A 140163-nucleotide genomic window follows, 5' to 3' on the forward strand; every position below is an offset into this window, starting at 1 on the left:
CACCATACCTGACAATTAAAACAACAACAACAAACAATAATTTATAAATGACTACAACAAAGGCTTATTGTTCACAGTGCTGGAGGCTGGGAAGTCCAAGTTCAAGGCACCAGTAGATTGTCTGCTTCAAAGATGGTGCTATTTCCTGTGGATGTTGCTCAGTGGTAGAATACTTGCCTAACATGCTTAAGGCCAGGGGTTACAACTCCAGCACCTCAAAAAGTGGGGTGGGGGAGATGGTGTTATTGTTCTGCATCTGCACTTGGTGGGAGAGGTCAGGGAGCTCCTGAAGCCCCCCTTTTAAGGGCACTAAATCCATTCATGGGGTCAGAGCCCTCATGACTTAATCACTTCCCAAAGTCTCACCCTCTTAATACTGTCATTGGGTATTAGTTCTGGCATATGAAGTTTAAGGGGAAGTCAACAGTCCCACCCTACAAAAGCTCCTATGCCTGAGCTCCACACACATTCACCACTGACTATTACTTTAAAGGTAAACTGAAGCTACGTTTCTCCTCCCACCAAGAGGAGAAACCTGTGATTTCAGCTTCATTCAATTTTGGCTAATGTGAAAAATGCTTTGAAATAGGCAACAAAGGGGAGGATGACCCCATATTATTCTAAAAGAAGCCCCATCAAAGTGTTGTGAACAAGAGGAACACGAATTTGTTTAGAAGATGGGATGTGGAGCGGATGAAGTAGCAAGAGGATCCTTCACAAGGAAGTTAAACCCTCAAATTGTAGAAGTAAGTTTAGTTTCAAGAAGTGTTAGGACTGGGGATGCAGCTCAGTAGTAGAAAGCTTGCCTAGCATGCACAAGATCTTGGGTTCCATCCCCAGCACCAGCCACAGAAAAGGAAAAAAAACAAACAAACAAGTGTTAGAAAACCAAGGACAGGGCTGGGGATGTGGCTCAAGCGGTAGCGCGCTCGCCTGGCATGCGTGTGGCCCGGGTTCGATCCTCAGCACCACATACAAACAAAGATGTTGTGCCCGCCGAGAACTAAAAAATAAATATTAAAAATTCTCTCTCTCTCTCACTCTCTCTTTAAAAAAAAAAAAGAAAAGAAAACCAAGGACAGCAAGAGGGAAACTTCATTCCACAGTACTCAGCCTCCTTCCCAGCAGCAGATAGCCCACACCCTGCCTTGCCCCTCTGCAGAGATCTGAGTAGCTTCCCTGAAAAAAACTGTCAGGCTTAGCAAGGACGGATGGCTGTGAAATTTTCAAGGCACCAAAAGGAACTGGGAAATGAATGGACCTAGTGAGGAAACTAACTGGATGGGCCTCAAGAGGTGGGGGAAAGAGGTGGAACCTCCACTATAAGATCCAATTCCTTGTTGAAAGGATGGAACCATAGGGTAGAGCAAATCAGGCCCAACTTCTACTTTCCCCTAACCCAATCTTCCCAACTTTCTAAGGTTTTAGGACATTGATTAGGTGAAAAATTGCTGATTCTGATGATATAATTTGAGTACAATGGGTGAAGAGGTACCTGGCCTAGTGAGGATTGTCTCCCACCCATTCTCTAGCCAGAAGTGGTCAGTGTCTAGTTCTTACTTGGAACACATCAATGAGTTGTTGTTGCCTCCAACCAAAGAAAAGAGCCAAGAAAAAAAAAAAAGATAATTCAGATTTGAACATATTGAGCTTAAGTAACTTGTGGGTCAACCAGAGGGAATTGTCTTCATGAAAGGAGAAAATTATGAGCTAGGGGTTTGGATGGAAGTGAATGAGGTCATCCAAAGAAAGCCTGCAGAAGAAGAGAGGGCTGTGACAGAGACTAGAGGACACCAATATTTCATAGTGTCCCACCCACGAGGGACAAACCTCACAATTTGATGAAGTCAGGTTTATTGACCCTTTGTAATGAGACAGACAACACACCAAAGGAACTCGTGAGTGTTCCATCAAAGATAAAAGGAAAAGTTACTTTCCTTATTATTATTGTAGGTTTGAGAGAGGGACATAAATTAGGTAAAGTTTGTTTTTAATTTTTTTACAGTTTTATTTTCATTTCACCCAAAATAGGCACTCATATAAATTTACTTAGTAAAAATTTTCATACATGGGAGTCCAATAACTTGACCAAGTTTGAACTTGTGATATAAAATTCACTACCTAGTTTTTTTTTTGTGTGTGTGTGTGGTGTTGGTGATTAAACCCAGGGCCTTGTGTATGCAAGGCAAGCACTCTACCAGCTGAACTCTATCCCCAGCCCGCTACCTAGTTTTTAAAGAGAGAATTTTATAGAGAATGAATCCCATTTCTCCAGTTTCTTCCTCAAGGGTAGTTTCTATAAATGAAAAAGAACAGTTTGACATGATTTTCTGATGATAATTCTACCTAAGAACTTATGAGAATATTATTTCCCTAGATTAATATAGCAGCTTCTTTTTTTTATTTTAATATGGACTGCTTCATATGTCATCCTTGTGCAGGGGCCATTGTCATTCTTATGCAGGGGCCATGCTATCCACTCTGTATCATTCCAATTTTTAATATATGTGCTGCTGAAGCAATCACAATATGGCAGTTTCTTGATTGAAGAATTATATTTGTTATTTTCCTGGTTGCCTTCTTAGAAACAAGTATACATTTTTAGTACAACCAACTTTTATTTTTCCATTGCCCCTAAGTTTAAAAATATTCACATTATAATAGTTCACAGAGTTCTACAGTTAAATAGTTTCAGTCATTTTCTATCATAACCAAGGCAGACTCTTTTTTAAAAATTCTTTCAGAATCCATTTAAGCTGTCAGCATCATATACACAGTAAGAACAGCTGCATAGAACCATAAATCTATTTGTCAACCCTTGGATCTTACTAATACATACATATAGCTAGATATGTGGAAACTCCAGGAAAGTGCTCCAAAGAGGCAGCCCTCCCAATTTTGAAGTGGAGCTATCGTTCACAATGAAAATCAGTCATTCCCTGTCCCTTGTTTATTGTGAGTTTGTGACTTCTCCTGGAAGAGGCCACAACCTATGTCACAGGCCCACGTTGAGAGCAGGCTGTATCCTGTCCTACCCATTCCCACTTTTGACATCATTCTGGCAAAGAACATACCCCTGGAAGTGATTTTGTGAAAAGTATAGCAGAAGTTTCTGTTCAAGGAGGCATAGGCAATGGGATTGACAACTGAATTGGCTATAACAGGAGAATGGCCATGTTCATTACCCACTTGGGTTTATCCTTAGCCCAAAATGGCTGAAAAAGAATGACACAGTTGATGGCATGTCCTAGTAGTCAGCACAGAGCAAAACTCCCATAGTCAATGTCTGTGACATGGCAGCGTTATCTCCCGATGGACAGTGGTCCTCTAGTGGCCCATCAGCTTGGTGTGCTGACTGAAGCTGCATGCAGGCCACCATAAAGACCTTGATGTTGATCAGCAACATTATGAGCACTGGGGGCAGGACACAGCCAAAGAAATTAAAATATTAGGGCTGGGGTTGTGGCGCAGCGGTAGAGTGCTCGCCTCGCACATGTGAGACCCTGGGTTCGATCCTCAGCACCACATAAGAATAAATAAGTAAAATAAGGTTAAGAAAAAGAAATTGAAATATATATATATATATATATATATATATATATATATATATATATATATATATAATTAATGAGGACCACATTCTTAAAGAGCAGCAACTTTCATCTTTGGTTCCATCTTGGGACTTTGCAGTTGGTGGTACTGTCTTTACTGTTCTACCCTAGGAATGAAGTCAATCCAAAGCTAAAGGCAAAGACCCAGAAGACAGCAAAAACCATCTTCCCTCTGCTCAGGACCTAGTGACTAAAATTATACACCCAAGTGGGATACAGGTGCTTGTCAACAGCCACAGCCAGGAGGTTGAAGGGGAAGCTCTGAGCATGAGCAACAAGCAGGTGAGGAAGACAGCTGCCAAAGTCAGTTGAGCTCAGGCTGATGGTGATGGCAAAGAGAATAACCTTGGCTACAGAGGGACCAGGAAGTAGTTGGCAGGCACCTGCAGCCACTCAACATGCCCACTACTGTGCCCTCCAGCACAATGCCCACTATATGCAGCCTGTCTACACTTCTAGTAGCATGACCCAGCACCTCCACCTGGCCTTAGTCAACCACATCTGGACAGTAGGTGATATACTCAAGCAAATCAGAGCCATGTATAAAGGGGTCAGCATCAGGAATGGACTGCTAAGTGGATGCAAGGTGCTGTTTCCTTGGAAACAATGAAGTTAATATAGGTAGATTTCTTTAGAATTTTATTTATTTATTTTGGCAGCCCTGGGGATAGAACCCCAGGGTACTCTAACCACTGAACTATATCCCCAGCCCTTTTTATTTTTTATTTTGAGACCAGTCTCACCAAATTGCCCAGGTTGGCCTTGAACTTTGATCCTCCTGCTTCAGCTTCCCAAGTGTGTGGGATTACAGTTGTGGGCCACCCAGACTGGTTAGAGTAGAACACATGTTCAGAAACCCCTTATCTCAATCTCTGCCCCTGGGTGTAAATTCTGTCCATTTAGTGAGTTAGATCCCCCAGGCAAGAGTTTCATTCTTGTTTAAACAATTCAAACAGCTGTTTCCAATAGCCTATAATTTTAGAAAACAAGGCTGCTCAGTTAAGTAAGGAAGAAGTAGTCACTTAAAGCAAAGGGTTGTTAGGACATTTTTATGGTTGTGGTATGTATTTAGGAAAAATATTTCTTGTTAATTTTACCACCTTCAGGCAGATGGCAAACGCCTGTAATCCCAGGAGTTCGGGAAGTTGAGACAGGAGCATTGAGTTCAAAGTCAGCTTCAGCAATGGCAAAGCGCTAAGCAATTCAGTGAGACCCTATCTCTAAATAAAATACAAAAATAGGGCTGGGGAATGTGGCTCAGTGGCTGAGTGCCCCTGAGTTCAATCCCTGGATTAAAAAAAAAAAAAATACCACCTTCTATGTGTCTGTTATTTCAGCCTGATGAATAGTAGGGCAGATTTTTACAGTCCAAACTAATTTTGAGGTTTCCAGGGACAAAAACTGAGGAGGGAGCTGCAAACTGATAAGCACACTGAATGTCAGACCACAAGAAACTAAAACAGGAGCCTCACAAAGGCAGGGGGCAGGGTGACTGTTAGTATACAACAGGCCCAGGTCTGGTTTGCTGAGCTGACCGATATGGTAACCCTACTGACAGCTATCCACTTAAGCTTACATTAATTAAAAGTTAATTAAGAGGGCTGGGATTGTATCTCAGTGGTAGAGTGCTTGCCTAAAACGTGTGAGGCACTGGGTTCGATCCTCAGCACCACATTTATTTATTTATTTTTTGTTTTTTGTGGTGCTAGAGATTGAACCCAGGACTTTGTGTGTGCAAGGCAAGCACTCTATCAACTAAGCAATATCCCCAGCCCCTCAGCACCATATTTTTAAGAAATGCAATAAAGGTATTGTGTCCATCTACGACTAAAAAAAAAAAAAAAAAAAAAAAAAAAAAAAAAAAACAAAAAAAAAACATTAATTTCAAAATGAATTCAATTAAGTACAAATTTGAATTCATGCATTGCATTTATCCACATGTCAAGTGTTCAATAATCACAGATTAATGGCTATAGTATTGAATAACACAGATAAAGAACATTTCCATTATTGCAGTAAGATGATAATTGAGAGTGCAGTCTCCGAGGAGTGATGGGGAGGGGGCCCTGTGGGAGTTGCAAACTAATGGGATGTATTCTAAGACACATCCTTAGCAATGCTTGTGCACTCCTACGCTAGCTACGCGAATCCGCCACCCGAGGTTCAGAGCCTGAGGTTCGTTTGCAAAACCCCAGTAAGGTCCCCAAACTCTAATCTCCCAACAGGCGGCGGGTCCTTCTGCGACTCTGACTCTTGGACTTCTGGGAAACGTAGTCTTTACAGCGTCCCAGCCCCAGGAAGGTCCTAGCCGCGAACTACAGCTCCCATGCGGCGGTGCTTTGAGGTTTCGGTGGGATTGACTACGGTCTAGTGTCTGCGGCGGTGGATGCTAGGATCGATGCCTGAGGTTCAGTGGAACGACGACTGAGATGCTGAAAACAGGGTGAGGAGGAGATAGTGATCACTCTGTGCCTCCTGTCGCTCCTAACATCTCCGCCACTCTGGGGCTGTGTGCGCCCCAACCTACGCGGAGCCGACTGAGTCCCCAGGGAGCCGTGGTGACAGAACGGCCACAACCGCTAGGGGGACTGGAGCGCGCAGGCTCTAATCTGAGGAGGAAGAGCCGCGGGAGGGTTCTGGCTTGGCCGGGAGGCTGGAAGCGCACGCGCAAATGTAGGGCCTCGAGGCGTCTGTAAACACTGAAGGGCGCCTGCGCAGTCGGAGCGTCTAGGGATCGACGCGCGGGGGCGCTTCAGCCAAGAGAAGAGCAATTAAGTAATAGTGTAGCGGTCCAGTCATCTTTCTGCAGCCTTTTATAATTTCCCAAACACAGCCCCCCTCATTGCCTCTCCTAATTAGATCCTCACACTGTCCTTTTACAAATGGGACAAATCAAAGAAAGCCACACAGCAAGAGTCCCAGCATCACAGACAGTAAAGGACCAGGGAAGGACCAAGATTTCAGGGCTCTAATCCAAGCTTTGCCTTTGATTTGCTGTGTGACTTGGGTATTTTTGTTCCCTTGGGAACCTAAGCTTTCTCATTTATAAGTGGATTAGCTTGTTGGGAGAATCAAACGAGATCCAGGGATGAAAATGAAATTCCCAAGCAGTCTATAAAGGCAAAAGATTATTATAGTAAGGTGATTGCAGACTGAAGGACCCATTTCCTCTTTATACAATTTGCAAAACTGAGAGTGCCAAAAGGGGTAGGGGCTTGCCTCAGGTCTGAGCAGCCTGTGAGCAAGAGTGAAACCCAACCCTCCTACTTTTGGGCCTGGAGCCCTTCCTTGAATCCAAAGGAGCAGTGTGTCTTTGTTGGATATAGGTATAGAGAAATAAACTGTTTCCCTGAGGGCCTGGACTTCTGAACAATGGCCTATTGGAGGAGTGTCCTGCTCTGTTGAGGTGACCACCAGAAGCAGGAAACTGAGGAGGATCAGGAGAATCCTGGGGGAAAAGAACAGTGTTGCTGGAGATGTAGAGACCCTGCTTCTTAGGACTTGACAAAGGTGAGCGCAGGAGCCCAGTTGTGACAGATGATGTGTCAGTATTAAGGGGACGGATTAAATAGAAAGGAATGGTAGGACTTGGACTCTGTTTTTGAGCTTGAGAGGCTCAGATGACTCCAGTTAGGCCAGTGGCAGCTGGAGGTGATACACCAGCTGGCCTGGGTGGTGAGGAGAGGAAGTGATGCACATTGAGGTGAGGCTGTGGGAGCCACTAGTACAAATGGAAGAGAGGTGGTACCTTGCCACCTGCAGGATCATGCAGCTGCTCAACAGGGAAGTGAACTTTTCTCTGTCTCTTGTAGCAGTAGAGCTGGGCTGTACCCAGCTGTTTCCCTCTGGAGAGCTCTTAGAGGTTCTAGGGATAGGTTGAGGTAAGAACTGGGAGATCCTGAGGTTTGATTGCTGTTTAAACCTCCTCAGGCAAGTAAGGCAATTTGGCTATTTATAGAAATAGGAAATCCAAGATCCTCCCCTCTTTCAAGTATCTAATTCTCTGGGCCTTCACTTGCTTCTGTTTTTCAGCCAGGGAAACTGAGACTAAAGAAGAAAAAGGACTCTCTTAAGGACACATAGGAGTTGGGGGACAAGTAGACTAGAATAGGGATTTTTTTTTATCACATAGCAGTAATAATGACATCAAACATTTATTAGGTATCTAATGTATACTCTAAGAAGGGCTTCCTTGGGGTAGCAAATGGAAACCAGAATTGCAGTCAGACCTGCCTGGTTTTTCACCAGCCCTCCCAGTGATTCTGGGTGAGTCACTGCCCCTCTCTGAGCCTCCAGTTGTTCTGTAAAGTGGAGGTGGTAAGCCTTATCCAGGGCTGTCTTGAGGTTAACTATAAATTAAGTTAAAACCTGTTTAGTGCACAGAACAGCACTAGGCACATAATAAGCACTTAATAAACACTGGCCACTGTTGTTCCTCGGGAAGACAGGTTGAGGCTGGCTGCAAATGGTTTCTCTTCCAGCAGACATGCAGCATCCTCAGGTCTGCCCATGTCCCTAATTCCTCCATACCATGCCCCTCACACTTCTGGAAGCCAAGGGGAGACCCAGGTCCCCATATTCTCCTCTGGCCTCAGAGCCTGGCAAAGAAAGAGATGTCTCCAGTGTTAACACCTCCACATGCATTCCCTATACCTGAGGCCCAGAGTTGAGACAATTCTTTCCTGAAGTTGTATGTTACATGCCTGGACAGACCAGAACTGACCCTGGGATCTCTCCAGCCCCTTTAGGGTAGGGGGTTGTACCTGACTTCTCTTCCCTGCACGGCAGAAGTCCAAGAAGACTGACAGCAGGTTCTTGACCTGTGTTTCCCCTGAGTGGAGCAGAGATTGGGGGCAAGGAGGAATTTGGGTGGAAAACAGGCCTGCCAGACACCCCACCCTCAGCCCGCACTGCTTGAAGATGGAAGCCTGACACAGTGGTCATTTCAACTTTGATCCATGATTCACTAATAAAATTCTGGTTGAACCCCTTATTTATAGAGGAGGAAACAAAAGTCTAGCACTGCCAAGAACTCACTGAGAGCCTCAGAGAGGAGGGAGGATTCTGGGTCAGTATATAGCTTTCTGACTTCAGGTGAGGGCTCTGCCCAGCAGATGAATTGGAGTGGGCAGGGCTTTACTTCACCTCTCCTTCCCCTAGTTCTGCTTTGAGCCAGACCTCAGTGTGGCCACCCCACCCAAGCACATGAGCTCTAGTTGGGGTTGAGGGAGTTGGGAATGTGGAGACATCAGGGAAGGGGGGGGTATAGACAAAAAGAAGGCCAGAGCTGACCTGGGACAAGTGGGAGCAGGGAGCTCTTGGTGTGTGGCTCTTGTGGGATTCTGGGGCCTTATTAATCAGACTGAGGTAGCAGAAGATAAAAATACCGTGGGAGCACACTCCTGGAGGAGGGTAGCAAAGCAGATTCAGGAATGAGTCACAGAGCCCTGGCCCTAAATTTAGAAGGTACTGAAGGAGGCAGCCTTCCCCTGGGGAAGACTTGGAGATGCCTGCTGACCCAGGTCACCAGGGATTCAGGGCAGGAAGGAGTGGTTGGCAGGAGTTCCCTGAACTGTAGCACTCCATCCTATAGCTGAGCCTGCTAGAGGCCTGTTCCAGGGGTAGATCAAACCCAGAATGAACCTTAACACAGGACAGAGCCTTCAGTCCTATTCTTAGAGTCCCAGGGAACCCACCCACTCAAACCCTTCACACAGTCCTGAGAACCAGCCTCTGCAGTGAGGACATCTCAGAACCGTGCTGTCTCAAAATAAAAAGGATTGGAGGCTGGTCATGGTGGTGCACACCTGTAATCCCAGCAGCTAGGGAGGCTGATACAGGAGGATTGCAAGTTCAAAGCCAGCCTCAGCAATGGCGAGGCACTAAGCAACTCAGTGAGACCCTGTCTCTAAATAAAATACAAAATAGGACTGGGGATGTGGCTCAGTGGTCAAGTGCCCCTGAGTTATATCCCTGATACCCCTTCCAAAAAAAAAATTGGGGATGTAGCTCACTGGTGAAGTGCCCCTGGGTTTAAAAAAAAAAAAAAAGTGGGACAGCTGAGACACAGAGAGGTTGAGTAATGTTCTAGATCACACACTGAGTAAGGTGTTTTAACCAGACAGTCTGGCTCCCTGGCCCAAGTCATTTTCCTAGACTGCTGAGCTAGGTACTTTACCCCATCTGTCAGGCCTCTTCTTCCATCCTTCCAGGCCCATCCTCCAGTCCCTGCACCCAGAACCCCGGGAGCAGATCTTTGGGGCTATGCAGGATCCTGCTGCCCAGGTTACCCACAGGCTTCAGGAAAGGACAAGTTTAACTGGCCTCCAACACTGCCATGCAAGACTTCACAATTGATGGCATCCTCCTTAACTCTGTGGGGGAGGCCTCTTGAGCCCCACCATTCTGACAGGAGTACATCCTAGAGAGGTGTAGTAGGAAGGACTGCAGCAGAACCATAGGGACTCCCCACCAGGGAAGGCCCCAGGCTTGTGCTAGGACTCCTGCTAACAATATCTGTTGGGACCTGCTGTCTGCAAGAACTGAGTTTGATCTCTGGGTCAATGCTGCCTTCTAGAAGCCCTAGAATTTCCTTTCAGAGGTGCCTGATCCATCTGCTGACCTTGAGCCTTCCCCTGAATTTGTGCTCAGGCTAAGAGGGTGGAGGTATCTTGAGTATTTTCAGGAAGGACAGGTTGTTCAGTTCTTCTGCAGGGTGGATAGAAACTCCAGTCCTGAGACTACAGCCCCTCTCTGACAGCCCACATGACTTCCTTCTTTTGGTTCCTTTTTAATCTAAAACCTGGGCCCTCAGTGCTCTGACTCAGTACAGTTTCATCTCCTGGAACTAGAGGGGCTTCCAGGAAGAAGTCAGAATCACATTTTGGGTAATAAGCGAGGTCAGGAGTCCACACCTAAGACCCCCCAGGCTATTATCTTTCCAGAAGAAAGAGGCTCCTCTGGGACACACTGCTGGCCTGAGTGCTGCTGGTGAGTCTGGGAAACTCAGATACACCAGGGGACATAGCCTGGCCCAGGTATAGCTTGATTTCCCATAGCTAGGGGAAAACACACTGGGACACCTAGGATAGCTTCTATTTCTTGCTGGGCTTTTTTTTTTTCCCTCAGCTGTCAAATGGGGCTAATGGTCCCTGCCTAACATTTCACTTAAGGTGTGAAGGTGAGACAAAATGAGCATGAAAGACATACCCTGGTCTAGTGCCATGTCACAGAAAGAAAGTGCAGAGGTGTGTGTGTGTACATGACAACTTATACACCACTATGACTTGGGTGCAATGTGCATATTCCCCTGACACAGCAGGCATCTGAGGTCTGTTTGGGAACTGACATGTGACTGCATAATGCTTCAAGGTTTTGTGACGTGAGTGTGGCAGTGCCTCAAATGTAAGGTTGCCAGATTTAGCAAATTTTGGAGATGTAGTAAAGTTAATCATTGCTTGTCTGAAATTTAAATTTTTAAATTTCACTAGGTGTCCCATACTGTGTGTGTGTGTGCCTGGCACATGCTAGGCAAGCACTCTACCACTGAGCTACCTTCCCAGCACATTCTGTTTTTTTTTTTTTTTTTTAACTGGCAACTTCACTCTGATATTGTGTGTGACCATGTATGTGCATGTGCCTGTGCTGGACTGGCCATGTTTGAGAATGAGTTGGTGTGTATTTGTGTGTAATTCTGATAAGACATTGGGGTGATGTATGTGACTGTGACAGTGTCACCAGGAGGAGTAAGGATGTGGGTAACTCTGGGTGATGAATGCAGTGGCTGCAGCTCCCAGAGGTTGTAACAGCGCCCTCAGGGCAGTGTGGGCTGTTTGCTCAGTGAGGCCCATGAGGGCCAGGAGACCGCCTTGAGTAAACATTTAGATCCGGGTTTATATGGGACTGAGATGTAGCTCCTATTGCCACTGTAAAGAACATGTCCCTCTCTAGGCTAAGCCAGCCTTGGTGGCCTCAGAGTGCTTTGTCCTGGACCTTTCTTGAGGGCCTGTGGAACTGAGGCTCTGCTGCTTCCTAGTGACATCACACAAGTCACTGTCTAATCTTCTAGAATAGTGCCCCTAGGATATTGCTTTGTTGCCCTAGACAACTTGGGAATTTGCTCCACCCAAACTAACAGGTAGCATACCCCTGAGGAGGAGGTGGGGCAGAAGGCACCAGTGGTGGGCCTTCTTACCTCCCAGAGGGGAAATTGAAGTAGTCATCTGTCTGTCTGGCTAAATGGTGAGTAGAAATGTGTACCGAGGAGCAAGTCAAGTCTTGCAGGACCCCTATTGTACAGGACATGGTCAGGGTGGGAGGCACTGGTGGTGAGGATGGAAACCAAATCTTGAGGATTAGAGAAGGTGGTGACAATGCCAAGGACCCCACAGGCAAATGGAAAGAGTAGTATGTAATGGGAGTTAGGAGTCAGGAGTCCTGGGATTTTTATTTCTGCTTGACTCTGCTAGCTGGGCCTTCTGTTTCTTTTTTTGGGAGGCTGAAGCCAGATGACATTAGTCTGAGGGGTTTAGATCTAGTGTGGGGAGTTGGCCAAGGGGTGACTCTAGGCAGATGCCCTTACCCCTATTCCAGTAGTTGTCAGGGCCTATGAGCAAAGTCTGGTGTAAATCTCTAAACAACTCACTGACCCCCCAGTCCTGGGGTCACAGTCTAGGGGCTGGACCCAGAGGGGTTCTGCTTTGTGTATGATTTGGGCCCTCCTGGAGCCTCAGCTGCTCTCTCTAGGAGGGGCATAATAAGACTCAGTCTTGCTCAGTGCCCAGGGTAATAATTCCTCTCACTCCCATGAGGAGGCTTCTCAGTTTGCTAAGCACCTTCTACACCCACCCGACTCCGCTTAGTGCTGTTCTTTCTGGGGCCCAGAGCAGTCAGACATGGGCTCTGCCCTGGGCTCACAGAGGCACCTCCATCCACCTCCTGTGGGACTTGGGTCTGGGTCAGGGGGCTGAATGGGCAGAGAGCAGGGGTCATGCTTTGTCAGCCCTTTTCACTGCTTAATCTTTCATGAGAATCATACCTAACATGTCAAGGTGTTACTTTAGTGCTTTTTGTTGGAACCATACATTTTTGGACCAGTGCATTCCTCCATGCCCTACCCTATCCCTGAGTTATATTTTTGAGTGACACTGGCATATATACAGCTCTTCATTTCAGTAATTCTCAGAAGGTATTATTATTCCAGATGAGGAAACAGGCTTGGAGAGAATGTGTCACCTGCTTCTGGTTACACAGCTAGAAAAGGTTTTGAATCTAGGTCTGCTGACAGACTGTGGGAAGCAGGGATGGCCTAGGCCTGGGACTCCTTTCCAGATTCTGTCCCTAGGCTCCTTCCCATTCCTTACTCTTCAACTTTTGAATAGCAGGCCCTTAGCTATGCTGCTCAGTGGTGTTGTGAGACTCAGTATGTTCTGTCATGTTCAAGGAGATGTAAAGAGCCTCAGAATCAGGGACACTTAAATTCCTAGGGCATCCTTTGCAAGGGCAAATTAATGAGTAGAATGGAGTGATGTCCTTCTGCCTACCTGCTGGCCAGCCAATCTCATCTGAAATCAAGACCCAGGGATGAGCCCAGGGCATAGCCACCTGAGCCCAAGGGTGCCAGATCACCCACCTTTACTGACCCAAGACCCAAAAGACCCAAAAGATTTATTCTTGTCTTAATCTGTGTTTAGATGTGAGGGAATGTTTTGGTTCTTGCCATCTTGCCATCTGTATCTTCCTGGGTTTCTGTCTCTTCCTCAGATTGGCAGCCTTCTGGGGTGGGGAGTTCCTTTTGTCAGTTTGCCCTCACTGCCTCCTCCTGCTGTCACTCCAGTCTTATCTTACTGTCTGTTGAGATGTGCTGGGTGGGGGGACGCTAAAAATGCAGAAGCCTCCAGACCAGTGCTGCCATCTCTTCCTCATGGCTGATCCCACAGGTTATAGTCCAATTCCACAAACCAGACTTGGGTCTGCTGGGGTTCCCTGTGGCTCTCCTACCAGCCTGGAAGCAAAAGTGTCTTCCTCAAGGCCTGGGGAAGACAGTAACGTGGCTAGAATTGGGCCAAGGGCAGGGGAGGTAGATTAGAAGTCAGAACCTGGTCCTCCCCAGCTGAGAGCTAGCCGCCCTAACACCTAATCATTCCAGACTTTTTCTTTTTTCTTTATGTTTTTTTTGGTAGTTGTGGATAGACAACATGCCTTTATTTTAGTTGTTTATTTTTATGCAGTGCTAAGGATTGAAACTAGTGCCTCACAAGAGCTCTGCCATTGAGCTAAAGCCCCAGCCCCACACTCTTTCTTTTTTTCCAGTACTGGGGTTTGAACCCATGGGATCTATACCACTGAGCTGTATCCTCAGCCCTTTTTATTTTTTATTTTGAGGGAGGGTCTCACTAAGTTTCTGAGGCTGGCCTTGAACTTTTGATCCTCCTGCCTTGGCCTCTACTCAGGGGGCCTCTCAGGGGGTTGAAGCAGGAGGATTGAAAGTTCAGGGCCAGTCTCAACAATTTAGCAAGACCCTGTCTCAAAAATAAAAAGGAGTGGGCTGGGGATATAGCTCAGTTGGTAGAGTGCTTGCCTCGCATGCACAAGGCTCTGGGTTCAGTTCCCAGCACCACACACACACACACACACACACACACACACACACAAATAAATAAATAAATAAATAAATAAAATAAATAAATAAAATAAAAAGGAGTGACTCCTGGGTTCAATCCCCAGTGGGGGGGGGGGATGAGTGTGAATCTGGAGGTTGGAGGTGATTGATAGAGATCTAGAGTCATCACATGGGCCTCTTAGGGACCTGCAGTTCATTGTACACGCTTCAATTTGCTGAATGTCTTGCTGTCATGGCTCCCTGTTCACCCCCACTCATTTTTAAAATTGGGCCTGATTTACAAACATCTCAGAGCCCTGAGCACTTCAGGAAGAGACACCTCTATTTGTGAACACACCATGCTGACTCCTTATATTTACTCTTAGTGCCTGTTAGCAAAGCTGTTCTATCCCAGGGCTCTGGATGGTGAAGCCAGGATATGCCTTCTGATTCCCTCCTTGTATAGGAGGAACCAAGGCCCAGAGATAAGCGAGTAGAGCAAGGAGCCCTGGGTAGGAGGAGGCTGAGCCGGCTTTTGTCAGATAGCTATGGACTCACTTTGATACTGGGCCAGTGGTAAGCATTTGTTGGACCTTGTTAGGTGCCCATCCAACAGAGCTCAGTAGAGGCCCTTCCTGCTCCTGTTTAGTCCAGGGCCAGTCATGGGACAGGTTGCCACACTCATACTGACCTGACCTCAAGAGAAGTTAGCCTTAGTTCACACAGAGTAGCTGCATACAGAGATGGCACTAGGACCCAGGGAGCAAGGGGGCAGCCTCCAGGCTGGAAGGGGTGACTGGAATGCTGGTGGACATATCTCCCCAGAGGCCATGAAGCTCTGATCAGTTCAGCCTGGGAAGGGACCAGGAAGCCTCAGAGGTCTGGGGCCTGATGCTATTTATTGAGAATCTAGTCTAATACAAGGGAGATGTGTGCTGAGAAACGGTGACTTTGAACAACAGCCTGAGGAAGGGGCTGGAGGAGTCCTGGTAAAAGTCCCAGGTGGGAGTGAGACTAGAGAGGAGATTTTGCCCAAGTCTGCCTAGCCTGTGAACCTTGAGCCAAGTGAGAGCAACTTCCGGCTGGGTTGGCACACTCCAAAGGGAATTGGGTTGGGTCTGTATAGGCTTGGTGTGACTCTTGGTTGTTGGGGTTGCAAGTTTTGGGAATCCCTGAATTGCTGTGGGGCTGTCATCCCTGCGAGTTAATCTCTTGATTATCGTTTGTGTGTGTGCCCATCTTTGGATCTCGGGTGTTCTGGGGACGGAGTGCCTGTATGTAAATAGGTTGTTGCAGAGGTGCGTACCTGTGAGGGTGGGAGGGGCGCAACAAGAGGGGGTTCATAATTAACTTCCAGAATCCCTCTCTTAACACCTCGCCTTCCTTCCTCTGAGAGCCCACTCTATCTTGGCCACTCCTCACCCAGCCCCCAAGCCCTGCTTGAGGACTGCACCCCCGCCCCGGCGCGCGCCGGGTCCTCTCCCGGGGCGTGTGAGGGCGGGCACTAGGACCCTGCGGGGCGGGGCGGGGCGGGGCTCGGAGCTCCGTCTGCTTTACCTCCGCAGCCTGGAAAATACCGAGCGAGGCAAGCCGAGCCCGGGAGCCCTCAGCCTAGCCCGGAGGGAGGAGCGCGGGAGGGGGCGCGCGGGGCGGGGGGTGCGGGGCGGGGCCGGGCGGCGGGACCCACTGCTCCTCCCCCCAGGGCCCCCGCGCGGCCCCCGGTCGCCCGGGCAGCGGCGGCAGCGGAGGCACTCGTACCCCGGCCCCGGCGGGCCCCGGCGGAGCAGCGGACACAGGTGAGTGGCCCTGCCGGCCGGCGCCCCACCCCGCCCCCGCGCTCACCCGCGCGCATCCCGCGCTGCTGCCGAGTTAGTTGAGCCGGTCCGGTCACCACTGCGCGGGGCCCCCCCGCCAGACCGTCCGTCACCTCGGATCCCCGCGTCCCGACAGGCTTCCGCGGGCCACCCGCACTCGATACGCAGCCCCCGCGCCAGACCCAGAGAGGTCTGGGGTCGCTCATGGCGGGTAGCCCCCATGACTGTCCTGTGCCCGTCCGCCCTGCCCCAGGGGCCAGCCCCTGTCTAATCACACCAGTTCAGGACCCCAGCAGCTCCACCCGCGCCCCCAGCACTCTGACTCCGGTCCCCAAACCGGTCTTGCAGGTCCCAGGAAGGTGGCGTCAGCATCTGCAACCGCGTCGACAACGTTGTTGGAGCCTCCGCGAAGGACCCAGGAGAACCGGACTAGGACCAAGGTGCTGGGCCTCCCCTGTTTCCCAATGGAGAAGTCAGCGGCCTCAACAGAGCCTCAAGGGCCACGGCCAGTCCTGGGCCGTGAAAGTGTCCAGGTGCCGGACGACCAGGACTTCCGCAGCTTCCGGTCAGAGTGTGAGGCTGAGGTGGGCTGGAATCTGACTTACAGCAAGGCTGGCGTGTCTGTGTGGGTGCAGGCTATGGAGATGGATCGGACTCTACACAAGATCAAGGTAGGGGTGCACTACTGCACCTGCAGCCTCCACCACACTTTACTGCCTCATCCCAGGGTCTCCTGTTCTTGCTGCAGGGCCACAGACCCCTGGGGGTGCATCTTGGCCCAGAAAGAGTCTCCTGCCAGGAACTAGGAGGAGGCATGGTCTACTGGGCCAAGTCTCCATTATACAGATGGGCCAACTGAGGCCTGGAAAGGGGATGTGACCCACTCTGGCTCACTCAGTCGAAACCAGGCATGCCCCTTTTTGCTGAGGAGGGGGACTGCTGGTAGGCCTATCCAGGAGAGTGGTCTCCCCCAGGGACCCCTCTGTCCAGCAAGCCTCCACTTGGCCCCTGAGTTGAGTCACCCCAGGCCAGAGACTGACCCCCTTTTCTTCCTAATTCCTGGTTCTCAGCCTGAGCTGGGTCTCCTCTCCTATTCTCTGCCTGATCTTTCCTGCCTGATCCCTTTCTCTCTCCCTTCCCTCCGTGGCAGCTCCCTGAGTCTCCAGCAGGGGCTCAGCATTGTGGCTGGCAGATTGTGATTGTCAGATCATGAAGGTAGGGCTTTGATGTCCCTGCTTTGCATTGGGACAGGCTGGGGTGGGCTGGGGAAGCTGGGAACCTGTGGTCAGGTCAGAAGCCAGCTCAGAGGACAGTTGCAGACACAGCAGCCCCTCACAGGCACCCTCTCACTCCCCTGCAGCTTCATGGTTCTCTCTCAGTCATGAGGTAGACTTGGGGTATGATGGGTAGATGGGACAGAGGCTGAAGACCCTGGTGTAGGGGCCACAGTAACTTTCCTGACACCTCTGGTGTTGCTTTGAGTAACACATTTTGAGGGTGGGTAGATTTCCCTTCAGGGGGCTTCTTGCTTCCTTTCCCTTGCCCTCTTCTCCCTTTGACCTGGAGCATGTGGAGGAGTACATTCCTGTTGCCAGGGGCCAGGACGATGGTCTTTATAGGGAGGACCCCTCCTGCCTGGGACCTGATCTTTGACTTCATTTGGGTATACTGCCTCACACCAAACTTGAGCTGTCTGACCTTTCCCTTCTGATCCTGTGCCTTTCTGCCTCATTTTGCCTTAATCATTTACTGCTTTGTCCATCTTGTCCCCACATGATGTGGCTTGCTCTTTCTGCCTTCTCTTTTCTCCTCCACAGCTCTCTGCTTACATCCTGGCCATCTGACTCTTTCTCTTTGTGTTTCCATGTGTGAGGGTGGGAGGGGGACAGCAAGAGGGAGTTCTGTCAGTTCCCAGGCTGGAGGACCCTGGGCTGGGATTTCTCAAATCCATGTCTGAACTGAGGAGCAGGGAAGGATAGGGCAGCTAAGAGGTTCTAGCTTGATCCTGCCTGAGGCAGGAGGGACAGATTCTATCTTCCCCACCATCAGGGCAGGGATGTTTGTTGAAGGAAGGTGGAAGGAAGAGACTAAGGAACAAAGCTAATGAAAATTGAGTAAGGTGGATACAAGGGAGCCTGATTGTGACCCGAGAAGGGCTCTTGGCTGGTAGTGCTCAGGGAGGTGGGAAAGTATAGTTTCTTCACTAAGGTTGGTTCTGGGGGGTGGGTACTCTGTCAACAGGGTGGAGCTGTCTCCTCCATCTGGCTTGGTTAATCAGTAAACCCAACTCAGCCCAGAGTTGGCAGGTCTGGGGGCCAAGTTGCCACAGTAGACCCCATGTGACCAGGTAAGACTTGTCAGGTGGCCTTCCTTGGGGGTGGAAGTCTTAGAAAAACTGGGATGTTCTGGGCAGGGTGTATACCCTGGCTCTACTTCCCTCTCAGACTGAGCAGAGGCTGGAGGTGCCAGAGGGGCCTTTGAAAGCCCTATTTCATACTTCCCTTCCCCCCACACTAGGGTACAGGTAGTGAGGCCCAGAGGAGTCAGAAGCCAGCCCAGGGTCACACAGCCAAGTTCTAGCAGAGCTGGCTTTGAGCCCAGATGTGCTAGCCTCCCAGTCCTACCCTGTCCCTTACTTTTCTCCTCATGCTGCCCCCAGCTCTTTTCCCTGCAGTAGAGGAGGTGAGCAGAGCCTAGACCTATGGAGGAGACTAACACCTTGGTCATAAGCATCCCCAGGGCCAGCCCTTCTTCCTTTCCTTTCAGCATAGCAGATGGAACTCTGGGAGCTAGGCAAAGGCCTCTTTGAGCTACCCATCCCCAAGATTCCAGGACTCTCAGGTGCCATGCAGCTAATCCTATTTCTGATAAGAGCTCCTTCTCTGAGCCAAGCATGTTTCTCCTTCAACTAATTCACCCTCAGGCAAGTCCTGGGCAGTAGTAGACTTGTTGCCTTGTTACAAAGAAACTGAGGCTGAAAGAGAAGATGTCCTTTGCCTAAGGTCATACAGCAGTTGAAGCAACTGGCTCCATAGCCTCTGCCCCTCTGTGCATAGGCTCACATCATTAGGCAACATCTGGCCTTTAACCCCATCAATAACTCTTTGAAGAATCAAGAACACAATGTTCTCATCATCCCTTTCTTGTTTGATAGATGACAAAGCTGAAGCCTGCAAAGGGGAGTGACTTGTCAAGGTCAGACAGCAGGTTGAAGGCAGAGTTCCAGGGATGACTGGGTCACCCCAGGAGGCTTGGACTCAACTGCAGGTGTTTGTTGAGCTTTGTTCCTCTCCTCCCTCTTCTCTCCTGTCCCAGCCGGCTGCCCCTAGACATGCCCTGTGTTCATAATGGAAGGGGAAAGGCATGTGTGTGGAGAGGTCCATCTACTTATTTACTTGATTGATTTCCTCCTCTTCTTCCTACCCCGGTGTCCAGAGGTCCCTGGAAGCCATCACTTGGCTCTGGGCCCAGCAGTTGGAAACAGGACAAAGGAAAGGGGCTGTTGGAGGCCACTTTTACTCTTCCCTTTTTCTGATTTCCATTCTGGCCTGGCCCTAGGCCTGTACCATACTCTAGGTACTGGACAGGAGTCAGATACTGCCTCCTGAGAGTTCAGGCCTTGTACCAGAGGCAGACACTGAACATGGATCTTGTGTACAAGGCAAAGAGCTGCTTGGAACCTGAACCCGAACCCAGGTCTCTCAAATGCCAGGCCTGCTCCCCCATGGTTCCCTTAGAGGTATAAGAAACGAAAACCTAGAGATTGTGTCCATCATTCAACTAGGGCCATCTGGGGAACCAGTCTTAGCTATGGTGTCCTCTTGCCAAGTGTGACTGTGGACAAGTTCCTGCCTATCTCTGGACCGTTTGTCCATTTGAGCCAGTGGGCCCTTCTGACCCCAAAGGCCTCTGAACTTCAGTGCCTGGGCCAGGAAGGAAGGTGGAAGGACGGGACTAAGGAACAAAGCGAATGAAAAGTGAGACGAGGAGCAGAGGGCAGATAGCAGATGACATGGCCTGCTCAGCCTGGATGCCATGTGCTCAGGGCCCTTTATTTCTGCTGCATGCCTAGCCTTGAGCATGGCTAGTCATGTGAGGAGGCAGAGGATAAGAACTGGGCCTTTCCAGAGTCTGCTAGAGAAGGAACAGAAAATTCCAGGTGACCCTTGCCTACCACACAGGGTACATATTCACAGGCTACTCAGAGGCAGGGCTGGGGCCTGGTGGGAGTTCATACCTAGGACGGGTGCCGGGTGCAGGCTGGGTTGGAGGGCCCTTGAGAGCCTTGGTTCTAAAGCAGGTGTGGGATATCTCTTGTGGGAGTGTAGCAGAGAACCTGAAGTTCCTCTTGCCACAGGAAACTGGGCAGTGGGGACCTGTTTTCACTGACTTCCTGTCTGCAGCCCCTCCCCTTCCCCTTTTAAGGAAGCTGTAGTGGCCCCCTTTTAGCCCTGTCTCACTGACCACCTGCCCCACATCACCGGCTCTCTGAACTCAGTGCCTGGGCCAGGAAGGAAGGTGGAAGGAATGAATTAAGGAACGGACTAAGGAAGGGACTAAGGGTTCCAAACTCAAGCCAGTGCTCAGGTCTTACTCCCTGCTCCCTTCCCTTCAGTGCCTCTGTGAAACACAGCTCACTCAGGGATCTCCAAGGGCCCTTCTTACTCTTAGCCAGTGGGCCCTGCTGCTTACTCTTACTTCTTATTCTTACAGTCTGAGACTTAAAATTGTGTCTTGGGGAAGGCGGGGCCATGGCCAGGACTCTTCGCAACTGTCCTACAGGGTATGGCTATTAGCTTCATCAAACAGGCATGGAAATTGAGGCTCAGAGCAGGAATTCTCATGTGTAAGGCCAAACAACTAGAAGTGCCTCAATTTGGGTCAGAACCAGGTCCTTGGATCCTTAAGGCTGAGTTCCCTTGGCAACTTGGGTCTAGTTATTAGTGTGGTTAGGCCCTTCTCTCTCCGGACCTGTGGCTCAGAACTTATCTTTCCCTTCATCCTTGGGTCACCCTGTGTTGTGTCACTGTGGGAGGGCACCCTGGAGGGCTCCCAGCTAGGCAAGAGCCTACTCCTTACTGTGTGACCTTGGGGGGGGGGCATTTTACTTTCCTGGGTCCATTTTCTTTTGTTCTGTTATTTTATTTTTTTTCTCCTGGTGCTGGGGATTGAACCCAGGAACTCACTGGTGCTAGACAAGTGCTCTGTCACTGAGCTACATCCCAAGCTCTTTTTATTTTTATTTTTATTTTTATTTTGACAACAATGTCTCACTAAGTAGTCCAGACTGGCCTCAAACCATGATTGTCCTGCTTCAGCCTCCCAAGTAGCTGGGATTATAGGTGTGTGCTAACATGCCTGGCTGGCTTTATTTTCTTATCTATGTGGCAGGGGCAGGAATTAATCTGATTTTAGGGCCTTGGACTATATGAGTTCAGGTCCAGGCTTGGCCTCTGCCCTCTCTGGGGCTCAGTTTTCTCATCTCTACAGAAAGTTTCTGGGCAGGAGCTTTGTAGAGACTTTATTAACCTTAGGCCAGGGTAGGAAGACTTCACTGCTAGATACAGAGTACTGATGAATGTTAAGGCCTTGATAATTTGTGCCATGAGGGGGCTTTGAATTCAAAATTAGGTCTTGAGTCGGGCTGGGGATGTGGCTCAAGCGGTAGCACGCTTGTCTGGCATGCATGCGGCCCGGGTTCGAGCCTCAGCACCACATACCAACAAAGATGTTGTGTCCGCCGATAACTAAAAAAATAAATAAATATTTAAAAAAAAATTAGGTCTTGAGGACCCCAGCCCTGCTAGCTCTAGACTGTCTTGGCATGGGGGAAACTGCAAGAGGTAGCTCTAGAGCTGTCTTTAGGGAACAGGCTGCCAGAGATCATGCCCTAGGTAGGTAGTTTCCAGACTTTGGAGTAGGGACCTCAGGGAAAGGTCAGAGGTGAATGGAGGTATTAGGGAAGCCCTCCTGCCAGAGGTGCCTGGTTGAGTTGAGGATATAGGGGAGAGAGCACCAGAGTCCTGGCTATGTGGCTCCAGGCAGGTTGTCTCTGCTTAGGCTTCAGCTTCCTCCTCTTTAAACGTGGATAGTAGCACCGGGCCACCCTGCCTTCTTTGGGTACTTTGTTCATTCATTTGCTCTTTCAGTGAACATCCCCTGATAGCCTTTCCTTGCCTGGCTTTCTGCTGGAGGTGGGGGACAGTGGGGAATCAGACCTTCCCTCAAGGCGCTCCCAGTTGGATGCTGAGCCAGACACTTGTCACAGAAGCTGTGGAAATCCAGAGGGGTCAGGCCTTGAGGGTCAGGGAAGGTTTCACAGAGGAGGAACTCTGAGGTGATCTCTTTGGAATTCAGTGGAGAAAGAGAAGTACAAGTTTGATAGCATCAGAAGCATAGAAGATCTGTATGAAAGCCCTGAGGCAGAAAACAAGGCAGTGCATGTGGAGAACTATAAGATGTTGAGTATGGGGACTGGAGGAGATTAGAGAGCTAGGCCAGGAGCCTGGGTTGTGAGGTCGCAGGGGAGGGTTTTAAACAAAGGAGGAGGTGGGAAATGCTGTTGCTGCCCTGTGTGTCCAGAGAGAGGTGCCAACCCTACACCAAAGCAGGGCTGTGGTAAGTAGGGCTAATAATTACATCCAGAGAGATTTAGGAGAGGTAACGGAGGGGACATGGTGGTCACCACATAACTCTGTGCAATGTGTGAACTGTGAACTGGTGCATGCTGGGGTGTTAGGTGGTAGGGATGTGCATCCTCTTTGCACCTGCCCTAGGAGTGGGGTGGGGTGCCTCCAGCCTGTCCCTGTCAGGAGATGAAGATCCCCAGCCCCCAGACTGGCTCTCTGTCCTCCACAACCAGCTCCCCAGGCTCTGGCTTTTAAACTTTAACGAGCCCCAGCTCAGTTTCCAGCCCCTCAGTTTCCAGCCGAGAGTCTTTAAAGTTTCAGGAGATGAGAGAAAGGAGGAATCCTGGAGACAGCTGGGGTTTTCTTTCTTTCCCCTGCACCTCCCCGCCTGGCTGGGCTGCCTGGAGCCAGAGCTGTATGCTTCATGACCCCAGAGGCCTGGCACTCTGTGGGGATCTGGGTTCTTGGCTGGACTGTTCCAGGCTGTTTCTGAGGGACAGTGGTCATAGGCCTGTGTGCCTAGAATAGATGGGAAGAGACCTATTCAAGCTCTGACCGCTCACTCTTGCCTCTGACCCGGCAAATGATCATGCTTTGGCAACTGGTGGGGGGAAGGCATCAGACCAGGTGTCAGGCTGGAGGTGTCCCCACTCTTCTTCATGCCTTCCCTTGGCCTGCTTGAACTGGCTTTGATGCTCTTGAGCCCTGGAGACTAAGAAACATTGGCATGGAGGGCCCCATGCCAAATTCAGGGTCCTCTTACCTGTCATTAAAGAGAGTCTGGGGCAGCTGGCACATTTCTCTGGGACATTAACATACCACTGCTTTCCTGTCTCAGCCTGGGCTTGCTAAAGGCAGATATCTGCCACCTCTGATATCTTTCTAGAACGCTTATAACTGGGGCCAGGTGAACAATCTCTGCACTTTCGGGTAGTGGAAGTGACTCCTGCCTCAGATCTCCCATATGGTGCCTAGGCCACTTACTTAATTTCATCCTTTGGGTTTTATTACACAACACCCATCTGCCATTGACTCCCAGATCCCCTTTTACATCTTCTGGTCCCTACTCTCTGTCCTTGGGTCCTTTTAGATTGCCTGGGACCTGTTACTAAGTGAGGGAGGTGATGAGTCTTGAGGCAGAGGCCCTCTAGCCAGAGTGGGTGGAGCTCTCTGTGTGTCTCCAACATGCGTGCATTCACTCATTCATTAATTCTGCACATTTGCTGAGTACATATTATATGCCAAGTATGTGTTAGGTCTAGGAATTTAGCATCAAACCACACAGATCAGACCCTGCTGTCATGGGGTTTACATCCTGAAGGGGAAGCCAGCAAAAGGGAAGCAAACAATTAAATAAGAGACCAGATTACAATCGTGTGAGGACAGGACAATGTAATGGGGTTGAGGATTCTATGTCAGGGCTTTGTGAGTGGAGCTGGATTGTGGATGACTGTGTGTGATGTGGACCATTGGATGGACTGTGAACCCCCTAAAGCAGGTACCAGGATGCCCATCTCCTCTTCCTGCCCAGTTAACAGCCCTAGAGCAGGCACCAGACAAAGATCAGTCAATCTATATTGAATACATGTGTGTGTGCCTGTGGTTGTGTCTGTGCCTGTGAGTGTGAGACTGTGTTTCTGTGTCTGGTTTTACTCTGTGTGTGAGTCACACCCCCTCACTGCAGAAGCAGAGTTGTCGCTGATCCAATTGTGTCTCCTCAGATGTCTCTTGGTAGTACTCGCCCTCCTGACTCAACTCTGTTTCTGCCATGGTTTCCCCTTTCTGCCTCCAGTGAAGCCTCCTGTTCTCACCTCTGGGACTGTTGGTGGGTCTCAGGGTGTCCCTTTTAGGTGTATTTTTCTATCCCTGTCTTTGTTCCCCTCTCCCTCTATGCTTACTGCCTCTTGTCCCTTTTTCTCTACATTTTCCCAGTTTTTCTTTCTTACAACAAACCTGTTCTCTTGCCTCCTACCCTACTCTGCCAGTCACTATGCTGGTGCTGGGGACCTGGAGATGAATAAGACCTCAGCCCTCCTCCCAAAAGACTCAAGACCTGGTGGGGAGACAGAGATGGAGGCAGCCCTTCTTGAGAAGTGCTGGGACCGAGGCTTACACTGAGCCTAAAGGGGGCCAATGACTGTAGGGGAGAGAAAGAGGCTTCACCAGGAGATAGGATCTGGGTGGTGCCTGGGGGCCCAGCAGGAGTCAGGCAGCAAGCTGACAAGGCCCTGTGAGTCCCTCAGTGGGATAGGCTGCCTGTGTTTGGTAGGCATACAAGGCTGAGGGTGAGGAAGAGTGGGGACAGAGCCAGAGTGGGGAGGACATTTTGGAATTTGGATTGTATCTTGAAGGCACAGGGAGAGAGAGAGAGAAAAAAAAAATCTTTGAGAGGAAGCTAGCAGAGGCTTTTAAGCTGGGCAGTGCCATCTTCAGCTCTGGGCTCTAGAAAACTCCCTGGCTACAGGGAACTGATTGGCCTGGAAGCCAAAGAAAAGGATGTGGCTATAGGGCCGAAGCAGTGTTGGTGAGGCCTGTCTGGGTGGGCAGAGAGGGGTTTCTGGGAAGGCTGGGTCTGAGCAGAACCCAAGGGGCAGGATTGGTAAGAGTAGAAGAGAAAGAAATGCATCTAGAATCACACCCAGGTTTCAGGCACAGGAGGAAGGGTATGGGAGAGGAGTGGGTATTGGGGGAAGAAATGTGCTGGCCCTGGACATGGTCAGCTTGAGAGACCTGTTGGCTGTCCAGGGTGTGAGGCCCAGGAGGCTGAAGAAGATGAAGTCTGGAGCTTACTAGATTTTCAGGGGGCATCATCCATTGGTCATCCCTGAAGTCCTGTGAAGTATTTATCCTTTTATTCTTTGTCTGTCTTGATGTCCAGCAGCAGCTCTGACCCTGTCTTATCTTCTAGGCCTGCCCACTCTCTGCCTCTCTTTCTCAGCTCTCTCTTTCCTCCATCTGGCTTCCCCTCCTCCCCCAGGATAGGAGTGAGGAGGCGGGAGGTCCAGAGTAGGAGGTCAGCCTTTGCAATGTCGAGCAAGATGCTCATTACTGCTGCAGAGCTGGGGCCTGCTGCCTTAGAGCCTGGGATGGGGGTGGGGTCCAGGGAGGCTGCTGGAGACCAGGGAGAGGGAGTGGAGAAGGCAGAGCAGGAATGAGTCACTCAGCCCTGGATGGAGAGCAGCACAGAGGGCCCCGCTGGGTCTATTTGGGGAGCTCTGTCTAGGGAGACATGGCAGCACCTCCGTTCTCCATACAGTCTCAGGGAGCCCACTTTTGTGGAAAGATAAGCTTGGATTAGCTGCTGTCAGGTCTTCTCATCAGAGGACCAAGCCATAGAAACTGTCTGACCATTTTATAGGTAGAAATAAATATTGAACCAAAGGAGGGGAAGGGCCATAGCACATGTGCATTATGTGTCACCCCACCCTAGGCAGAGCCAGTCCCAACATCCCCTTCCCATTCCACTCACCCACAAAGTCCCAAACTCTAGTATGGATGCCTTGAGAACAGGCCTCTTTTAGCAAGGCACTGGCTTACCTAGGATTCCTTGAGTCCCTCACAAAACAGAGCCTGATTCTTGGGGATCAGTTTCAGGGGTGGACTTTGGTTCACACTGGGTTCCTCCACTTCACTTTTCTGAATGACCATTTACCAAGGGGCATAATCTTCTCTCAGGCAATTGAAAGGATGGAATTAGGTGGGTCAATAAAACCCTTAGTATAGAATCTGGTGCAGAGCTGGTACCTTCTTAACACTTGTTGAGTAGATGAATGAATAAATAGAGTTTGAGGTATCCAAGGGACAGCTCCACTTGTCACCTCATCCTTGTTCACTCAGGGTCATATGCTCTCTCCTTCCCCTGACCAGTTGGACCATTTCTAGTTCTTAGGTTTGTGCCATTACCTCTGCCAGGAACCTCTCCCCCTACCCCTTTTCATTTGAGTGCCATCTGTTCTTCTGGTCTTCCTTTAGGGCTCAGCTTTCAGGCCCCTCTCTGTACCTGTATCTCCTGTTTCCTTCTGTTTCTGCCCTAACCTTCCCCTTTGCCCCACCCACCTCTTGCCCAAGGGTGGGTGGCCCCAGTCCCTTCTGGCTCCTGGTCCCAGCACAGTGTTCTGGGTTCTCAGGGCACAGAGCTGCTTGGCTATTTTTTCTGCTGTGGGGGAGTCTAGTATCCTTAGCCTTTGAGGAGCTTGGTGACATGCTGGCCCAACCAGATGCTGTGGAGCATTTTAATTACCTCAGTGTCATACAGGTAGCCTCAGGACCCAGCTCAGCTGAGCCCAGGCTTTCAGGTCCAGGAACAAGGACTTGTGGGTACAGGACAACACTTTTATTAGAAAGTGTTTTTTAAATTTGTTTTTTAGTACATTAGAATTACACATAGTAGTGGGGTTCATTTTGATATGTCCATAAATGCATATAACCTAGTTTTCTTCATTTCAATCCCCAGTACTTCCTCTAAAAATGTGTTTTTAAATATATTGTAGAAACTATATTATAGCAACAGTAACAGGAATCCAAAAATAAGAGTCTGGTGAGGTGGCAAGTGCCTATATTCCCAGCTACATGGGAGGCTGAGGCAAGAGGATCACTTGAGCCCATGAGTTCAAGGCCAGCCTGGGCAACACAGGGAGACCCCCATCTCTAAATAAATAAAAATATAAATAAATGAAAAATAAATCACCTAGAGCTTTTCCTTGGTTCCTTCTAGCTGTCTTTCACAGGTGCAATTTATACATTGTTTAAACCATGCACAGGTATTAGTTTGTATCCTGTTTTGTTCATTTAACATTTTATCTGTAGAAGTTTCTCACATTGCTACAGAGTTGTTAATTCACAAAAATTTCTGGCAGCTGCTCACCACCAGGCCTGATCTGAGTTCTGAGGTACAGAGTTGCTTGGCCATTGCCTCTGCTCTGGGGGAGTCCAGAACCCTCAGTGGCTGCGCAGTAATCATTAAGGTGATGTGTCATTCTTATCCAAACTGGGCTTACTGATGTTGGTGTTCCAGGTTGGTCTCCAGTGTAACTTACTAATTACAATCATTCAATATACTCATGGATATTAGAACAGAATTTTTTTTTCTTATTTTACATTTTTTCCTGAGTATAAATTTTTAGTTCTAGGGGTCTAGGAACTGACTTGAAAGACATATTTTTATGATTTAAAAAAATTTTTTTTATAGTTGTAGATGGACAACATACCTTTATTTGTTTTATTTTTATGTGGTGCTAAGGATTGAACCCAGTGCCTTACACATGCTAGGCAGGCACTCTGCGACTGAGCTACAGCCCAGCCCATATTTTTATGATTTTTAGAATATTGACCAAACTGCTGTTTTCCAGAATTGTGGAACTAGTTTTTACTGCCACTGTTAACATTATTTGTTTTTCTTTTTTTGTTGTTGTTGTTTTTGTTTTATCTGGTGATGATGATCAAATCCTAAGCATGTGCCCTACTACCTAATTGCCTCTGAGTTAGACCCACAGTTTTACTGAATCCTCACAAGCAACGTATAAATTGTTATAAGTTGGTACTTCAGTATAATTTTTTTGTAGGTTTTTTCTTTCTTTCTTTTCTTTTTTCTTTTTCTTTTTTTTTCTTTCTTTTTTTTTTTTTTTTTTTTGAGATGGGCTTCACTCATGAAATTATAGGCATGCCACTGAGCCCAGATAATTTTCTTTTCTTTTTTTTAAAATTAAAACCATTAAAAGGCTGGGGATATAGCTCAGTTGGTAGAGTGCTTGCCTTGCATGCACAAGGCCCTGGGTTCTATCCCCAGCACTACAACAAACAAACAAAAAACAGAAAACAACAGCCACAAAAATCAAAACCATTGAAGATCTCAAAGCAAGTTCCATAATCTCCCTGGATACAGATCCCAACCCCTGAACTCAGCAGTAGTCATCCTCAAGGCAGAGAGAGTTATAGGGATCCAGGGAGCTCTTATGACTGAGCCACCTTCTGAATTGCACAGGAGTACTGAGGACCAGGGCCCAAGGCCCAGATTCTGAGTTAGAGATGCTCATATAGGCACTGTCTTTATTTATTTTTTATTTTTATTTTTTGGTGGTGCTGGGTATTGAACCTAGGCTTCATGCATGCTAGGCAAGTGCTCAACTGCTGAGCCACATCCCCAGCCCATTTTTTTTTTTTAAGTTGGAGATGGATACACAATATCTTTATTTATTTGTATGTGGTGCTGAGGATCAAAACCAGTGCCTTACACATGCCAAGCAAGTGTACTGCCGCTGAGCTACAACCCCAGCCCCAATTCCCAGCCCATTTTTTTTAAAGAGAGAGAGAGAGAGAGAGAGAGAGAGAGAGAGAGAGAGAGAGAGAGAGAGAGAGAGGATTTTTTAAAAATATTTATTTTTTAGTTTTCAGTGGACACAACATCTTTATTTTATGTGGTGCTGAGGATTGAATCCAGTGCCCCGCACATGCCAGGCGAGCGCGTTACCACTTGAGCCACATTCCCAGCCCCCCAGCCCATTTTTAAATTTTTATTTTGAGGCAAGATCTAGCTAACTTGCCCACTCTAGCATAGAACTTGTGATCTATGCCTCAACCTTGTGAGTTGGGAAGCCATAACCTCTTTTTGGGTCACTTCTTCATCCTTCCACTCAGGTAGCAGGTCTTAATTGAGTACTTTTTGTGTGCCAGAGGACCCCAAGATGAACAAGGAGCCATAGCACTGTAGGCAAATTCATACAGTGTGGTGCCTGCTGATGGAGGGTGAGCCTGGGGGTGGAGGAGATATAAGGAGGAGCAGGCTCCATCCAGCCCAACCTGAAGAATTAGGTCCAGGAAAGGCTTCCTGGACAGGAGACAGCAAGCTGAAATTTGAAGACTGCATAGGAAAGAAGCCAGTGGGAGGATGTTCTAGGGAAGATACAGGTAGACCTGGAGGAGGAAGCGTCTCAGTACCCCTCATGGCAGGACTGATATACATCTCCCCGCCCTTCTTCTTCTTTTTCTTTCTTTTTTTTTTTGGTACTTGGTATTGAACCCAGAGGCACTTTACCATTGAGCTACATCTCCAGCCTTTTTTTATTTTTATTCTTTTGAGACAGGGTCTTGCTAAGTTGCTCGAGGCCTTGCTAAGTTGCTGAGGCAGGCTTTGAACTTGCGATCCTCCTGCCTCAACCTGCTGAGTTGCTGAAATTACAGGCCTGTACTGAGGACACACCTATCTCCTCTCCCCTGTTTCCCTGGAAAATCTCTTAAGCACCCTGGAATGTCAGCACCCTGAAACATCTCTTAAGATGTTTTGATGGGTGGGGAAGGGTATGAGGATCAAAGTCTTGGGAGTCTCCATTCTGGGGCCCTCAGAAACCAAGAGGCAAGTGGCAGGTGATCCTTCAGCTTGGTCTTGTGCTAACCTCATGGGGCTTTGGGAGTAAGGCAGTAAGCAGGCCCTGAGACCAGAGAAATGCAGAGCAAAGGGTCCCTGGTACTGAGCCTTTGACTTCCTGTGTGCCCTGGGCAGTTTGTGCTTCTCAGAGCTTCCTCTCCTGGTCCAACATGGTAAGGACAGGGTCTGGCTGTGGGTCATGAGGTTGGAGTGGGTAGATCTGTTCAGGGCTCTAGTGTGGAGGGCTGTCAGCCCCTTTCTGTCTGCCTTCTCTGTAGAGGGTCTTGGCAGTATTTTTTAGAAACTTTGTTCCTAGTCCTTTTATATCCTGCCCTTTGGGGATTAGCAGGAAGGCTCCCTTGGGCAGGGCCTGGAGAGTCAGAGAAAATTGCTGGAGAGCTCCACGAAGGGCAGCTGCCACAGAGGGTTTATGTACAAGTCTCCTTTTATCCTCATAGTACCACTCTGAGGGGAGGATGATCCCTATTTGACAGATGATGACACTGGGACTCAGAACTTCTGTTCTTTGTCCAAATTAAGGCCATACAGCCAGAACATGAGAGGCAGATGCCTGCCTGATGCAGACCACCCAGATTGCTGGGTAAGCTATGGTCTGTGGGTCTGGCTGGGACCAGCAGGGCAACCTGATGGGGAAGGGTTTTCAGAGGAGGTTACTAGGTGCAGCACCCCGGCACTGGGTTTCAGAAAAGCACAGTCCTGCCTTTGAGCTAGTGAGGTCTGGGGATTGAGTCAGAAACTTTGTTCAGAGGAAGAATATGTGAGCTGGGCCTTTCTGGTCAGCAAGCCCTTCTGTATTCAGTAAACACTGCCTGATAACCACCAATTAACTAAGGCAGACTCCAGTTTCTAGCATGTTTTAGTTGGGCCAGTTCTACGCTGATGAAGGTGACAGAAAGTCTTAGCACTTTGGAGTCAGGAACACCTGACTCTTATTCTCTGCCCCACTGCTGTTAGCTGTGTGGCCTTGACCAGTCATTGTAATTCTCTGGGGCTATTTCATCATCTGTCAGATGGGAATGATGATTCCCACCCAGGTATTGGAGGGTAAGAGGCATTGTCTGCAAAGGATGCGGCTTGGAACCCTTGATGTTTATTAAATTCCAGTTCTCTGTGAGGTCCAGGTCCAGGTATTCCTGTCCACTTTGTGGGATGGTCAATTGTTCAGTGACTCAAAGCATGTGGTAGGGCTTGTTGAGGTTGGGATTATTGACCAGGACTGTGATTGGATTGATCCTTTGAGCCCCATCCCCTGTTGAACATTTCCTCTTGTTTAAGTATGATTCTGTTGGGAAAGGGATTTGCTTAAGTTACTTTCACTACAAAACTGTGTGCTAAAATGTTATATGTAAAGTTAGTATAGTCTATGGGATATTTCCTTTACCCTTCTTTGGGCCTCAGTTTCTGCAGTGGTGATCTGAAAAATGGTGGTTGAAGAGATTATCTCCTGGATTCTGAGGATTTGGGGATAATCCATGCCCCACACATCCTATGGGCAAAGATATTGGAGACTACCGTGTGAGGTCTTGTGGGGAGGGTCAGACTTGGGTCCATTTGTGTGTGTCCATGTACTTGTTACTGTCTTGGCTTTTGGCTCTCAAGACCAGGGCTCAGCCTAATGGAGGTGACTTGTCTTCCTTTCCCAACCCTAGTTGGCCATCATCTGGGTCTTGGGAGAAATTCCTGTCTCCCCTGTAGTAGAAATCCATGGGAGTACCTATTGGGTAGTGGGTAAGGGGTGAAGAGACAGTCTGGACATTGGATCCTCCTCTGAACCTGTTTAAGCCTCCTGGCCTCCTCCTGTGTCCTTTCAGTGCCTCAGCTCCTTATCATTTGGGGTTCAGTTGCCCTCTGCCCCCACAGTTCCTGTGTCTCCCCTTTTCTTTTCTTTCTTTTTTTTTTTTTAAGAGAGAGAATTTTTTTTTAAGAGAGAGGAGAGAGAGAGAGAGAGAGAGAGAGAGAGAATTTTTAATATTTATTTATTTTTTTAGTTCTCGGCGGACACAACATCTTTGTTGGTATGTGGTGCTGAGGATCGAACCCGGGCCGCATGCATGCCAGGCGAGCGCGCTACCGCTTGAGCCACATCCCCAGCCCAGTGTCTCCCCTTTTCAACCCAGCTCATTCTGTGTTCGGGTCCTAGCCTCTCTTACCACTCCATTTGGTGGGGCCTCTTTGAGGCAGGACCCAGATCTGGTTGTCCGTGGTTGGTTACCCACTTCCAGTTTCAGGCCTGGCTCACAGCAGTCTTCAGAAAGTGGTGAATGGTTGAATAGAAGGGCAGGGACCAGAGTGAGTCAAGAGAGGTGCCCAGAGCACAAAATATAAAGAGGTCCTTGCAAATTTGACCTTATCCATTCTAGTGTGGAAGGATGAATGGCTTCTCAGGAAGCCTGCTGAGTAGTAACAGCTATTTTTTGAGCATTCACTATGTGCTAGGCATATCACTTACATCATCTTACTCAATTATGGTATCCTCAGGAGGGAGATACTTTCTTTGGGGGGTACCAGGGATAGAACTCAGGGGAACTCTGCCAGTGAGCCACACTATTTTTGTATTTTATTTAGAGACAGGGTCTCACCGAGTTGCTTAGCACCTTGCTTTTTGCTGAGGCTGGCTTTGAACTTGCGATCCTCCTGTCTTAGCCTCCTGAGTCCTTGAGATTACAGGCATGTGCTACTATACCCAGCTAGGAGATAGGTACTTTTATTCCAATTTTCATTTCAGGAAATTAAGTCTTGTTAAATCTTGTGCCCAAGGGGAAGAGTTGGTCTTAGATTAGAAGATTGCCAGCTTCAAAGACTGTAAATCTCCCCTCGTGGCCTTCCTTGCTTTTCCAGTTCCTTCTGCCTGTGAGACTGGGGATGTTGTAGGGGAGGGGAGTTCTCAGGGGTTCTGGGCAATCCCAGATACTCATGGGGACCTCCATCTCATGGGATTTTAGAGACTGAAATGCTGGGGACAAGCCTGTAATTTTTCTGGTGACACTTGTTCCCTCTGAGTCTTGGTTTTCTCAGCTGTAAAATGGCAGCATGTCAGGCTTTCTTCCCTAATCAGGCCTTAAGGGCTGTTAGCCCAGCATGGTTCCTAGGCCAAACACCCACCTCCCATTCAGTTCCCATTTCCAGTGGAAGCTCAGGGTTTCAGTCAGATGAATTGGCTTGCCTGTGACCCAATGACTGTGGGTTCTGGTCACACCTCACCCACAGTCTGCGGTGACTCAGCTCTACCCCAGCACCTGTCCCTCCTAAAGCCTCTTAGAATTACACCTTGTGGGGTGTGGCTAGCACTGCCAGCACTGGAACAAAACCAGATATAATTTCCTCCACGTGGCACTGAGGTACTACGTCCTGGGGCCTGTGGAAAGCCCCTTGGCTAGGAGCCAGGTCAGCTGTCATGGGCTTGGTATGCTGTGGACAATTACCTTACCTAGGCACTCAGCCTGCCTCAGTTTCTCACCTAGGCCATTGCTGCCAGGGTTCTAACCTTCCCAGCAGGTTCCTGCTGCTAGCCTTCCTCCAAAACAGTCTGCCACCAGCATGGGAAATCTATGAAGTTTCCTTCTTTATCTTCAAGGTAAAGTGCAGTGTTTATGCTAGTGGGCCCTTCTTCTCTCTTGTGGTTCTGCAAGTTTAGCTTCCTGCCTGCTGTCCCAGAATGGGGAGGGCTCTGGGCTCTGGAGCCACAATAGCCCTGATCCAGTAGTCTCTGGGAAGAGGATGGGCAGTGTCAGCCCTTTCCTGGGTGCATCCAGCTGTGTGGTTGGGGGTTGGGGTGGTGTCAGGCCTGGCTCCAGAGAAGGTGCAGTTACAGTTTGGATTCTAATTTAAGAAGCAGAGTTTTGGGCTGGGGTTGTAGCTCAGTGGTAGAGCACTTGCCTAGAACATGTGAGGCACTGGGTTTGATCCTTGGCACCACATAAAAATCAGTAAATAAAATTAAGGTATTGTGTCCATCTATAGCTAAAAAATATATTTTAAAAAAAAGGAAGCAGAATTTTATTGTCACTGCCCCACGTACATTCACTGTCCAGCATAACATGTTTTGAGGTCTTGCAAAACCAGTCCAGCTTCCCAAACTTGGATTTAGAGAAACTTTGATTTCCTCAGAAGTCACACTGAGTGCTCCCTGATGGTTAAGGTACAGGAAAACCTGGTTTTGAATTCTGCCTTCCTGCTTTCTTGCTGTGTGATCTGGGCAAGTTTTTTACTTTTCTGGGCTTTGTGTTGTTTTGTAGCACAGGAATGATAACAAAAGTTTGAGGTGAGGAATGAGCACACGCTGAATGTTAGTGCAGCATCTGGACCTTTGCGTGACTGCTCAAGAGAAGGCTGTTTGGATGCTAATGGTGGTGCCTATCTGGCTTCTGCTGTCTTCTCCAATCCCTTTCTCACCATTGCATCCTTTCCATCACTTTGGTCACTCATTCCCTCGTGTCTCAGTCGTCTCCTTCAGTCTAGTATAGTTCTCGAGTCTTTCCTTGGCTCTTATAATCATGGCACTTCTACGCCAATTCTTTTGTAAATTGTCCCCATTTGGGGTTTGTCAGATGTTTCCTTATGATTAATGTTATGCACCCTTGGTGGAGATATCACATAAGCGATTCCAGAATTTTTTTCAGTGCATCCTATCAGGTAACACCTGGTTGTAGTTTCTCCTGTTACTAATGTTATTCACTTTGATCATTTAATTGAGGTAGTATCTATCAGTCTTCTATATTATAAAGTTACTCATTTTCCCTTTGTAATTAATAAGTATTTAATAGGAAGGTACTTGGAAACTGTAAATATACCCTATTCCTCATCAAACACTCTTTATTCATACCTGTGTATATTTTGGTTTCTTTTTTTTTTTTAAAGAGAGAGAGAGAGAATTTTTTAATATTTATTTTTTAGTTATCGGCGGATACAACATCTTTGTTTGTATGTGGTGCTGAGGATCGAACCCGGGCCACATGCATGCCAGGAGAGCGCGCTACCACTTGAGCCACATCCCCAGCCCTTGGTTTCTTATTTTACTTAGTGGAATAGAATCTGTTGCTATCATTATTTAAATACAGTTTGTCACAAATTTAACCCATGATAGTTTGGCTGGAATTAAGGAGTTTCCCAGGATTCGAGACTTTCAGTGATAAAATTGGGAGAGTCCTAGGCAAACCCCTGTTTTCTTGCCTACTACCTCTGGGCTTTTGCCCTGGCTGTTCTCTCTGGCAAGACCACTTGGCAAACCCCTTGCTCCTAGACTGAGCTTCTCTGTGAAACCTGAGCTCCCCACCCACCCCAGAAGCCAATCTCTTCTGAGCCCCCACTGAGTATTTCAGGGCACCTGGAAGCTTCCCGAGGACAAGCCTTATATTCATCTCTGACTCCTTTGGGCTAAGGACTGTGCTGAAAGGGGGCTGCTAGTTAAATGGTTGGATCTAGTCATACCCTCTCATGCAGCAGAAAAGCAAACAGTGCAGAAAGGAAGGGTGACTTGTTCAGGGTCACACTTTGCAGGCTGGAGTCTGCCCTTTGACTTTTTTTTTTTTTTTTTTTTTTTGGTACCGGGGATTGAACCCAGGGCTTTACGTGTGCTGCTAAGCAGCACTGTACCACTGAAGTGCCCCCAGCCCAGGCCTTAATTTTCTTAATTCTAAAGTGAGGTTAAGACCTCAGAGCATTGCTATGAGAAGAAAATGAGGTACTGTGCATAAAACACTTAGTATAGTATATGTCACATTATCCCTGGGGATCTTTTTATTTTTAAAAAATTTTATTATTAGCTGAGCAGGGTGGCACATCCCAGCAACTCGGAAAGCTGAGGCAGGAGAATCACAAGTTCAAGGCTACCCCAGGCAATCTTGTGAGATTTGTCTCAAAATAAAAAATAAAAAGGGCTGGGGGAGTAGCTCAGTGGTAAAGTGTCTCTGAGTTCAATTCCCAGTACTGAAAAACTTTTTTTCATTATTGTAGAAGCAGTATTATAAGATTAGAAATACAGATAAGCAAAAAGAAGATAAAACCATATAGAGATTACCACTGTTAACACCTTAATAGTTGTGCTTCCTTAGTGAGATCCTTCTCCATTCCTTTTCTTCTTCTTCTTTCCTTCCTTCCTTTCTCATGGTGATCAAACCCAGGGACATTTTACCACTGAGCTATATCCCCAGACATTTTATTTGTATTTTGAGACAGGGTCTTGCTAAGTTGCTTAGAGCCTCACAAGTTGCTGAGACTGGCCTTGAATTTATGATCCTCCTGCCTCAGCCTCCTGAGTCACTGGGATTATAGGTGTGTACCACCATACTTGGCTTCCTGAACTTTTCTCTGAATCAACCAATCAACCTATCTATCTGTCTACCTATCTATCTATCTATATCTTTTTTTTTTCCACAAAGAGATTATACTGTTCATTTCTTTTATCCCCCCCGCCCCCACCAAGTGCTGGGGATTGAACCCAGGCCTCATGATGCTAGGCAAATGCCTTGCCACTGAACTACATCCCTAGCCCTGTACATTCCGTTTTGTAATCTGCTTTTTTTTTTTTTTCTGGCAGAACTCTCCTGTACACTTTCAGTGCATCTAATACTGACCACCTTCGTGTTTCTCCACTTGTCCCCAAAATGTTCTTTATAGCTGGTGTGTCCAGATCAGTATGCAATCCAGGATCACACTTTACATGTGGCTGTTATGTCCTTTGTCTGTTAAACCTAGTCCCTTTATTATGCCATTGACCTGTCCATATGAAATTGACCTGCAGAAAAAAGCAGGCCACTAGCCCTAAAGAATGTCTCAGTATTTGGCTTTGTCTGGTTATAGTCTCATGGTGTCACTTAGCTTGTACCTTTGTCCTCTATATTTTCTGTAATCTGAAGTTATGTGCAGGATTTGATGAGTTTCTTGGTACCTAGAATACCCAACAAGTGTGGTGTGGCCTTCCTGTCACCATTAGTGGCACCAAGGCCTACCTCTTATGGTTGCATGCATCCCCTTGTGAGTAGAAGTAATATGTGTGTAGTCATTGTACTGTCATGTGTAACTAATTAAAAAAAAACAAAAAAAATGATTAGCATTTTAAGTTTGCTGTAAAATAATAACAAAATTATATATGTATTAAAAAAAAAGAAAGAAAGTAATATGTGTGGATTCTCCAACTCCGAATGCCAGTTCTTTTTTGGGGGGGGATGGGTAATGGGGATTGAACTCTGAGGCATTCGACCACTAAGCCACATCCCCAGCCATATTTTGTATTTTATTTAGACACAGGGTCTCACTGAGTTGTTAAGCAGCTCGTCGTTAGTAAGGCTGGCTTTGGACTTGTGATCCTCCTGCCTCAGCCTCTAGAGCCACTGGGATTAGGCATGTGCCACCATGCCCAGCTGAATGCCAGGTCTGGGAGACCTTTTTTTTTTTTTTTCCTTTCTTTTTTTCTGTAGTGGGAATTAAACCCAGGATCTTATACATGTTAGGCAAATACTCTACTCTTTTTTTTTTAGTTGATGTACTTTTATATTTATATGTGGTGCTGAGGATTGAACCCAGTGCCTCACACATGCTAGGGAAGTGCTCTGCCACCGAGCCAGGACCCCAGCCCCCAAATACTCTACTCTTAATGAGTCATATGCTCAACCCAGGATCCCTTTTTAGACTACACAAAAACACTTGTCAATTTGTTAAGGATAACTTGATCTTGAGGGCTGGGCTCTTTGGTAGGAAGAAAATATTACAGAACAAGTACGTTGACTGAGTTTCATTTTTCTTTGCGAGTGCAAATCTCGAGAAACCTGGTTCTGATTTTACTTGCTTCCCAGACATGTGAGCCGGGTTAAGTCCCTACATTGCTTCTTTACCAGCTGGGTGACCTTGGGCACATTACCTAACCTCTTTGAGCCTCAAATTCCTCCTTGGATTTCTTGTCTGGTAGAGTTGTTGGGCGAGTTAAATAAAACAAGGTATGCTTGGCTGTTTCTCCCCTAGATGGAAAGCTCTTTGCAGGCGAGACTAATAAATGAATAATAAACCAATAATAGTAAATAGTAAGACATCTAGAGGTATTTGTGGAATGAAAATACACATGCAGGAGGACAAGTGGTATGGCTGGGTGATAAGTACTAGGAAGGGAAGCCGTCATCCAGCTAGGTGTTCGTTTTTTTACTTGTGCTCTCATTTCATTGACATATAGCCATCCCAGGCTCCACAGCGAATCAGCTGTGAGCCTCTGACCCCAAGGAGCTCACCAGGGTCTGGAAAGGCATGGACAGAGACTCAGGGTGGGGACCTGGAAGGTCTGACTGGGAAGACTTCCTGGAGGAGACTGGGCTGAAAATAGGGAGATGATCTTTGGATACAGGGGCTCTGTTTCCTGGCACAGGAGGCTTCTGGAGAAGGTTTATGGTAAGAAGTGAGTCCATGATGGCTTCAGAGGTCCCTGATCCTTTTCTCCTTCTTCTCCTTCCTCCTTTGCCTGCCTGTCTACCCTCCACCCTGTCTAGGGCCCTGAGCCCTGTGTGACACTGACAACCCATGTCTATCTGCAGTGCCGTATGGAGTGCCGTGATGTGCCAGCAGAGACACTCTACGATGTCCTACACGACATTGAGTACCGAAAGAAATGGGACAGCAACGTCATTGAAACTTTCGACATCGCCCGTTTGACAGTCAACGCTGATGTGGGCTATTATTCTTGTGAGCAGGCGCAGCACACCGAGCCCAACCCCTTGGCCTCCATCCAGACCTCCCCCAAGCCTCCTCCTGTCACCTTCCCTCCCTGTGGCCATTCCCATGGCCGGCTGCTCAGACACCTGAGACTGAAGGATGCCTGCTTCTAGATACTTGGGCACACATGGGTACACTCACTAACACATATGTAGTCACATGATCATGAAGACTACACATACAAACATGCATCCACACAGTTGTGTACACAACCCATATAATGTGTCACATCCTCCGGCATATATTTTCATAACACACATTCATAATAATACTGTTTTTCTCTCATCACATATTCATATATACAAACTGGCCAGACCAGCAAGGTAAGGGCTGTGTGAGGTTGTGAGGAGCAGGGATAGCTAGACAGTAGGGACAAGGGTTATTCTCTGTCTCTTCTCTGGTTCCAGTGTGGGAATGTCCTGGTGCGGGTGGGTAACTGTTTGGATCAGCGGGAGCTGGCAGTTAACTAGGCATCCCTCCGTTGCCAGCCTCTGCCACACCCTCACTTGCAGGCAGGAGGACCAGTGGTCTGGCTGAACTGTCCCTTGCCCTCCACAGGGAGGTGTCCCAAGCCTCTGAAGAACCGTGATGTCATCACCCTCCGCTCCTGGCTCCCCATGGGCACTGATTACATCATCATGAACTACTCAGTCAAACATCCTGTGAGTCCATCTGCCTTCCTTGCTGGGTGGGTGAGGCAAGGTGCCAGGCAAGGCTGGGCCATGGCTGACACCATGACTTCTCTGTGACTTTGGGCAGGCAGGGGGCTCTGTGGCCCTTCAGTTTCCTTTCTGACAGGATAATGGCTTCTATCTCCCTGCTTGGGCACTCAAGTACATCAGAAGAGGGTAGTTTGGGCCATTTCTGTGGAGAGGGGTTGGGGTGGCCTTGGTTTGATTGAGCACTGGGTGAAGCTGGACAGAAAATAGAGAAGCAAGTTGTGAGTGGCAGTGTTCTGTGGACCTTCCTGAGGTGGGGCCATTTTAATCATCCTGGGCAGGAAGAATAGGCAGGTATGGTTGGCTTGGACAAGGGTTGAGTGTCTATGTGAACTCATGAGCCTTGACCCCAGGCTGGGAGATTTCCTATGGGAACAAGGAAAGCCTTAAGAAGGGCAAGGATGATCTGATCTGATTCTTACCTTTCTCCTTGCCCCAGCATCAGGTCTGGCTTGGCACAGACACCAGAGGATGTGAACTAACTCTGTGTGTGTGTATGTGTGTGTGTGTGTGTGTGTGTATCTCAAAAGACATCTCTTTTGCCCCCATGCTGAGTCTCACCTCCCTGTACCTTCCATCCCCAGAAATACCCACCTCGAAAAGACTTGGTCCGAGCTGTGTCCATCCAGACGGGCTACCTCATCCAGAGCACTGGGCCCAAGAGCTGCGTCATCACCTACCTGGCCCAGGTGGACCCCAAAGGTGAGGGCTTGGCCCTGGCAGCCTGTCATGGGATCCTTCCCTATACTACACGGGATGGGCTTGATCTACTAGGGATTCAGAGGACATTTGTTAGGAGATGTCTTGTACTTGGGCATCTCTACCCAAAGTCAATGGAATGAAAAGAATGGGCCAAGGTGGTAGCTGCTGCTTCTCTGAGGAGACTTGGAACTTTCTTCCTGGGCCCTCACATTTCCAGCTCAGATTTGTTTCTGTTCACTATCTGTTCCAGCTCTGTCTTTTGGGCTCCCATCCTCTGTCTATTCAGGAAGCCTGGGTTTTCTAGGCCTGCCTTTTCTTGGGAGGGCTCAGCCACTCCTGAGGCTGCTTTTGAAGTTGACCACACATCTCTTTCTGCTGAGATACAGGTCCCCGTGGCCACTGATTTCCTGCACATTCTCCCTCAGGAGGTCTTCTTGGTACCTGAGATTCAGCATCCAAAGCTAAGCTCACCATCACCCCTCTCCACCTCTCCTTCTCCTAAGTCTCTGCCTTCCAGTCACCCCACCTGGTCAGCTGGAGCCTCAGCTTTCAAATCCAGTTCCTGATTCTTAATGATTCTGCCTCAGACATAGCTCCTGAATCTGCCATTTTTCTGCATATTCAGCTGTCCTATCTGTCCTTACCAGTTACTGGAGGAAGTTTTCTAAAATGCTTATTTTGTTATGACTGCATCTGTTTAAAATGCTTCTCTGACTCTCTGATGTCTCAGGATATAGTCTGAACCCCCTCCCCAGGTTTCTTAGTCCCTACATGCCCCTACACTTTTCCACTCCCCTGACTTTTCCTTCCAATATACCTCTTTTCCCTTACTTAGCCCTCCAAGCCTGCTTCAGGTGTCACCTCTTCTGTCACTAATGCTCAGGGGAGTACCTGCTCCCTACTCTGGCCCACTTCCCTTTAGAATACCTGGCACATGGTTGAGCCCCCAGACAGTGAGTTCCTCTTTGGATCTCCAAGGCTGGTTGAGGGTAGGTATCACAGTGAATGTGGAGTGAGTGGGTGACTGAATGAGTGACTAAAGGATGGTTAAATCTTGAACATCCTTGCTAGGTTCAAGTCCCCAGGGTCATAGTGGTTCTAGTGCAGGGTTCCCAGGTCTCACTGAGTGTATTGGCTGTCAGAGGCAGAGCAGATTCTTGGCAATGAGGTAGTTGGAGAGCTGGGCTGTAAATTCCAGGTCAAGCCAGGCTGGGGTGTTCAGTAAGATGCCTGCATAGTTAGAACAGGGGATGGAAGGACAGCCAGAGGAGGGGCTGAGCATCAAGGCCCAGTTATGGTAGTGGGGTTAAGAATGAGAAGGGACATCAGTGTGAAAGGAGGAAGGAGGCAGGCTGGAGCTTGGTGGGTCAGAAATTCAACCCACAAGTAGCCTGGGGTTACCTAGGACCCTGTGGTTTTCTTCCATGCATTCTTGGAGCTCAGCAAAGGGACAGTGGGGGCAACAGTGGGGGCAGAGTTGACCCCAGGACCTTGAGGAATGACGGGGAAAGGAATCAGGAAGACGTCTTATAGGATTGCCTCACTCATCCCTTCCTGTGGAGTAAAGGGAGGCCTTCCAGGAATGCTAAGCTGAGGGAAGGGGCTGGGAATTGAGGGGGGCTGGGTGCCTGAGGCTGCTTCCTCCCTTCTCACCACATTTCCCTGCCCTCTTAGGTTCCTTACCCAAGTGGGTAGTGAATAAATCTTCTCAGTTCCTGGCTCCCAAGGTGAGTGGCCTTGGGACTTCAAGGGTCTGGAGGCTGGGGGAGAGGACATTGGGGATGTTAGGGTGAGGGGGTGGAAACAGGGATGGACACTGGGGCAGGGGTCAGGGGATAAGGGACCAAGTTATAAAACCCACAAGAGTTGGGAAACTGGTGGTGCTGGGAGGGGTATGGGAAATTCCTAGTCCTGCTGGCACCCCTTGACACTCGGGTATTGGGTCTGCAGGCCATGAAGAAGATGTACAAGGCATGTGTCAAGTACCCTGAGTGGAAGCAGAAGCATCAGCCACACTTCAAGCCATGGCTGCATCCAGAGCAGAGCCCATTGCCCAGCCTGGCACTGTCGGAGCTGTCAGTGCAGCACGCAGACTCACTGGAGAACATCGACGAGAGCGCAGTGGCAGAGAGCAGGGAGGAGCGAGTGGGTGGTGCAGGTGGCGAGGGCAGTGATGATGACACCTCGCTCACCTGAGTGCAGCACTGCTGCATGGACTGAGACCAGACTGGGGCTGAGCCCAGGGGCATGGATCCTCCCGCACTTCCTCCCTGCCTCCTGGGGGCCTTGGGCTGCACCCAGGCGGCATTACAGCCTGGCTGGACACAGCCCCAATAAACGATCCCACAGCCTCAGCTGGCTCTTCACTGTGCCTGCTTCCCACCTGCCCCAGCACTGTCACTGCCCTGGTTCCCAGGTTCTTCAGTTAATTTTGTTAATGATATTATTGTTTGCCTGGCCTTTGATCCTTTGGGCATCTTATTTGCCCATATGTAGCTGGGGCAATTATTGCCCCCTTGTTCTGTCCATTTTCACTCATACATCTACCTGTCCTTGTTGCATGTTCACTTTGCCATTTGTTCCAGGCTATCTGGTTGCCCTCAACTGATCTAAGGGAGGGAGCAGGCCTGACTATAGGCCTCTCATCATGGGTTGGAGAGTGGGGTTCTACAATGTGACCTCTGTTTCAAGGCCCTTTAAGCTCAACCTATGGAATGGATATCTGATGATCTCGTGTCATCACAGAAGGGAAGGGGATGGATCTGTAGGTCTCAGGCCACAGAGCTATGGGTCTCAGAGCTGAGGCTGGGGCAGTATATCATAGAGGAGGGAGTTCAGGAGTGCAGGTGAGGGTCATTGACTCTACTGCAGTGGAAGGGACAGGCTCTGTTGTTGCACCCTTCTTAGTTTTTTTCTGAAGGTTTCTGGACTCTGTTAACAGAAATGGTGGGGCCTCAGGCCTCCATCCCCTTTCTAGTGGCCAGATGCCAGCCTCCTTGCCCTTTGCTTCATCTGACTACTCTTAGATCTAGAGGTAGGCCTAGGCTTTATCTGTTCTTTGTGGCCTCCCTGTTGCCTGAGTGAGGGCCCTGTGTTCTGCTCCTTTTCAGTAATTTAGGTCCTATGCAAACTTGGGGCTTAAAATTTCTCCCCAAGGTCTGGCTTTTTTTTTTTTTTTTCTTTTTCTCCTTCTGGAAAGTTGCTTGCCTTAGCGCTGCCAGTGGAAGACATAATCTACTCAGAGTCAGGTCCTTCTGAGGGGAAAGGCATATAGATGGCTAATGAGGGTGGGCAGGAAATTCTGTCACTTACCTTGAAGGGTTCCAATCCCAGCTTTGCTCAATACTGGTTCTGTAACTTGGGGAAAGCATGGGAACTTCTTGGAGCTTCATTTCCTAATTCATAAACTGTGGTGACAATCTTTGCCTTCAAGCAAGTATGAGAATCGAAAATAAAAGGAGTAAATTGCCCAGCACTATGCCTGGCATATAGTAGGTATTCAAATTAAGGGCATTTCTTTCTTATGGTAAACCCCTACACCCATCCTAGTGACAGCTCCAAATATCCCCACTGTGTATATGGAAAATACACAATGAAACCCAGAGAAATTAATGTCTGTGACTTAGCTGGACCTAGAAGTGCCTGCCAAGCCCTGGGTCCTCCTCTTTGTATGTACTGGAAGGAGAGGAAGAATTTCCATTTTAAGTTCATTGAAGGAGCCTTAGGTGCTGGTACCTCAGGCTGCAGGATACAGCTCAGTGATCCTGTGACAGGACTCTTTCTTTCCCACTACCCAGGGGGATGTGGGTCCAGGGTCCAGGGTCCAGGGAGAGAGGAGGAATACTCTTAAAGAATGTGGGAAGAACTCCCGGAGGAGGCGTTCAGGGACTACAGTCCTCCATTCTCCAACCCCCCCCCCCCGCCCCAATCTCCTTCACGTGTGGTGCGTTTGTATGTCCGTGTCCCTTCACAGGGCGCTGACTCACGGGAACAGGGGTGGTGAGGCAGGGAGACTCCGGGAGAGACGGAGACTCGGCTGCCTGTGTGCGGGGGTGGGGGTGGGGGTGGGGGTGGGGTGGGGGGAGGCAGACTTGGCCTTAGGAGACCCGAGGACTTGCCAGCAGGGTCTGGCAGGCGGGCCAACCCCGCCGACTCAAGGGTCGCTACTAGGCTGGGGGCGGGGCGGGGCCGGGTCCCTGCCCCTTCCCCGCTCCCCCCTCCCCGGGGCGTCACGTGGGGCGGGCGGAAGCGCCCCGCGGGGTGGGCGCGACGGGCCGGCTGCCGGGAGTTGGCGGTGGCAGCTGGAGTCAGTAGCGGCCCCGCGACTTCAGGTCCCCGCGTGGACACTTCACAGGTCAGTGCTTCCGGCTTCCTTGGCCCCCGGTCCGCAGTCCCCTCTCCTGGTGTGTCTGCAGTTTCCCATACCTCGGAAGGGAACGCCGAGGCCGCGCGGCTACTCAGCGCTGGGCTCCCACTTCCCGGGGTTATCTCTTCTGCTTTGCTTTTGGCCGGGAGTGGGATGGGGTGGGGGTCGCTGCTAAGGATGAACTGTTGGGTCAGAGCGGGCAGACACCGAGCTTCCAGCCCTCAGCCCCTCAGCATGAAGGCTCCCAGGCTCCGGAGCCAGCTCTCCCTCGGGAGTCTTGATTTTCTTATCTGTAAAATGAAAGCTCCCACCCCGTTGGCTGCTGAGACCCTTAACCTTTCTGCAGAACCGTTTGACCCAGGGCCTTAGACCTGGGGCAGGCTACTTCCGGTGTCTGCACCTTAATTCTCGGCCGGTAAATGGGGGCATGGCCTCCCAAGAGCTTACCTGGCCCAATTGCTGGAAAAAGGAGGCTGTGTTCACTGAATGGGGTCAAGCCGGAAGTAGGTGGTTGGGCCTGTAGAGCACAGGCTTGGAATACGACCTGGGGACACAGGGTGGGTAATTGGTCCCAGGTCTCCAGGAGTAGTTTTTGGTGCTGGGGAACTCTAATCAGGAGCCATCAGAGATGGCTTCAACTACATGCACTCACCCAAATCTCATGTCCTAGGGAGCCTTCTCTGGGGGAGCCACACTTGGGGGGGGGGACATGGGAGGGATGTTTAGGAAAGTATTTGAATGCCTACAGTCTCAGGGTCCCAGACTGAGGCACTTATGATACCTGTCCTTCAAGAGCCAAGAGCAGTCAAGCTGGGGGAGACCTCCCAGCAAGATCATTATAGAGTAGAAGGAATCCAGTGGAGCCACGAAGACAGGTATGGACAGGTACAGGCCCAAAGAGGAGGAGATGACTGGAATGGGCCTTGGCAGGTCAGTAGCAATTAGTGAGGTCAACGGGCCTTCAGGTGAGGGCATAGCTGTGCAGAGGCAGGAACCTGGATTATGTGTTTGAAAAATGGCATGGAGATGGGTGTGGTTGCAAGGGGTGACAGGGGAGAGGTGTACAGAGAACTCATCCTTATATTCCATGGGTCACTGGGGATTGTCTAGACCCTAGCCTAGGGACCCTGCCTCCCCATTGGCCATTTGCTTACTGGAGTAGAATAGGAGGGAGGTGTCCCAGGCAAAGTACTGACAACTATAGTGTGTGTGGTAGAGGAGGGCAGAGGTCCAATGTCCCTCATTGCCCCCAGGCTTTATTTGGGCATTCAGTCTCCTCCCTCAGTCCCAGCCTTACCTTTCACCATCTGGGCTCTAGTTATTTTTCTCCACACATCAAGAATCAGCCTTTTGTGCAGATAGCATGTCCTCCCCACACCCTCCAGAAGTTTTCTCTCTACCCATTTCCCAGGTTATTTGGGACTTTAGGTTTCAGAAATGGGCTGCTCACTCTTTCCAGCCCAGTCTTTCAGTCCTCTCTAATAGCACAAGTTAGGAAGGGTCTTCCTGGAGCTCTGTGGAATAAGGTACTGCAGCGCTATGGGACTAACTGGGACTTGGGACCTGAAGTCCCAGGGCACCACCAAGCACTGTCTGGCAAGACCCCATACTTCTCAGATCCTTCATTTCCCCATCTGCAGGATGGGGTGGTAATCCCTGGCTTCATGTCCCAAAGAGAGGCTGTGCTGGGGCAAAAATATGGTCTATCTGAAAATAAATCCTGCCCCCAGAATTGAGCATTTGAGTGAAGGAAAGAAGGAACCCAGGAAAAGTGGTCAGTTCAGGAGGGCTGCAGAGTACTGGGGCCAGTGGTGGACCAGGCCTAGGGCACTGGCTAGAGGGAGGGGAGTCCCCATCACCCTCCTGGGCCTCTCCCCTTCCCACTCCACTCTCCCTTGGCTAAGCTCAAAGCAGCCGCCAATGCCCAAACAAGTGGCCTGTGTTCCCAGGGGAGGGGGAGGGGAGGCAGGCCCTGGGCTCCAGGCCCGTCTGTCCAGCGTCCAGTACTGACCCTGGCCCCCGCCCCTCTCTCTGGGTCTTAACCCTTGGGGGCCTGGACTGGGTTCTGAGCTGCTTGAAGGCTGGTGCTTCTTGCCCACCCTGTTTTAGGTTTTCAAGGGTTCTTTCCACCCTGTTTTATGTTTTCAAGGGTTCTGTGAACCAGGGGGCGATGCAGTAGAGTATCAGTTGGAAATGGGAAAGAAAGGAGGGATGAGGGATTGGGGAGAGGCCCCCTATGGCAAATACAGCCATGAACACTTAGACACCACTTGGCTCAGAAGCTGCTTTTGCAGATGATGACACAGAATTAAGGGCCCAGAGATCAGGCCAGGATCACACGAAGCCTGGGCAGGGGCAGGAAGTATCAGGACAAGTAGACTCCTAGTCTGGGGAAAGGGAAGGAGAGAGGGAAGCTTTTTCTGAGAATCCACCAGGTACTGGAGGCTATCACTGCTTAAGAGGAGAATCGAAGAGGAAGACACTGAGCCTGAAAGAGTTTAGTACTTACATTAGTGAGTACTATGTCGGCAAACATGCATATAGCGTTGTAGGCATCTTCATGTCTGTGTGTATATAGATATGCATATACATACACACATGTGCATTTACACAGTTCTGGGACTAAACCCAGGGGTGTTCTACCACTGAGCTACATCCTCAGCCCTTTTACATTTTATTTGAGACAGGGTCTCACTGAGTTATCCAGGCTGGCCTCAAACTTGAGATCCTCCTGCATCAGCCTCCCAACTTACTAGGATTACAGGTGTGCACCACCATACCCAACTACTTTTATGTATATTAACCAATTTTATCCTTCCCACAACCAGAGAGATTAGGTGCTGTTTTACAGATCAGGAAACTGAAGCAGAGTGAGGCAGAGTAACTGGCCTTAGTAACAGTGGATTAGGGTAGTGGCAAGATCAAGACTCAGGCAATTCCTTGCCTCCTTTAGCCTGATTTCCCCTCTCCCAGGCTACTGTCACCCCTGGAGCCAGGGTCTTGCTCAGTGAGGGACTTTCCCTGGGTGATGGCCAGTGTCACTTTGAGCCAAGTGTGTCCCCAATCAGGCAGCCCTGGGCCTTCAGAAGTAGCATCCATCCCTTGGGCAGCTCCTTGCACCCCATCTTCTGGTCTCAGCCCCCTCCACAGTCCTATACAGAGGGAGGTTTCATATTTTACTGAGAGGGATTCTTCACTGAGTGGCCATGTAGGTCTGAACAACATAAGGATATGAGGGACCCAGACATCTGCCTCCAGTGTGTACTCCCCACGAAGCTCAGGGCCTGCCCCTGATTCAACACTAGGGTCTTCCAGCTCTGGTTAAAGAAGACATCTTGTCCATCTACGCTCACCCCTGGGCAGACCCCCAGACCTGTACATTCCAATAATGACTCTGGGAAAGACAGTTCTAGCTCAAAGAGGCAGATGATGCCAGGTGTCTGGGAGAGTCTGGGGCTACAATGCTTGGTTCATCTTTGCACAATCTTCCTGTGCAATGTCTCTCATCTTTTAGGTAATAGTTCAGGAAGGACAAGCTTGTCTCCCATAATTAGTATATCTGGCCAGGCACTGTAGTGCATGCCTGTAATCCCAGCAACTTGGGAGACTGAGGCAGGAGGGTTGCAAGTTCAAGGCCAGCCCAGGTAATTTAGCATGACCCTGTCTCAAAATAAAAAAAATGTGCTGGGGATGTGCTCAATGGTAAAGTAAAGCACCTCTGAGTTCAATCCCCATTACCAAAAGTAAAAAACAACAACAACAAAAAAAATTAGGACATTTGCCCTGGATCATTGGGATAGTCAAGAGTGGCTGAGAGGGGATATGGACTTAAGTAACCAGTTCAATAACATTGTGATTTAGTTTAGTAGAAGTAAAGTAGTTAATTATCATTATAATAGCATAACTATTGTTTCTTGGAAGCTGTGCCAGGCAGTGTGCTAGGAATTTTGCATACTGACTTCCTTAACAATAATTTGATGAGGTAAACACCACTCCCATTTTATAGATAAGGAAACTGGTCCCAGAGAAGTTAAGTGATTTGCCCAGGACCATCTACTGGGCATTTGAATTTCTTTTGCTTCAGTGGGAACCCTGAGCATGAGGAGGCATTGCAGACAGAGGAGAGTCAAACCTAGTCCCAGCCTGGGGACTCCCAGTTGGAGTCATAGGCAGAGAATAGAGTGCCACCTGTTTAGGTGATACACTGGTGCCCAGCTGTGGAGCCAGGATCCCATCAAGGGTTTCCTGCTTTCAGACTGGACTAATTACTATTGAGTCCGGAGTCCCCAGGAGCCTAGGGCACCTTCTGGAAGACTGATTTCTGCTCTTGTACTGTTTGATCCAACCTGACTTTTGGTAATACAGTGTTTTTTGGATGAAGAGACTGAGGTCAGTAGAAGGTAAGTGACTTACTAGCAGTGAGCCAAGAAAACAGAGGGCTGGGACAGGAACTCAAGTTGGTGGGTTCTGGGGGGGGGGCTCTAAGATGTACTCCACCCCCTGCCTGGGGCCTGGTTGGACCCCCTGAAGCCCTGAGCTTCCTCAGACACTTCCCACATTGCCTTGCAACAGAAGCCAATCTTTCTTCCTGACCAAACCCAGAACCAGTTCCTCCTAAGGTGCCTGGGATCTGCCACAGTAGGGTGTCAGTGACTGACCAAACCTAGGAAATATTCCTAGAGCCAAGAGGCCAAGATGCAGAGCCCACCTGTGATCAGGAATGTGATGCTCAGGACCAGAGGGGTCCAAGGAGGGCTTAAAGGGTCAGAGTCCCCCATGGAGGGATATGGTAGAGTCTTCCTCCTTATCATTGTCTTCATTGTTATGAGGGCAAAGGTAAGGGCAAGAGGGGTAGACCTCTTATGACCATTCCTCTGTCATCATCCCAGGCCAGGGACCAGAGGCCATACCTGGAATCTTAGGTGCCCAGAGGCCCTAGAGGACCCTGGCCTGGTCTGGCCCTAGTTCCTCTGATCATACCTGTGTGGGAGCTCCTGATGGGATAATAGCAGGGCTGAGTTGCCACTGCACAATGGTCTTCAGATCCATGAGTGTCCCTAGCCAGCTTCCCTCCTGGCCCACCTCTGTGTGTCCCTTACTCTCCTCCCACCATAGCATGAGGGGCCTGGAGTTAGGAACTCAGGGTCTGTCTGTGGCTTCTAGCTAAGTTCAACTTCCCTGAGCTTCAGGGAGGGCAGAGTGAAGTGGCTCCTGGGATGTTCCAGGCTCACCAGCCCCAGATGTGGACAGCACAGGGCAGAAACCAACCAAACTGGACAGGTGGGAGGTGAAAGTAGAGGTAGAGGAGAGTTTCTCTTTCCTCTCTGCTCCCTCCCTTTCTCCACACTGGCTGCCAGGATGTTAAGATTCTGAGATTCTAATCATCAGAAATTTCAAGGATTCTAGGGTTTTGCTATGTCTGTCATCCTCAGCTTCTGAATTTCTGAAGGTCCCAAGTTCCAAGAGCCTGCACAGCTTGGAGTTGGGGTGGATCACCCTGAGTTGAGGCTGAGCCTTGTGCCACTCTGTAGACAATCTGGTATTCAACCGAGGATCAGAGAGTTTTGCAGGCTGCTGGGTGAATAAGAAGCCCCACTGGCCTTCAGCCTCTACATGCTTTTGGCCCACACCACCCCCAGCACACACACCCTGCTGCCTCCCTTTCCAGAAATCTGAGGAGCAAGCCACAAGGACAGGGTGGGAGCAGAAGAGACAGCTGTGGTTGGAAGGCAGGGGGCCCCCTCTGTAGTGACTGGGAGTAGTGGGGCTGTCCCCATGGACACCAGGTCAGGTTGAATGGAGACTCAGGGAGAGAAGGTGGTGACTGGCTGTGTCACAGAGCAAGGTCAGCATCATACTGCAGGCATAAAAGCCAGCATGAGATGTGGCTCAGCAAACCCAGGTCAGGCCTTGAAGCTTTAGTCAGGCTTAAGAACACTTATGAAGAGAGGTGATTGGCAGAAATCTGTGTCAGGGAGCCCAAGGGGAAGCACTATCCTGCCTTAGGGTGCCTGGGTCTTGGCTGAGGGCCTTGGGGTGGTTCAGGATGCTTCCCCCAGCTCTTCCCAGTGCTGTCTGGTCCTGTGCTCAAAGGGCCTTAGGCACAGGAGTGCTTCCTGGGAGACTCCCTGGCTGGGTGAGCTCCTTGCTGAGGCTTGCTTCTTAGCCCCTTCCTGGCCACTTCCCTCTGGTGGGGACTCTGTGAGGTGGGCTCAGCAGTTGATGCCCCAGTGGTTAGGGTGGCTGGAGCCCAACCCTGCACCCCTTGATGTGAATTGGGTGAGGCTTTTAGCCTATGAGCCTTGGTTCTCTTTAGGGGTGACCTCTAGCTGGCTGCTGTGTGGTTTGGCAGCTAAAATGCAAGTTTGTTTTTAGAGGCCATCATGGGCCTGGTGGGGAGAGAGGGACCCTTTCCTCTGGGGTCAGGGCTGGGGACTGATATTATTTCCAAAAGATAAGACAGCTTGGGATGGAGTGTCCCTTGCTTGGTGAAGGGGTATTGGAGTGTCAGCTGAAGTTCTAACTCCCCACTGGGACTGGGGCTCTTCCTCCTGCTTCTTCCTTTTTCCTCAGTTCTACAGATGGACATGCTAAGCCAGGGAGTGTCTGTTCCAGAAATGTGAATCAGGACACTGACCTGCCTCTACTGCTGGTGGCCTGAAAACCCACATTTCTCAGGGCCAAACTGGCTTAGCCCACTTGGAGGGGCAGGTTACTAGATAAGAATACTGGTTTGCTCCATTATCTCTGAAGTCATCTGAGGACCATCTGCCTATTAGTTATTCCAAGCTCAGGCCTGGTCCTGTTCCTGACTTGCTGTGTGGCCCAGTTAAGCTTTTGCCCTCTCTGGGACTTACTTTTCCTTCTGGAAATGTGGAGGATTGGAAGTGGTGGTTCTTTTTTTTTTTTTTTTTTTTTTTTTTTTTTTTTAAAGGGAGAGAGAGAGAGAGAGAGAGAGAGAGAGAATTTTTTTTAATATTTATTTTTTACTTCTCGGCAGACACAACATCTTTGTTGGTATGTGGTGCTGAGGATCGAACCCGGGTCGCACGCATGCCAGGCGAGCGCGCTACCGCTTGAGCCACATCCCCAGCCCAGAAGTGGTGGTTCTTAATGTGGGAAGAGTGGATGGTTGGGGGTTACAAAGTGCCAGAGGGAAAGCAGGGCTGGATGGGACAGCAGGAGGGTAGAGCTGTAGCTGGTGGGCCCCAGCAGGATGGGGGCATGGTGCTGGGAGGCTAGAGGCTGGACTTTAGCCACACTTGGGTTGCTGACTTGCAGGATGATCTGGGCTACTTGCTCTCCATGTGTAAAATTGGGGAGTATCCTTTCAGTCAATAGCTATTCATGGTGTGCCATCTTTGGGACATGGGAATCAGATCATGGTCCTGTCAGAGTTGGGGGTGAGAGACAATATGTGACAGATAGAATCACACTGGCCAGTGATGTGATCAGAGCTGTCATGGAGTCAGAGACTGTTTCCTGGAGCAGGTGGCACTTGATCTGACAGGGTGAGGTAGAAAAAGATGTTCTAAGGTTCTAGAGAGATGGAATGGTTATAAGCAAAGGCCTGATGGGAGGTAGTGCTGATGTTGGGAGTGGAGGGAATAAGGCCAGAGATGAGGGACAAGAAGCAGAAGCCAGTGGGTGGGGGCCCACTGAACCCCAACTGGCAATGGGGAGCCACAGAAAATTGGGCAAGCAGGGGAGAGGCAGCACTTGCCTAGTGGGTGGTGGTTGGTTTCAGAGACTCCTGAGAGCCTGTTGTAGTTCTGACCTGCTCTGCGGAACTGTTGAGTGATGCATGGGAGGGTGGGGTGTCCTGAGAGTCAGCACTTCCCTCTGTTGGGGGGCTCCCCAGAAGTGTTTATTGGGCCAGCCCAACAGGAAGTGGCTGGGGCAGCCTCAGAGGTCAAAAGAAGGGATAAGCCCAGCCACAGAGTCAAAAGAGCCTCAGAGTCAAATCTTTGACTCCTATCCCTCCAGTCTGAACTTTGCCATAGATCTTGACCAATACCCTCACCTGTCTATCTCACCAGGGTGAGCTGGGCTCAGCCCCAGATAGAATGCCTCTCAGGTCCAGCCTTCTGCAGCCCCTGGCCAGCCCTGCCCACCTCCGTATGTGTGCCCAGCCCCTGCTGCCCACAGCAGCTCCGAGGCTTTTTGGGGAAGGATGTGAGGTAGAGGAGGAGGGGGATTCAGGAGGGAGAGGAACAAAGGCTGAAAATACTGACAGATGTCACATATTGAGCACCTGCTGCAAGCCAGGCCTTCGTAGATTTCCGTCAGTATATTTCATCTATAGTTATTGAGCATATTTTGGAAGACTGTTCCAGCTCCTAGGGATACAGCTATGCATAAAACAAGGCCTGTGCCTCCTGGCTGAGGAGGTTGACATTAACAGATATATAAAGTGATGTCTGGTGGTGATAAATGAGATGCTGAAGAATGAAACAGGGTGAGGAGAGAGAGACTTTTAGTGGTGCTTTTATAGGTCCATTGATCAGGGAAGGTATAGCATTTGTGAAGGTGCCTGAAAAAGTGTGGGAAGGATTTGTGCCAATGTCCAGGCCCAGGGAGCTCCAGCACCTGGCCTGAGGCAGGAGCCCATGCAGTATGTGGTATTGGAGTAGCATCCAGAACAAGCAGGTGGGAACCAGTAGGGACAGACCGCACAGGGCCAGGAGGCTGTGTGCCCAATGGAGCTTTTACTCTGAAGGAGTGAGAGCTGGTCAGCTGTGGATCTGTTTTGAAGGCTTAAATTTATTCCTTTCTAGCATGCAAGACAAAGCTGTCATGATTCTATTACACAGATGTGTAAATTCAGGCTCAGAGAAGTTATGTGGATTCCCCTGTCTCACCATCTGTGGCCACGCGCTGTGTCCAGGAAGTACTCTGCTGCCTATCATGGCTTCCTCTCATCTAGACAGTAACAATGAGCATCTTAGGTTAGACTTCAAGTTCTTTCTTAGCCTACACTTGCTCTCTCTCTTCTACCTGCCCTCCCTGTCCCCTTCCTGGGCCCTATGTGTCTCTGTGTCTTTATGAGGAGATGGGGTGGAGAAAGGATCCAGGCAGTCCTTGATTCAGATTCTGGCCCCTGTGTGGCCTTGAGCAACCTCTGAGGCTCAGTTTACTCATCTGTAAAGTGGTCTAAAACCACCCACTTTATCGATGTGTGTGATATGGTGGCTGTGGATACAGCACTTGGCAGATAGTAGCCACTGAATAGTGTGGCCTCACAGTGCTCTGAGCAGGGAAGGCTGACCAGGGGACCAGGTTAGGATGCCCCACTGTGGCTCTGCTGGACAGGGCTTGGAGAAGAAGGCTGAGTCGGGGAGTCCTCCTGTCTTGCTGGCTGTGTATTGGGGAAAGCTGAGGTCACACAGGAAATCAGAGGCCACAGCCTGTGGGAATGGTTTCCCATCTCCCTCCTCCCTTCCAGTCACAGCCCCTTCCCCTGCCAATCTAGCCACCCCCACCCCCCAACACAGCAGCTTCCCCTTTCAGGTGGCAGCAGCGAGGGGCCCACTTATCTTCTGGCTTCTCCAGTCTCCTAGGGGCCACCTAGGGAGGGGCAGGTCTGGGTCCCTGTTCCCCTGGGCCACAGTTCTAGGGTGCAGAGGAGCCCACCAAGTCCTCCTGAGCAAGCAGGAGCCTCTGGTTTCTGGTCAATTCTTCTCTCTACCGTCAATGCCATGCTGGCCTGAGGCCACTCCAGTGTATTCCAAGGGGCCTGGCAAGAAGAGCAGTGGTGACCCTCCTTCTGTCTGCTCCTGCCACCAGTGATTCTGTGGTCAGCCCTGTGTTCCCATCCTTCTGCTGTCTTCCTGTTTCTGCCTCATTTACAGTGCTGATAGCCCCTCCTATCTCCCCACGGGTAGCGGTCACAGCAGAGGGTTTCCTGGAGTCACCCTGTGGCACCTCAGGCCTGCCTCTGCTCAGCACACACACTCTGTGGTGTGAGAGGTGCCCTGGGAAGAAGTCCCAAGCCCCAGGAGACCATGTTAGTGACTGAGGGTCATGGGTGCCTTGTTGTGCTTTTGGCAGGAGCACAGGTGTGGGTCATGGGTGGGAAAGGCCTGAGCCGGCCCTGGAGGATGAAGAGGTGGGGCAGAGAATGTGGATGTGGGTTGGGGCAGGACCTTTGCCATATCAGGTTCACCTTGTGGACTTGAGGGCAGGCTGGCTGTGGGTAGGGAAAAGCAGGAGGCAGGGACAAGGGGTCAGGGTCCAGGTGAGCTAGGCCAAGGGCTGGTGTAGCTGTGCTTACCACAGGCCCTGGGTTTCACCCCCTGCACTGCAAAAATAAACCAGCAGAGGCCTGTTGTAAAAGGTGACAGGGAGAGGTGTGACAAAATATGTCATAGAGGAATGAGTTGGGAGAGGGGAGTGGTCCCGAGTGGCCCATCTGGGGAAGGGTACATGACAGGAGGAGAGGGATTAGTATGTGGCAGACTTTCATGAGGCCTAAAATCAAATCCTTTTTACTTTCAGCTTCATTTTTTAAAAAATTTTTTTGCAAGTGAGGGACTTTGGAATCATAGCTTGCTTCCTACCTGACCCTCTACTCGGAGGGCACTGAGCCATGAGGGGGCTGAAGGGTGAGTGTCAGAGCTGGGGTGGAGTCAGATGCTGTCTGGAAGACAAACCATGGAGTCCGGGGAGCCTTGGGCTTACTGGTGGGCCTCGGTGCATTTCTGGTTTGGGAGTTGGAGGCTGCGCTCTGCCTCTGGCCTCTTAGGCCTGGGGAAGACCGGGGGGGGGGGGGGGACCTTATTTGATAGCTGTGTGTGAGATCCTCAGGAGTGTAGGTTGGGGAGGGGGCTGTGGGTCTCTGTCTCTCATTCTCCAGTCTAGATGACCCAGCATATCAGCAATTTTGTTTATATTTCTCTTAGTAATCTATTGCATGCTTTATTTAAAATGAAGCTACTGTATGATAGTGTTAGGGAACAAACTGCAAGAAACTCAGTGCTAGTTACTTAAATACATTTCTCTTTTTTCCTTCTGATTATAAAAGTGATACACAGTTGTAAAAACTTCAAACAATACAGACATCAAACTTGTAGAAAATCTTTCAAGATGGGTCGAAAGTTAACATTAGGCATGAAATTACGACCTAGGCAGTCCATTGTTCCTTAGTCTTTAGTGTCTCTCAGTCATTAATAAAACTGTGGTTTATCATTTTATCAGGGTGGTGCTGGTGGGGCTACCATAAGAAGGTTGCTAAAATATCATGTCTCATTGGGCACACCCTTAGGGATGTGATTGCAAGTTCAAAGCCAGCCTCAGCAATTTAGTGAAACCTTAAACAACTTAGTGAGACTTTGTCTTAAAAGAAAAAAATAAAAAGGGATGGGGATGTGACTCAGTGGTTGTGTGCCCCTAGGTTCAATCCCTTGGTACCAAAATAAATAAATAAATAATATTATTAAAATTTGAAAAAAATCATGTCTCTCATCCACACTCTGTGGATGTGTGTTGTGCACTGCCAAAGGGTACTGGGGGATGGGTAGAGGTGATGGCTGGAGAAGATCTGAAACCCAGCCTTTCTTCTGCTTGCTGGGCTGTATGACCTGGTGCAGGGTTCGTGGAGGAAGAGCCTTCTCTATCTAATTTGTTTAAGAGCCCCCCCTAGGTTGAAAGCGCTTCTTTCAGAGCAGGGTGCCAAAGAGCAGGTGTGTTTGGTTTGGGATGGGAGGTTGTGGTGTCTTGGGCATGGCAGGCAGAGGTCCAGCAGGCAGTGGGTGTCTGGTCTGGAATGATGGGTGCAGAGGGACATGGCTGGAGGTGGGTGAGGTAGTCATTGGTGTCGGGGGTAACTGAAAACCTCGGGATGCTGGGGGTCCCAACTAGATTCTGGTTGTAAGTCCAGTGCCATGGGCTATTCTGGTCAGCACTGGCCAAGGCCTTGGGATTAGGGACAGGAAGTGACTGCCTTAGCAGCAGAGAAGTGAGCAGAAGATGAGCAAGTGTAGCCTCCAGTACACATGTGGTGACGTGTCATGGTTGTCTGGGTGCTGGGCAGGGACTGAACGCTTCATTTTGTGGAGAGGGAAACCAAGGCTTGGAATATTACATGATTTTCCCAGGGCTTCAGGCAAGAAGTGGTGGAGCTGGGACTGGAGTCCAGACTTGCTCTGCATACTGGGTAGGGGTGCCTGAGTCCTGGAGCCTGGGGACTTGCCCACAGACCCCCAGCTTCCCACTAGGTAGCTGAGGCAGCTCTTCATTTACCTGGACCCTGGGGACACTTGCCATCAGCCTCCTATGCTTCAGGGACTCAAGACAGGCCGTACTGCAGACGGGACGGGACTCTCCTGGTGCTAGGAAGGTTAACAGGGCAGAGACACAGGCAGGAGCAGGGCAGGAGCCCTGGTGTGTCTTCTTGGGACTTGTAAGCAGTGGCCATCTATCCCTGAGAGATAGAAAACAGGTCTCTTGGCCCAAGGGCCAGCTGACTAACCATTTGGGAGTTGCACCTGCTGTCTTGCAGGAGGCAGGTGCGGGTGCTGAGAGAGCTTTTTTTTTTTTTTTTTTTTTAATATTTTTAGTTGTAGTTGGACACAATACCTTTATTTATTTATTTTTATGTGGTGCTGAGGATCGAACCCAGGGCTTCACATGTGCGAGGCAAGTACTCTACACTGAGCCACAAACCCAGCCCAAGAGCTGTTTTTTGCAGGGGCGGGGGTCACTTCTGCACCCTTGGGGCTGGGAACCCAACCCCCACCTAGTTCCTCATATCTACAGGAAGTGTCTCCAAGGCTTGCCCGCATTAGCCTGAGCTAGTGGAGTCCCAAGCGCCCAAGCGGTTGGTAGATGTCCAGGAGGGTGACCCTGCCTGTAGGTATCACCTGGTGACTGGGCCGGGGAGGGCTAGACGTTGGGGTCTAGGGCATCTCCAGGGTCTGGAGCATGTTGGGCTCCAGGGCAGTTGTGCACAGTGGGATTGTTGGTGGAGAGCCGGAGGTCTGAAGGCTGTTTGGTGTAGTGTGGTGGGGCAGGTGGTTGTGCTGTGTGGCTGTCGGGTAGGTAGGAGGTGTGTGCCCTGGAGGCAGTGCAAAGTATGGGTTTGTGGTACTCGTGGGGTGTGGTTTTTAGACCCAGGTGACTATGTATGTTTTTGGTTCCTGTGTAGACAGCTCCGAGGGGTTTCTTGAGGTCTGTATACTCAGGTTCCTGCCCACCTGCTCAGCTGGGAAGCCTGGGGCAAGGGGCAAAGGGCTGGCCATGCAGAGAAGGAGGAGGTGGGTGAGTGAGCTGAGACCTCAGCTCAGGCCTTCCTCTCCTGTCCCCTGGAGGGTTGGATCTTTCTTTGAACTCAGAGTGGAGCTCTGTGCAGAGGGGGCCCTGGAGATTCAGTCTGGGGAGATGTTCTGGCCCAGAGGACTTCAGAACTGGGTGTGGAAGGAGTTAGGACCTTTAAAGCTGCCCTGTGCTCTGACCAAGGATGACTCATTCATGCGAAGCAGAATGCAAAGAGGCTGAGGGACGCCTCAGAGAGGGACACAACCGCATGGGTCAGCAGCCTGCCGTAGCTTCTCTGGGTGTCCTCTCTTCCCGTCCTGCAGAACTCTGAACTTCAGGTTATCCAGGTCCTTTCCTGTCCTTGGGCCTCTCACATTCAGTTCCCTTTGCCTGGAACAGGATCCCTCAGGAAGCCTCCCTGACTCTACAAGACAGAGGCAGCCATATCCTCTGAAGGCTCTGTGGGCTCCAACAAGTAACCTGGGTAAGTTTCCACCACATGGTGTGAAAGGGGGTAAAAATCCTAAGTCTTAGGGCTGGGGATATAGCTCAGTTGGTAGAGTGCTTGCTTGCATGCAAAGACCCTGGGTTCAATCCCTAGCACCCCCCCCCACACACACACACACAAATCCCAGGTCTTGGGATGGTTACAAGGATGAGTGAGAGGAAGGTGGGAGTCTGCAGAGGCTGGGCACACAGTGGCACTTAGGAGATACAAGAAGCTGGGGTATGGTTGTCATTCTTACTGGGCTACCAAAATGGTGCCATCCATCAGTGGTGGGTAGGAATGCTGAGAGGGAGATGCCAAGCTGGGACAGAAGTGGGGCTCTGAAATTTAAACTCTGCTTTTGGTGTTGAAGTGGTTGCTAGAAGGGTTAAAGCTTTGACTCCAACAAGAGGGACTCAACAAGACATGAAGAAGGACTATCTGGCAAGGATTAGAGATTCTAGATGACCGTTTCTTACTTCTGAACTGGAATCGGGTGCTCTTGTGAGCCATCCAGGTGCTGGGCTCCACTGTGGAGAGCAGGGGAAACAAGAAGAGGTACAGACTCTTAGAATACCCCAGGCCACATTGGTTGGATGGAGGTGGATCCCTGCAAAGAGAGCAACCAAAGAAAACAGAAACAGTGCTGAGCTGTATGGCTGTGCAGAGGCCTAGGACATTTAGGGGCAGTCAAGGAGTACTTTCTGCAAGAGATGGCCCGGAGCCAGTGCCCTGAGGAGGGAGGGTGTGGTTTATTTACTCATTATCAGCTGACAGTTTTAGGGGCCCCCATAAGCCAGGCCAGCATCTGGTATAGGAAGTGACATGGAGAGAGTTGCAGAGGGGGCCAGCCCAGCCTGCCTGGGGCTTGGGGTATGTCACTGAGAATTTGAGCAAGTCACTTCCTCCCTGTGGGTGTTTGTTTCTTCTTCTGTTATAGTCAGGGCTGGACCAGGTAGAATGACAGCTGATGAGCTCCTGAGAACACAGGGATCTGGCAGAACTTTAGCAGGGTTGGGACCCTGGCCATAGCCAGCACAGCCAGCGATGGCAGAGGGAGATGAGCCAAGCGAGAGAGGAGGCCTGGGCCCTTGGGTGGGGGAGAAAAGCCCCCCAGCTGTGGCTCTGCCCTTGCTACAGGAAGACATTTGCCTCTGCCCTGACCCTGCCTCCCTGGGGGTAATGACTCTCTAGGACTTGTCATAGCAGCATAGTTTCAATTCCTAAACCAGGGCCAGGGTGAGGACAGAGTGATTGAGGTGTAAAATTTAAGGGGGGACTAAAGACCTCTGATCATCCAGGTATATCTTCTTTTTTTTCTTTTTAGTACTGGGATTGAACTCAGGGGTGCTTTACCACTGAGCCACATCCACACCCCTTCACATTTTTCATTTTTAGACAGGGTCTCACTAAGTTGCTCAAGGGCCTTACTAAATTGCTGAGGCTGGCCTTGAACTTGTGATCCTCCTGCCTCATTGTCCCAAGTTGCTGGGATTACAGGCATGTGCCATCACACCTGGTATAAGATATTTTAATGCCATTTAAAAAAATCAAAATTTATGCCAAAAATACATGATGAGCAACATTATAAAATATCACAGTTTTCAGTAGAGAGAGGACAGTATTGCTGACTGGGCCTGCAGAGGCCCAGCCTCTGCAGAGCGGCGCTCCACTCTTCTTGTGTCCAGGAGCTTCCCTCTCCAGGGAGCTGTCCCTGATCCCAGCCTGGTGAGGGCCACCTGGCTGATCTCATGGGCTGGTGGTGTTTCATCCCTTCTGGCCCAAAGTCTCTAGAGGCACCCGGTTCCTTGAATGGGGAAGTTATAAATGGGTGTCAGTGTGAGACCTCACGTCTCTGACCTTGGCTTTTGCCCTTTAGTGAACGAATAGGAACTTGAGAGAGGCCCGGTGGGGGCCGGGCTCTTTTCAGGGAGAGGGTGGTTTCCTGTCTCCCTTGACCAGTCCGGTAAGGTGGCTGGGACCATCATCAGTCCACTTGTGTTACACCTCAGTCAGGTGCCTGGCCTGTAACAGGTCCTCCTTCGTGTTTGCTATCACTTTTGAGAAGCAGTGAGCTGAGTGATTAGGAGTTGAGAACTGTGCTGCCCAATGGAGATACAGTGCAAGCCACAAGTGCAATGGAAATTTGCTAATAGGCACATTAAAAGAAAAAGATGCCAGGACTGCAAGTGTAGCTCAGTAGCCAAGCATGTGCAAGGCTCTGAGTTGATCCCCTGCACTGGGGGCTCGGGTGGGGTGGGGTGAGAATAATTAGAAACCATGTACAGTTAATGTTATTAACACTTTAAATCTAAATCATAATATTATCATTTATCATATAATCAATAGGAAAATTTGAGCTATTTTACCTTCTTTTTGTACCGAGTCTTCAAAATTCAGTACACCTCATTTTGGGGGGCTACATTTCAAGTATTCAAAAGTTATCTATGTGGCTGGGATTGTGGCTCAGCGGTAAAATGCTTGCCTAGCGTGTGCAAGGCCCTGGGTTTGATCCTCAGCACCATGTAAAAATAAATAAATAAAGACGTTGTGTACAACTACAACTAAAAAAATAAATATTAAAAAAAAAATCAAGCCATCTGTGGCTGCTGCTGGCTACTGTACTGGACAGGGCAGGTGTAGACTATACTCAAACTGCTTCTTCCCAACGTTGTGACTTTAAGCAAGTTACTTAACTTCCCTGTGCCTTAGTGTTGTTGTTTTTTTTTTAAGTAGACTAATAATCAAATGTACCTGACAGATTGTAGTGATGTTGAGTTGATGTAAAGTGCTTAGGTATCTGGCATAATAAGTAGTTTTTGTCTTCTCTTTTTGTCTTTTGAGTAGCACTGCCATTTTTGCCAACAGTTTCATCTAAAGTACCGGTTATTAAAATTTGTTTTTAAAGAACCTACTTAGAAGCACATACCTGTTTTTACCATTTCCTAAGCAATGATAATTGTAGGGTCTACATAAGATAAATACCTATTAGTAAACTGTAAAATGGTCAGGAATGCCTGCCAAAGCCATTTTGCAGAACACAGGAGTTTTTCGGCTAACCCTGCTCTTATGGCAGGAGACCTGACTTGACTCCAGGCCAGGGGAGGGAGACCTGTCCATTCCACTGCGCCCCACTCTCTCCAGCCCCACAGAGCCTGTGCTGCCTGGACAGTAGGACAGTAGGCCTGCTGAGAGGATTGTCCTGTTCTTTCTCCTCCCCTGAAAACCCCCTTTTTGGGCCCATTTTCCTCACCTCCCCCCCAAGTTTATGAGCATGGCCCTGGGGTCTCAGGGCCTGCCTCAGTTGCCCCCCTCTGCCCTCAGCACATATTGTGGTCCTCAGACTTAGTGGAGAGGGCCCTGCATCCTGGGCTCCACCTCTCCCGAGAGGCCACAGGTTGGGAGAGACTCCCTTAGCCAAGGAGCTGCATCTGTCCCTTCTTGGTGACCTCCTGGGGGGGCAGTCTCTTTGCCAGATAGCCCCCACATGCAACCCAGCCACTGGTCCTAGGTGCGTGGAGAGTGGAAGTGCTGACTCCCCTTCACACCTGTGCAGTCCCCACTTCCAGGAGGTCTGTCTGGCTGCCTTCCTCGTCCCTGGAGGCCTTCTTCTGGTCCAGCCTCCATTGCTTGGCTTCCAGCTTCCCTGGACCCTTCTCTTTTCCTTTTCTTCTTCTTCCTCCACCTCTTTCCCACTTCTGCTTTCTTCCCCTTTCTTTGCTTTTCCTCATCACTCTCCCCCTTGTCTCTTCTCTTCCTCCTCCTTGGCATTCTGGCTGCTCCAAGTGGCCTCGCCTCATGGATTTTCTCCCCCATCTCTGTCCTTGCAGCTTCCACATCAGGCCACCATGAGGAGCCCTTTGGAGTAGCTGTGGCTTCTGGGAGGACCAGGCGTCCTTGGCAGGCCAGCCGGTGAGTGAGGAACTGGGAGGATGGAGCTGGGCTGAGTTCTCAGGCTAAGCCCAAACCCTGAGCTGGGGAGGCTGGGACTTTCCATTTTGAGAACCAGTATTGCAGGCAGAAGGTGAGGCCCTGAGTGCTTGCTAAGAGCCTCCTCCAGGGTTCTGAGAGGAGGAACAGGGCAGGCTCCAGCAGGCTAGACTGGGAAGCATAAGCTGACTTGATTTCCCTCCTTGCCTGGTGAGTTTTGGTTTCTTTTTCATTCCCAGGCTTTATTGATGATTATCACATTATCTTTTTAAAACTTTGCTTGTTTAGTTTTTAAATGGTACAAAATTTTAAAAATATAGAAGGGTGTAGTGTCTCCTGACTTCCCAACTGTCAGTTCTCTCCCCAAAGCCAGTTTCTTGTGTATCTATCCAGAGTATTCTATTATATATTTGTGTGTGTGTGTGTGTGTACACATGTATATATTTCTTTTTTAAACTCAGTTGTTATATAACTCTGTCCTGCACCTTACTTTTCCACTTAACAATAAATCTTTAATATTAATTTATATGAACTTTAGAACCTGTTGGTCTAAACCAATTCCATTTGGTAATTTCAGCTGGGAAATTATATTCAAGTTATAGCTTAACCCCGGGAAAACTGATGTCTTTATAATTTTAGGAGCCACTGTATCCAAGAACATGGAATGTTTGTGTTTATAACTTCCTTTGACTCTCCCAAGTATCCATTATATTCTTATTCTTATTTTTAAAATTCAGAGAGTTCAAAATTTAGGTGATAGACTAAGTAAAGTGAAAAGTATTCTTCCTGTCAGAGGCAGATTTCCAGGAAAGGTGGAATTTGACATTCAGGGGTCCTTCTAGGATCCAAAGAGGGGGCCTGAACAATGTGGACACATGGGTCCTGTGTTTTTGTGAATTTGCAAAAGTGAGATATTCTTGTGTTCTTTTTACCCCAAAGGGCATCTGGATTGTGTAAGCGTCAGACCCATGAGCTCTCATCTGCCTCCGTTCCCTCCTGTCCTCTCAGCCCTGTTTTCCTCCTCTGAGGAGAGTGGTAACCAGTGTTGATGGACCCCCTGGGCCTCTGCAGAGGCTCTTCATACATTTTGCGGTGCATGCATGCTGAACCACTCTCTCCTTTTGTTTATTTCACACAAAAAACAGAATGTTTTGAAACTGTCCTGCACTTTTCTTTCTTTACTTAGCAGCATATCTTGGAGGTCATTCTGTGCCCATGTGTAAGGAGTTTCCTCCTTTTTAGGGCCTCTCAGAAGACTGCCCCATAATCTAGTTAACCATTCTACAATTGTTGGACATTTTGGTTATTTCCAGTCTTTTGTTATTATACACAGTGCTGTAGCCAACAACTATCTACCTCCGTCATTGCAGATGTGTTCCTGTAAACCTGTACAATAAGTGTCTGTACTTTGACCCAGGGTATCTGGGCCAAAGGACAGTGGCTTTCCAGCTCAGGATCTTGTAGTTACTGTGGCATGGCCTTCCCTAGAGGCACAGCCACCAGCCAGGCAGGAGTGGCCCCACCCCATTACCAGGGATGTGCATTTTTAAACATTTTTTCTTTGATATTCTCATAGGTGGAAAGTAGCGTTGTACTATATTTGATGCTTGTATTTTGTTAAGTTTCTTGTCATATGTTTAAAGGCCATTTACATTTTCCTTTCTGTGCTTGTCTCTGTCATTTTGTAACACAGAGCATGGGTTTGGGTTTTTTATCTCATGAATTTGAAGAGTAAAATCCATGCACAACAAAGGGTGAGAGTAAAGCATCAGGATTTATTAGAGTAATAGAAAGCAGAACTGCTGAAGAGGGAGGGATCCTAAGAGAGGGATGCTCAAGAGTGGCTTTTGTCTAGGGCTTTATATAGGTTTAAGGAAGTCAGCCCCCTGCCCAATGCTGCTTGAATACCATGAATACCTCATGAATACCATGAATACCTCATGAATACCATGAATACCTCATGGTGTTCATGCAGCCTTTAGTCCAATCAAAATATCAAGCAGGAATTTTTCCTACTTTTTTTTTTTTTTTTTGGATACCAGGAATTGAACTCAGGGGCACTCGACCACTGAGCCACATCCCCAGCCCTATTTTTTATTTTATTTAGAGGCAGGGTCTCACTGAGTTGTTTAGCATCTTGCCATTGCTGAGGCTGGCTTTGAACTTGCAATCCTTCTGTCTCAGCCTCCTAAGCTGCTGGGATTACAGGTGTGTGCCACGGCACCCAGCTGGATTCTTCCTTCTTTGGAGAGGCATGGACCCCAGTGACACAGGTCCTAGTTTAAAAATAGCCTTTTTGTAAGTTTCTTAGGAAATATCTGCAGGTGCTGTTGGTGCTGTGCTGCCCAGGAAGTTGCTACCCAGGGGCCCATCTCCCTATCCTCCCAGCCTTCTCTCTTCCTCCTGATGTCAATATTCTTTGCCTGTTTTTCTACTAGATTTTTGTTTGAAATGAGTAGGATGTGAGATGTCCTCTAGGTCCTCATTTACCTCTTGCTTTGCATATGGTGTCTCCACCATGTTGGCATATTTATTTTTTTCTACAGTGTCACACAATGCTCAACAGTGGGGATACATTTCTAAAAAATGCATCATTGGCAATTTTGTCATTGTGTGAACATCATTGAGTATAGTAACTCAGACCTAGAAGGGCTGGTTCAGTCATTCCATGCAGCCTCGATGCCATCAGGAAATTTGCAATAAACACAAGATGTATGAGCCTGCTGCCAGGTGAGCTGGCGTTCTGTTTTATAATACACTTCTTTTATAAGTAGGAGTATACTCTAAAATAAGAATAAAAAATAGAGAATAGTAAACACATAAACCAATACCATAGTCATTTATTATCATTGTCAAGTATGTGTGGGCTGTACTTTTATATGACAGGCAACGCAGGAGGCCTGTTTAAACCGACATCACCACAGACCCCAGAGGAATATAGTTTGGCTACGATGCCGTGAAGTGATAGGAATTTCTCAGCTCCATTATAATCTTCTGGGCCTCTTGTCATCTATATGATCCATCACTGATGGGAACATCACTATATGGCCTGTGACAGTAGGTGAATGTTCCAGGCTTCTCTGCATACCTTCTGGGCTTATATCTTTTCCAAAAGATTTTTACCTAAGGGGTTTTTTACGCCCCTTTGGTACCAGAGATTGAACCCAGGGGGACTTAACCTCTGAGCCACATCCCCAGCTCTTTTTATTTTTTATTTTAAGACAGGGTCTCACTAAATTGCTGAGGCTGGCCTTGAACTCATGATCCTCCTGCCTCAGCCTCTGGAGCTGCTGGGATTACAGGGGTGCACCACCTTGCCCTGCTCTAAGGTGATTTTTCAATCCTTCCATGGTTTTATTTTTTTATATTGAGATCTTTGATCCAGTTGTGACTTATCTAGTTGTAAGGTGTGAGGCAAACAAAAACAGAACAGGGCTTCACAGAGGGGAACACCTTAGTTTTTTTCTAGATTTCTCTGCAGCTGTCCCAACAACTAAATAACCCCTTTCCCCCACTAGTTTGAGATTCTCCTTTCATTGTGTACCAGTTCTTCCATCTCCTCTTGAGCTTTTGTTCTGTTTAATTAATCAGTTGTTCCCAAGCTGCTAGCATATACTGTTTTAATTATTGTGACTCTGTGGTATGTTTTAATATGTGATGGGGCAGATTTCTACCTGCTTCCAAAGCTTTCCTGGCTCTTCCTGCTTTTTTATTTTTCCACATGAATTTTCAAATCCATTTTTGTCTAGTTTAAAAGGGATTTCTGTGTACACACTGAGTAGAATTGTGTGTATTTATAAATTAAAGAGACTTAATGCCTTTGTGATGTTTCTGTCCAGAACTTATTGTGTCTTCTCATTTGTCTTAGTCTTCCCCCCACCCTTTTTTTTGGTCTCCCAAGAACACTACATTTTTTTCTTCATGTAGACCTTGTTTATTTCTCCTTTCTTTCCCTACTGTGTTAGTCTATTTGTCCTTTCTTCCTTCCTTTTGTACTGGGATTCAACCCAGTGATGCTCTATCATTGAGCTGCATCCTCAGCTCCTTTTGATTTTTATTTTAAGAACAGAGTCTTGCCAAATTGTCCAGATTGGCCTTGAGCTTGCAATCCTCTTGTCTCAGCCTCCTGAGTTGTTGGGATTACAGGTATGCACCACTGTGCCCAGTGAGATTTTTTTCCCCCCCAGTACTAGGATTGAACCCAGGGCCTGGCATGTGGTAGGCAAGTGCCCTATCACTGAGCTATCCCCCAGACTATGTATATTTATTATGAAGTTTATTCTTGGTGTTTTATGTTTTGTGATCCTACTGTAAATGGGTTCTTTTATCCTAAATTCTATCTAATTTTATCCTAAATTCTACTGGTTATTGCTTAGAAATATTGATTTTGAACTCACCTATCTAACTAAATTCTTTTATTTTTTAAAATTTTTTTTAGCTGTAGTTGGACACAATATCTTTATTTTATTTATTTATTTTTACGTGGTGCTGAGGATTGAACCCAGGGCCTCACACGTGCTAGGCAAGTGCTCTGCCATTGAGCCACAACTCTAGCTAACTAAATTCTTATTTATAATATTTTATTAGTTGAACTGCTTGGGCTTTCAAAAGTTTATATTATTCTCAATTAATGATAGTTTTTTTCCTTCCTAATTTTTATACCTTTGTTTATTTTTGTTGTCTAGAACATTTAGAGCAATAATAATAATACTAATAATGAAGTGGATACTCTGGTCTCATCCAAAACTGTAATGGGTCTCTTCTGTTGCTTTTCCATGAAGTAAAGTGTTGAGTTTTATTTAAGGAGTTTGTCTGTTGCTATTTTAGTCAGGTTTTGTTTAAGAGGTGAATGTCAAGTTTCATGGTGTGCCTCTTTAGTGTCTGGGGATGATTGGATGACTTTTGATCTGTTAATCATCTCTGTACTCCCAACAAGCCAGGAGCTCTTGAGTGCAGGGATGTGGAACCCAAGTCCCCATTGACGAGTGTGAGGCTTCTTTTTTTTTTTTTTTTTTTTGGTACCAGGGATTGAACTGAGGGGCTCTCAACCACTGAGCCACATCTCCAGCCCTGTTTTCTATTTAGAGACAAGGTCTCAGTGAGTTGCTAAGCACCTCACTCTTGCTGAGGCTGGCTTTGAACTTGCGGTCCTCCTGACTCAGCCTCACAAGCTGCTGGGATTATAGGTGTGTGCCACTGCTCCCTGCAAGGCTGTATTTAATGAACAAATGAATGAATGTCCTTCCCCTTCCTTGGCAGGAAAAGGGGACTTAGGGGGTCAGGAACCCAGAGGCTGTGTGATTTGGTTGACTTGTCTTCTGGAGCATTCCACTTCCTCTGTGGGCACTGGAGATGAGGTGGAGGGAGGTGAGGCTCTGTCCCCACACTGGGCATGCAGAGGGACCATCAGTGGTGCCTTTCAATTCTACACATGTTGGCTAAGTCCCTGGGCTTGGCCCTCAACTGGGGATTTGCCTTAGAGGGACTTGGTTCCTGGCCTGGCTCTTGCTGAGGGCATTGGGGAGAGGGTACCCTACACAGCATCAGACATGCCATTGGTCAGTCTTGAGGAGTGGCCCAGGCTGCATATGGGCATGGGTGTGATGCCAACTTTGGAGGTGATGGAGGACTTCCTAGAGAAGAAGATGTGGTCAGAGTGCTAGGAGGCCCCAGGGGCAGGGTGATGGGGGGTGACTTAGGTAGAGGGAAAAGCCTACATGTTTGGGAACTGCCAGTACTTGGCCTTGTTTAAGGATTGAACTTGAACCCATGGCATGAGGGGGTTTTGGAATTTTGGCTTTTAAAATCTCAACATTTACAGTTTTAATATTTTGGGATTGTAATTCTGGGGATTTTAGACTTTAGGGATTTTGATCTTTGGGAATTCTAATATTTGGAATTGGCCTTTGGGATCTTGTCTTTTGAGGATTAAGAGTAGCATTGGGTCTCTGCACTTCTCCCTGGTGAGCTGTGAGACCTGTGGGTCTGCTCCTTGACTTCCCTCACAGAATGGCCCCCAAATGCCAATCTTCGCTCCAGTCTCAAACAAAAAAACCCAAACTGCCTGCCGCCCCTGAGAAGGCGAATTCATCGGCCTCTCTGGGTTTGCCGAAGGGAGAAAAAGAACAACAAGAAGCAATTGAACATATTGATGAAGTACAAAATGAAATAGACAGACTTAATGAACAAGCCAGTGAGGAGATATTGAAAGTAGAACAGAAATATAACAAACTCCGCCAACCATTTTTTCAGAAGAGGTCAGAATTGATCGCCAAAATCCCAAATTTTTGGATAACAACATTTGTCAACCACCCACAAGTGTCCGCACTGCTTGGGGAGGAAGATGAAGAGGCGCTGCATTATTTGACCAGAGTTGAAGTGACAGAATTTGAAGATATCAAATCAGGTTACAGAATAGATTTTTATTTTGATGAAAATCCTTACTTCGAAAATAAAGTTCTCTCCAAAGAATTTCATCTGAATGAGAGTGGTGATCCATCTTCAAAGTCCACTGAAATCAAATGGAAATCTGGAAAGGATTTGACGAAACGTTCAAGTCAAACACAGAATAAAGCCAGCAGGAAGAGGCAGCATGAAGAACCAGAGAGCTTCTTTACCTGGTTTACTGACCATTCTGATGCAGGTGCAGATGAGTTAGGAGAGGTCATCAAAGATGATATTTGGCCAAATCCATTGCAGTACTATTTGGTTCCTGATATGGATGATGAAGAAGGGGAAGGAGAAGAGGATGATGATGATGAAGAAGAAGAAGAAGGATTGGAAGATATTGATGAAGAAGGGGATGAGGATGAAGGTGAAGAAGATGAAGATGATGATGAAGGAGAGGAAGGAGAGGAGGATGAAGGAGAAGACGACTAATTGAACACTGATGGATCCAACCTTTTTCTTTCTTTTGTTTTTTGTTTTCTTTCTTTCTTTCTTTCTTTCTTTCTTTTTTTTTTTTTTTTTAAATTCAGTCCCTGGGAGCAAGTTGCAGTCTTTTTTCCCCCCTCCCCCCCACCCCCTTGTGCTCAGTCGCCCTGTTCTTGAGGTCTCTTTTCTCAAACCATGCTTCTCAACTTATTTTGGGGGGAAATACCTTGAGCAGAGTACAATGGGAAAAGAATCTCTACACCCTTCTGTTCTAAATTCATTTTTATCCCTTCCTGTCTCAAAACAAAAAACAAAAAACTGTATGGAATCAACACCACCATGCTCTGTGGGAAAAAAGAAAAACCTTCTGCTCCCTTCACTCTGCTGGAAGCTGGAGGGTGCTAGGCCCCTGTGTAGTAGTGCATAGAATTCTAGCTTTTTTCCTCCTTTCTCTGTATATTGGGCTCCGAGATTACACTGTGTCTCTATGTGAATATGGACAGTTAGCATTTACCAACATGTATCTGTCTACTTTTTCTTGTTTAAAAAAAGAAAAAAAACTTTAAAAAATGGGATTATAGAAGGTCAGCAAAGGGTGGGTTTGAGATGTTTGGGTGGGTTAAGTGGGCATTTTGACAACATGGCTTCTCCTTTGGCATGTTTAATTATGATGTTTAACGGACATCCTTGCAGTTTAAGATGACACTTTTAAAATAAAATTCTCTCCTAATGATGACTTGAGCCCTGCCACTCAATGGGAGAATCAGCAGAACCTGTAGGATTTTATTTGGAATTGACATTCTCTATTGTAATTTTGTTTGTTTATTTTTAAATTTTCTTTTTTGTTTTCACTGGAAAGGAAAGATGATCCTTAGTTTTAAACGTTAAAAGTGTACAAGTTGCTTTGTTACAATAAAACTAAATGTGTACACACACACACAAAAAAAAAAGAGTAGCATGGTGTGGGGGGGTTGGGGATGTGGCTCAGCTGTAGAGTGCTCACCTAGGACCTGCAGGGTGCTGGGTTCCATCCTCAGCACCACATAAAAAATAAAATAAAATAAAGGTATTATGTCCAACTACAACTAAAACAAATTTTTTTTTTTTTTTTAAAGAGAAAGTGGCATTGGGGGCTGGGGTTGTGGCTCAGTGGTAGAGCACTTGCCTAGCATGTGTGAGGCCCTGAGTTTGATCCTCAGTACCACATAAAAATAAATAAATAAAATAAAGGTATTGTGTCCAACTATAACTAAATATATATATATATATATATATATATATATATATATATATATATATTATTTTTTTTTAAACTTAAAAAAAAAAAAAAAAGAAAAAGAGTGACATTGGCCACGAAGGAACACCGAGGGATGCTGATTAGGGGAACTGCTCTGGGCCACCATGTCTCTGACCCGTGCTTGTCTATTCCAGGTCTGGTTCGAACCCTCCTGGCTGGGCCTCTGCTGGCAGGAACCATGGCGGAGGGCGGGGACGCTGCCTTGTCAGTGGCTGAGTGGCTGCGGGCGCTGCACCTGGAGCAGTATACTGGGCTCTTTGAGCAGCACGGACTGGTGTGGGCCACTGAGTGCCAAGGCCTCAGCGATGCCCGCCTGATGGACATGGGCATGCTACTCCCAGGACACCGCCGCCGCATCTTGGCTGGCCTCCTCCGTGCCCATGCACCTCCAGCTCCTGCACCCCGCCCTACACCGCGACCTGTGCCCATGAAGCGCCACGTCTTCCGTTCACCGCCCGTGTCCACCACTCCACCTGAGTCACTGCCCACAGCTGGGCAGGATGAGATGCCACCTGCTGCCCCACCCATCCCACCCCGCAAGAGCTGCCTTCCGCCTGCCTGCTTTGCCACCCCATCCGCAGCTGCCCCAGACCCTGTGCTGCCCCCATTGCCTGCCAAGCGACATTTGGTGGAGCTGAGCATTCCTCCAGTGCCTCCTCGCACAGGAGCCCCCCGCCTGCTGGTGAGGTGAGTGGGTGCCATTCATGTGGGTGGAACATAGGCAGAGGATTCTGGACCGTAGGTGTGGAGTTCATGGCCTTCATACTGGGGTAGAAAGGCACTTCAGTTGGAGGGAACAGCCTGTGCAAAGCTCAGAGGAGGAAAGTGCTCCAGGTTCCCCCAATGATAGTGTGGCTGGGTTGGTGGGTGAGGCTTGGGGATAGTGCTGTGAAGGCCCAGCCGGGATGCCAGACAGGTTTTCAGCAAAATGATAGGATGAAATTTGAGGGCCTGGAGCATGGTTCTGGCTGCTTATTAGGGAGCTGGAGGGAGGCTGGGAGGCAAGTGAGTGGTCACAAGACCAGGTGAGGTCCCAGGTGCATCAGGCTCTGCTGATGCACCTGTTAGAAAGTGAAGATGAATCTTGAAGGGCCAGGACTTGTGGCTGCCTGGATGTGAGCAGCGAAGGCAGGGGGAGCAACTTCTAGTTTTCTGTCTCAGGTGGCTGGGTGCTCCTAGGGACAGATTTGGGATCCAGAAGTAGAAGTAAATTCAGGAGAAAGTCTGAATTCAGCAACGGACCTGGATAGTATGAGATACTGTGGGGACTCGGGGCATGTTCTGTCACAAGGAGGTAATGTGTGGAGAAAATGGAAAGCCTGGGATCCTAGGGTAGGGTGGGAACTGTGCTTGTGCTCCTGTCATACCTGGACCCCCCAAATGTCCCAAATCTTTGGATACCTAAGAGGACTCATCCTGCTTACCCTCCTTCCTCTTCAGAACTGTTTACTCCTGATCCCCCTTTTCTTGGGTTCCTCCTGCTTCTGTGGACATTCTTTTTTTTTTTTTTTTTTTTTTTTAAAGAGAGAGTGAGAGAGTGAGAGAGAATTTTTTAAATATTTATTTTTTAGTCATCGGCGGATACAACATCTTTGTTCTGTGTGTGGTGCTGAGGATCGAACCCGGGCCGCACGCATGCCAGGCGAGCGCGCTACCGCTTGAGCCACATCCCCAGCCCTTCTGTGGACATTCTATACTGTCTCCTTCACATACACCTTCTTTCCTACCATTTGCTTGGGTGCCCCGCCAGGAGGGAGCCTCCCCAAGAGGCTTAGGTTTGTGTTTGGAGGGGAATGGGGATTTGTTGGAGTGCTTGGTTCAAGTCAGGCTAAACTAGGAAGATTTCTTAGAAGAGGAAGGGATATGTAGTCTACTGGTCCTTGTTATTGCTGGATGTTGTGTGGGGCATTTTGTGTACATGATTTCACTGATCCCTGCAGCAAGCCTTCTGAGGGATTTGTTTCCTGGTTTTAAGCAGGGACATTATGGCTCAGAACAGGGGATGGGAGGCACTGTTTGGATCCATGTCAAATGTATTATTCTGGGAGGAAGGTCAGGGAGGTTCTCCCAACCCAGAGAGGAGCATTAAGTCATGGGGCCTTGAAGATCAAACCAGGTCTGTGGTGGTATGAAGTTTGGATGGTGGAACCACAAAAAAGGTTTGTGCCTCTCCTAGGTTCACATAACTGGGAACTAGAATCTCCTAGCAGCCTGGCTCACAGCCTAGATGGGAATTTCCTGGTGCAATTGTGCCCTCTATTGGCCATTCTTCTGTATGCAGGAGTAATTTTTGTCCTTCAACTAACTCTATTGTGAAGACACTGAGGGGCTGGGATTGTGGTTCAGTGGTAGAGATGTGAGCTGCTGGGTTCGATCCTCAGCACCACATAAACATAAATAAAAGTATTGTGCCCAACTGCAACTAAAAAAAATTTCAATAAAGGACACAGAGTTAAACGGTCCTGGGCTCACCACCCCAAATCCCTTTTCCCCAACCTGTGTCACCTCAGATGCCTTGGGAAGGGAGACAGCACAGAGGAGGCTACTGGGTGGAATAGGCTGGGGTAAGATCCTCAGCCAGAGACCAACATGTAGGCAAATCAGCAAGCAAGCAAGAGTTGTCTTTCCTTCTTGGCCTGGTAAGGCTGAGGACTCTCAGAGCCAGGCTCACCATTCTGCCTGGCCTCAGTGGACCCATTTCACCCCCAGAGTCTGCATTCTTTACCATTATTTAAACCTCTGGTGGAGAACTTGCTGAACTTGTGCTCCAGTCATACCTGGACCCCCAAATGTCCCAAATCCTTGGACACCTAAGAGGACTCATCCTGCTTACCCTCCTTCCTCTAGCATCTAGAGATGCTAAGACACTTGTCCATATTCACCCAGCCAAGCACAGGGGAAGCAGGGATTCAACCTTGCCTCCTCGTCTCCAAGCTCCTTTTTTTAAAATACTTTTATTTAATTTATTTATTTTTATGTGGTGCTGAGGATCGAACCCAGTGCTTCACGCATGCTAGGCAAGCGCTCTACCACTGAGCTACAGCCCCAGCCCATCAGCTCCTTTTTATAGATGTGAACTCTGAGCTTCCCTGAGAGTCACAGAGAAGTCACTACTTTCTTTCTTTCTTTTTTTTCCCTATCAAAGACATTTAAATTTTTTCCATATTTTTTACTGGTGCACTATAGTTATATTTAATAGTGGGATTTGTTATTTCGTTCATGCACATGATATAACAACATAACTTGGTAAATATCATTCCCCAGTATTTCCCCTTTTCCTCACCTCCTCCTTCCCCTTGGTGCCTCTCCTCTACTCTGCTGGTCTCTACGGAGTCATTTCTGATCAAGGACATGAGGGTCACTCCAGAGAGCCCCTCCCAGCTTGCTCTGAGCCTCAGTTTCCCCTTTGGTATTTGGATGCCCGGAGATACCTCTGAAAAAGGAAATATTTGCCTGGAACGGGCAGCTGTTAGCTGGAGTCATACTGCAAGGTCTCCCTCCTTTGCTCTAACTGCCTTCACCCAGCCAATCCCTGGTCTTCCTGAAGACTGATCACTTGTTGCTGGGGCAGAACCTGTTCCCTTTGAAGAACTTCTTTCTCAGCCTCTCTGGGCTTTCTCATGAGCGTAGGAAGTGGGAGAGGCTACTGCAGGGGCCAGCCAAGGCCAGGGCTTCCTGGGCGTCCATCCTGTAAGACCTCACAAGACCAGCAGACACTGCTGGTTGTCCCATCTTAGCTTGGGGGTGGGGGCAAGGGGGCGGGGAGGAAGTGTCTGCCCCAGGGGATTCTGGGTGACTTTCCTCTCTCAGTCAGTGTTTTCAGGAAGTGTGTATGTTGGCCCGGGCTTCAGGGGGTGGGGGAGGCAGAGAGCAGGAAGCTGGGGAGACCAGAGCTGGATGCACATACACAAACACACACACACTCATTCTCCCAGACAGATTCACAGGTAAACTCAGAAATATACACACTCAGAGAAGCGATTTATAAATACTCAGAGACAAATCACAGGCACAGAGAGACTCTTGGGCTCCAATATCTCCAAGGGAACCTAGCCGCAGACACACCTGGGAAAAGGGCCCAGGCAGTCTGTGAGGCCAGCCCAGGCTGACACAGGCTTGTTTGGGCAGGACACGACACTTGAGCACACACTGAGCCTGCCTGGTTGGAGCCTTGGAGTCCTTGGGCCCAGGACCCAGCGGGCCTCTGAGGGTGAGCAAGGAGCAGCCTGGCTGGGCTGTCGGGTGGATGGGAGGGAGCCTAAGGGCCCGGGAGTCCCTGTCTGTCTGTCTGTCTGGCTATTACCCCCAGGCCAGATTTTCTAGGGTGCTCTGCTCCCCCTTGTCTGTTGGCTTTTAGAATTTCCTATCTTCTATCAGTTTCTCCACTTCTTCTATTTTCCCCTCTCTTCTCCTTCTCCCCTGGGCTTTCCATGTCTCTGTCTCCCCATAACCTTTTTCCTGGGCCCACTAAGAGCCCACGGTGTCTATTTTGGGCCTTTCTCAGACTCTGCCTCACTGTTCCCCTATGGGGTCTCTGCTCTGTAGGGCCCTGGTGCCCACCTCCTCAGTTCTGGTGTCCACTCCTAGCTCTCAGCACCCCTCTGGCAATTCCCTTGGGGAGACTTAGGTTGCCTTAACTTACTGTTCCCCTCAAGGTTGCATTTTTCTGAACCCCCACCTCCAGTCCAGTATGGTAGGGAGGTGTGCAGAGGGCTGGCACATTGTTTGTGTATTTCCACCCTCTCCTGTCCAGGGCTCTAGTGTGGTGGGTGCCTGTGGAGTGCTGCCCCCACGACTGTGGATCCCTAATGAACTCAGCAGCTCTCTGGTCACTGGGGACATAGAGTAGCCTCTAACCTGGGCAGCTGGGATGGTGGTGGAGTTCTGTGAGCTATAGTCTGTGAGTTCCCTGGGGGCTGAACTTCCTCCCCTTCCTGCCCTCAGGAGCCAGCACAGGGCCAGGCCAGAGAAGTACACAGAGCTGCCATGGCAATAGGCCTCTGCTGCCTCCTGTCCACAGCAGCAGGGCTGGCTTGTGGGAGCTCCACATAGGCCTGGCAGTGGGAGTGCCACTGAGGCCCCAGCAGGCCTGTGCACTTAGAGGAGGGAAGAGGCATGTTCTGAGCACCACAGAGGTGATGATTTCTGATCATTAAATGTAAAAAGCCCCCAGCAGAAACCTGGCACACTATGCATAGCAAGTAGTAGGCTTGTCCTCAAGAGAAGTGCCTTGGCTGTACGTTGGGCTCTGGCGCTTAGTGGGCTGACCTTTCTGTGACTGGGATGTGGGCAGGGCAGTGGTCATTCAGTACACATTCACTAAGCCCCCTTTGTTGGATGCTGGAGGCAGGGAGAGGATTGGCCCTAGGAGAGGCAGGCTGCAGATGTCCATTCTGGCAAGGGAGACTCCAGGAGGGGCTTTGTATGCTGCAGCCTGAGCAGAAGTGAGTGCTGCGGGAGTGCTAGAGGGCTTGGCTTATGGAGCAGGGATTACAGGCATGTGTCACCATGCCCGGAAGGACAGAGCAAGAGGCATAGGATTAAAGCTTGGGCTGCTGAGGAGGCCAGGGCACGAATGAGGAAGTGGGCAACTGGGAAAGTTTGTCCCCATGGGTAGGGGAGACCAGGGAAAGACACAGATGTCCCCAGATCTCTGGGCCTGGCCTCACCTTGCAGCTCTGCTGGTGAGAGTCTAGGGGGCTGGGATTGGCCTGGGTTCTTTCAAGGCCCATGTGGTATCTTAGGGACAAGTTCCTGCTTCCAGGCTGGAGTATAGACAGAGTATTTGGTCCGCTGAGGTCATTTCAGCGAGCAGCACAGACAGACATGTTGTGTGATAGGAAGCATGGTGACTGGGGGAGCCCCCAAGGAGGCCCTGCACTGGCCTGAAGTATGAGGGGAGGCCCACAGTGGAAGGGAAGAATGTGTGCTGTGTGCCTTTTGAAGGAAGAGTAGGGATTTGGCCAGACAGGAAAGGGTGTTCCAAGTGAAGAAACAGTGCATGCAAAGATGTGTTTATATGGGCTGGGATTGTGGCTCAGCGGTAGAGCACTCGCCTAGCATACCCAGGGCCCTGGGTTCAATCCTCAGCACCACATAAAAATAAATGAATGGAATAAAGGTATTGTGTCCAACTACAACTAAAAAAATTAATATTTTTTTTTAAAAAAAGATGTGTTTATAGAATGCAGCTCAGTCAAGGAGTCCTGGAATGTAACTGGCCAGTAAGTCCAAGGCCAGCAAGATATTCAGGCTACCCCTCTCTGAAGCCTACCTGCCCTCAAGGTGAGACCTGGTTCCTCTGGCAAGAGATCAGTGGAGATTGAAAAATCTGAAGGGGCCAAGTGCTGTGGCACATGCCTATAATTCCAGCAGCTTGGGAGGCTGAGGCAGGAGGATCATAAGTTTAAAGCCAGCCTCCACAAAAGTGAGGTACTAAACAACTCAGTGAGACCCTGTCTCTAAATAAAATACAAAATAGGGCTGGGAATGCGGCTCAGTGGTTGAATGCCCCTGAGTTCAATCCCTGGAATACTCCCACCCCCCCAAAAAAGAAAAATCTGAAGGGGAGTCAGAGGCAGTTAGAGGAGGAGGAGGCTGGACAGCTGCTTCTGGCCTAGCCTGTAAGACTGAGTCTCCTTCACCCACAGCCAGGTGAGAAAGCTGTGCAGGTGATGCATGGTGCTCCCTTATTGAGGTATCCATAAGCACGGAGGCGGGTCAGAGGGGAAACAGGCTAAGAGGTGAAGGGAGTAGCTTAGGGTCAGAGACTGATGATGGTTGAGGTGAGATTCAAACCCACATCTGCCTGGCACCAAGCCCCTGTTTCTTTTATTTATTTTTATTATAGATGGACAAAATACCTTCATTTTATTTATTTTTATGTGGTGCTGAGGATCCAACCCAGTGCCTCACATGTGTGAGGCCAGCTGCTGGGATTATAGGCATGAGCCACTGAGCTATAATCCCAGCCCAAAGCCCTATTTCTCTTTTTTGGGGGCGGGGGGGTGTTACTGGGGATTGAGCTTAAGGGCACTCAACCACTGAGCCATAACCCCAGTCCTATTTTGTATTTTATTTAGAAGTCTCACTGAGTTCCTTAGTGCCTCACTACTGCTGAGGCTGGCTTTGTACTCCCGATCCTCCTTCCTCAGCCTCCCAAGCCTCAGGGATTATAGGTATGTGTCACCATGCCAAGCTAAGCTCTGTCTCTTAATTAGAGTGACCACACATCTCATTTTGCCTGGGACAGGCCCTATTTGTGCCTACTGTCTTGACATGGTTATTAACAATGCCACTTTTAACTGTCATTATTTCTGTTTTTTGTGATTAATGAAACACTCACTCTGCTCTTTTTTTCTAATTTGGGACCTTCATGTTCCCCTGCTCCTGGGTGTAAGGTCTGCTGCGTATTTTCCCTAATCCCATAAGTCAGACTTGTTGGACTGCAGGCCCAGTCTGGGGTGGATCAACCCTGCTCAGGGTGCCCTGTTGTGCTGTGGGCGTAGGCATCACCTGTCTCTTGGTGAGAAGTGGAAGGACTGAAGGAGCAGGGAAGCCAGTGGCATCAGGGAGGCTGGGGAGGAGCTCCACTGGGGCATCCTGGGGACTGCCTGGAGGTGCAGGTAGGCTTCCATGGGTGACGATGTGGGGAAGAGGGCAAGAGCAGGAGGAAATAGTGAGCAATGGCCTGGAGGTGGGATCGTGCATTTGTGCCCTGGAATGGGGCAGAGGCCAGTGAGCAGCACCCCAGCTGGACCTCATCTGGGCTGGCGACTGCTTCTGGGGTGCAAGCCCTTCGAGACGGGCAAGGGCACTCCATGGGCCCCATTCTTGGTAGAGGGACACTGCCCTTCCCTGGGGTTTTCCTACATGCTCTGCCTTCCGGACACCACTTCTTCTTTCCTGGGTCCAGGCCTGACTCAGCAGGGCCCTGATACCCTGTGCTAGGCAGGCAGGGGTCAGCCAGGAGGTTTCCTGGAGGAGGTGGCTAGAATAGGGCATGGAGATTTACTAGAAGCCCTTTTGTCCCCCTTCCTGGGACATAGTTCCCTTCCTGCTGGGAGAGGAGCCCTTTGCCTGTGTTCTCTTCTCCCTTCTTGCCTTGGTCACTGGGCAGCCATCAGAGTTGTGATTTTGTTCCATTTGGATAGAGTGTCAGCTCTAGAGCTGGCTAGACCCTCAGCCTAGGTGGCTATTGTGAGGAGACAGGCCTCCGAGAAGTCCTTATACTTCTCAGGCCTCATTTGCCAGGCTGTAGTGCTGGGATGGGTTCAAATCCAGCTGTAGGCCCAAGGACAAATTAAAATTTCTGCACCTCAGTTTTCTCATCTGTAAAGTAGGATAACAAGCCTTAAATTATAGAGCCCTTGAAAAAAGTAAATGAATAAATCCATGTAAAGTACTTAGAAGGTGGCTGGGAACACACATACATAGTCACACATCGTTTATTAATAAGAATTAATTAATCTAGATAGTCATTTGTTTATAAATCTCCGCTCAATTCTGAGGATACGAGAACAGAAGGTGGGGTGGAGGCAGAGGTCTCAGTGTGGCAGACCAGACAGTCAGGACAGGGATGGGGACGGACTGGGAACCAGAGTGAAGGGGCTGATGCCACCTGGATACCAACAGTGAGGAGCAGTGGGCAGCCTGGCCCTGTTGCCCCCCTCTTCCCATCAGCCCTTAGACCTGGGCAGGTGTTGGGAGCTACACCCCTTCAGCCTTGCTTGGTGCTCTTGGCATTTGGGAAGCAGCAGAGTGATTGATGGACTTGCTTGTCAAGCAGTCTCCAAGGACATTGTTCTGACCAGCTGGGGCATGTTCTTGGGCCTGTGGGCACTCAGTCATTTGGTTCTTTGGTCATCATTCATACTTCATTTGCTTCTCTTTCAACCCTAATGACCAATTTACCCACCTGCCCATAGACTACCTTTCCTCCCACCCCCCAGTCCAACGTGCTCTTGCCACCAACTCAGCCAGGCCCTCCCTGCCCTGGATAGTGGGAATATTGAGTCAGATGCTACCCCTGCTCTAAAGGGACCTAAGGGTCAAATGGGGGAGAATGGGTCAAATGGTACTGTGCCCACCAGAGGGTTTTCAGCTAAACGTTCAAGCTCTTGAGACCACCACAGCCCCATTGAGACCGCCACAGCCCCCTCGATATCAGGTTCTCAGAGAGGCAGACAGGGTCCAGAGCAGCTTGCCACCAGCAGCTGCAGGTCTTCCTCTGCTATGGGGTCCCCGTGGCATACATGCAACATCTGCACGTTCTCCATGGTCCTCCAGGTGACAGCTCAGAGGGAGGGGCTGAGGAATCAGAGTGGACATGTGGCTCGCAGGGAGCCAAGCCTGGTTTAGAAACCTCTTGTACCAAGAGGGCAACCACACATGCGTGGCTTTAGGCCCTGCCTGGGATGTACCTCGTTATAAGTCACCCCAGTGGGGGAAGCTCAAGCTCTGGCTTATCTCCCAGATTCAGAGTCTACTGACAGTTCCCAATGCAGGCCAGCGTGCCAGTGCAGTGCTGCCTAGTAACAAGGCTGCCAGGCCACCAGGCAGAGTGTCCAGAGGGAGAGGACTGGAAGCCAGCTGAAGGTCAGACTGCAAAGGAGCGGGTGGGCACATTCCCTTTGGTTATGCACTACAATTCGGAAGTAGTTACGTGTCCTAAGAAACGCGGGTTGGAGCTAGGGGTTCAGATCTGCTTAGACACTAGCACAGTAACCGTCACAAGGGACTTTGAAGTATCTTTTGGAATAATTTTGTATGAAGTTCATAATGGAGGGAAACATAGGGACTAGGGGAGCAGACGGGAGGGCTCAGGGCAGACTTTCAGAGGAGGACTTGATCTAGAGCTGAAGAAGGGCGTACAACAGCCCCATGTTGACCCAGTCCTGCCCTCCTAGTCCTCCTTGCTTTTAACACACTGTTGGTCATTGCCAGGAATATGGGAACAGACCAGACCAAAAATAACCAAGGGAAGCTGCCCACTCTGCTGCTCTTTGTTGGCCCCTGTAGGACACTGGCAGAGGCAGGTGGTGGGACCTGGCCTCCAGGGCTCTGCACTTGTTCCAGCTGGTGTTGCCTGAACATCCTGTGTACTGTCCTGTGTCATATCTTGTCTGTTAATCCCCCACCACCCTCCCAGTGCAAATAGTCCCATTTTATAGAAGAGGAAACTGAGGTTCAGAGAGGCGCGGCACTTGTCCCAGAACACACAGGAGCTAAAGAGACTGAGGCGATGTTCAGACCTTGCCTTTGATGACAAAGACCAGACAGAAACAGGTGGTGTGAGAGCCCAGGGGGCCCTGAACCTGTCCCTGGAGAGTTGGGGGAGGAGAGCGATAGTGGAGATGAAGAAGTGGTGTCATGAGAGATGAGTATATTGGGGCGAGGTGAGTTGAGGGGTCTGAGGGTACCCAGGAGTAGTATTGAAGTCTGGACAAGAGGGAAGGTAGCCTTAGTCCAGAGACCCACAGTTCAGGGGCTCAGGAGGTGGTTTTGGAGACTCTGGTTTGTGCCTTCAGCCTCAATGTCCATTTCATTTCTGTCCCATTTCTTTGCCAACAAATGCCTTCCTACCCTTAAAAGTGCAGATTCAGCATCACCTCCCCCAGGAAACCTTCTCTGACCTCCATTCTAGTCTCTATCCTTCCTCCAGAGTGGACACCCAGTGGCTAAATTCTGGAATATTGGGGATAGGTGACGAGCTCATTCAGGTTGAGGAGGGCGCTTGCTTCCCTTAGACTTTGTGCCGGGAAGGGTCTCTGTCAGGAAAGTAAGGTGAGGGGCTGTGTGAGGAGCTCCCGAGGGGGGCGTCTGTAGGGTGTGGGTGTGCGGCAGCCAGGTGAGTCCTGCCTCTGTTGCTTAGTGACACTGAGCATCTGTTCTCTTCCCAGCCTTCCCTCCAAGGAGGAATTGTTGCCACCACTGTCATCCCATCCACAGCCAGAGCCAGAGGAGCCTGCATCCACCGTCCCCCAGGGGCCTCCCTGCCCCCCAGAGATCCCTCCAAAGCCTCCCCGCCAGCCACCGGAGTTTGGTGGGTACTGCAGCCAGATGGGGCTCCTGGCAAGTTACCTGGGATTAGCCCTGGAGAGCATGCGAGGGTGACGCTTACCTTGCTGCCTGCCTGCCACCAGCCCACTGTGCTGCCTGAGCAGGTCATGGGTCTCCCCGAGTATCATTTTTATCTGCAAAATGGAGACTGCTTGCCAGGCGTGGTGGTGCATGCCTATAATCCCAGCAGTCTGGGAGGCTGAGGTAGGAGGATTACAAGTTGAAAGCCAGCCTCAGCAACTTAGTGAGGCCCTGAGCAACTTAGCGAGACCCTGTCTCTAACTAAACTATAAGAAGGGATGGGGAAGTGACTCAGTGGTTAAGTGCCCCTGAGTTCAATCCCTGTACCAAAAATGTAAAAAAACTAAATAAATAAAATGGAGCCGGTGCGCCTGCCTGATCTCCTGACCACTATGGGCGGGACACAGCCTGAGTGAGCCTTGGCTTCAGGGTAGGGAGTGCTCCCATGGAGCCGGCTTGCGGCTGTGGGGTGGTCTACTTTCCTTAATTCTTGTTGCCTTTGTAGCCTTTTGGGGGCCGTCCCTTCTCCGACCTCCAAGCTTGCTGCCTGGTCAGACCTCCCTGTGGTGGCCCTGCCTCTTCTTTGATATAAATAGCACTTCCTGTCCCCGTGCCTTTTTTGAAAGCCAGGCTAGGGTGGGGGTGGGAGCTGTGGTATGGAGGTGGGCTTTTTGAAGCCAAGCTGCCAAGTCTCGAGAGGTATGGCCAAGCCATTTGCTGCAGGGTCTCCCCCACCTCTTTCTCACCAGATGACTCTGACTATGATGAAATCCCAGAGGAGGGGCCTAGGGCCCCGGCCAGCGTGATGACCAAGAAGGTGGGCAGGACAGCGGGCAGGTTGGGTTGCCTGCTGTTAGTGTGGAGGGAGGGCCGCCCAGCTGCCTCCTAGACCTGGGGACCACCGGAGAGTGGGCTGCTGTTCCCCAAGGGAGTTCCCTTTCCCATTTCTTTGTCTTGCCATGCAGGGGTAGAGTCCAGTGCAACCCCAGAACCTTGAACCAGGGGTCTGGGCTCTGCTCTGGGGCTTCTGCTCCAGGCTTCAACTGTATCTATATATGTGTGGACTGCCCCCTCCCTCTGTATCTGTCTTGGAGCAGCTGTCCCTCTGTCTATTTTACTTTCTGTGTTCCCATGCCACCCTCTCTCAGAGCTTGTCTTCTCTCCCTCGTCCTGAGTCTTTCTCTTTCTTAGCTTTCTGTCTTTGTCCCTGTCCTAGATCTCTGTGTGCCACTGGGTCTCTGGTCCTTGTGAGCCTGGGTCCCAGCATGGTCTTAGCTGGCAGGGGTGGGGGTGGAAGAAGCAGAAGTAAAAATGCTGAGTTGTGTAGGGAAGGGATGGAGTGGACAGAGGTGCACGTGGCAACCCCCGGGGCTGTGATCTGGGGCTTGAAGGGAAGCCTGATGCTGAGTGGGCCTGGGGGGTAGGAGGAGCCCCCACCACGCCAAGTCCCACGGGCCGTGCGCGTGGCCAGTCTGCTGAGTGAGGGGGAGGAACTGTCCGGGGACGAGGAGGATGAGGATGACCACGCCTACGAGGGTGTCCCCAAGTGAGTGTCTACTCCTCTGGTAGTTCCCCCTCCCAGCCATCCTCCTTTTCAAAGCCCAGCCCCGCCCTCCCATCTCCCCAGCCCCGCCCTCCCATCTCCCCAGCCCCCACCCTGAGGGAGTCTCTATCCACTGCTCTCCGTCCCTCCTCTTTTCCTAGTGGTGGATGGCACACCAGTGGCCTGATCTCACCCTTGCCCAGCCTGACCCCTGAGCTCCCACCACAACCCATGGAGGAGCTGCCTGGGGCCTCCGGCCCCATTACACCAGTCATCAAGGCCGGCTGGCTGGACAAGAACCCACCACAGGGGTGAGTGAGGCCTCTTGGGTCCTGCTGGTGTCCACATGGGGTGGGCGTGCTCCAAGACACTGGTGTCATGGTTCCAGAGATCAGTGGACTCCAAGATTATTTGAGGGAGACTCCTTCCGACTTGCCCTAACCACTGATTATCCATATCACTATGTTTTATTGTTCTTAAGAAGTCCTATTTTGAGTCTGACTTCAGTCACTCTTGCTATAGGGAATGCCCATCTTCCTCTCAGTGACTACTTGAGATCCTTCCTCCCTTGTACCTGGCTGATCCTAACTTTGTATATGACTGCTGGGGTGGTGGGGCTAGGGTAATGCTGGAACCTCTCCCGTGACGTCTAGTCCTTTGATCTGTGGTCCTTCTGCCTCTTCTCTCCAGATCTTATATCTATCAGAAGCGATGGGTGAAATTGGATGCTGATCACCTGCGATATTTTGACAGTAACAAGGTGAGGCTTACTTAGATCAGTCCTGACTTGATCCCTGCTCAGGCTGGGCCTGGGCTAAACTTTGATGTTGGATCCAGGTGGAGTCTGAGTCCTCATTAACAGTGTGGTCTGACTCTTTGAACTGTGTCCTCCTGGCCCACGGGCAGTGTTTGGGGTCAGCACGGGGCGATCCCTGATCACTGCCGGAGACCTCTGCAGCCTTCGGTTCAGCTGAGGCTGAGGGAAGCAAGGGAGGTCCCCACCGCCCCCATGAAATATAGCTCTTGTCTCTTCCCCAGGATGCCTACTCTAAGCGCTTCATCTCTGTGGCCTGCATCTCCCGTGTGACTGCCATTGGGGACCAGAAGTTTGAAGTGATCACTAACAACCGGACCTTTGCTTTCCGGGCAGAGAGTGATGGTGGGGAGTGGGAGGGGTTGCATGTGTGGAGCGGGGAGAGGAAGCTGGAAGTTTGGTCAGATAAGGAGGAGGAAGAGACATCTGCTCCCCCACCTCACACCTAGGGAGGGAGGGAAAGAAGGGGCTGCTCTGACTGGCCCCCCACACTCCTTGACTCTCAGAACCACATATTCCCGTATGCAGGGGAAACAGGCTCAGACAGGTGAAGTGACTTACCCAGCCTAAGTGGCCCAAGCTGGGACAGGGGCCTGAGCTTGTTTGAGTCAGAGAAGTCAGGCAGAGGAAGAAGCGGCAGTCTGGGTGGACTTCTGGCAGAGGTGTTTCCCAAGGAGCCTAGGGCTAGGAGACCCTGGGGCTCCCTGCCAGGCTGAGCTCAGACTTATCCCTTCTTCTCTGCCTAGTGGAGCGGCAGGAGTGGATGCAGGCCCTGCAGCAGGCAGTGGCTGAGCAGCGTGCTCGGGCCCGGCTGGCCAGTGCTTATCTGTTGGGAGTTCGAGGCTCAGAGCAGCCAGAGCATGCTGGCAGCCTGGAGTTGCGTGGCTTTAAAAATAAGCTATATGTGACCGTGGTCGGTGACAAAGTGCAGCTCTATAAGAATCTGGAGGTGAGAAGGTTGGGTCAGGCCACTGAGGCTCCCCCTGCCCCATGTCTGCCACCCTGGTCCTTCTTCCTGTTCCCTGCCCGTCTCCGAGCCCTGTACTTTCAGCTCCACCTTCCCGGCACTGAGCCCAGGACTTTGCCTCCCCTCCTTCTGCCTCTGGATCTCAGCCCATCCCTTGCCTGCTCCCTGAGCACTGCCCTCCTGTCACCTCCTGGCTCTGGCACCTGCTCCTCGTTGCTCTGGACCCTGAGCGCAGGCCATTTCCCCATGCTTCGATCCCTGAGTCCTCCCTTATCTTTTTCCTGGGCACTTTCTAGTCCACCGAGGCCTCACCCTCATCCCTCCCTCTCCGGCCAGGAATACCACCTGGGCATCGGCATCACCTTCATCGACATGAGTGTGGGAAACGTGAAGGACTTGGATCGGCGCAGCTTTGACCTCACCACGCCCTACCGCATCTTCAGGTGTGCCTGCCCCCCCAGGCTCGCCTGCATCCTCGCCTTTAGTGTTCTCTTCATGTATGTGGAGCTGCCCCTGCTAGGATGGTTTTCTTCCCACCCAGCCCTGCCCCACCTGTGCAGGTCCTTTGCTTTTTCTTGCTGAGCTGCTCGGGTCTCTCCTTTCTAAGTGGACGCCTCACTGCACTCTGCTTCCCACTGGTCCCCCGTACCCCATGCCTACCGCACAGCTCACAGGTCACCCCTACCAGCTTGCTTCACCAGCCAGCTGCTCCCCCACTCCACTCCCCCCTGCTGCCCTCTGGCTGCCCTGCTTCCCCCCACCCCCCATTGGTGCTGGGGATCAATCCAGAGCCTGTGTGTGCGAGGCAAGCCCTCTTCCCTCAGCTACTCCCCAGTCCAGCCCTGCTCTCTTGATAGTGCTTTTGCTGTCATGAATGTTCCCTCCACTCAAAGGTTCCTCATTTTGTCTTGAGGGTATGTTCTGGATGCTCCTCCTTGTTCTCCAGCTTTCCTTCAGTGTCTGCGTCTATCCTCTGTTCTCTCCCTGAGCAGCCTTACCACTTCCAGACTTTCAGCTGCCACTTCTGAGGCACCATGCTGTGCCTGGGTCCCAGCCATGGGCCCACCTCTGATTAGTTGTGTGACCTGGGAGTCCACTGCCTTGTCTGTGCCCCTGTTTCCTAGAGACTGAGGACTCCAACACTGTGGGAACCACTCTGTATCACCGTTCTCACTGCCACCATCTTTGCCCTTAGCCCAGCTGGCTCTCCAGTTCTAGGCCTGTGTGTCTGACAGCTCTGTGGACATCTCCTTTCGTAGGGTCCCCTGATCCTCCCAGGGCTCCATCTCTACCCCTGAGAATCCCTGCGTCTCCTTACCACTGTGCAAATCTGCCACCGCCCCTGTCTTGCCCCACCTCTATCTGTTCCTGTTCCTTTGCCCTTACCCTCTTGGCCTGGGCCTGACTGGCCCTCTGACCCCAGACCCCTACCTCTTCACTCTGTGGCTGCCTGTGCCACTTTGCTCTGTTCACTGTGACCACAGAGTGTTAGCCGTTTCGTTGAAAGCCAAGTTTTTATTTGTTCATTTCTTACATTTGAAGTACTAATGACATCTTGGCCTGAGATTTTTGCTGTAATTCTTTTCCTTCTTCTTTTTTTGGTGGCACTAGGGATTGAACCCCGGGCCTAGCACATACTAGACAAGCACTCTACCACTGAGCCTTATCCTCAGCCCTTTTTAAAATTTTACTTCAAGACAGGGTCTTGCTCAGTTGCTGAGGCTGGCCTTGAGCTTGTGATCCTCCTGCCCCAGCCTCCTTAGTAGCTGGATTACAGGTGTGTATCACTTCACCGGCAGTCCAGAATTCTTTTTTTTTTTAAATATTCATTTTTCAGTTGTAGTTGGACACAATACCTTTTTTTTTTTTTTTAACTTTTATGTGATGCTGGGGATCGAACCCAGGATCTCACATGTGCTAGGCAAGCGCTCTACCGCTGAGCCCCAGCCCCAGAATTCTTAATTAGCACACAACTGCAACCACCCATGTGATGGGGTTTCCCCTTTATTTCTGTTTTACAGAGGCCACTCACTCTCCTCATCAACCTTAATTAGGTTGATTGGATGGATGTTCAGCACAAAGGGCTTCCCCCACCTGAAATACAGGGTGCTCACGGTTGGGTGTAGGCACACAAAGATGGACTTGGAACTTGCTAGGCTTTGGAAGCTTTGGGAATTCCAGTGACAGGCTTTTGTGGATAAGGGGAGTCTTCAGCCCCTCTTGTAAAGTGGTGCTAACATCCATTACCTCTCTATCAGTAACGCCTTTCTCAGCATGGTGGTAGGTGCATATGTGGTGCAGAATCTTGAATATACGTGTGGCTTGGAGGTGGTGGTGGCAGCAGGGAAAGAGCCAGGGGGGTCTTTTTGGGGTGGGGGACACTCATCCATTTATTGTCCATCTAGGACTTTCTACGTGAAGAGCAGGAAATGGTATGACAGGGCTCTAGGTATCTGTGTATATTGGGTCAATGTCTTTGGACTCATGGGACTGGAATAGGAAGGCGGTTAAAGATGCGGATGGCATAGGGGTCTTTTAGAGACATATCTGTACCCTTCCCTTACTCCCACTTCAAACCACTATAGATGCTCGGCTGTGCTGGGGGTACGCCTTGACCTCCTCTGCCTAGCACAGGCCCATGTGGTCCTGGAGTGCCCATGTGTTGCCCTGCCCCTCTGCACATGCTGTCCCCTCTGTCTAGAATGCCCTTCCACCACCGTTCACCTAGCTCAGCCCTGCTCATCTATCAGGTCTTAGTTCATGCATCATTTCTTTCCACCTCCCTGGCCTGGGCAGAGTCCCCCCGCTCCATCTATACCTCAGATTCAGTGTCCTTTCCTTTGTCCATGCCTGCCTTCCTCACCAGACTCAGAAGGCCTCTCTTTTTCAGGAACTCCTAAAGCCTTGTTCTGCACCCCTCCCCGCCCTGATGCTGTGCTCCTTCCTGCTGCCCCAAGTCCCTCTGGGCCCTTTCCCAGCAGTCCTCTTACTCCTGTGTTCCCAGCTTCTCGGCCGAGTCAGAGCTAGAGAAAGAGCAGTGGCTGGAGGCCATGCAGGGAGCCATTGCTGAGGCTCTGTCCACCTCGGAAGTGACTGAGCGCATCTGGGCCGCAGCCCCCAACAGGTTCTGTGCTGACTGTGGGGCTGCACAGCCCGACTGGGCCTCCATCAACCTCTGCGTCGTCATCTGCAAGCGCTGTGCAGGTGTGTGCGTGTGAGGGGCTCCAGGCATACGGGGTCAGGGCTGGTGAGTTGGGACAGCAGGTTGCCTGTGCTACAGAAGGGACTGGAGTCACTGTTCATAAAGTTGCTCTTTCCCGCTAAGCCCTTCTCACCAGGTTTAACCTTAAGTCCTTACACAGCATGGCAGGGGTTCCATTTTCACAACATGGGTGAGTACATTGAGGCACAGATAAGGAAAATGGTTTGTTCAAGATCACCCCTAGGGACTGGAGTTGTGGCTCAGTGGTAGAGTGCTTGCCTAGCAAGTGTGAGGCACTGGGTTCGATTCTCACACCGCATGTAAATAAATAAGATAAAGGTCCATAAAAACTAAAAAATATTTATTTATATATATAAGAAGATCACCCAGCAATTAAGTGAGTCTGGATTTAAGCCCAGGCCAGTTGGGTCTGGTATCCCTGTGACATTGGAAGACTAGGGGGAGGTCAGCCAGGTGGGTGGGAAGAGCTGCTGTTTGTCCAGAGGGGCTAGGAGGCAGGAGACCCAGGGACCTGTCAGATTTGTGGATCAAACTCTGACTGGTGGCTAGAAGCTGAGATTGGAGACCAGTCGGAGGACTACTGCAGGGTCCAGGATAGAGAGCAGTGGGAGGTCTGGCCTGGGCAAGGGATGAGTACTCAGGGTTGTTTAAGATCTGTGTTGTAAAAGTCTCAGTGAGGAGGGTGAGAATGAGAGGGTGGAGCCTGGATGCATTCACCCCACTGAATTTATTAAGGGGTTTCCCTGTGCCAGATGCTGTGCCAGACATTGAACCCTCATGGGAGCTGTCAGTGCCCAGGTGGTGGCTTTGGTTGACTGCAAGTGGGGATCCTCTGAAGTGGGGATCCATGGGGAGGGACAGGCCTGGGGAAAGCACTGAGCTCGGGGAAGAACCCCAAGGCCTGTGGGACTTCTAAGGCAAAGGTTCAGGGGTCTGGGGCCATGAGGTTGGGGTACAGGAAAGTGATGACCCAGTTGGGGAACATGAGAAGGGCATCAGCTCGTGGAGTCGTGAGGCTGACTGGAGAGGACAACATAGGTGTTCCAAGGGAGGCAGGCCAAGGCCAGAGCCGCCCCAACTCCCCTCCCTGTTCTAGGGGTCCCCGTTGTTACCTGTAGTTGAGCAAGGCTTCATTCCCTACAGCCCCTCCTTTCATTCTGCCAAGGTTAACTGGTGCTTATCGTATGCCAGGCTTTGTTCTGGGCAGTGAGGAAGGAACCCTGAAAAGGGCAGGCAGGACTCGGGCAGCCTGCAGGCTGCTGACATTCTAGCAGGGAGGCAGAAAACACAAAAACCAAGAGAAGTGCTGGGAGTGCTAGAGAGAATGTGCTGTTGTCCAGGAATCCCTCCCGGAGTAGGTGATGTGTCAGTAGAGATCTGAAGGACAGGAAGGAGTGGCCTTGGGGGATGGGGATGGGAGTCCAGGCAGAAACATGGGGCTGGAGGAAGTGTGGGGAATTTAGATTGGTCCCAGGGACCACTGGAGGTTGTAAAGAGGTATATGCCTTTTAAAGCCATTTCACTGCAGGGCTGAGTGGAAAGTGGCCTGACAGAACCAGCCCAGTGGGAGTCTAGGGAGGCAGGGTGGTGGCGGGATGGTGGGATGGGGGTGGCAGCAAGAGTCCAGGTGAGAGGATGTGTGAGGCACTGGGACCTGGTCAGATTTGTGGATCAGACTCTGACTGGTGGCTAGAAACTGAGATTGGAGACCAGTTGGGGGACGACTGCAGGGTCCAGGATGGAGAGCAGGAGGAGGTCTGGCGAGAGTTGCAAGGCACAGTGCTGTGATGTGGGGAGCAGGGGTGCATGATCAGGCTCCAGAGTTATGCCTCAGGTAGAGCCTCAGACCCGGGCCCTGGGGCCTGCTGGGGGTAGGTGGTACTCACATGAAGGGGAGGGCCCGTGTGACCGGAGTCTGGCCCTCTGTTTACAGGGGAGCACCGGGGCCTGGGCGCTGCAGTCTCCAAGGTGCGGAGCCTGAAGATGGACAGGAAGGTGTGGACAGAAACACTCATCGAGGTGGGCAAAGCCCCTGCTTGCCACCAATACTTAAGATTTGCCCCCCTCAGCTGCTCTCTGGGTCTCCCAACTCCTGTCCCCATCTCACTGACCCCAGCACCTTGGAGCTAGGGAGACCTTTGTGATAATGTAGTGGGTGGGGATCTTAGAAAAACTGACTTTTGGCAAAGTCAGCAAACTAGCCAGTGAGCTAAGAATGTGTTTACAGTTTTCAAGGGTTATAAAAAAAAGGAAGATGTAACAGAGACTGTATAAGCCTGTAAAACACAAAGCTATTTATTATTTGGCCTTTTTGGAGGATTTGCTGAGCCCTGATCTAGTTCAACTGTCATCCCATTGTACAGATGTGGCTGTAGTGGGCTTGAGATTACCCAGCAAATCCATACTGACCACACAGCCCTGCCCCTCTCCATCCCACCTCCTGGCTGACCTGGGCCTTCTCCTCCACCTCAGACATCCCCTCAGAGCCTCTTCCCCTTCACTTTATCTGAACTCATCCACACCAATGGATATGAGGAGGCAGGCTTTGGGGTACACACAGATGTAAACATGTGTTTCAGCGTACTTGAAGTTCCCTGGTACCCAGATGTGTGGTAGTTGCAGTGGAGAACATGGAGCAGGAGGCTAGTCCCAGGGACCTACCTCATAGGGCATGGCTGACAGCATCAGCCAAGCTGGGGATTTCAGAGCAATCTGGGCGTCACATCCATTTGCTCTGTCCTCACTGTGTGTGTGGTACATAAGGACTTTGCCGTTGTTAATTAACTTGACTTTCAAAACAATCCTGTGAGTTAGGATTAAATACCCAGTATACAGTTGAGGACGCTAAGGCTCAGGGAGAAAAATAACTTGTTAAAGCCACAAAGCAAGTCTGTAGTGGTAGGGCCTATTTCTGCTTTTACTCTACTGTGACTCCAGCACCCCACATAGGACCTGAGAAAGGGGAGGTGGAAAACCAAGGAAATTGCTGTGGAATGAATGTTGAGCACAGAAAAGAATGAACTAGCTCCTGGACCCCTGTACTCTCCTAGAATTTGCACCCCCCCCCCCCCCCCCGCCGCCACCCGCACCCAGACAGGAATGTCAAGACAGGAGATGTTTCCAAAACCCCTGCCTATCCCATTGGCTGACAGGTTTGACAACACCCCCACCCAGGACAGACTCAGGAATGCAGAGTTCCAGATGTGGGGCTGGGTGGGGCAATGACAGGGTCCCCAGGGACCAAGCACCAGGCCTGGGGCGTTCACCTGTCAGACTGTCTGCCTCTTGTCCTGTGCTGAGCCGAGGAACTGGCTTAGCGCCCATGACTTAGATGGGGGCACTCACATCTCCCAGCAAGCCAGGCCACTCCTCTCTTTCCCCACTGGGGAATGGGGGAGTGTCCTAGCTCTCCAAGGCCACAACCTCAGGGAAACCCACCCCCTCCCCCATCGGTCACCCCCTCTGACCTCTTTCCCGTACCTGCAGCTCTTCTTACAGCTGGGCAATGGTGCTGGGAACCGCTTCTGGGCAGCCAATGTGCCCCCCAGCGAGGCCCTGCAGCCCAGCAGCAGCCCCGTTGCCCGGCGGCACCACCTGGAGGCCAAGTACAGGGAGGGCAAATACCGCCGCTACCACCCACTCTTTGGCAACCAGGAGGAGCTGGACAAGGTCAGGGCACTGTACCTCTTGGGCCCTTGAGCTCATCCCTTTGTCCCTGCTTTGTCAGGACCCCTTGCAACTATCCCTTGTCTTCTTGCTACTCCATTTCTCTATCTCAACCCATCTTTTCTTCCAGCTCAGAACAATGAGTTGGTAAGTGGGGAAACTGAGGCTCAGAGGGAAGAAGGACCTAAGGAAACATTAGGGCAACGTAGGAGGAGCTAGGCCTTGGGCCTGTACCATGTTCCTACCATCTGTCTGCCTCCCTCTGGATTCCTCTGTTTCCCGCACCCCGTCCTGTTCCCTCTGAATCCTGCCAAAAGGAGTGAACTTGATGGGGATGCTATTTCCTGTCAGGCTCATGAAAAACAGCTGGACTGCGCCGACCCACCCCTATCCACACCCTATTCAAGATGAGGCCCCATATGGGCCCCAGGCCCTGACAGGCTGGGAGCCAAGTCTTCTGTCTTGATCTGGCTCAGCCTGGGTGGGAGGCAGCTTGCTCAAGGCAGGGGGATGCCATTGGTGACCTCTGGTCAGCCCTCAGTCCCTCCCCCAACCGGCCCCATCCCAGCATGCTCAGTCTAGCTCTAGAAGCCCAGTGGGAGCCAGGCCTCCACCTCCCAGGGACCCAGGCGTCCTGCCCCCAGCCCAGCCCAGTCTGGCCTGCAAGCCAGGAGGGCGGTAGATCCCATTGGTTGGGAAGGTCAGGCAGGCGGAGAGGAATTCAAATGTGGGAGGACTTAGCTACAAAGTCCCCCTCTGCCCCTCCATAAGGCAGAGGGAGCTTGAGATCCTCCTCCAAAGGCTGACCGACAGCTGTGTCCCAGGGCTGCCATCGGGGTGAGGCCGCTGCTAGGTGACCTGTGGCCGCCCTCCCTCCCCTTGTCTTTTCTGTTATTCTCTGTCTTCCCTCTGTTCTTTCAGTCTGAGGAGTCTTTCTATCTGGAGCCACCCCAGACCTGGGTGATTCCTTCCTCTTTCTTCTTTTCCTCTCCTCTCCTCTCCTCTACCCCATCTCCACTCACTCTCTGCTTGAGCTCACCCTCCCTTCCTTCTCCCAGGCCCTGTGTGCTGCAGTCACCACCACAGATCTGGCAGAGACCCAGGCACTTCTGGGCTGTGGGGCTGGGGTCAGCTGCTTCTCAGGGGACCCGCAGGCCCCCACGCCCCTGGCTCTCGCCGAGCAGGCCGGGCAAACACTGCAGATGGAGTTCCTTCGGAACAACCAGAACACGGGTGAGTGGCTGGTGGGACTGTTCCCCTTGTTAGATCCTCCTGCTGATAGGGACTGGCCCTTTGGAGGGATTTGTGGGGTGAAGGTCCAACAAGGACCAGAGGCTTGATTTATAGGCTACTCTGAAACTGCTGTCACAGGTCCTCGAGGCACCCTGGGGCAGCAGTGTGCGATGCGGGGTGTGTTTGGATTTGTGTACACTTGTGATTCATATATGTGTTCATTTGTGTCTCTGTGACTGTTATGTATTTGTGTGCCCCTTCCTAACTTGCAGGGTGGGTCCTGCAGGGTGGCATCTGTGTGTCAGGGCATGCACGCTCCAGAGCTGCTCTGGGTCTGTTTCCCTGTGGCGGGGAGGGGTGTTGAGGGCTTTGAGGTTTGCACATGCAATGTGTGTCTGCTGCTGTGTAGAGGCAGTATTGCATTTCTGTGTGTGTGACCTGCAGTGGACATGGCAGCCCTGTCCACTGCTCTGTTTGGGTGGAGCCCAGTCACAGACCTGGGTTGGGTCCCATTTGGCTCCTACTCCTGGGGTGGGTGAGGAGGGGGTGAATGGCGCTGGTCATGGCCCAGGCCTAGCCTCTGGAGCCACATCCCAGGACTGAGGGTGGAGCTCAGTGGCTGGGGTTCTGGGCTCTGGGCCATGGGCGGGTGGGGTATGCCGGGTTGGAGAGAGCCCAGGTGTCCAGGAGGCATAGGAGACCACCCAGCTGGCTTGGTCTGGAGGGTTGTAGGACACTCCCCCCTCACTTGCATAGCTGACCACTGGGAGCAAGGCTGGAGCCAGGCTGCTTTGCTGGGCTTCATGCTGTCTGGGACAAACCTGTCTCCAGGGATTGTTATTGAGTTGGCCCAAAGCCCCCCTCATTCTAGCGTGCCTGGCCTTGTACCTCCAATTGGGAGTGTGAGGGGGGCTGGGGGTCAGGCAGGCTTCCTAGGAGGATGGTCCTGGAGCTAAGTTTTGGGAATGAGTGGAGCTCCCACAGGTGGGCAGTGGTGGGGAAATAGCTTGTATGGAACCTAGGAGGTATGACTAGGAGCCTGGAAGTGCTGCTCAGGAAGCTGGGGGGCTGAGCTGGGACTTGAATGTGAGCCTGGGTGCCCAATACAAGAAGCCACCCTCCTGGATGGCCATCATGACCAGCCATTCTTTCCCCTGCTCCAAAGAGGTCCCTCGACTGGACTCGATGAAACCCCTGGAAAAGCACTACTCAGTTGTCCTGCCAACCGTGAGCCACAGCGGCTTCCTCTACAAGACTGCTTCTGCTGGCAAGCTGCTTCAGGATCGTCGTGCCCGGGAAGGTGGGTGCTATACCACCCCCCACCCTGGCCATGACATTCTGGCATGGCTGCAGGGCCAGGGAAGCCAGAGCTAGACAGTCTGGTGGACCCATGAGGGTGCCAAATGGACTAGCAGAGTCACCTGGAAGGCTCCCTGGGTATGTCTCTGGTACATAGTAGGTGCTTAAAAGATGGGCTAATTGGGGGTGTGATAGGGCAGTGCAGAGCAGGTCACTGCCAGAGTTTCCTTTCCACTAGAGAAGCCCAGACTCAGCCTCTAGGTGTGGTTCCATGCTGGGCATCTGGTATTTGGAACCTGTGGATGGTAGAAGGTTAGACGACTAACTTGAAGCTGCATCCTTTTCTGATCTCAGCCTTCCATTTACTCCTCAATCCTGAATATAACCCCAGTCCTTACCTCATCCCACAGTCAACTGTCCCAGCCCCTTACCTTGAAGACTCTCTCCCCTGGGCCATCTCTCTTGGCCTTGTAATTTTTCAGACATGCCAGATTATCCTCCACTAGGACCTTTCCTTTTGCTGTTTCCTTGTGCCCTAAATGCTTTTTCCAAACATCTGCATGATAGTCACTTCATTTGGATCTCAGTTTAAATGTTAGTCCTAACTGGGCATAGTGGCTTACTCCTATAATTCCAGCTACATGGGAGGCTGATGCAGGAGGATTGCGAGTTTGAGATCAGTCTGGGTAACTTAGAGAGACCCTGTCTCAAAATTTAAGATAAGGACTGGGGATGTAGCCTAGCATGCATGAGGTTCTGGGTTCAATCACCAGTACCACAAAAAAAAAAAAAAAATTAATATTTATTTTTTAGTTGTAGTTGTACACAATACCTTTATTTCACTTATTTATTTTTATGTGTTGCTGAGGATCAAACCTAGGGTCTTGCACATGTAAGACTCCACCAATGAGCCACAACCCCAGCCCCACGAAAAGTTTTTTAAAATATAAAAAAAAAAATCTTCCACAGAGATGTCATCCTGACCACCTTATCCCATCTGTCCCTTGACCTGACTTTTTCTTTGAACCATTTATCTGACAATGGTTTGTCTTTTAATAAAGTGTACATTGTATACTCTGCACCAATGGAACCCCAGTGCCTAGGAAGTGCTCAGTGCCTACCCAGTGGCATTTGGAACATGTCTACAGAATGAAGGGAAAGGCAGTGCTGGCACTTCGGGAGGGAGCACATCCTGGGGACAGGCTCATGGACACATCGTCACCCAGGGCAAATGTTGGGCCCTCCTAGATGAGATGACAGAGTTTGCTATGGGAACAGAGACCATTGCTCACTGCATCCCTCAGCACCTCCTCCAAGAAGCACCCCTGGGATGAATCCCTCCAAATCCAAAAATATTTCTTTGGGACTCTATGTTGTTCACGACCTCACTGCCCTGGTCTACCTCTGTCTGTCTGATAATGTCATTTATGTAACTGCCTGAGTCATCCTTTTTGCCCTGGGTGCCAGGAAGCTCTGAGCCATAGTGAAGCTCACTGCTGTGAACTGTATAAGCCTTCATGGCCTTGACCTTCTTCTGTTCTTCCCATTACCTTTCGTGGTCCGGACTCCCTATTCTGTTTCCTGTATGGGATTTTGTGGGTCTCCTCAGATGTAGGAAGAGGCAATATCTGGAGTAATGGGAGCTTCTGGCAAAAAAGGGTGGGGCAAAGGGTGGGCACAGAAGGTTTCCTGTGGTATTTGGGCCATGGGTGGAGGTAACAAATACTGGAGGTGGGCAGAGAGGTGGGCAGGTCAGACCTGGCAGCTCCTTGAGTGCCAGGTTGATGTCACAGACTGTCCTGGGGAATGGTTTTAAGCAGAGGAGGCTGCTGGGAGTCCAGGAGACCAATGAAGAGGATACTGTAGAGATCTGGGGGAGAAGATGAGGTGTAGACTGGGCTGGGGTGTTAAGGCTGCAGAAAGGGAAATGGAATGGGGAGATGGACATGGGGCAGGTAGGAGTAGGGACCCAGGGAGCATATAGAGATGGTTTCCACATGATGTGGGAGAATCCCTTATACCTTCTCTGTACAACTTCTTTCCAGAGTTTAGTCGACGCTGGTGTGTCCTTAGTGACGGGGTCCTGAGCTACTATGAGAATGAGCGCACAGTGACACCCAACGGGGAGATTCGGGCCAGTGAGATTGTGTGCCTGGCAGTGCCCCCTCCTGACACTCATGGGTGAGCACCCCTGGCCAGAATCACACACTATTGGTGCTGTGTGGTCCAACCTCCAACTGGGGAGACAAGGAAATCGCCCAGAGAAGGGCAGGACTTGTCCAGGGCCATACAGTAAACTGGAACTGTACAAGTGCTGACCCAGGCTCCTGAGACTCTAGGCCAAGGCTTTTCTACCACCTCTTAAGGGGCCAGGGGAAAAGCAATGGTAAGGGCAGTGGGGGTTGCTGGAGAATGGTAGGTGTTGGGTGGGGGGTGGGCCTGGGTGAGGTGCATGAGTCCTGGCCTGTGTGTTTTCAGCTTTGAGCACACCTTTGAGGTATACACAGAGGGAGAACGTCTGTACCTTTTTGGGCTGGAGAGTGCGGAGCTGGTTCATGAATGGGTCAAGTGCATTGCCAAGGTAGGTCTGTTTTAGCAGGGCTGTTGTCTGACAGAGGCAAGAGGGACCTCCTGGCTGATCCCATGAACCCCAGCTCCCACATCTCTGATAGAGCAAGGGCTGGACAAAGGGCAGCCTACATGATGGGGAACAGGCCTCTCGGGCCAAGGGCTGGAGATAGTCTGTAGCCCTATGGTGGGACGTTAGGAGACCTGTGTCAATCCTACAGGCTGTGGGATCCGTGTTGGATGAGTAGCCATCTTAGAATGGACAATGCTGCATCTGTAGTGATCAGGGGAGGCTTCTTGTTGCTAAAGGCATGTAAGCAGAGGCTAGAGGAAGGAGTCAGGAAGCCTCCAGAAAAGAGCCCTACCTTGGAAACTAGAGCCAAGTGCCCTCTGGGGTCCCCTGTATTGTGAAAGCCTAGAGTTCTTTTTATCATTCACTTGTTTGTTGGTCAGTGGCTGGGCCCTGAGGATCAGTGCTCAGAGTTCAGGGGACCTGATGAGCCACTTGGTCCTGGCTCTTCAGTAGCTCCCATGTGGGTCAGGGAGACAGATGGGTCCAGACAGCAACAACAGTGTAGTCAGCGCCATAACAGAAGCCAGAATGCTTGGCACCGTGGAGGCCCAGAGCAGGGACATCCCTGGCGGTGTCTGGGAAGGTTTCCAGAGGAGGATACATCTGAGTGGATGGGCATGATACCAAAGCTTCATCACTGTTGGGTTCCTCCTGGAAGAGAAGAGGAAGCAGCTGGGTGGGAAGAGGGCTCTTGCTCCAAGCCATGGAGCTGGGGTACCTGGACAGGCAGTGCTGTTGGCTGATGGGGTCTCTTGTGGCCATCTTCCTCACCAGGCATTCGTGTCTCCCTTGGCTGAGGATCTGCTGACCCGGGATTTTGAGCGGCTTGGGCGGCTACCCTACAAAGCTGGTTTGAGCCTCCAGCGTGCCCAGGAAGGCTGGTTTGCCCTCACTGGCTCTGAGCTCCATGCTGTCTTTCCAGAGGGACCCTGCGAAGAGCCATTGCAGCTACGGAGACTGCAGGAACTTTGTGCGTGGACTCGGGCCTGGACCCCTAACCTCCAGGGCACCCTATCCCAGCCCCTGCCTGGAAGTCTGAACCCTATCCTGGCTTGGCCAGAAGGAGCCAGCCTGTCCTCCCTTGTCTTCTTCTGCCCTTGGGGTGCATCTTAGTGATCCTCCAGGTGGGCGGGTGAATGCTGCGGAGTGGGTGTGCTCAGAAAGTCTCTGGAGAGATCAGGTTGGGGATAATGACCAGGGACTGGGCCTCACCTTGACTGGCCTCTCCACAGCCATCCAAGGTGACAGTGAGAACCAGGTGCTGGTGCTGGTGGAGCGAAGGAGGTGAGTCACTGCTGCCCTTGGGCTCTGAGAAGGCTGAGAGGGTCTGACAGGCATGGGAAGAGGTGGGACAGGGGATAGACCGAGGTAGGGCAGTGAGTGACTGTCCCTGTTCCAGGACCTTGTACATCCAAGGAGAGCGGCGGCTGGACTTCACGGGTTGGCTGGGGGCCATCCAGAAAGCAGCAGCCAGCTTGGGGGACACACTGTCTGAGCAGCAGCTTGGGGACTCAGACATCCCTGTGATTGTTTACCGTTGTGTGGACTATATCACGCAGTGTGGTGAGCCCCTCCCCTATTGCCCAGGCTCCACCCCTCAGATACCCAGCCCCCAGTGGCCAGGATCCCTCTGAAAGTAGCTGCATGTCCCTGGCCCCTCCCCAGGCTTGACCTCTGAGGGCATCTATCGCAAGTGTGGCCAGACATCAAAGACACAGCGGCTATTGGAGAGCCTGCGGCAGGATGCACGCTCTGTGCACCTCAAGGAGGGCGAACAGCACGTGGATGATGTCTCCTCTGCACTCAAACGCTTCCTACGCGACCTGCCAGATGGGCTCTTCACTCGCACCCAACGGCTGGCCTGGCTAGAGGCCTCGGGTGAGCCTGCAGTCCATGCCCAGCCTTGTCCCCTTATATCTCTGAATTCTCTCCTGGTCCCTGTCATGCACTTGGATTAGGCATTGCCTCTGCTGGTGGGCTCCCGCCCCACTTTCTTCTGTTGTCACTGCACGAAGACAGGCCCCTCAGAGATAGGTAATTCCTTGTCTTTTCCGAGTGCCTAGCCTGCTTTGACTGGGAGGGTCAGGGGGTGCTGTCACCAGTATGAGAGGCAGAGCTGCCAAAGGGTAGGTCAGAGGAGGTGGCTGCAGAAGACCCTGACGCAATCTGTTTTCCCCTACCAGAGATTGAGGATGAGGAAGAGAAACTTTCCAGGTACCGAGAGCTTCTGATGCATCTGCCCCGTGTCAACCGGGCCACCGTGAAAGCCCTTATCAGCCACCTGTACTGGTGAGGGCTGATACTGATGCAAGGCTGTGGGGGGAAGGGGTGGAGAAGGTTCCTCTACTCCCACCCTGGTTGCCTGCCCTCCCCTGGGAACCAGGTAGGCCTGGGGACTGAGTATTGACTATGATCTGTCCTGATCTCAACTTTACTTCCTGTGGGATGGGAGAGTAGAGGATTTTTCAGGTAACTTGTCTAGATTTCCCAGCTGCCCATCTCTACTCTTTGCCAGGACCCTAGACATGTTCCCTTCCACCCTTAACTAGGGGTCTACTCTGACCAGGACCTTCCTGGTCGTTCTAGTGGCCAGTCTTGGATCTCTCAGGAACTAAGAAGATGGGACAGGGAAGTTCTGGACTGGACTCCTCACTCATGGCCTCTGTTCTCCCCTCTCCAGTGTCCAGTGCTTCTCAGACACGAACCAGATGAACACACACAACCTGGCTATTGTGTTTGGGCCTACGCTCTTCCAGACAGATGGGCAGGACTACAAAGCTGGCCGGGTGGTGGAAGACCTTATTAGCCATTACGTGGTGGTGTTTAGTGTGCGTCCCCAGGCCGTGGAAGGGGGGAGTGGAGGGCTGAGCCTCTCAGATGGCAGCAATCATTTTCCTTTTCCCTTTCCCCTCCCCAGGTGGACGAGGAGGAGCTGAGGAAGCAGAGAGAGGAGATCACTGCCATTGTGAAGATGAGAGTGGCTGGCACTGCCAGTGGGACTCAGGTGGAGGCCAGGGCCTGGGCGGGATCTCAGGCTGGCTGCCTGTACCTGCTGCCCAGACCTCCATCTGAGCCCTGTCTCCCTGCAGCATGCTGGTGACTTCATCTGCACAGTGTACCTGGAAGAGAAGAAGGCAGAAACAGAGCAGCATGTCAAGGTGGGGGCTGGGGACCTAGAGGCCAAGGGGCCAGTAGAGGTAGGCTGGGCGAGGGGCAGACCCACATTACCAGGGAGCACAGCTTCCATCCCAAGGAGAGCCCAGTTTGGGACCAGGTACTGGTCCTGGTCCTGTCTCTTCCCCTACTCATCAGGACCCTCTGAGACACCCCTCCGCATCCTAGGACTCAGAAGACGCTGAGAGGGATGGGGTTAGGCCTGAATCACACAGTAAGGTGGTAACAGAGTAGGATTGGGGCCAGGGTAGGCTGATCTTCTTGGTCACTGCAGATCCCTGCATCCATGACAGCTGAGGAGCTTACCCTGGAGATCCTGGACCGCCGGAATGTGGGCATCAGGGAGAAGGACTACTGGACTTGCTTTGAAGTCAGTGAGAAGGAGGAGGCAGGTAGGTGGCCACCAGGACTGGTAGAACACACGGTGTGGCCCGTCTCGTCTGATCTGCAGCCCATCTGTCCTCCTTCCCTTGCAGTATAGCAACTATGGTGTGAAAAGGGTTGTGATGACACCCGTTGCTATCACACACTGGTGAAGACTGTGGTCTCTGTGATGGTGGTGACAGGGAGCTGGTAGGGGTTGAGGTGAAGACTGTAACAGGGCTAATATAGGAGGCTGATAGTGAAGGGGTAGATGTGTCAGCTGACGAGGTTTTCACAGGTGTCAGAGAGTGATGCTGCTTGTAGGAGTGACAGTGCTGAGTTTGGTAGGGGATTCGTGGGCCACACCATTCTTGGTGGTAAGGAGAGTGGTAGGTAGTGGTGACCCTTCATGCAGGGGATGGCGGTGTAGGTGAGGGTGGCTTTGATGGTGTGGAGGGCCTGGGTGGTGCAAGGGGCTGAGCAAGGGGGCGCGGCATCAGTGGAGGGTTATGTTTCACTGCTGTTTGTTGAGTGCCAGGCACTGGGCTGAGGGGCCAGGCTAACCATCCCTACCCTTGTGGGGGTCAGTCTGGTGTGGATGGAGACATTGATCCATTAATTCCATGAGCACACTGAGAAAACAGACGCCATGTTAACTGGTGTAGAGGAAAGGTCCCAGGAGTCACCAGAGCTTATGACAGGGTCTCTGGCTTTGGATTCTTTAAGCCAGATGTGGAGGAAGATGGAAGTTATTTGGTGAAGCTGGGGGGAAAGTGCTCCCAGACAGCAGGAACAGCACAGGCAAAAGCCCTGTGTGGGCAAGGCCAGCCCCTCCAAGGAGGTGGAAGCAGTGAGAGGGTGTGGCTGGGGGTGGCTGGAGATGGAGGCAGAGGTGGCCACACAGGTCTGACCATGCAAGGCCTTGATGCTGGGGGAGAGGTGGGACAAGAGAAATGAGAACACATGCAGGAGGCCACTTTGAAGGTCTTAGTAGTAGTCTAAGAAGATGCCAGTAATGTGGACAGGGTGGGATAGTGGAGAGGGACAGAGCAGATTTGCCATGCTGAGGGGTGGCGGGAGCAGAGGAGCATTTCTGGCTTGAGCGGCTTGACTGGTGGCAGTGCTGCTGATTGGACACGTGGGGATGACCATGGGCTTGGTTTTGGTCACAGTCAGGAGTGTCCAGCCAGAAGTGTGGTTGTGGGAAGGGTCGTCATGATGGTGGTTTGTTGTGTTGCTAGTGGACCCGGAAGTGAACAATAGGTATGTGCTCACATGCTGGCTCTTGGTGATGTCCAGCCATGTGATGTTAGTGACAGTGGGTGTGACTTTTCCCCAGAGCGGCCCCTGCACTTTGCCGAAAAGGTGCTTCCAATCCTGCACAGCCTGGGCACAGACAGCCATCTGGTGGTGAAGAAGCACCAGGCCATGGAGGCCATGCTGCTGTACCTGGGTAGGTGGGGCTGGCAGGGTGGGGCAGGCTGGGGGAGTTTCTTTATCCAGAGCCTGTGGGAGGGACCTGGTGGCACCAGGGAGGAGCAGCTCTGATGCAGAGCACCAAGTTGGTAACCCTATGGAGACAGGATGAGACAGTTTCCTTCATGTGAGGATCTGGCCCTGGAGCATGTGGACCTGGGGGTGTGGTTGGTGCAGCTCATGCCCACTCCAGTCCTCTCCCAGCCAGCCGTGTGGGTGACACCAAGCATGGCATGATGAAGTTCCGCGAGGACCGTAGCCTCCTGGGTCTGGGGCTGCCCTCAGGCGGCTTCCACGATCGCTACTTCATCCTCAACAGCAGCTGCCTGCGGCTCTACAAGGAGGTTCGGGTAAGTGGAGCTGAGTCTTCCTCTGAGATGGGCGCCTGCATCCTGAGTGTGCTCAGACACCTAAGCACATATATTCCCCTTGATCTGCAAGTGGCAGTCTCCCTACCTTGGGGTCTTGGGATAGCACAGCAGTGGGGGAGAACTGTAGATTCCCAGAGATCCTCCCGCTGAAGGCCTGGGTGGCCACTCCACTGTGCCCTGTACCCCATTAAGCCATGGTACCTGGTGCCATCATATCACAACATGCTGTTTTACCGTGCCTGTGCCTATCACAGCACCCCAGGAACTTGCTCCAACATGACAGTCCCAGGCCATGGTCTAGGCCTGCCTTGCCAGGTCCAAGGCCTTCCATCCCTCTCTCCATACCTGCTCCATCTACATGCTGGGTGTTGTCCCAGACCAGATACCACAGTATCTAAGTGACCCCCAACTTCTGCACATAAATGCCATGCCCCTGTGCATCAGTGCACACACTGTCCTGGTTCTAGACCTCGGACGACTTTTTCCATAACCCTTGATCCTCTATCAAACAGAGCCAGAGGCTGTGGAGCGGGGCCCCTGAGACCGTGAGTAGCTGTGTGCTCTTAGCTGCCTTACACCGCCTGGGGGCCAGGCGAGCTGGATGGGAGTATGGGATACTGCAGGGCTCCCAGCTGTCTTCAGGCATGGTTCCCTGCCCCCTTGCCAGTGTACACTGGCCCCCCACCCTGGGACCTGGGACCCAAGCTCTGTCCTTAATCTGTAACTCCATCCCAGGGTCCTTTTCCTAAGACAGGGTCCCTTATCAGTGTGATGCTCTATTAGAATTTTCTGTAGGATTCAGTGTAGAAATTATGAAGCAGTAATGGAGACCCCAAAGCTTGAATCAGGGCTCTGATCCTCATCTCCCATCAACTTGGAGTCACTCTTTCAAACCCTGGGTTATCAGAATGTCCTTGCCATTTCCTGATCCTAACATGCTGGGGGTGGGGGATGGCATGAAAGAGGCTTGTAGGCATTCCTGTCTGTGGTGGTTATGTCCTCTGCAGCCCCTTCAGCTGGTCGCTCAGCTTTCCTTGGCATACCCCAGGGAGAATGGAGCTCTCCACCCCTCCCTTGAGGCCTCCCTATCCTTAATGGGATTTTTCTATCTAGGAGAATGTGCATACTCTGCTCCAGCTGAGAATCTGCCTCCCATGATGCCCCTGTGGGTCCCAGCTATGTCTCTGGGGCCACAGAGCACAGATATTCTGCAGAAACAGGCCAGAGAGGCATGGTTCCAAGCCCAGTGGTCTAGCTTGAGCTCCCACAGCTGATCCACCAGTGTCTTTACCCTTTTCCTGCCCGTTGCATCTCCTGAGGACATATGGACAGGCCTGGTTTCCATGGATGGAGCAGGACCCTCACCTCCTCATCTTTGCATGTTTACCTGTATTAATACAGTCTGGCCTCCTGAAGAACACCTCCTCTTCTCTTTGCTGCCCTCTGTGATCACATCTTCACTTCTAAGCCTATCTGTCCTTCCACTCAGTCCCCCATAGTTCTGGGATGTCACCTCCCTGGCTCCTCCCTTGAGAGGTGCTTAGTTAACACCGTGGAGCAGAGCAAGACCATCAATGTGGGCAGAGGGAAGGGAGAGTGTCTGAGGCTCCTGGAAAGGCAGCTGCTGGTCCGTCCACATGGAAGGGAGAAGGTAGGAAATCTAGGAAAAGGGAAGATCTGATGTTTATGAGCCAGGAGTGATGCCTGCCCTTCACATTCTGAGACATGTGGCCCACACTACTGTCCTGTGAGGAGAGGGGTATTCTCTGCCTGCACAGGTAAGAAGACTGGCTTTTGGTGACTTGCCCTTGGCCACCTCCAGGTGACAGAATGGAGTCTGAGCTATGGAACTCATATTTTCTATTCCTAGAAGTTTAGGAACTCAAGGACATGGCGGGGAGGGCTGTTCAGTAATGTTCTCCACACCCCAGTGACAGCCAGTGCATCTGGCCAGGCAGAAGCTCACAGTGAGGTGTGGCTTGGCCACTGAGGCGTTGGTAATTCTAGTATTAATTGCTTTATGGGGCAACCAAATATTTGGAATTTGGACATCCCAGGTGAGTCAGTCTCCATGAACAACCAGGCCTCATCCTGGGGTCTCCCATTGTTAAGTGCCCTGAGACACCGGGAAATGCACATTCTAGAAAGATCTTGGTTCTAGCAGAGATCCTTGAGCATCAGGGGTGAACTGTGTTCTCTGCCTGTGACCTTGTCCCTCAGAGATGCCAGAAACATGAGGTACTAGAAGTCAAATTCTTGTGGGATTTATTCTCAAAAGGAGATTGTGTTGACTGATACTCCCTGACCCCACAACACCCTCAGCCTTCCTGTCTTGGCCTCCCTCCCATGGTCTACACGTAGCCACACTCCTCATATCCCAAGGAAGTGTGGGCCTGAGGATTGTTTTCAGATTTTCAGGGAGCCTCAGCCTCATTAACATGCTTGACCTGGCCAAGAGGGTCATTACTGTCACACCATGGACCTGTACCTTCCACCCTGACTTCTTTTACTCCTTGCTCCTAGTTCTTTTCCCTCCCACTCAGCACGATTCCCTGTTTACCCATAGCTGCGTTTCCCCACGGCCTTCCTCCGTCGTGTCCGAGCCTGTGTTTTGCTGGCCTGCAGCTTACTCTCCATCGTGGCCTGTCTTGGTCTTCCACACCCACCACCAGGTCTCCCAGTTTGTAGGCTGATCTCCTCAGCCCACTGGCCTTTGCTCTCCCTGTTCACCTTTCACCCTTGCTGTTTTCTCCCCGCCCCTCATTTTTCCCACATCTGTGGCTTCATTTCCCTCCCTCCTGCTCAGCTTCCTCCTTACCTGCGAGCCCTGCTCCTCCCACATGTAGAACCAGGTTTGTTCCAGGTCCTGTTGAGTAGATGGCGATTATCAGGTCAGGTGCTGTCTGTATAGGACATGGGGCTCCTCGGTAGGCCCTGGTTGTCAGGGAGTTCCTGGAAAGTCCCTACTCAGGCCCTCCTAAACCCTACATCCTGGGACAGCATGGAAGTCTCCAGTCCCTAGATGGCCCATCTTTTTTGTGAGTCTTCCCAGCTCCCTTGGCCTTGCCCTAGTCTTCTCTTTGCTCCTGCTGAGGAGCCATGCCTGGGGGTGGCTGGGAGCAATGGTGGGAACAAAGTCAGGGTGGCTCAGTGTTGGTCCCCCAGTTTTGGTTGTAAGTGGATCCTCCTGCCCTGCCATCTGTCCTGGTGCCCCTGCTGGCTCCACAGGTGCCTGGCATGGGGAGGGCTTCAAGCAAATGGACTCAAGAGCAGGAGGAAGGCTCATTAGCTTCATCTCCAAACAGCCTCTTCCTTGGGGGTCATTGCTCTCATCCCCTTGCCTCTGAGCCAGCCTGCTCCTTCTAAGCCAGACCCATATGCAGAGGCGGGCCCAGAGAGGAGTGTGTCAATGATCTGGTGCCCCTCCCCAGTACATTGGTCTCTTGCTTCCTGTCCTAGATCATTGGGAAGTTCTCCCTCTGGTCTACCGAACAGTCATTCTGCTTTGGCTTGAGTCATGAGCTCTTCTCATGGAACCAAAGAGCTAGTAACTGCTGATCCTCAAGCCTTCTGCTCACACGGTCAACCCTGGAGCCTCTGTGGGGCAGGGAGGGGTGAGGAGTGAATAACCAAGACAAATGTAACACAATCAGCCCGCTGAGGCGCTCAGATCATGCCCGCCTCTCCCAGCTTGGTGCTGAGGACGATGCTCAGTGTTCTCCCTCGTGCACTATCTGATTCAGGCGATGCTACGAGTCAGTTCTCCACTGTGCAGGACAGCAGGGTAGGGCTGGGATTTGCTGTCCTGGACATCCCAGCTGGGCTGGCTGCCTCAGGGACTGAGGGTTGACTGTCTGATGCTGCCTTAGGGAGAGAGGCCAGGGGACTAAGGCTGGATTGTGAACAGGGAGGGATGCCGCAGGAAGGCTCCTTGGAGGAGGTGCCCTGTGCTGAGGTGCAGAGGGGGCTGGGGAACGGGAGGAGGGTTGTGCCTAGGGTGAAGATCTGTCCCTGTGCCTGCTGGCCCTTACTGAAGTTGCCCTCTTCTCCCCTCCCCACCCCAGAGTCACCGGCCTGAGAAGGAGTGGCCTGTCAAGAGTCTTAAAGTCTACCTAGGTGTGAAGAAGAAACTCCGGCCACCCACCTGGTGAGCTGGAACTGGGGAGACAGGCCTGATACTGGGGCCTGTGAGGGCTCAGAACTGATGAGGAAGCACAACCAGGGGATTTGAACTTGACGGGTCATTGTTATGGTTCTGAAGTTGTCATCCCCTTGGCCAGCTGTATCATTTGGACACACCTTATAAACACAAATTCTCAGGTCCCTCCTGAGTCCTGGATTCTAGGGATGAGGCCCAGCACTCAGGCTCCTCACCCCACCACCCCTGGGATTGGGGGATTGAGCTACATCCCCAGTTCCTTTTGTTTTATCACAGAGTCTCACTAAGTTGCTGAGGCTGGCTTTGAACTTTTTTTTTTTTTTTTTTTTTAAAGAGAGAGTGAGAGAGGAGAGAGAGAGAGAGAGAATTTTTTTAATATTTATTTTTTAGTTCTCGGTGGACACAACATCTTTGTTTGTATGTGGTGCTGAGGATCGAACCCGGGCCGCACGCATGCCAGGCGAGCGCACTACCGCTTGAGCCACATCCCCAGCCCTGAACTTTTTTTTTTTAATATTTATTTTTTAGTTGTAGTTGGACACGATATCTTTATTTTTTTATTTATTTTTATGTGGTGCTGAGGATTGAACCCAGGGCCTTGCATGTGCTAGGCAAGCGCTCTACCACTGAGATACAACCCCAGCCCGGTTTTGAACTTTTGATCCTCCTGCCTTAGCCTCCCAAGAGGCTGGGACTACAGGCATGCACCACTGAGGTGCAGAGGGGGCAGCACTATTTTAATTAACAAGTTGTCCAAGGAGCTCTGGTGCTTGCTCATGGCCTGGATTAAAATCCTGTCTCTGACTCTCTTTGGGGCCTTTCTGTGCCTCAGTTTTCTTAGCTGTGTAAAAGGGACCCTGAGGGTACACCTGTTTCTAAGGGTGATCGTATATTTTAAAACATTGGGAAGTGATGCTTGCCACTTTTACCTTTGGTTACATGTTGCAATCACCAGACTTGGTTTTCTGACTTTTTCTTCAGCTGCTGGTTGTGCCTGGCTATTTCTGGGTCTAGGGCAGGCCTGGAACAGGACATAGTAATTTTTTTTTTTTTTTTTTTTTTTTTTTTTTGTGGTGCCTGGGCTCAAACCCAGAGTCCTGAGCATGGTAAATTAGTGCTCTACTCCTGAACTGTGACCCTAGCCCAGGCCTCTGGTAGAGATTGGAGAGCTCGGGGCCTAGTGGTTAGTGGGGGCTGAGAGAGAGGCAGCAACCAAGGCATGCTACCCTTGTGAGGAAGCTGCAGGCTGTCAAATGACCCCACCCCCCCACCCCTCCTCTGCAGCTGGGGCTTCACAGTGGTGCACGAGACAGAGAAACATGAGAAGCAGCAGTGGTGAGCAAGGGCCCCATCCTGAGACCCCGGGCTGAGGAGAGGTGGTAGCATGGGCCCCTCAATTGGGTCTCCCCTCACTGCCCAGCTCTGTGACTTACTTTCTGGGTGACTGTGGGCTGGGGAGATGGGCAGGGTAACTCCCCTTCAAGCCAGGCCCTTGGCAGTGTCCAGACCTGTGCTCTCCCTGCAGGTACCTCTGCTGTGACACACAGATGGAGCTCCGGGAGTGGTTTGCCACCTTCTTTTTTGTGCAGGTACCAGGGGCAGGGGGTGTGGGAGGCTCTGCTATAGAGAAGGGTGCACTTGCTTCCCTCAGGCCATCCATTGCTTCAAGGAGATTTCTACTTGTTTTTAATTCATATACCTGTATGTTCAGTAAGCCCTTCCTAGTGCCTGCATAGTCCATCCCTGAACCAGGCCTGCTAGGGACAGCACATAGGCCCCTGCCCTTTGGGGCACTCCCCAGGCAGGAAGAAAAACAGGCCCAGAAGTGATTTGTTATATTCTAATGCGATCTGTGTTGTGGTGGGAGAAGGAAGCCCAGGAATCTAACCGGGTGGGCTTCGAGTGGGAGGGGGACTCCAGGGAGAGGGTGTCATGGGAGCTGAGTCTCTGGGCATGGGGGAGGGTTTACCAGGAGAGGAATGGCTTCCAGGCAGAGGGAAGAGTGTATGCAAAGATCTGGAGACTTGAAAGAGAAGTACAGTTTGTCCAGTGGGGTGTAAAGGGAGAAGCCAGGAGGGCCAGAAGTTGGCCCTGGAAAGGGAGTCAGGAGCAGGAGCCCCAAGAGCCTTAAAGGCCACACCCAGATGCTAAATTTGCCCCAGAAGGTAGTGGAAGAGTTTGAAGAGAGAGAGGGAGAGGGAGAGAGGGGTGTGTGTGTGTGCAGTCTTCTCAGATTCCCTCTGGGTGTGTAGGGGAGAAGGACCTGAAGCATAGAGCCTGGGGTAAGGAGGTCAGGGAGTTGGCTGCTACAGTGGCGCAGATAGAAGGGAACAGGGTGGTGATGACCCCCGAGCCAGAGCCGGGACAGAAGCTCCTCAGATTTAAAACAGATGAGTTAGAACAAGGATTTTCATCTGGAACCTCAGAATGGTTTAGGGAAAAGGAAGACAAAACTACCAGGATCCTGGGTTGAGTTCTTTCCTCTACCTACATTCTTTTTAGATCTGAGCTTCCTGGTAGTCAAGGCCTAAAGGGAAACAGTAGATTCTGTAGTTCTTGGTTTCTGCTGAGGAGGCACAAACATGTTTCTTCTCTTGGAGAAATATTTTTTTGGTGCTGCATTCTTGGAGAGGTTTGTGGATCCGGAGATGAGAGTCATTGAGTAATGAATCTGGCTGTTCGCTGGGGATATGGTCCTGTTCTGCTAACAGCTGCTTCTCATATCGGCTGGGATCAAAGCTGAGGGTGTCACCTCAGATCATAGCGGGAGGCTTTTCTGGGAAGTGTGGGTGGATCCAGAGCTGAATGTCTGGGTGAGCTGAGGCATGGCCCAGACCCCAGCAGCCCTCCTCTTCCCTGTTCCCCAGCATGATGGCCTGGTGTGGCCCTCAGAACCCTCGCGTGTGTCCCGGTCAGCCCCTGAGGTCCGGCTGGGCAGCATATCACTCATCCCCTTGCGTGGCAGTGAAAATGAAATGCGCCGGAGTGTGGCAGCCTTTGCTGCTGACCCCCTTTCTGTGAGTGACTCTTCGTCCCTGTGGGCAGGGGGCTGGGGACCTCGATGGATGCCTGCCTTCCACCCCACTCTTTATTATTTGAGTAGCCTTCAATACCTATCCTCTTCCTGAGTAGGTTCAAAAGCCCCCCTACCTGGCCTAGGGATACCAGCTGGTGAAGCTTCTGTGGCCACCCCTCCATTTCTAGCTGCCTGGTTCCTCGACCATCACAAAGCACTTACAGAATCTGGGCTTCTTGCTTCCTACAGCTCCTCCGCAATGTCTGAGCACTCAACCAGCCTGGCTGTGGGACTGACTCTGCTGCCTCGACTGCGACCTTCCTGTCCAGACACCCTCATGCCCTGCATTCCTGGTGTGAGCCAGCAGGGGGCGCATGAGGAAGCTGTACCCCACATCCCACATCCTGACCACAGCATGAGGCTTCCTGGCAGGGGTGCGGGGACTTGGGGTCTGCCCAGGGAGGGACCCTTCTGGCTCTTCAGGTGTGCAGCCCTCCTGGCCTAGCTTGCTCACCCCAGTATCACCCACCCTGAGTTTGTGGGGTTGGAGAGATGGGCAGAACCAGGAATTCTGGAGGACATCAACCTTTCAGAGTCTGGAGGCCCTGGGCCCCCGCTGGAAGGGAGCCTACCCCTTTGCACAGACTCCAGAGCCATAGGAAGTGGGGCCTTAAAGGAGCACTCAGCCAGGCAGGAAGGGAACTCTTAGGGAAGTTTCTACAGGACTGAGAGCTGAACTTTGGGAACTTTAGCCCCCCTTCCAGTCTGGGCTTCCCCACTTTGGGGTTTTTTTGATAATATAAATATATCTGTATATTTTACCCTGTGTTGCTGAGGCCTGTGATTGGTTGGGGGGATTGCGTGTCCTGGGGCAGGTGGGGACAGTTGGTCTGGAAGCACAGAGGTGGGTGCTTAGTTCTCTGAGGCTGGGAGCCTGGATGCAGCTCTTTCTGGACCCTGAGCTGATTAGACACTTCTCCCTGCCCCAGGCCAAGCCCTGGCCTGGCTCTGTGCCATCGCTTGTCCCACTGTGCAGCCAGGCTGGACTGAAATTGGCTTGAGCCCCTGCCCCTGTTGCAGTCTGAGCCAGGGCCTGGGTATGCAAGTCAGTGACTCAGGGAAGGAGGCACAAGGCCATGGATTCCCAAAAGTTTTAGTAAACTCAAAAGGAGAGCCTCGGGTCCTCCTTAGCCCCTGAGCACACTCCTCCAGAGGTAGGACTCATCTTGCTTCAGGGAGCTGCCCTTGTTGGATATTGCCTGGCCATCTTCTCAAAGCAGACAAGATCTTAACCAGCAGGGGAGATAATAAGCTGTTCACAGATAGATTTGGGACTCTTGGGGAAGGTGCCAGATTCCCGTCTTTCCTAGAGCCTCGTTATCAGTGAACAGACCTGCTGACCTCCCTGCCTCAGCCAGTAGAGCTGGGCAAAGCTGATCAAGAATGGGCCATCGACCCCTGACTCTTGTGATCCTGCTCAGTGGGGAGGCCTGGGTACCCGCAGAGTCCCATAGAGTGGGTGAAACTGGAGTTGCCTCCTGCTAGGCTCATACTGCCCTGGCTTAGGGGCTGGCTGCAGGGGCTGCTATGGGCCACCAGGGGGCAGCCATGGATTGCTCATCCCTCTCTCTGAATAGGCTTAGGTTTTGCTCTGCTGGGGAGTGGAGCAGGACCTAGCTCTGCCTTTGACTGCAGGTGGTGATATCTAGAAGGTAGCACAGTACAGCAATGTGCTTTGAAACCCTGGGGCTCTAAGAGGAGAAGGGAGCAGCCCTGGACCAAGCACCTGCTGTGAGTCTGCATTACTGCTGTGTGCTGCATCTCTTCTTGGCCAAGGAGGAAGTTAGGCCCAGAGAAGGAGGCTTTCTTGAGTCAGGCCTAAGGACCTCCACTGCCCTATGTTGGAGGAGTCTCTCTTGGCTCCGTTCCTGATTGCAGCATGTTTTCCCCTTTCAGGAGTAGCCATGTGTGCTCCTGAAGGAAGGGGGTATGAGCTGGCAGGAATCAATGCCAGCGCAGACTGCTTTCCCTTGGAATGGGGATTGTACCCCAACAGGAGCCTTCAGGGCCTCAACCTTAATGACAAGTGCCTGTGACAGCAGTGTTGGGTGGATTAGAGCAGTAGACTCTGCTGATCCTGTCACAAGAATTCCTAAAAAGGAGGCTTCTTGGGATCCTGGCTGGTTTGTGCTCTTGTTCAAGGTTGTTTGGGGAGAGAGGTGGGTGAGGAATCCAGAGATAGGGGTGGGGAGCCGCTCTCGGTATGGGAATTCTTGGTGATTGATGTTGAGAGAGGAGGACAGGGCTTGAGGGCCAACCCATGTCCAGGCACTGCCCCAGGAGACCACAGGGAACCCTGGGAGAGAAGGCTGTGGACAATCAGAGGCTGAGGAGTGAGGGCATTGTGGGTGGAGAGAAGGCAGAGAGGGAGCAGGCAGCTGTGAGGTCTGCCTCCTCCTCCCCCAAGCTCAGCCCTCCTGTCCTGCAGTGTCCAGCCTCTGGGCCTGAGGAGCCCTCAGGAGACCCTTTGGGATCACAGGAAATGGATGGGACAGAGGAGGAGAGGAGCTGGGCCCAACCTCCCACTCCCCTTCCCCTTGGGCCCAGGTGGCCTGGGGCTACAGCCCCTGCCCACAGCTTGCTGTCCCACTAAAACATGGTTGTGGATGCCCATACTCCCATTTACAAGCTGAGCGGCTTCTCTGGAGGTACTTAGGGCTCTGACCCCTGTGTTGTACTTGGGAGATATTAATAGTGGATGCCTCCTAGTGGGTTCTCAGAAGGACTGAATGAGCTGATGTGTGAAGCACCTAGCACTGTCCCTTGCTGGTTCTCTCCCCAAATATGTCTGATATCATGGCATCCAGAGTCTTTTCTAGGCCCAATGTATTTTCATTTGACAAACACTCATTGAATACCCACTATGTGTAGAGCTTCCTGGAACACATGGTGGGGAACAGATGAGTAAGTGGGTTGGGTTGGGAGCCCTTTGGTGGGGGATATTGATCAGGGAGAAGCCTCATAGGGAATGGGAACCTAGACGGACAGACGGTGTTCCTGTAGGTGGAGCTGAGAGGGAAAGAGATCTCCAGGGGAGGGAATGGTTTGAGCACAGGCAAGGCCATGTGACCTGCAGCTTGTTGTGGCTGGAGCCTAGTGCCCCTGGGTACCCCAGGCCCTCTCCTCCACTCCTCCACTGTTGGATCTTTGCTCTATCCCTTGCTCTGAGATATGACCACATCCCAGCCAAATGGGCTCCTTGGGACCTTCCCCCATCAGAAAAAGGCATAGTTCATATTCTCTTATCCATCTCTGTGACCTGAGTGACCCAGACCCTGCTCTGGGGACTGACTGACTGCTTCTCTCATTCATACAAGTGCAGCTGGAGGGAATCACGCAACCTTCCTCCAAGGGGACACCTCCTCAGGAAGCTCTCTGGATTGCTCTTCCATCCCACTGTACACTGTGCATGTGTGTGTTGTGGGGGCAGGTAGGCCACATGCACCTAGCTGGGGAATGCCCCAGGAAAGAACTGTAAGGAACAGTGGCTCCAATCAGCACAGGCTGGCCTAGCCTTGGCCTGTCCCTTTTCCCACACCACTTTCAGCCTGTGGAAATTTCCACACTTTCTCTGCCCTGGTTACAGCTCCTACTGCTGTATTTATCACCCTGGAGACACAGTGGCACAGGCGCACACATGCACACTCACACACTCATGCTCTGCACACACGTGCCTATACACCTCAGCCTGCACTTTTGGGTCTGCAAGTGCATCACACACACACACACACACACACACACACACACACACACAGCATGTGGAAGAACACCCACACACAAAGAACTCTCTAGGAAATGTGCTCCTCCTCCCTCCTCCTCCTCCTCCTCCTCCTCTGCCCACCCACCACCACCTGCCTCCAAACCCTGAAACCAAAGAGATGGGCTGGACGGTGCCTCCCACCTCTTGTCAGCTGGGAAGCATTTTCCCCTTGGTGACTGTAGTGTGCCCCCTCTCCCCAGTCCTCCCTGCCTTCCCCCTCTCTGCCACTTCTGCACTCCTATCTTTTCTTCACATAAGTCACTCTGAGTTCTCTCTTTGTCACTCTTTTGACTTGGAGTGAAAACTGCCCTTTCTTGCTCTCCTGAGTCAGGCTTGGGGGCCTTACTAGCTGATGGAAGAGGAGAGGGACAGGCTGGGGAAGCCCAGGGGCCTGAATCCTCAGCTACTGTCACCTTCAGTCCCTCCTCCTGGGTGAGGGGAGGCTGTGTGCCTAGCACCATGGAGACCAGCGTCATGGCAACACAGTCTGGGTGGGCACAGCTTTCTTCTTCCTTCAGGGTTGGGGGGCCTATAGGAGGAGCTGCCAGGAGGCCTGGAGGAGGTGGCCTTGTGCTCATGCCTAGAACTGGCTGCCACGTCTGCCTCATCCCTTACCACCCCCAGGACACCTTACCAGGGTGCACCTGTAGCCTCTAGTCCCCTGGGGCTGAGAATCCTCACAAGCTAAACTCTAGACCTGGGGGCCAGAGAGAGCAGGGGCTTGCCCAGGGTCACAGAGCAAGTCTAGCCAAGCTCTTGACTCAAATCTCATTTCTTTTCTGGTCTCCTGCGTGCCACCAGTCACTGGGGGCAGTGAGGTCAGTCCAACCTTGGTTCCAGCCACCTGAGAAGTCTCCAGCCAGCCCTTTGTGTTGGCAATAATGATGATACAAGTGACAGTGCTGGTCAGTCATGGGAGAGCACTACCTCCTCCTGGGCTAATCTTTGCATGTGTCATTCTCAGAAGGGTCTCCAAGAGGAAGATGACCAGGGAGTGGCCTAGTGAGGCCAGAAACACAAGGTCCCTCCCTGATGGAATGGAGGACCCAAGCTTTGACTGCTGCTTGGGACTCTCTCCAGCAGGTGCTGTGCTCTTGATGAACAGCAAATGTCTTCATTTCTATGTTGGTTACTAGAGAGAGTTCATGGGGGAAGATCGGGGGCTTAATCTGGATCTGACCTTAGGGTTCCTAGAAACCAGAGGGTTGTTTTTCTAGGAAGATGGAGGAAGCATCCTTCCTCATGTGGTTAGATCTAAGGAAGAGCTTTTTTTTTTTTTTTTTTTTTTTTTTTTTTTTTGCAGTCCAACAATGCAGAGACGTAACTACCAATCCCCAGGTCCTCTCAGAGCCATGTCTACTGACCAGGCTGGAGCCTAGGAACAGAAGGGGAAGGCCCCTACCTCCTGCCCGGCCTCAACTTGTCTCCCAACCTTGATGGAACTGTCACGTTGCAGCTAGCTTATGTAATCACTCAAATATAGCAGCTGCCTTTATCCCACTGAGTCACACCCACTCCATCCCCCACTCAGGTGCGGGGAGTTAAGGGGGAGGAGTAGATCAGGGCTGAGTGGGGGACCCTGGCAAGGAGGATCCTGCTATGCTGGTTTGGAGGGTGGTCATGAAGAAGCTCGAGCTTCAAGGAGAGCAAAACCATTCCTAGAATATGAAGTTTCAGGGGCACTTCTGCCCTAGCCCATGGCCACTGAAATTCCATATTCCTGGGGAACCCTCCCCAGAGCCTCAAGCTATATCCAGTTTTCTTTCCTAGGCTTTGTCCCAACTGGAAGAGGTGAGTGAGGGAGAGATGTAGATTATGAAGAGGAGGAAGTAGTTTGGGGGCATTGGCCAGGAGTCCCTGGTCCTAGGCCCAGGCCTGTCTATTACTTTGTGACCTGTGCATGTCTCTGACCCATTTCCCTATTGGTACCACGAGGGATTGAACTCCACTGGCCCTAGCATCTTATGCTCCCTGATTTCTGTCTCTGGAGATGACATCAACTTAGTCAAGAGGCTTCCAAGTGTTGGGCCCAGCTCCATTCCATTCTGACTTCCCTCTTTCTGCTCATCCCCAATCTACCTGTTCTTTCTGAGCCATCTCAGCACACTCCCACCATGGAACAGGGTAGGCAGGAAGTGCCACCGAATTCTGAGCTGAGTGACTGAGCAGCCTCTGGATGCCTCTCTCCTAACATGATAATAAACTGCCTCAGCTCCCTGCCCAACATGATGAGATCACAACCCCCACCTAGGGTCATCCCTTCCCTCAGAGGGCAGCACTGACTGAACTTGGAACCTGAAGCTGAAACATGACTATTCATCCCTGAGTCTGAGTTCCCAAAGCCTTCCAGAAGAGATGGCGAAAAGGTGGCTCCACCTTAAAGCTGTTCTAGAGGCAGTGATGACCTTTCATTTCTTTGTCAGCCAGTGCTTTGTCATCCATGGTGTGACAGGGCCCATGCTTACTGTAGGAGTGCAGGGGACTGTGCTAAGCTCTTACGGACATGGTACCCTCTAGCCATTGCCATAGGAGCCCCAGGTGGCAGCTTCCTGACTGAGGGGAGGGGGAAGGATGCTGTGAGTAGCTCCCTGCTCCACCCCTTCCTCCCTCTCCTGGACTCCTGTTGCCGAGACCCAGATGTGGGCCTACCCTGGCCTCCATCCAGAGGGAGTCATCCAGGAATGTTTAGGCCAACCCTCCGTGAAATCCACATTCTGCCAATTACCAGCCTTTCCCCAGAGAGTTTAGAGCTGTCTCAACCTCTGCAGCCTCAGCCTGCCCAGGGAAAAGGCATGGCTACAGAGCAGGTCAGTGGGGGCCTTCCACATGACCTGCGCTCCCCCATCACCTATGGCCTCTTACTGAGGCCGCATTCCTAGGTGGCCCTAGGCTGAGCTCTGACATGCACCTCATCCCCATATTTCTCTCTTTCCTTCCCTCTAACTCCTCCACCAGCATTTCTTCCTCAAACCTGTTGAGGCTGCCCAAAGTCGGACGACTGGGACTGAACTGACTAGAACTTTGGCCTGTCCTCAAGGAAAGCAGTACCCAGCAGAAGAAATGAGGTGAACCTGAGCAGCGAGGGTGAGGTGGTGGGGCAGATGGCAAGTTCAGCCAAAGGCTGCCCAGCCCCTCAGCACAGAATCCTGGGGATGGTGGGCAGGGTGTGTGCTGAATTGACCCAGGAAGGGTGAACCAGGATTTGGGGCTGGCACAGAAAAGAAAGATGAGGGAAAGTCAGTCTGAGAGGAGAAACAATGTACAAAATCAAGGAGCCATCTTAAATGCCAGGGTGAGGAGGTTGACTTTGGTCCTGAGTACACTGTGTTGCCTTGAGTAGGGTTTTGAGGAGACATTACACGACCACACAGGTGTCTTAGGACAGTGCCATCGGGTGCAGAGTGGATGTTGGGTAGAGAGGCTGGACTGGAGTAGGGGGCTGGGAGGTGACCAGGGGAAGGGGGAGGAAGTGGGTGCATGGGGAGTGGAGGGAGGGGAGGATGTGAGAGAACCAACAGGCCTCTGGACACAGGGGACACAGAAGGTGGAGGGCAGGGAAGAGACCAAGCGACTCTGGAGTTTTCAGAAGTTTGTTGGTGCCTCTGATACAGGCCAAAGTTGTGTTGGATGTTTAATAAATGAGTGGGATATTCCCAGGGACCAGGGGGCCTACAGCTGGAGCGCCAGAGAGGGACCTGGGCTTCAGCAAGCCAAGAGTTCCTATGTTGGGGGAAGATTCCCTTCTGGTGGGGGCGGGGTGGACCTGTGAGAAGCTCGGTATTGAGGGGGCGAAGAATGAGCCAGCGAGGGAGACCGAGGAGGGGCCGTCTGGAAAGTGGGAGGAATATGGTCGCCCGTAGGAGGGGGCGGGGGCGGGCGCTGAGAAGTCGCCTTTTTGGGCAAGGAGGAGGTAGCTGGAGCCCCGGAACCTGCGGTCCTCCCAAGGCCAGGAGAGCGGTGCAGAGGCGGATTCCAGACGTGAACTCCCGCCCCATCACTTTGCGCTGCTACTCCGCGCCCCTACTCCGCGTCCTGGCTCCTCCCAGTCCCTTCTACAGCGCCCCAGCTGGCGAGGAGCCGAGTCGGCTGGCCGCCCGCGGGTGGGGGCCAGGGCCTGGGAACGCGGCTCTCGGGGCTCAGCACCCTGGAGAGCATCTGGGGGGGGGGGCGGGGCGGGGCGGGCCCGTGCTTGGACCCAGCTCTCGCCCCTTTCTGCACCGCCGGTGTCCGGTGTCTGCGCGTTGCCCCGCTGCTTCCCGCAGCACTCTGCCTGGACAGCCTCCTGCACAAGCTTAGTTGTTCCTGTCCTTCCCCGTCCCCACGCCAACACAGGGCTCTCATTCCCTCGGCTCCATCAATTCCACTTTCCAGTGGAGGTGAGGGACAACCATCTACCAGGAACTTTAGAGACATCTCTCAAACCTCACAACCCTTCAGGCTTGGAAATTGTGATCCCATATTTCAATGAGAAAACGAAATTGGAGTTCAGAGAAGCGAAATCACTTATCTAGGCACGTGGCAGGGCCGGGATTTGAATCCTGCCTGCCTCACTCTGAGTCTAAAGTCCCCATTAGGCCATCTAAGTCCTGGGCTTTGATTTTGTTCCTGCAGACCCTACTTCTGGGCAACTGGGGTATCTGGTGTGGCGTTAGGATGGGGCAGAGACCCTCTCTCCATACTCCCAGGAGATTTCTAAGGTTGAAGCCACCAGTGTCTCCAGAGTGGGAGAGCATAAAGGGGGCTGAGGGCCAGGTGAGGCGCTGCACCTGCACCCACCCTTGCCCAGGAGGCACCCTTCAGACTCAGCCAGTGAAGACTCCTCAAGCCAGTGAAGTGGAGTTGTGAGAGAAGACTCCAGACTCAGTGGTGGGGTCACTGTAGTTCCTCCTCCCTGGAATGTACCCTTCTGCCTTTCAAGACACAGCTCAGATCTTCTCCCCCAGAAATGCTTGACAACTCCCCTGGCTGGGTCAGAGGCCATTTCTGGGCTCCACAGATCCTGTGCTTCCCTTTGTCATAGTCTACAAGTTTGGGTGCTTCTCACAAGCAAGGGACAGTCAGAGCTGTATCTGATGGGGTTGACCAGTGGTGGGTGTTTGCAAATGAATGACTAAATTAATGGTGGAGCCAGAGCTCCACCCTCCCTGCCCCCCCCCCTTCTGCCTCAAGCCTGGAGCTTTTCCTCCTAAATACAATAGGAGCTGGGCTGAGACAACTCCCTACCTGTCCCACTGCCCGAAATGCTCCTAATTTATTGGGTTAAAGCTTTATCCTGAGGAGTCTTCTCTGAGGACTAGGCAGAGGTGCAGGGTGCCTCCCCCATGCCTATAGCCCAGCGGTGAAGGGCATGAGGGGTATACTGTGGCCTGGGTGCCCACAATTTCTAGTAAATGTCCATGTTCACATATTAGCTTTCAGCCAAGCAGAGCCACCATGAGGGGTCTCTATCACAGGTTCTGAGTCTTAAGGCCATCTACAAAAGTTCCCCCTAGGCTGCTGCGTACCATGTCCATGCTGGGATGCACCCTAGGACATGACTCAAAACACAGAGGGGGTAGCGACTAGTCTGCATGAGGCCTGGCCCTCTCAGACTTGAAGATAGGCATGTCTCTCACCCTGAAGGACTCTGTGATGGGGCAGTAGAAGGTCTGGGTCATGTCCACCTGCCCTTCAAGTCCCCAGCTCATGACTGCAAATCCCTCATCCTTACCCTCTGTCTCTCCCACCTCTTCTTCCCTCCCTCCCTCCCTCCCTCCATTTCTGCCTCTGATTTATTTCTTTTTCCCTTTTCCTCTGGCTTTGTTCCTCTGTGTGGGTTTTCCCCTATGCCTCTCTGATCTCTGTATTTCCATCTTGATGTCTCTGAGGCTATGATCTCTCTCCCCTCTCCTTCTTCATGCTTCTCTCCTCCTTCCTGTCTCTGTCTATCTCTCGGTCTCTCCCTCCGTGTGTGAGTCTTTCTTCCCTCCCTCCCAGTCTCCCTACCCCTCCCTCCCTGTCTCTCTCTCTCTCTCTCTCTCTCCTCTCTCTCTCTCTCTCTCCTCCCTCCTCCCTCCCCCTTCTGCATTATCAGACCTGCTCCAACCTCCTCCCAGAGCCAGCAAGCAGCCTAGGCAGTGGCAGCGGGAGAGGGAGAGGCGGAGCAGCTGCCGGGGCAGCAGAGCTGGATTGGGGTATTGAGTCCAGGCTGAGTCGGGGACAGGCTGTCGCTCTTGGTCTTTGTGCCTGCTGGGGGCGCCCTGCCCAGAACTCTGGGCAGGGGTGGGGGAACAGGGCAAGGTGCCACCTTAGTCTGGCTGGGGAGGCAGACGATGAGGAGTGATGGGGCAGGCATGCGGCCACTCCATCCTCTGCAGGAGCCAGCAGTACCCGGCAGCGCGACCGGCTGAGCCGTGAGTACTAGTGAGGGGCTGGGGCTCTAGGAGAGCGGCTGAGAGGCGCCACAGACTGGGTCCTGGGAGTCCCTCCAAGGACTGGGATTGACATGGAGCTAAGCCACGTGGGAGGATCGATCTTGCTTCTGGGCACTGGTTGCAGGACTGCAGCCTCGTGGGGGCCTCTGTGCAGGGTGGGGATGCCTGGCATCAACCTTGGAGGTGTTGAGACTGGGGTCTCCTTGAAGGGAATGCTGGCTGGGGGAGGGGCTGGTGATGAACCTGAACAGTCCCCTGGGGTCTAGGATCAGGGAGCAGGAGTTACAAGGAGCTCTGGAGCTGAGATAGAATGGTTCAGGACTCTGGAGAAAGATAGTGTCTTGGACCACGAGGGCTGTGTGTGTGTGTGTGTGTGTGTGTGTGTGTGTGTAGGAGAGAGTAAGGAAGAGAAAGAATGTGCATAAGGAAGAGTAGCCCTGCAGCAAGAGAGGGTCGGGGTAATCAGCCTTCATGGAATTGGGAACTGGGGTTCAGAGCCACCACTTTATGCAACTTTACCACACAGCATCTATCCCAGGACCAGGTAGAGAGAGCTACAGAGCTGGATGGGACGAGGCCCCTGTGTGCCAGCCTCGTGTTTGCCCATGTGCAGAGGGGTGCATATGCAGATGAAGGGTGGACTCGGTGGAGGTGTTTCTTTGAGGGTTGCTGAGGTGGCAGGCAGATGATTGTGTATGTGTGCACGTGTGTGCATGCACGCACATGTACCCAAGTCAGAGGTGTAGATCTATGCCAAGCTATGTGAGTGTGTATATCTGTGTATGCGTGTGCGTATGCATGTGGGGTGTTAGGCACATGGTGGGTGTAGAGGGGCCTGTAGGGTTCTGGGGTCCTTGGTGTTCCCATGTGAAGCCGCCTGTTGGAGTTCGGGAGTGCCGTGTTGACTGTGGGTGTTCATCTCCTGTGTCTGAGTGAAGCTTGGTGTGTATGTGCATTGGGCTGGGTTTGCTCATTGGTGGGCGTGTTAATATGTGTGCTATGTCTGTAAAATTAGTGACTCAATACATCTGTTTGATCTAGTGTGTGTGTTCCTGTTTGCGTGTTATTTGTTAGTGTGTTGCTGTGTGTGTAGGTGGGTGTCTGTAGTAGCACAAGTGTTCAGGTGTGGGTATGTGAGCATGGTGCCAGTGTGTATCCATGTGTGTATATCTTGGCGCTTCTGTGACTGGTGTGCAAGTGTGCATGTGTATAACTATGTGTGTGTTCATGTGAGTGTGTGGGTGGCTGTTTCCTTCCCTTGGTGGTGGAGGACACAGCTGGGACACTGGCCTACTGAGGCAGGAGCAGGTGGCTGAATGTGTGACCATTTCCAAGAGCCCAGGACAATTCATTCTACACCCTGTGGGGAGATGCCGAAAAGAAATAGGCAATAATGGCTGTGTCCCCTGGGGCCTCCTAAGCTTCATAGACATAAAATAGCTGGCGAATAATTAGGCAGTAAAGACCAGCATCAAATTAACAGGTGGGGTGGGTGTGGGAACAGCATGAGCAAAGGCCCTGGGTTGGGATGGACACGTGACTGAAGCAGCAAGGAAGAGAAGAGGGCCCGGGATGTGGCTGCTGGGGCACGCTGGATTTGAGGGCTTTTAAACCAGGTCTCTTTAGCTTTGTCCAAGGGGCCCCAGGGAGCCTGGGAAGGTTTTTCTACATGGGAGGGACACCTTCAGATTTGGGTTTTAGAAATCTGCCTCAGTGGTGCTGTCAAGGTGGAACTGGAAGACTGGGATGGGACCAGGAGGCCAAGGACCAGACAGGGCTTTCTGCAGGGAGGTTTGGGGACCTGGGGCAGGCTGGACAAAGGGGGATGGAGCAGGCAGCACTGTGGGTGCTCAGGCTTTGGGTGGCGGGGGTGGGGGACCTCAGAGAGTCAGGATTTCAGGACAAAGAGCTCTTGTCAGGTTCAGGCCAGCTGGGTGTGGGCTCAGGCTGTGGACAGACCCTTGAGGAGTTTCTGGCTAGGACACACAGGGTCAGAGGTCACAGAGGCCTCTCTTGACAGACAGAAACAGGTTGTCGGTCTCCTCTGGTTGCAAAGCTGGGCTGAACCCCTTCATCAGCCCTGACCCTCAGTATCCTTCTCCTTCAGGCCCTGCCCAGAACTTCTTGGGCAGCTGAGCTGGGTCAGCTCACTCAGGGTTAATTGCCGTTGCGCTCCCTGCACCCCCAGTTCCCCCTACCCACCAAGCAGCTCCTGCAATTCTTCCTGCTTCCCACTCCAGCCTCCTGTCCCCAGGGACTGCTGATGGCTTGGCTGGGATCTAGCCAAATGGTGTTGGGGCGGGGAGCAGAACTCCCGCAGTAACCCCTCCAGTCTTAATGGACTGGGATTCTCACCCTCAGCCATGCTGCTGTCAGGCCAGGCCCGGTCTCCCCAGACTTCTGCTGCTTGGGCCTATGAAATCCACCCACTCTGCAGGCTCCCATTACTGCCTCTATTCATTCATTCATTCATTCATTCACTCACTGGACAGGGCCTCCCCAGTGCCTGCTTGGCGCCCACTGGGCTGGTATCTGGGGACACAGAGAAGACACAAACCTGCTGTCAGAGAGCACTGGGCCATTGAGGGATCCAGGAGTGGAAATCTACAGCCCCACAGCGTGAGCAGTGCTAGACCCTGTGGGATGGGCAGCAATGGTCCAGGCGGGAATAGCATGGAAAAGTGGGCAGGCAGGAAAGAGCAACATGTTCAGGGGACAGAAGGTTGAGGCTGACAGAAGCAAGAAGGGACATTGCGAAGAGGAAGAAAGGGGCCAGATTCTCTAGGATTTCCATTGCCGTGCTAAAGGCCTTGGACTTTTCCTTATAGGAAAGGAGTTGGGGAAAGGTTTTTGAACAGGATGCCTCCCCTAGGAAGCCCTCCTTGATTGCCCCTCCCTCTGACCTCAAGGTCTACTCTGATGTTTCTGTCCCTGACGTTATAGGATCAAGAATGTGACTCCAACTTGGCCTTCCCCTGCCACGTCTCCTGTATGGAATGCCTTACTCAGCCTATCAGGAAGTTCCTCAAGGGCAGGAGCTGCCTCATCTGGATCTCCCACCCCTCTCAGGCACAGGGCTGAGCAGCCTCTAAGAGGGAGGAGATATTAAGAGCTGCCTTCTATCAACCACTTCCCTCCTGTCTGCTGTGTGCCTATGGATCTGTCCAGTTCCCTGCCTGCACACCTGAGCACAGGATGCTCATCCCTTTAATCCTGGTGCTTCTATCTGCCCTGGGCCTTCTCTACAGGGCCTGGCTCTCACCAAACCTGGCCTGGCCTCATCCCCTTTCTCCATCTTGGGTCGCTGTCTTTCTCCTAAGCAGAGCCGGGCCGGGGCATAATGATCCAGGAGTGGCTCAAACACATCCTAGAGAGTGGGAGAAATGGGCAGTTTGTGTTTCAACTACACACAGTGAAACTGAGGTAGGGCCAGGCCTTGATTCCTCTCTTTACCATTTGCTCAAAATGATAAAGAAGCTGGCACGGGCTGGGCACAGTGGCTCATGCCTGTAATCCCAGCTACCTGGGGGACTGAAGCAGGAGGATCACAAGTTCGAGGCCAGCCTCAGCAACTTAGCAAGACACTGTCTCAAACAGAAAGGGCTGGGGATATAGCTCAGTGAGAGTGTCCCTGGGTTTGATTCCCAGTGTCTGTCTGTCTGTCTGTCTGTCTCTCTCTCTCTCTCTTACACACACACACACACACACACACACACACACACACAAAACAGGTGTGACTTGAACAGGGAGTGAGGAGAGACAATAGGAAGAACTTCCTTCCTGAGCAGAAGGGCTGTGAAATCTCCTGGTTACAAGAGAATGGACTGTGAGAGGCTGCGGGGAGAGTGTCCTGGGGCAGGAGGGGAGTGGGAGACAGGTGCTCTCCATCCCTGACCCTTCTGCAGGGAAGTAGACTGAGCTGGGAAGAGGGAGTGTGGGGGCTCATTTGTTCATTCAGAGCCATTTGCAGGCTTGTGTCCAGAGGAACATGGTGGCCCTGGGGGGACATGGACAGAGCCACTGATCATGTAGGGGGATGCTGTCTTCCCTACCTGTGCGTGTCAAGGGATGGCATTCAGGAGGGGGTGTCCTGGGACTGTTCTTAGAAGGGAGAGTCACTTCAGGCTGAATTGAGAGGGAGCACCAGGAAGACGTGTGCGGAGGCCTGGAGGCAGAGCTAGCGTGGTGTTATTTATGCCAGGACTGTGGGAGGTCAGAGTGGCCAAAGGATGACGTTCAACGCTGGAGGGAAGCACTGGGCAGAGATGGAGTGGGACAGGCATGGGGAATTGAAGTGAGACTATTGGAAGCACTTTCTGCTGTGAAAGTGTCCCCAGCAGCCTTGACATGTGGAGATCCTCGTAAATTTGTGACATCTTGGTCTCTCTCGGTGCCCCTGGCCAGGGTCTGCCAAGGAGACCATCCTACTTGAGAATGGGTATGAACAAGCAGAGACTCTGGAAATGAGGGAGAGGCAGCATTTGAAGAATATGGGTCCCTTTCAGAAAGTGGCATGCAAATGAATGCAAAGTAATATGCAAATGAGCCAGCTCCAGCTTGGCAGCTTTGGCTGGGAGAATGAGACATCACCCCTTCCATGTTGGCCTCCTCCCCCTCTGCCCCAGCCTCTGGCCAGCCAGACAGCCTTGTCTGCTGCTCTGAGCACCCCAGCTTGTCTGAGCCATGAGACTGTGGCCTCCAGGGCGGGGCCCACAGGCTCCCTGTCAGCACCCCGAGCCTCTGGGGAAGTCGATATATTTAGTAACAGGGATGTTTTCACACATTTATCTCCCATTGTTCAGCTGCTTACTCCCTGGGAAAGGCCAGGTCCCTAGAGATGTGACCCACTTCTTAAAGTCCCTGAAGTCACCCTTTTATTGCCCTCCTTGGAAAACAGGAGGCAACTGGGGCTTTTTGAAGCAGGAGGGACTTAAGTCAGATATCTGAGAGGACTTCCTAATAGTGTAGCTGCTGAGATGTGTGCATCCTGAGATTTCTGGGCTCTCACTCTTTGGATGGCTACCCTGGTTCAGAGGAAGCTTTGAAGATAGAGTAGAGAAACTGGCAGATAGGCAGAGATTCAAATTGCAGCTCCAGAGCTGTGGCATCCTGGGCAATTGCTTAACTTCCCCCTGAACCTCAGGCAAGTAGTGCGGTGGAGATAATCCTACCTTCCTGGTGGGATGGTTGTGAAGGAGCTCAAGTACAGAACTTAGCGCCAAGCATGCAGCAGGTGCTCATAAAGGTTAGCTGCTGCCATTATGAACCGCCCACGCTCACCTACACTTTTAGAAAGATTCAGTGGGGGCCTGGGGGGGGGCGACTATAGCTAGGAGCCCAGACACAGTCACTGTGTGGGAGAGACAAGGAGGCCTGAAATGGAGCCCTGGTGGGTATGGTGAGAAACACAGACGCTCTGTGGGAGGGGCCAAGGTGTCTCAGGGACGTGGGACCTCCTGGCTAGGCTGCTCCTCTCTGGTCTGAGACCAATCCCCAGGGAGCACAACGGAAGAAAGGGCTTGAGGAGGGCGGGGCTAAGCGTGTGGCCACGCCCACGGTGGCTGTGAGTCATTCTGGGAGTTGTAGTCTGGCATGAATTGGCAGGAAGTACAACTTTGTACTGCCTCTTGTCATTCAAATCCACACCCTGCTGCCTGGGCTGGCTGGCAGCAAGCCCTGGTGAGTGCTGGAGGATGAGTGGCCCAAAGGTGACACAGAGTTGACCCCTTTCCTCAAGAATCCCTCTGCTTACTCTGTGGGGGCAATGTAGGTGGGAGCAGGGATGAAAGGATGAAGCTGTAATTATGACTCCTTGCATATTCACACAGATGTTTACTTCTGCCTGAGCCCCGTTTTCACATCCATGATCTTGTTTAATGTTCACCACAAACCCAAGAGATGCTGTTTTCTGGATGAAGGGGCAGAGGATGGGGGTGGGGGGATGATGGCAGAGAGGTGCTTAGCCAGTGATGGGAGGGGCCAGGCCTGATGCACAGGTCCCTCGGCCTCCAGAGCTCCCGCCGTTTCATGGATTATATTGTTCCATATGGCAAAGGCCAGGCCTAGAAAAATATGTAAGGCATGGATTGTTAAAATTTGGGGTGAAGCATCTCAGCAGAGCAGCAGCTGAGCAAAGAGCTGTTCAGGGGACAGACAGAAGGCAAGGGCTGGGCTCTTCAGGATGCAAGGTTAAGAGGTGGGCTAGCCAGATTCCAGAGACCTGATTCTAGACTGGGAGTTTGGACCACCAGGATCCACCTGGGGGTTTTGAGCAAGGGTCGGACCTGGTTAGAGTTGAGCTTTGGGAGAGTTGATCTTGCAGTCTGGGATGAATGGATTGAAATGAAGAAACCCAAGGCAGCTTAAGGCTTCTGAACTTCATTCTTGGAGCACCCAGCACTTTGCCCTGCTTCCTCCTCTTCGCTGAGAGGACTTCCTTTCCCCTGCTCCTCTCCACCCCAGCCTTGGGAGTGATGACTGTGTATCATAGAACTGTGCTGTAATACCACATGCCTCCAGCAGGGGTTGCTGCACATACTCCCTTCCAGCCTGGATTTTCCTTAGGCTGAAGGACTAGCTGGAGAGAAGCCTGCAGGAGGAGAGAGATAGCAGGCCCTGTTATATAGAGGTGAATGAAACTGAGGACACGCTAGACCTTACACAGCAGCGGACAGACACACTGGAGGAGTTGAGCCATGGGAACACAAATTTTCTTCTCCCAGTTCTGGGACAGGCTAAGATTTGGAAATGGGTGTAGAATGACATTGCACTTGGGGTCTGGGTTTTTACTGGGTCACGATTTGCTTGAGATTTGCATGATACTAATATGTGGGGTGAGATTGGTTGGTTTATTTGTCTCTGAGTGTGTATGTATGTGGACCTGAGTATGAGTTTCCAATTGTGGATGTGAGTATACACTCTGAGAAGGTGTGAATGGGTGTATAAAAATGTGGACATACTTGTATATGTGAGCTTGTGTGTCCATTTTAATGTCTGATCAGTGGTAGTGATTGTGTGTGTGAGCGTAGCTTGTGTGTTTGTACACGTGCACAGAGTGTTGTATACATATTGTGTGAAAATACGTGGGTGTGTACCTCCGTGTGCACAGGTGCCTGTGTTTGTGAATGCATGAAGGAGAGGATATGTGTGAGGCCCACATACCTGCTCTGCTGATCCCACAAGGTCATGCCCAATGTTTGGCTACTTGTCACTTTCTTCCCTGGGTCCCGTCCACCCAAGTATATACGAACTTGGGCTGAGGGAGTTATCATGCCTTTTATCCATGTGTAAGGCTGGGCTTCCCTCAGGGGACTCTGAGATCCCTGACCGTCAGTGAGGGCCTTGGAGGAACAGTGTGTCTGTGTTCAGGCTCAGAATCCTAGGCAATCAGATTGAGGAGCTGAACATGGCTGGGGAATATCTTGGTTCGATTTGCCAGAAAGCCCTGCCCCATTTTTTGTTTTTGGTACCGGGGATTGAACCCAGGGATGCTTAACTACAGAGCTACATCCCAAGTCCTTTTTATTTTATTTTGATACAGGGTCTTGCTAAGTTGGCAAGGGTCTTGCTAAGTTACTGAGACTGGTTTTGAACTTGTGAACTTCCTGCCTCAGCTTCCTGAGATGACAAGTGTGTGCCACCACACTTGGCTCCACAAAAACTCTTAATGGTCACACCTGTACCCCACTATGCGTTTCAGGATCTCCCTGCTTAGTCCTCTTGCTCTATAGAAGCAAATACTGAGTCCAGAGAGGAGCAGTGATTAGTGATTAAGTCACCCAGTAGGACCCAGGATGAGACAGCAGGGCATGGAGCAGAGAGAGGGGCATGCCTGGCATGGATGGCCTGTCCCCCTCCACCCCCTCAGCAAGTGGGGAGCTCCAAGTAGATCTGAGTCTGGGCCCAAGACCACTCCTCCGCCTAGGGCATTTCCATGCCTCCTGGCCTCAGATGCTGCCTTTGAAGTTTCTACAGAGCTTTTGCATGCTGTGAGATCCTTCCAGGGGAGTTGTGGAGTCAGACATCCATGGAGCATGGAAATTCATGGAGAGGAGCCCAGTGGTGGGCGGGGCTGAGGAGGGCCCTCAAAGTCTCAATTGCTTAATCTTTGAGCTGGTCCTTTTTTGGTTTCTGAGGTTCTATAACATTCAAGATGTCACCTATCCGCTCTCCTGGGGCTCTGAGCACTGGGAGCAAGCTGGAGCTGTGGGGGAGCTTGGCTTAGGGTGAGGGAGGCAGGGCAATCGCATGGGCAGAGGCTGCCTTGAGAGGGAGGCCTGAGCTTCCTGTCCATGGGGGGAGATGTGAGCGGGGCTGGACCAGCTGCTTCAGGGGGAGCAAGTGAGCCTCCCTCCTGCAGAGGAGTTGGTTGCAAACTCTTTGGAATCAGGTTTAAGCTATAGCGCCATGGAGGGGCCAGAGGAGGATGTGCTTCAAGCTCCTTAGGCACGAACAGGTTTGGGTCCCCAGGGTGTGTCCCCAGGCCAGACCACCCAGCTGGAGCAGGGACATCCCCTTCCCTGGGGAACTAGAGAGAGCACTGTCTTCCAGGAGGTGTGGTGTTGGAGGTGGGGGGCTAGATGCCAGGCACTCAGGTGGAGTTGGGGTGGCATGGGCAGGGGCACATCCTGAATCATGGGCTGGGGGTGACAGGCTCGGCACTGGGGGCACAGACGTGGGCTCCAGCTGGCGCAGAAAGGGAGGCTTCCTGGAGTTGGGGGATGGGTGGGCACTGGAATAGGAGAGGAGAGAAGGCAGTGGGATCACACCCTCCCCAGGCCCGAGAATTCCCAGTCATCTTAAAACTCTGAGTGGGGTGGGATTTGGGGGCCAGATGGAGAGAACTCATGTTTACCAAGTGGCCTTTATGTTTTAAAAATCACCTTCTTTAATCACTTCAACAATCCGTGAAGGAGTCAGCCCCTTCTGTAGAGAGGAAACAAAACAAATGACATTCAAGTGGTTTAATTGAAGGCGATTTGATGAAGGAACTATTAGAGGTGGGGAAGGATCGAGGAAGCAAATAGGGTATATCAGGGTACTCAGGACCAGCATCAGGGACAGGGGCCTGAGGGACCAGAGGAATGGCACAGCTTCCCATGCCAGGGCTTTGGAGAAGGGGCTGCCCTACCAGAGCTGAGGCCGAAGTGAGTGGGGATGTGAGCCCTCTGCTCTCCTGCCAGCCTCCAGGGCCACCCAGAACTGAGCAGGAAAAGGTGGCGATTAAATATGGAGGGACAAATGAATGATGGGAAAATGAAGTCCAGAGAGGGTGCAGACTTGCCCAAGGTCACACAGCTGGTTGGTTTCAAAGTTGGTGCCAAAGCCAGGGCCTGTCCATTTTGTCTTATTGACTGAGATCTGATGGTTGGCCAGGCACCCACGGGCTGCTGATGCTTTTTTTGTTGTTGTTGTTACCAGGGGTTGAACCCAGGGGTGCTTAATCACTGATCCATATACTCAGCCCTTTTTAATTGTTGTATTTTGAGACAGGGTCTTGCTGAGTTGCTTAGAGCCTTGCTAAGTTGCTGAGGCTAGCTTTGAACTTGTGATCCTTCTGCCTCAGCCTCCTGAGTTCCTGGGATTACCACACCTGGCTCTGCCCCAGTGCTTCTTGAGTGCTCCCATGTGAACCCAGTTGTCCTCGTCGAGCTGGAAGCTGCTTCCTGACACAACCATCCCGCTCCCTATCTGTGCAGCATAATGATACTGAAGAATGTCATTATCGGGATTCATTCAAAGTGCTCTGGACCCCCACCATGCCACCTGCTCATTCAACCCACCCATCCTGATGCTGCCCTGATGGTCCTGGCCCTGTACATGTCCCTTTGGGCATGGAGATGGACCAGACACTGCTGGCTCTCCTCTTTGTTAGAGAGGCACACAGCCAAGCAACTTGTGGGGTGAGGGCCGAGTGGTTCCTGAGGACACCTCTTCAGGAGGCAATGCTGGATCTTAGCCTGCAGGAATGAATGGGAGCTTTTCTGGTGGAGAAGAGGAGGAGTAATACAGAGGGAAAGCCCCACATAAGCAAAAGGGTACAGAACAGTGAGCGGGCCAGGGGGGCAGGTGCGGGGCTCCTGGGCTGGAGGAGGGCCCAGTGGTGGAGAGGAAGGCCCGGCTCGCCTGGAAGAGCAGAGGAGGGCTTAAGCAGGGTCAGGCGTGGTTAGTTCGGGGCTTTGGTGAATTAGAGAGGCCAATGTGGAGGTGGTGTGGAGACCCAGGCAAGCGTCAGTAAGTCTACTCCAGGAGCTGAGGACATGTGGGTGGCATAGACAGGCCAGAGGAGGAATGACAGTCCCCACCCTCAACTCATGTGTCTGCCCTCCAATGAAGGAGTGCGTGGCATCTCTAGACCCTCCCCTGGGGACATCCCTCCCTGTCTCAAGCTGCATGAAGCTTCCAGTCTTAGAAGCACCAGTCCATGGCACACCTAAGCCCAACCCTCAGACCCAGGACCTGAGAGCAAAGCTGGGGCACTGCTGCCTCATCTCTTGATCATGCGCATGACCCTTCCATTGCCAAGTCTAGAACAGGTCCTTCCCTGGAAGACCCTCCTCCTGGACTCCGTTCTGGACCGCCATCCCTGGTGCTGTCTGGAGCCCCAACTTTGGGCCTCCCTGGGAGATGAGTCAGTGAAGGCAGCCCCCTCACGGGGCTGAGTGGGTTAGGGGCTTTGGCCCAGACAGCTCATCTGTGTGCTGTGTGCTGGTCGGGACCCACTTTCAGCCTCCACTGGGCCTTGAGCCCTGACTCATTATCAGTGATAATTAGCACCTCCTGTGCAGCCTCCTGCCCCACCAAGCGCTCAGTGATCATTAGGTGCTATTGTGGGCAACTGGATCCCAGCCCCAGCTCCCCTGGCCCAGGATGCTCCTCCCTCCCCAGCTGCCTGAGTCCTAACCAAAAGCACCCAACACACAGACTCAGACGAGTCCAGGCAGAGAACACCGACACTGACACGAACATCAAAGGCAACAAACAGATGCAGAACGCCCCACACGAGAAGCAGACCCCAGAACAGGGGCATGGGGGGCCTCCACACGCACCACACAGACATCAATTGGTGTGCCCAGAGCAATAGGCACAGGATGAATCCAGAAATTGACCTGGAAATAAGAGAAATGGAATGACCACAAGGATACAAACCCAGAGGTGCAGCACAGGCGCCATTCAGCACATGCGTGGTGCACTAGTAGTGCCTTCACCCTCAGCCTAGGTGTTAGCCAGACAGTGCTGCCTGTGCTTCCTCAGATCCTGGTGTCCTTTCTTCCAGGGACGCTTCCCTGAGTCTGGGTAGGGCCTTTCCACACTCCCCAGCATCAGCGTTCTTCCCTACCCACCCCCAACATCGACTTTTCCAACCAGTCTTTGTCAAATTTGGGGATGAAGGATTTCTTTTGCCTGCTCCCAGGGAGGTGGTGACTGTGGGTGTGAGTGGCCATTAGTGCCAAGAAACTGGACAGAGACCAATTTTGGAGGAGTGAGTCAAGAACAGCAGCAGGGAGCCCCTGCTGTGCAGGGCCTGAGAGGGCCACAGCTGGCACAGACAGAGGACAGACGCCCTCTGTCTCTTTTTCTCTGGCTTTGCCTGAATTTTTTGTCTCTTTCAGGCTTGCTGCCTGACCCAGATCCCTCCCTCCACAGCCAGGCCCACTTACCTGGGTGTGTCCCGCCCCTACTTGCTAAGCCCAGTGAAATCCTCACCAGTCAGGACCTGGGGCCAGAGGTGCCTCGCACATGGCTTCCTAATCCATGCTGTTTAGTGCCATAAAGAAAGTTGGTGGGGGTGAGTGAGTGCAGGCCTTGGGGACTATCTCTCTGCTCCGCCACATCTTAGCGGCAGGAGTCATGTAAGTTCTGCCACCTTTGTTCCCTCATCTGTAAAAGGGAGATGAACACAGAGCCCACCTCATTAGGGCTGCTTCAAGGATTCGATGAGACAAAGTGTGTAATGTACCTGGGATGCACTTGGGCTCCCTCTCTGGGCTGCCAGCGAACAGGGAGAGAGCTAATGAGCTCGAGGATGTGCAGGTGCCCCTGGGAGGCGCCCAGTGACTCTTCTAATTGGCACCGAGTGAAACAAACATTTGTGCATGAGCACCCACTGTGTGCACCGGTGGCTGCGGCTCTGCCCCTCAGTGGCTAGCAATTCTCCCCAGCAAGGCTGCCTGCGGCGTCCAGAAGGTGGGGGCTTCTCTTTTTAAGTTTATTTTTTTTGTATCTGTTTTAATGAGGCATATCTTGCATATAGTAAAATCACCCATTTAAAGAGTCTAATGAGTTTTAATAAATATATGCAGTCATGTAAACACCACTACAATTAAGAATTTTTGTCATTCCCAAATGTTCCCCTTGTGCCTTTGTGGTTAATCTCCTGTGAGTGTCAGGGTGGGGACGTTAAATTCTTACAGAGCTGTGGGGGGTGCTGGGTCATCCTGGAGCTGAAATCCAGGCACACAGAGCGGAGCTGCCTCTGGCAGGCTGGGATATGCCAAGGGACGGCTCACCCTCTCTGGGCCTTGGTTCCGAGACAAAGAGGCCAGGCAGGGAAGGGATGCTCAGGCCATGGCTCTTGACAGCAGGCCCTGAATGTGAGGTTGACACACCTGGAAGTGGTGGCTTCAGAAATACAGGGTGGGTGACAGGGAGTAGAGTGGGTGCTTCCACAGACCTGCCCCTCCTTGGGCCAGGAATGCCCCATGGCCCTGGTGGAAATGGTCTCATGTTGGTCCAGATTGGAGAGAGGACTGATGGAGATGACGGCATTCCTCTCCCCCAACCCAGGGACCATAAGCCCCACTCTGTGGATTAACAATTCCCTGAAAAGAAGGGGGGCCCTTTTGTTCCCCAGTTCTAGAACCAAATATTAAAGCAATTATGTAACTAGCAATAAATTACTTAAAGTAGTGACTCACTCAGCTTAATTAGAGCGCGAGCAGGGAGGGATTAAGGTATTTTTAGAGCGCACACCTCACTCCCTCCTGTGGGGGGAGGCTCTGTGCAAGGTGGGGGTGGATAAGGGGCTGGGAGCTCACAGAAGCTCCCCAGGTGTCTGCCAGGAGATGGAGGCTGATCCTCAGCCCCACTGAGGACTTAACTAAGAGAGGCCACGTCACAGCAGCAGCAAGAGGGATCTAGATCAGACTCAAGGAAAGTGTTCATTGAAGAACTAGGGCAGGGACACTAGATTATAAACCCTTGGAGGGCAGGGACTAGGTCCCAGGAATAGGTCAAGAAGAAGACTTAGAACCTCTGGGTTTGAATCCTGCCTTTATCGTTACTAGCTGTGTGGCTTTGAGCAGACCCCTTTGTCACCCCAGGGCTTTCCATTTCTACCACTAGAAAATGGGCACAATGGTGTCCTCCTGTGTACACCTTGTAAGGATTGAGAGGTTGGTAGGTGTAAAGCAGACCCCAGTGCTGACGCTGCTAGACCCAGAATTCTACAAAGGCAGGGTTAGGCCTTTTTGTTCACTACCGTCTCCTTACCTTTATTCATAGGGCTGTACATAGTAGGTGCTCAATAAATGCCCTGTGGTTAGTTTTATTCCCATTCTCCTGCTCCACGTAGGTTCCATTTGTTGGGATTTTGTGAGTGAAGGGAATAGGCTGTGTGTGTGTGTGTGTGTGTGTGTGTGTGTGTGTGTGTGTGTGAGGGATGGAGGTCGCAGGTGGGAGTCTGACATTTCTCCTCCAGGCTGAGGACTCGCTGGTTTCCAATGGAAAAAAACCCGACTTCTGGTGGTGGTGGTGGTGGTGGTGGTGGTGGTGTTCAGGACCAAGGACAGCTCCCGAGGGAGTTTTTGCGGTGCTGTGCGGGAGTAGCTGGGATGGGAAGATCTGCTTGTTGCGACTTCCACATCCCAGGGTGGGAGAAAGAGGAGCCACCAACCCAGTGTGTGTGGGGAAACCAGGACCCTCACCCACCATCCCTGAGGGCTCAGAGGATGTGGGAATAAGTGTGGGTGGGGCATCCTCAGAGGCTTCCTGGAGGAGGGTGTAGGATTGGCTGTGAGGAGGATTTGTAGACAGATGGAACATCCAAGTCTCTATAAGATGGGGCAATAATTTTGATCCTGTAGGTGTTTTGTAATGATTAAGTGAATTACTTTTTTAAGTTTTAATTTTTTTCTTTTTATTGGTGCATTATAATAGTGGATTTTTTGTTACATATTCATACATGCACATGATAGAATAGTATAATTTGGTCAATTTCATTCCTCAGTACCTCCCCTTTCTCCTCCCTCCTCCCTTCCCTGGTCCTCTACTCAATTTGGTCTTTTATTTTCACCACCCCACACACCTAATGCCCTTATTTCTCTCTAGTTTTACCCTTATTTTCTCTCTAGTTTCCACATATGAGAGAAGACACATTACCTTCTGAATTTGACTTATTTTCCTTAACATAGTGTTCTCAAGTTCCATCCATTTTTCTGCAGATGATATAATTTCATTCTTCTTAGTGTCTGAATAAAACTCCACTGTGTGTATAGCCCACATTTTCTTTATCCATTCATCCATTGATGGGCACTGAGCCTGGTTCCATAATGCACAGCGATGCCCGGTGTATGCCTGCATATATCGGGGTACAACATATGAGCTGGATTCCTTCCCCTTCCCTCCATCCCTCCTCACACACCCTGTGACACAAGGAGGAATATTTCCCTGTCCTATTTGAAAACTCTGGGACTGGGCACTCACTCACAGAGGCTGGGGGGAAGGGGTTTATCATGGCTCTCAATGACCTCTGCAGCTGGACTGAGCTGGATGCAGATAGGTCCCCGGGAAAGAGTGGGGAAGAGCCTGTGCTCTTCCTCCTCACTGGGGCTTTGGGAGGGTGAGGGGGGCATGCGATCCCTTCCCAAGGCCTCAAGACTTCTGTCCCCCCATAGCCATTCTGATCAGCTCTGACCAACTCTCCTCACACCTCGCTGGCCTCCCAGGGCTCAGGCGATGAATTAGTGATGACAGCATCCAGCATTGCTATGACGACGGTGTGGTGCTCTTGGTCTCCATTGGGCGTGGGAGGCAGAGGCCAGAGACCCCTTTGGCTCTGGGCCTTTGTCATGGTGTGTGTGACAGGCTGGGGCCAAAGGGGTAATAGGCGAGGGGGGTGGAGGGAGCATGGCCAGGGCAGAGGGCCCCTTCTAAAGCGGACAAGAGTCAGTGCAGATTGTGAGATCCAAAGGGATGTTAGAGAGGGTCATTTCCTTGCCTCCTTCCTTCCTTCTTTCATCCCTCCCTCCCTTCCTCCTTTCCCTTCCTTCCACTTTAGAAGAAACCCTATTCTTGTTTGAGCCCCGGGGCTTCCTGCCCTTCCCTCCACCTGGGGAATCAGGCCCAGCTCGACCTCACCCTGGGGAGGTGAGTGAGGTGGGGCAGCCACATTCTAGCTTAGGCCTCAGGGAAGGTTGTGGGAAGCACCAGGGACCCTGCAGAGGCCTGGCTTAGCTCTGCCAGGGGCTCTGCCGAGAGAGGAGGAGGTTCTCCGAGACAGGAGAGGTGGCGAGGTCTAGAGGTGAAACTGCGTGGGATAGGGAGCAATGGCAGTTCAGAGCAGCCCCAGGGTAGCCGAGATCTGCAATGGATTGGGAGAAGTGAATGCCACAAGGAGCTTGCAGATTGTCCCACAGGCAGAGGGACCCTGAAGATTTCTGTGGTTGCTTGTTTGATTTTTAAATGAGAGGGTTCACTTTAGAAATAGGAAAACTGAGGTCCAGAGAGGCAAAGTGACATGCTCAAGCTCATTTAAGTCCCTAGAGACACCTGAGACTACAGGCTCTGCTCAGGTCCTGCTGGGCCCCAACTAGGATCTCTTGGCCCAGACATGCTAGCCAGAATTTTCCCCAAGCAACCACTGCGTCCACAAGCTGGGGACAGCCATAGGTGACTTTGCTCTCAGTTTGAGTGAAATTTGCATAGGCCAGGCTATGTGGAGGCCCTTCCCGCTTGTGTCAGACATGCTGGCCTGGGTATGTGTGGTGGTGGTGGTGGTGGGGCATCCAGGAAACAACTGGAAGTCAGGGACGTGGCTAAGATCAGAAAGGAATTAGGGTCAGAAATTAATTCCAATTAAGTTGGGGGGCTCCCAGCCCAGAGCCCATGCTACATGCCCTCTTCCTCCCACTCCCAGAGACAGCAGCCTGAGTTGGTCACTTGTGGGAGGCAGGGGTATCCCAGAGCCCCTCAGGCTCTCCTCAGGGCTCTTCCTGGCCCCAGAGCCTAACATTGGACCCTCTGTGCAGAGGCTTACCTGGGAAGAAAGAATCCGTTAGCCCCATGGTCCTGATGATGGAACTGAGGTCCAAGGTAACAGTGACTCATTAGGGTCACAAGGGGTCAGTGACTGGGCCGGCCCTGGCTGCCTGGCCCTTGTCTACATATCCGCTCATCCAGCAGCTCTTTCCCCACCCCTCCCCCACCCTACTGCTCAGCCTTGCTGGGCCCGCCAGCCTTGATGGATGGCCCCGCAGCCTGGCCTCCCTCCTGCTCCTCTCCGGATGCTGGGCTGTTAGCCTCCTAATCACCAGTTCTGCCTGGTGGCCACCAAGAAATCCATCTCCCCTATGGGCTCACTCAGCACAGGTGATTTTGGGGTGTGGGTGGGGAGGGGCCACAGCTAGTCCTACTCTGAGGTTGAGAATTCAGCTGTAGTCCTGCTGTAGGGGACCCAATGATTAGGGAACAACCCGTACCCTCTTTCTGGAGTGCCAGATCCCTCTGGGACCTCCCAAGCACACCTATACATGCACACTCACCCTCACGTGGGCTCAGTAACACTAATAAAAGCTTCTGTGTATCAAGAAATTTTATGTCAAACCTTGTGTCAGAGCTCTGTGTGTATGATCCTCTCATCCTATTATCTGGGTGGTATTGATAACCCCACTGCACAGCTAAAGAAACTGATATTCAGAGAGGTTAAGTGACTTGCACAGCACACACATACGGGAAATGAAGGGGCTGGGATTCAAACCCGGACCTGGGTGGCTCACACACTGCATTCACAACGTATGCTCCACTGACAGGCCCGTGCATGCGCACACGTTTGTATGTCTGCATAGGGGCACGTTGCACACGTATGCGTGCACGAACATGAGCTCCCATGCTGGCCCTAGCACCACCCTCCACCTGGCCAGGTCCCTGAGAAGGGAAGAGAATGCTGGGCTGTAGAGAGAATGAGGGGACACTGGGCATCATTCCCAGGCTGCCCCAGACTCTCACCCTGCTGTGACACTGGACAGTTGGGGGGCTGCATGGAAGAGGCAGCCTCTAGGCACTGGGAAGGGGAAGTGGTGTGGCAGGTTGATCATCCCTTCAACGCAGCCTTCCAGGAACTGGGGCCCAGAGGAGTGCTGCACCGCCTGTCGATTTTCTGGGCTGTGGCCCAGACCCAGCGGACAGCATGTGGGGCGAAGCTGGTACGCAGCACCCGCTTTCCCCTACAGGCCCATGTCCCACCCTGCCTTCCCCTGCCAGCCCCACATCCTGCCCCTGCTTCTCTCGTGTCCTCATGAGCATGCCAGACTTGGAAAATCAAAGTCCCTGATCCTGGGCACTCACTGAACACTGCTATCCATCCCTCTCTACCCCAGAGGCAGATATCAGGTGGGTACCATAAGAGCCACCTATGGTGGTGACAGTTAGGGATGGTGCAGAGAGATGGGGTCAGCGCATGGCCCTTAAAGACCTCCATGGACTATTTAATGAGATAATAAATGTAAAGTGTGTCATGCCATGGGCCACATAGTAGGTATTTAATTAGTCTTCTCAATCCTCCCTGAGAAATACGGAGAGATGGAAGCTGGCGGGGGTGGGGGGCACTTCTGAGGTCACTGAGTTCCCAGAGTCTGCTATTGGGGTCCAAGACAGTGTTAAAGGGTTAGCACAGAGAGGTGGGTGGCGGCTGGGTGGGGAAGATTGAGATTAGCATCTGAGTCTAGCTAAATGCTGTCACCCATTCTGACATGGGGAGATGAGGTGCCTAATACTAAGAGGAGTGGTGGCCAGAACAGGGTTTAAGACCCCCCAACCCTGGTTACCCCCACGTTACCCCCACATCCTTCCTGAGAGAGTTCCCTGAAGACCTGGGTCCCCCCCCCCCCGAGCCACCCCCCCCTGGTCTCTACAGGGCCCTTCAGCTTGCACTGGCCTCAAGAGACCTGGCTTTCCGTTCTGGCTCAGCGCCTGCTGGCTGGTGGGGATAGTTAGGGCAAATCAGTTCCCTCTGGGGCCCTTGTTTTCTGTACCCCAGGTGTGCTGAGCATTAAATGAGATCTTGCCTGTCAAGTGCCTGCCACTTCTCTGGTCCCCAGGGGCCAGGCTGCCCTGGCTTCCCCGGTGCTGGCCTTCCCAAGCCACATCCCTGAGATGAGCAGCTGGGTCATCTCCCCCCCACCCGGGCTGCCTGCTTCATCCTCGGGGCCTCCATGTCCCGACACGGGGCCTGTTGTAGAGGGAGAAGTGAAACCCAGGGCTGGGCTCTGGCCCTCACCAGGGGATCCCACCTTACCCTCTGCCATCTCATCCACCTGCTGGGGGGCAAACGAGCCTTTCTGCACTTCATTCCATGGGCAGCTAAGAAGTGGGCTGACTCCAGGTGGGACTGGGGAGGAGCTCTGGGCTGACATTCTCAAAGCCTGACTTCCCACAGGCTGCTTTAGATACTGCCTCACTCTACAAATTTGGGCCAGAGACATGGGCCCCCTCTCCCGAGTGTCTGTGTCTAGATGAGTCTGTGTCCTGGGGGAGGATCCTGGGTTATGGGGCACAGTGGGCAGATCAAGGAGGCAAGGCCAGGACTGGGGCCAGCTCAGGAATCCAGTGGCCTCAGCGTCCTTGTCCTCATATTTCTGCCATTTTGCCCCTGCCACTGTCAGCTCTGCTCCCAGTTCACAGTGACCCGCCTGCCCTTCTCCCTTCCTACTTCTCTTCTCCTTTATCGCTGCCTCTCTATTGCCGCCCCCTCAGGCTCATTTCTTTCTGTCACAAGTCTGTCCATCTCTGTCACTCCCCTTCGACTCTCCCGGACTCTCTGGCACACCCTCCCCACCCCCTGGGGATGGACGGGGGGGGGGGGCCTCTCTGGGAGTTGGTCCTTCTCAGCCACTTGTCTCTGGCTCTCTGTGACTGGCCAGCTCTATCGGCTTCCACCTTCCTGCACCTCTCCGTTTATAGTCCCAGACTCCCTTTGTCTGGCCCTGCATGTTTCTCTGCCCTTATGTCTGGGTCTTCTCTCTCCGGTCCTGTCTGGTCTTCACCTTCTTCCCCTTGCAATTGCAGGGCATCAGGTCCAGCCCTCCACCTCAGAGAGAGCACATAGTCACCCTCCTCCTTCCTGCTGGCTGCTTGGGAAGCCCCCGACAAAGCCCTCTGCCCCACACCATGCCTCTTGCTTCCCTTGTTGCTAGGCCCTGGGCTGGCAGCACCTGGCTTCCATAGCGACGGGTGCTTAGAAACGGAATACCACATCTCCTAGTCCCACCACGGGAGCCTTTGCCTATCAAGTGACTTTGGATCAATCAGGAAGTGTGGCTGGGCTCCAGGCTGCCTCTGGCTTGGGAAGGAAAGAGAAGAGGGGACCTTGGCCTCTGCCTTCTGGAGCGTGGGGACTGCTGGGATGGGAGGAGCTGCTCTGGTGTGGCCCCAAAGCCAAGCAGGCAACCAGGAGGGAGGCCCTGGACTCTTCTCCCCGGAGTCAGTCTGCTGCAAGAGAGCCAGCTTGGGAGCCTGGAGGGGCCACGCCCAAATTGCTGTTCTGCCATTTCTAATTGTGTGACTTTAGACAAATGACCTCAGTCCTGGAGCCTCAGTTTTGTCAACTGAGTGGGGCTAACATCATGGAGAGTAAATGAGAGAATAGATCAGGAGGGCCTTTGCTTAGAAAGTGGTCACGAATGGTTATGCCCCTCCCTTACCCTGTGAAGGTGTTTCATTGGCACGGAGGGGGCAGGTCTTTCCAGCCAAGGGATTGGAATAATCGAGGGTGGGGGTGCTAAAGTGCATCTCACACCCATAGGGGTGTGTAGGGGAGGACCAGGAGCCATATCTGGAAATGGTTCTGCCAGAGAAGCCCAGCTGAGGGGCTCATGGAGGAGGGAGAACATGATCCTGGTCTCCTGAGGGGTGTGTTCTTGCTATGTTCAAAGGGGTGAGTTGGTTCAAATTCTCCTCTAGCCGCTAGTGCATTGGTGCACACCTGTAATCCCAGTTTCTCAGGAGACTGAGACAGCAGGATCACTAGCTTAAGTTCAGCCTGGGCAACTTGGCAAGACTATGTAATACGAAATAAAATAAAAAGGACTGGGGATGTAGCTCAGGGGTAGAGTTCCCCTGGGCTCAAGTCCTAATGCAAAAAGAAATTTCTTGTAGCATTTTGTTCTTGGGGTTGGGAACCATATTGGGGTGCCCTAGCCTATTCCTATACTGCTCCTTGCCTCTACCTTGTCATAGCCCCAGGACAGTAGCCTCTACTGGTTCTTCCTCCCTTCCAGGCCAGCCCACAGAGGTCACTATGACCACATAGCCAGAATCCTAGGAAAATGAGC

The 140163-nt window shown here is 51.3% G+C and overlaps 3 protein-coding genes across 12 annotated transcripts; all 3 read left to right on the top strand.

The window, feature by feature from the left end:
- The first annotated feature begins 5904 nt into the window (after window positions 1-5904).
- On the top strand, window positions 5905-42502 carry STARD10 (StAR related lipid transfer domain containing 10). Of its 5 annotated transcripts, none has more exons than XM_081282366.1 (8): window positions 6036-6054; window positions 15914-16007; window positions 16374-16696; window positions 38552-38699; window positions 39288-39391; window positions 40033-40150; window positions 41825-41877; window positions 42101-42502. In XM_081282366.1, the coding sequence occupies exons 3-8, from the start codon at window positions 16490-16492 to the stop codon at window positions 42344-42346; spliced, it is 876 nt and encodes a 291-aa protein (XP_081138492.1). In that variant the 5' UTR covers window positions 6036-6054; window positions 15914-16007; window positions 16374-16489; the 3' UTR covers window positions 42347-42502. The 5 variants fall into 5 exon arrangements, with proteins under 5 accessions (XP_081138493.1, XP_081138492.1, XP_081138489.1 ...); XM_081282363.1 differs by lacking the exon at window positions 6036-6054 and adding an exon at window positions 15076-15213; XM_081282365.1 differs by lacking the exon at window positions 6036-6054 and adding an exon at window positions 15182-15200.
- Window positions 42503-44400: 1898 nt separating this feature from the next.
- ARAP1 (ArfGAP with RhoGAP domain, ankyrin repeat and PH domain 1) lies at window positions 44401-110205 on the top strand. Of its 6 annotated transcripts, none has more exons than XM_081282324.1 (36): window positions 44401-44504; window positions 62088-62169; window positions 70492-71044; window positions 77440-77535; window positions 81259-81401; window positions 82189-82256; window positions 82864-82985; window positions 83144-83293; window positions 83673-83742; window positions 84021-84141; window positions 84543-84745; window positions 85100-85206; window positions 87768-87967; window positions 89920-90005; window positions 91473-91655; window positions 92711-92885; window positions 94051-94185; window positions 96230-96365; window positions 96663-96765; window positions 97600-97795; window positions 98058-98109; window positions 98225-98388; window positions 98491-98703; window positions 99009-99114; window positions 99506-99653; window positions 99743-99829; window positions 99915-99983; window positions 100274-100391; window positions 101702-101815; window positions 102043-102188; window positions 102722-102754; window positions 106274-106356; window positions 107653-107703; window positions 107894-107957; window positions 109236-109385; window positions 109634-110205. In XM_081282324.1, the coding sequence occupies exons 3-36, from the start codon at window positions 70536-70538 to the stop codon at window positions 109649-109651; spliced, it is 4419 nt and encodes a 1472-aa protein (XP_081138450.1). In that variant the 5' UTR covers window positions 44401-44504; window positions 62088-62169; window positions 70492-70535; the 3' UTR covers window positions 109652-110205. The 6 variants fall into 6 exon arrangements, with proteins under 6 accessions (XP_081138450.1, XP_081138452.1, XP_081138453.1 ...); XM_081282325.1 differs by lacking the exon at window positions 44401-44504 and adding an exon at window positions 58238-58254; XM_081282326.1 differs by lacking the exon at window positions 102722-102754 and having other exon boundaries at window positions 44402-44504.
- On the top strand, window positions 68182-69390 carry LOC308642940 (protein SET-like). The gene has a single exon (XM_081282368.1). The coding sequence runs from the start codon at window positions 68197-68199 to the stop codon at window positions 69064-69066; it is 870 nt and encodes a 289-aa protein (XP_081138494.1). The 5' UTR covers window positions 68182-68196; the 3' UTR covers window positions 69067-69390.
- Window positions 110206-140163: the final 29958 nt, after the last annotated feature.

This window comes from Spermophilus citellus (genome assembly GCF_964194105.1).
Source record: "Spermophilus citellus genome assembly, chromosome: 2".
Classification (NCBI taxonomy): Eukaryota; Metazoa; Chordata; class Mammalia; order Rodentia; family Sciuridae; genus Spermophilus; species Spermophilus citellus.

Excerpts from the sequence above, each read along its gene's own strand:
- STARD10 (XM_081282367.1), top strand. The coding sequence starts at position 16,490 with ATGGAGAAGTCAGCGGCCTCAACAGAGCCTCAAGGGCCACGGCCAGTC. Across the intron at positions 16,697-38,551 it reads GGACTCTACACAAGATCAAG|TGCCGTATGGAGTGCCGTGA; the intron begins GTAGGGGTGCAC and ends GTCTATCTGCAG. Across the intron at positions 38,700-39,287 it reads TGATGTGGGCTATTATTCTT|GGAGGTGTCCCAAGCCTCTG; the intron begins GTGAGCAGGCGC and ends TGCCCTCCACAG.
- ARAP1 (XM_081282324.1), top strand. The coding sequence starts at position 70,536 with ATGGCGGAGGGCGGGGACGCTGCCTTGTCAGTGGCTGAGTGGCTGCGG. Across the intron at positions 94,186-96,229 it reads GGATCGTCGTGCCCGGGAAG|AGTTTAGTCGACGCTGGTGT; the intron begins GTGGGTGCTATA and ends ACTTCTTTCCAG. Across the intron at positions 97,796-98,057 it reads ACGGAGACTGCAGGAACTTT|CCATCCAAGGTGACAGTGAG; the intron begins GTGCGTGGACTC and ends GCCTCTCCACAG.
- LOC308642940 (XM_081282368.1), top strand. The coding sequence starts at position 68,197 with ATGGCCCCCAAATGCCAATCTTCGCTCCAGTCTCAAACAAAAAAACCC.